Source organism: Perissodus microlepis, chromosome 4 (genome assembly GCF_051167445.1).
Source record: "Perissodus microlepis isolate ML-2025 ecotype Zambia chromosome 4, ASM5116744v1, whole genome shotgun sequence".
Lineage (NCBI taxonomy): Eukaryota > Metazoa > Chordata > Actinopteri > Cichliformes > Cichlidae > Perissodus > Perissodus microlepis.
In genome coordinates, this window is record NC_140464.1 from 25,233,287 (window position 1) to 25,342,685 (window position 109,399).

Consider the following 109,399-nt stretch of genomic DNA (forward strand, 5'->3'; position numbering starts at 1 on the left):
ATTAGCCTTTGGGTTAACTACATTACCTAACTGCTAACCATGTGTGGCTAGTGATGGATAAACCTTGTTGTATCTTTCCTCAAAAGCTCAAACATTGACATGAACAGGTCCATATATTTTTTACATATGAAACTCTGACTGTCTGATGGTCTTTTTGACACTATTGTTGCTGAACTAGAAATTGTCATTCATGACTATAAGAAGTGTTTCAATGAATGATAGAAAATTCCACGTGGCTTCCAAGTATTTAGTTCACAGGTTCCCTGTAACATTGTATCAGTGGATTCTCAAAGTTTTGTTGTTGAGTGTCAGTCCAGGACTCATTCAGTATATGAATGAGTCCTGGACAAGAAGAATTCACACATCAGACACTTTTCATCAGTGTTTGTAATGTGTCTCCACAGAGGCCCAGGCTGGTGGTTCATACTGATCATATTTGTGCAGGTGTATAATATTACTTTTATTCACTAGCACTAGATTATCGAGGGCTTGACATAAAGTTAGCAAGGTTAGCCAATGATTCATGCTTTCGTGTCTTACTAAGACACATTGAAATTTACTGCCAGTCAACAGCAGCATGTTTATTTATTTATCAGGAAATTAGTCTCATCAAGGTAATTTACAGCATCGAAAAGGTAAAACCAAATCCCATGACTGTAATACTGAATACATAAGCAAACTGAAAACTGCAGACTGTGATGCAACTGTGATGCTGTGTTAAGGTTATTTGTTCTATTTAGCTAAAACTGACACAATAAATTATCAGACTTCTGCAGTTGCACAAGTGAAGCTTAATTACTACAGCAGCTTGTCCAGACATTTAAATTAATATCTGTTCGGACATAACTGAATGTTATACTCTTCATGAAGGGCGGATATATTGGTACACCTTGGGAAGGTGTACAAAAACACAAATATATGACAGAGGTCTCCAGTTTGCTGAGGAATGATGCAACGACAGAAAATGATCTGTTAGAAAGGGGAAAATCCCACAACACCAGAATACATTCTGATCTGTACCTCCTTCAAAAAAAACTCCTCTTGAGGCAACAGACCGTTAGATGTCACTGCAGGCAACATGGAGGAGAGTGAGACATATTTCATCAGATATTTTAAAACAGAAACCAAGGAAAAATCGATGAAGTCTACTATGAAGAAAACACATGAGAGATCTGCCTCAAGGGTTCAAAGCCTTCCAGGTCTTCAAGGCTAATTCAGTGATATATTGGTCGAAAACTGACAACAAGCCTTATAACACAGAAAGTTTGGTGTGTATTGTACATATAGAAACTACAGTATAAAGATTTAAAATATGCCACATTTGACCTCTGATCCCTCCTTCAAGGTCAAAGTGATAATAATGATATATAGAGCTAAGAAGCTATGTTTTTTTCTCCCATTGTTTGCATTGGCAACACATAGACATAGTGAACGGCACAGAAACTTCCCAGCGACCATGTTCAGAGACGGGCAGCCAGCTATGACCGGTTGCTGGTGAAAGGAAGGAGACAGAACAGAAAACTCACTGTGGAAGAGAGCAACAGATTAGCTAATAACTACTGATTAAATGCAGAATGGTGTATACATGCAGTGAGTAAAAAAGGCGAATGAAAAAGAAATAGTCAGGGCAAAGGTCAAATAAGGTCAAGCTTTTATAAAAATGTCTTTTATCTTCAAAACTTTGCTCAAAATTCTGCTTCCTTTATTTGCATTGGCAACATTTAGGACATGATACTGGTGTATGGGGATTCTATATATCAAGGATAAGCTAAATGCAATTACGTTCTCTTAGAAGTAAATGCTGCCCAGAGAGCGAGTTTGCACTCTTGCTTTTCCTTCTTCTCCTCTCTTCTTCTTCCTGTTCTGAGTGCCTCTTGTTGTGGAGCGGATCCCCTGCTGCTCTCGTGAGGTCAAACATGGCATCACCTTTCTGGTGATATCAGTGGTACAACACGGCTTACGTAGAATGTAGCAGATTGCATTTTTGAGGCTGCAGGTGCACCGTCAGAGTACCAGGTGGCTGTGCGTAGATATGCTGACGCAGCACAAATGATCTCTTTCGCCCTCACAGACTTCAGAGCTCACCGTGCAAACGATATGGGCAGCCCTTTGTAACAGATGCTCATGCACTGTGGCAGTACTACTGCTGTGAGCGCTGGCCTGTTGTCACCGGTAGCATCATCATCAGTAACAGCATCATCTGTTAAATATTCATTTGTTATTATGTCTCTGTTTTGCTCTCTGCTTTGAAATGGAAATTGTTGCAAGACAAACTCAAAAAAACATCAGTAGAGGGCGCTACAGCACAAGCCCTGTGTGAGTCCTCTGGATAGATGGACTAGAAGGTTGTCTTTTTGTTTTGTTTTGTCTATTATTTCTGAAGAAATTAAATTTCTGAATTATTAAAAGAGATGATAGAAATTATAAAAATGATGGTTGTTTTTCTTTTGGGTTTGCTTCTGGGGCACTACAGGCAATTATAAACCCTTTACTGCAGCAAAGCATCCAGTACGGGTGCCTGCTGTTCTACAGTTCCTGACAGATAGAAGCATCATTAACCAGCAGATTTCATTTAACCAAATCTAAGTGTTTTTTGCTATTCATCTCTCGCTTTTCTATTCAGTTTGCAGATACTTCCCGTCATATATGCCCCTCTTTCTTCTAGATGTCAACAATTATAACAGCTTCAAAACAAAACAAACGTTCTCCTTCCATTCATATACATAAATATAAAATATATATATAAATATTTTTCTTATTCTCGACAGGAATGGCGAGAAAACTGTTTACTTTTGGGAGAGGACAGAGGATGGTGTCTGGTCTCACAGCAAACAGCTTGGGATTGACAGCTGATGCCACCACCTGAACTAGCAAAAGAATAATGAGGATCGGGAGGAAAGATAAAAACACACCAGGGGACTTTAATAAAAATGCATCTTTAATATTCATGATCTAAGCACGGTGCTGAGCGAAAGAAATAAAAGGCATGCCTGCTACAGTGTTAAATGTGAGCCAGTTTGGTTCTTTACTGAATTCTTGCTGTTACTGATAACAGTCCTGATACAGTGAAAATAGGACTGGTGGTGGATGAAATAGGGCATGAATAGAAATAGCTCAGTAGCCTGGGCACCAGTCTCTGGAGGGAGTGCTGTGTTAGTTGCCTCATGTGTGCTGTTAAGCTGATGGCTGTCTATTCTCCATCCAGGTGCGTGTGTGGGAGATCCAGCCCAGGACTCACAGGCTCCTGGAGTCCATGAGAAAGCAAAAGGCCTCTGCCAAATGCATTAAGATTAAAGGCATTGACAAGGAATGTGTTATTGCCAGCTCAGATGGGGCCTGCATAATCTGGGACCCGGTTGAAGCCAGAACTCGCCCACTCAACCCCTTCTGCTTTCTTTTTGCTGAAACACATTCATGTAAAGAAATTATTGAAATGATTTTAGTTCCTAATATTTGCCATTACTTATTAAACTTTTTAATAACTTTTGCAAAACATCCTGTAAAAACACTTTTTTCCTCAGGGTGTGCTGTTTCTTCTCCGTGTCTGTCAGGTGGTCACAAATAATGGTGATCTGCACTGCCCCACTGTACCTTCCATTATTACTGAAAGAACCACAGTGGGGCTTCCACACCATAAGTCAAATGAAACAAAACTTTCACCGTGCTCCATTATGTTTGATGAAGTTCAGAAATGTTCAGAAACTATAAACTGGTGTGCTCTTGCCTCTGGTTGTATTTTTTCGTGTCAAGGCAGCCCTAACAGGGCAGCGTGACAGTGATAGCGCATTGTTCTATCAGTTAAGGCAGCATTTGTTCCCGCAGCATACAGCATATGTGACTCAGGAAACCAGATGGGCTCTGCTGTCTACTTCATCTTTAGGGATGACATTTTCTTCTTTGTAGTAAAAGTGTCACGGAGAAAAACCGGCGCTTCATTTAGAGGAATAACATTAGTTAACTACTGGGCCAAGACGCTGCAGAACTGATTATATATGCTGCGGCACTCTGAAAGAAAAACACTCTGCTGTGTATTTTATCCTTATAATCAGAACTTTGAGTTGGTACTACATTAATGTTTTAAAGGCTTGCGGCTTTATGTGAGAGCCTCCTCACATCAAAGACAATAAAGCATGGGCCGTGCATGCAGGCATAACATATCAATCTGCTTTATAGCATTTTTAATTCAATTCAATTTCAATGCAATGCTATTCATAAAGCACCAAATCGCAACAATAGTCACCTCAAGGAAGTTTATATTTTAAGGTAGAGACCCTACAATAATCCAAAGAAAACCCCAATGATTGGATGACCCCCTATGAGCAAGCACTTGGTGACAGTGGGAAGGAAAAACTCCATTTTAACAGGAAGAATCCTCCAGCAGAACCAGGCTCAGAGAGGGGCGGGGCCATCCGGTACATTTGGTTGGGGTTGATGGGGATGAAGACAAAACAAAAGAGTAGAAGAGAGCCAGAGATTAATAATAACTGATGCAAATGCAAAGTGGTATATAAATCAATTCAATTCAATAAAACTTTATTGTTCCTGAAGGTTGACCAAGAAAGGAAATTGGGTGGTTTCCTGCTATGTGAATACATAGTGAGTGAGAAAAGATGAGTGAAGAAGAAATACATCTTGGGAAGTCCTCAGCAGTCGCCTGCAATAAGGCTAGGCTGCTTGTGCCTGAGATGACTCAGAATCATCTAGATATAAAGAAAAGTCATCCCTCTTCACCTGTGTGTAGTCTTTTCAGGTCCTCTGTGAGAGGCCTGGATGCTTAAGGGTCCTGCCTGGTATCATTGCCCCTCCTAGGACTGCACTTCTAGGCAAAAATCTTGGATGTCCTTCCTGGGATCTGCTAGAGCCACTCACCCTGAACAGACACCAGCAGCAAGAAAGTCCTGGGTTTGAATCCACCATGAGGCAAGGTTTGTGTGTTCTCCTCATATCTGTTGATTCAGAATTTCTCGTAGGTGTGAATGTTTGTCTGTCTATGTTAGCTCTGCGACAGACTGGCGACTGGTCCAGGGGAGACGGGGGTTTGAGAATCTCTCTAAACATAACATCAAATAACTGAAAGAGGAGGCTGAAACAGGAAGGAGGCAACTGCCAAACAGAGGTGATTACGGCTTTGCCACAGACAGCTCAGCATTATAATGATAGATGGTAGCCACTCAAAGGTGCCCAAGGCTCATTATTTCTGAAGTTAAAAAGTTGGATAGTGAATGAAGCAAATATTTTGGTCCAAGACTTTTGGCAGACTTCCTTGTAGCTTCATTGGACTTAAAAAAAAATCCTGAGCAGATCTGTCTGTCTCAGATTTGCTGTGACTAAGAAAACATAAAAAAAAAACAGTCTGTGCAGAAGCATGACTTTAATTTAAACATGATTTAATTTCATGGAAGTTAGATTTGCTTGACTATATTTTGCATTGCCTCTGTGGCTTCACGTGAAAAGGTGGTGTGTTTGGGAAGTGATGCATGACAGACAGAGAGAGACTTCCTCTTTGAGTCAGATGCTGCTTGGAAAGTAGGCCTCCGGCTTTGCTTGGTTGGGTACGGGCCTTCAGACTCAGCGTGTAGTATTCAGACTGCAAGCCCTTCTGCTGTATGCACTGACAGCTCTTTCAGGCTCTCAGCTTAGAGCACTTCATGATTTTTCTCTCTCTCCCCTCAAATTGAGCCTCCTGGTGGGATTGTTGTTTCCTACCGACAACAACAGCAGGTATTTCATATCATCATCAACGCCACTCTGAAGGGAAGAAGAGTAGGAGGCTCTCGGAGAAAACTTGGCTCAGTCTCACTCATCAGGTTGCATTAGAAGGCAGGAAGAGCTTTGGTCATAACGCTTTTGCTCACTGCTGCAATAAATCTGCAGTTTTTAGTGTTATTATAAATGACAGCACAGTGTGATTAAACATATCTATGTGGTGAGCAAACGAGATAAGCTCTCCCATGCTTCACGGCCCAGTAATGATAGTAATAATCCAGAACACTGTAACCTGTGATAAAAGTTTCCAAGGCTTAGCTAATGAATTTCTGCTGGAGGCTACTGGGGTCACTCGCGCGCACACACACGCACACATTCAAGATATGCACCCCTTCTTTTTTATTCAGAACTGCTAGAATTCAGGACATTAGACTAGCAGTTTCATTAGCAGCCATATCTCTGTGAAAGGCCAATAAACAAGAGTTTAATTTACTGGCATTGGCCTCAGGGGAGAGAGCTGACTGCAGGGAGCTTTGACAGCGTTACCCACGTAAGTAATATCATCTTCGCAAAAAACGATTCATTGTGTAACAGAAGTTGAGGTATGCTGGCAGTAAAACGTGGAATAATAAAGGAGATTCCATATAAAAGATGCACTGATGCAAATGTATCTTCAGCCGAAGGATCTGTGGAATGTGGAAATGTGAAATGGAAGATCTTACACTTGTGATGACTTTAGAATAGCATTATTGATTTCTTCATAAAACAGCCTCACGCTGCATTCGATTTTGTGCTGACGTCTAAATGGTTCTGTGCGGGGTGGGGGGTGGGGGGTCATGGCAAGAGAAACTAGCAATGCTAAACTAGAAATCCTTTCTTTCATAACAGTTCAACATTCTCTGACAATGTCTTCCTAAAAAAAATGTGACCAACTCATCCACATCTTTATTTTTGATATACATGCTGACTTTTTCAAATCCCCCCTAATTTCAACAGGATTCAAATAGGCTATTCCATGACCCTCCCTTTTGAGCCATTCCTTGTTGCAAAGACCCACTCATGGTTCAACTTAAACTTTCAGGCAGATGGTCCCTCATTATCTTTAAGCATCCTGAGACAGGATGCATAACTCACTTGACTGCAAGCTTCCAAGCGCTCAAGATAACCTCAGACCATAAAATTTCCACCCTCATGCTTCACAGCTGGTATGAGGTTGCTCCACTGAAAAGATGTCTTAATTTTGTACCAAACATGTCTGTCTTACCAGAGCATTTGTCGTTACTCCAAATGCTCTGGTGTTTTTCCGTTTCATTGAAAAACTGTAACATTAACAGTATGTACTCTTCACAGCTCCTCTCACTCTGTCTTAAGAGTAGAAGTGGGTGAGTTCATTCAAGAATTGATAGTATCGATATAAATGTTGGTATTGATATTGGATCAATACTAGTGTGACAGGATCGATACTTTGTTTCTACCCTCAGTGTTCAGTATCCAACTGAATTGTGTTAAATAGTTTTTTTCTTTGGAAATGAAAAAATGTACCTAAAACCACTGTGGACTATGAAAAATGTCTGAACCTTTTTGTGTTGACTGTCACATCATGTTATATGTTATTTATAGCCTGTAGCACATTTAAAGAACAGAAACTGACTGGAAGTGCCTTAGAGACAGACACATTTACATTCCAGGTCTGTTTTTCCAAAAAACTGTTTCAGGATCCATGAAAAAGCTGAGAGGTGTGTTTTGTTGTATTAGCTAATTATTGTGGAAAGTAAAACAGTGATTTAGTGGTCATTAAGATGTGTTCATAATTTGCAAAATTGATGATGATTCATCTCAGAAATCGTGACACACTGCTCTCCCCTGCCTTGAGCTGCTTTTATAAGTGAAACGTATATTTATATTTGAATCTAAATGCTTATATATATATATATATATATATATATACTTCATAAGGTAGCAGGTCCAACTCCAGCAACTCCAATGCAACTGTATTAATCTTATAACGTCATTGGGGTGATTTTCTACCGAATTTGTTTTGACTTTAGAAGTGCATCACGTTCATAATATTTTATTTGTATTCAGAATTTTAAATGACCGGCCTGTATGACCACAAATCAAGCTATATACAGGGCCCTCTTGGGTCATTCGTGTGTGGGGAAAGTGGGAGGGGGCAGCTACACAATCATAAGCCTTCTTATGAAGGAGAAGTTGGGTGCAGTGGGAGAGGAGCGCGCAGTGCTGTAACTGGACGGCGCAGCGGCTCGCATTGTCCCGGCCATGACGAGATGCTGTTTGTGACAGCGGTGTCGGGATGATAATGAACGTCTTCAGTAAGTGTTGGGATGGACGAGGGAGGTTTTAAGTCAGAGCGCGGTGGAATAACAGTGTGCTGTTGTGTCTCTTGGCTCCTCCGCGATGGTGGCACCCCCGTGCGCTTTCCCCTCTGCTATCCGGACAAGGGACGCTGGCAGAGGAGTGACAGACCGGCATCGGAATTCCTACAATTATCAGTCTCAGAATAGCTCGGCACGGGAGTAGAGGTACTGTCATGGAGAAACAGAGCAGAGCCAACAAGGAGGAAATGCTGACATCGAAGGAGGAGAAGCGCAAAGAGAAGAAGCCGAAATCTGGGAAGCTTTTCCGCAAGAAATCGTTAAAGTCTGTGGGGAGTTTTATGAACAGAATTATCAAAACTTTGGGCACTTTCACCCACTTTGGAGACGCTGACGCGCAGGACGCGGAGGATGATGATGGAGGGTTTCGGAATGGCGCACCTTGCACCCTCAGCGCCAGCTCAGGAATAATCAGAGAGGATGTACAAGTAGTTCGGGATCGGGTAGTGAAAAACACTTCGAGCACGTCGTCTTCTCTGTGCACCGGCAGAGAGAAACTACTTTACCAATACGGAGACAAAATCCCAGGTGTGCTGGGGCTGAAAAACCACGGCAACACCTGTTTCATGAACGCCGTGGTCCAGTGTTTGAGCAACACCGACCTGCTCGCGGAGTATCTGGGACTGGAGCGATACAAGATGGACATGAGCCAAACCAGAATGAACGGGGTGGTGAAAAGCGACGGGACGAGGCATGTCAGGGGAGAAGTCACGGAGCACTTGGCGTCACTTGTCAGAGCCCTCTGGACTCTGGAGTACACCCCTCAGCTGTCTGTGGATTTCAAGGTACACCCCCCCGTACCCCGAATTTAGTCTGCAGGTGGTTGTGAGTTCTCTAACGTGAAAGGCACACATAGGCACAAAATGAAAGGTACTGGAAACAGTATTAAAAAGGGCACTGTAGCAACCAGTTAGTTACTGCATTATTAGCTCCTTGGTAAGTACAGGTGTTCTGTTTAGACGCACATAATCACATGTTATTCAGACAGTATGCCTTTAACACCACTATGATTATTCTCAGTGTCCTGTTCAGATGATTATCATTTTATATAATAGCATAGCACCAACTCCTCTGCCATGGTCAACAACAAGGGTGCAGTGCTTTGCCCTGACACTCCAGGGTTTCCCTGACAGGTGATAATGACACTGGTGCTCAGAGTTGCAGCAGTCTGAGGGCACAAGGTGAGCAGGTGCCTGGCTCTCATGCTGTTGCTGGGTTTGCACATGAAGACTTGATGGATACTACTAACTAAAACTTTAAAAAGGTTCACTTTGCTCGCATTATTTTATGAGCACTGGGTTAGAAGAGGTTAAGGGGAAAATCGCTTAGATTTACCTGACTTGGTCACCTCTATATTACAGTATTTATTTATAGTAGGTGAAAAAGTTGTGATGCAAAGTTAGCACCAGAAAGAGATGATTTACTTTACACTTAAGAGACTTTCTTCCTTGAGGATCAGGGACAGTGAGCACTATCAGGAGACCCTCAGGCTTTTCCTACTCTACCCACGCTGAAGATAGGAGGGGAAATGCAACTGTACTTTATCTGCCTGAAGCTCTTCTTTGCTCTGGATTTCTCTGAGCCTTAGCTCAATGCAAGAAGTAGATAATATTGGAGCGGTGAACAAAGAGACTCACAGTGGATCTATTCTTGGAAATGCTAATTACTCTGTGAAGATGACTGCTGGAAGATCTTGACCCCTGCAGCACAGACACGTGCATGATTTTTTGTCACACTTCATTGTGGTTACAGAGAAGCGGAAGGTTTACCTGAAAGCCAGATAGCCATATATCAGGGTTTCGCAGCCTATAAATGGAGTGTTGATCATCACGGAGGCTATTTTTTTTTTGTCTTGACTCTTTTGCTGTCCCATCTGTTGTGCTCTCCGAAAAAGTCCCCCGTCAAACATAATTGATGCTGCCAATAATTTTTCGATCCCACACTTTCATTTCCTTCTGATCTCGGGAGACTCTGATATCACATTTTATTACTAAAACAATAAGAGGAGAGCACGGAAACATCTTGCCAAGATTGAAAGAAACAAAAAGGCTAAACCCTCTTCTTTATATGTGATGAGATGTTTCCTGCTACATACACACACACACACACACACACACTGGATTTCTTGGCTGTGGTTTGTGACCATAGGAGGTCCAGAGTTCGTGCTGTCTGGGTTTTCTGAAATTGCCTGTTGAGTAATACCACAGCTGCCTGAAGGGAGGCATTATAAAATGATCAGATAGCTCTGAGGCCTGTTTCTAAGAGGCTAAATTAGCTCCCAGTTGCAGGAACTCCAGACAGCACAAACCAATAATAAACAATTCTCCACAAAGGACTAAGCTTTGCTTTAGTAGCTCTATTAATCTAGTGTTTTTTTTAAAGTTGATTATCTTTCTTTACTGGTCTCCGAAAGTTGCGTCCTTTGTCAGAAGAGAACTAACCACAGTACCCATCTTCATATCAAAGGAACTTTTATAAGAAATGATAAGAGGCCAGGCTTGGAAAGGGTTCTCATTTTGAAAATGACCCTAGGTAGAATTTACAGTGCCGCACTTTATATTTTAAGTAATGATGCTGCTGGTGCTGTAAATGTCGAATCATCCTGGTTTGATCAGCAGATCTTTACAGTTAATGACTCAGCAGAGGTCTGTTCCAGTCCTGCAGTGGAGGAAAAACAAGCTCTGTGCTACATTCCAGTACCACCTGGCTTATAGGACAGCACAGGTAGAAGGAGGGAGGCAGCTTTTATAAGCATTTGCAAAAAAAAACAAAAAAAAAAAGATTAAGTACCTCTGGGTTGCTTTGTGATAACACCAGCACTGGCAGTGTGTCCAGGGCTTCGGCTCTCACTGACGTGTCTCTCACATTGCGGCTGAGGTGCCGAGTTTCTTCAACCTGTGAGCAGATGTGTTGTTTTGATCTGTTCATCGTCGCCCCCCCCAACGGGGTGGTGTGTTTGCACAGAGGGGCCTAGATAGGAACGGAGCCTGAAACTCAAACAATTACTCAACAGCCAGTTTACTGGTTTCCATAACATGAGAGGCCTGAGAAAGAAGGGAGTTTGGGAGTTAGGGTGAGCAGGCGCGACGGCTGGACGGGAATCCTCCTCGCGGCGTGTATTGATAGGCCGGTTTGGGAAGCATATGCTGTGGTGAAAGTGGGTCTTTGTCACAGGTATGTGTGAGTAATTACCAGCTCCATGTTAAGGTTTGCACAATTATCTATGCTGCAGGGTGCAGAACATGACTCACAAAGAGATCTACATTAGACTGCAGTGATACTGATAATGGTCATAGTGTTGTGAGGTTGTTGTTATTTTAACTGAATCAAAAATACACAAAAAAAATATTTTAATAATTAATTTGATTACATTTAAGTTTTCCATGTAATTTTGTTACATAAGTACAAAATGTTCAATTTAATGGAATCTTACTATATATATATATATATATATATATATATATATATATACCAAGCATATTTTTAATTGGTTAATGATTAATTATATGAATAAATACACCTTTGATTTTATATATTTTTGTTGCATATTATTGAAAATTAATGCTTCATAAATATTTGGAGGGCAAAAAAAACTATAAGGGAAGTAAGCACCTAGAGTTATATCACCAATGGTTAAAAAGGAACAATAATAATTTAAACAAGCGCCTGAAATCATTGGTTGAATGTTTAAATAGCTAAGTGGAAATGGATGAAATATAAAGCTGAACTTAAAAAAAAAGTAAATAGTTAACTGATGATGGATGAACTGCATAAATATTTAACATTGTCTAAATACAGTGGCTTGTTATCATTATATCAGAGACACCAAAACAAAAAAAAACAAAAACATGGCCTTTTCCACAGCCTTAATTATATCACTGACACAATTGCCACCTTCAGAGGGCTGATGGTAATTACTGTTATTACTTTGCTGTAATGACTAGCTGCACAAAAGCTTTAGGTTAGCGCAGGTCACGGTTCACAGTTAATGTCAAAGCATTTCTTCAAAACGAGCCTGAATGCCTCAGGCTTGTTCCCCGGCTGTAAACGACTGCTGTAGTAGACTGACTTTCCCCTGATTGGTCTCATTCAGAAATATCTGTAATGTAAGGTACTGCGATCCTAGACTGGGCTGTTGGACCGAATGTAAAGTCTGTTTAGATCTTACAAGACACATATTTGAGACTGCAGAGGGTTTAATTCAAACACTGCTACATGCCTAAGACTTTTCATAGTCAAGTCAAGTCAAGTCAAGTCAACTTTATTTGTCAATTCTGCCACATGTACAGGACATACAGAGAATAGAAATTTCGTTACTCTCAAACCCTAGATTAAAAAATGCAAATAAAATAATTAAAAATAAAAATTTAAATAAATACAATACAATTTTACATATAACAAGAAAGCTATGCAATATACAATATACAATATTCAAGTAAGGATAAATGACCATGAGTGTAAACCAGGCAGAGTAGTGCAAATAAGCAAATAGTGCAAATGGAGATTAGTAATATACGGTAAGAGATGGTATGACAACAAAGTCTTATGAGGTACTGGCAGTCCAACGCTCCACAAAGTGACTGGTAACTGGTGCAGGCCAGTGAGTAAAGGTACACCATCTATACTGGTAAAAATAAGCCATCATTGCCAGTGTCACTTTACCCATAACCCAGTGTTCATGGTCTGACTCTGCAAATAGCTCTGATTAGAAGTCACCATAGTCTACCATAATAAAATATGTAGCTTCTGCACAGTCTCACATTATGTTGATAGTTCGTGCAGCAGCATCATAAATGCTGCTTCAGGACCAACAAATCACATTTTTTTTAGGCTGTAGCTTTGTAGTTTTGATTTAAAAAAAAAAAAAAAAGACCACACTTGGAAGAAGTTTGCCTTCAGAACTTCCTGTTTTTGATACACAATTAACAGTGTGAAAGGTCTAATTAAAAAAAAAAAAGTCACAATCCTTCCCTAAACCCCAACTGGCAATTGGTTTTGGGGTTTCTTTTTGTAGAATAAGACCACTAAGTCCAAAAATTATAAGGTACTTAATGACAGTCCTGGAAGGGAATTAGTGTGATGCTCCAGTGGCAACATGAACATGGTGATATCACATACACAGTAGCTTCCAAGTCTTATCTTCAATTCAATTCAATTCAATTCAATTCAATTCAATTCCGCTTTACTTACATAGCATCAACTCAAGGCTCCTTGTATTGTAGGGTAGAGCCCCTACAACAACACAGAGAAATCCCCCTGTGAGCAAGCACTTGGTGACAGTGGGAAGGAAAAACTCCCTTTTTTCCAGGAAGGAACGTCGGAAAGAACCAGGCTCAGGGGGCGGCAGCCATCTGTCGTGATTGGTGGGGGGTGAGATGAGGAACACAAGACAAGCGACATAGTGTGGAAGAGAGCCAGAGAAAATAACAAGTAATAATTTAAGTGTGGTGTATGAACACATAGTGAGTGAGGCCTGCAATATTTGGAAAAACATACATAATTTCATATATATTTTCCTCAGGGATTATTAAAGTATTCTGATTCTGAAAAAGAGTCTGTTCAGATGCTTCAGTTTTATTGTTTTATGACCTCACAAAACACTTGGCTCGTGATGTAGGAGATTAATTTTAAAAGCTAAAAATTCTCAATAATGTTCTGACAGCATAGGCTTTGAAGCGAGTTGACACTGTTGTGTCAGCTGACGGGGACGCCTCCTAAATGAGGAGAGATTTTGTGTCTCAGCTGACCTTGAGAATCCTCCAGAAGAGGCTGAGGAGGTGGCCTAAGATGGGTCTTGGCTTCTCCAGAAGTCTTCCAGACTCGGATGTGGGATAGCAAATGGAATAACAGTGAATGGATTGATACTATATATTTTTAGATTATATTGATATACGCTACCAAGAACAAAGACTGTGTACTATAGAGCTAATGTTATCTGAGCATTTTCACAGAAGGAGGCCGGGTGAATCATAAACTGTTGAAAGTGTCAGTGTCCTCAAAGGGTTAACATAATGGAAATGTTGGTCAACAGAGGCGTGGATTTCCAGTTGTTTCAGCTAAAAATAGCAGCATTCATTAACTGTGGTGTCTCTTCTGACTGCCGTATCTTGAAGCTATTGCAGTGACAAAACTCTTCACTTTTTGCTTCCTCGAGATGCACGAGGCAAGGGAAACTTCACTTTCATGACAAGATCAGAAGACAAGATTAGAGAACCTTATTGCTCAGCCAAGTTTATGCCAGCATTTTTTATGTTTATGAATTTTTATGTTCACTTTTTGCTCCTGTCCATATTTCAGTAATTACTTTGAAGAGGCAGTCCCAGCTCCACATCTATCCCTCTATCCTCCTATCAAACAGCTGCACACAGTCAGGCTGGACAGCTGCCCAGCACAACTGCACCTTTTATATTGCGAGCTGAAGCAAAATTCATTTACTTCCTTTTGCACAAGGACACTTCAGGGCTGGTTTAGCTGTTTTTTGTTTTGTTTTTTTAAATTCAGCATATCTACCCATTTATTAAAGAACTGAAATGGTAGCTCTCGACTCCCAATCCTCCAGCTTAGGCAGACACCCTACATCACGTTGGGGTGTAATAGCTTTAAGAGGCATATCACATATTAGTGTCAGTCTTTTGTTCCCTCTGCAATAATCTCTCATCACAGCCTCTGCTTCTCCGGGCTGCCAGCTGCAGTTCACGAAGCAAATTCTTTGCCTAATTGAGTTGTGTGCAATTCACTTGTGAAGTGACATTAAACTGTACTTAAGTTGATGCAGTCTTCAACCTGCTTTTAAGCAAAATGTTATTCGCACCTCTTGTTTGATATGAAAATCTTGAAATTTTAGTTAAATTAGACAACAAGGTGGGTAGATGATAAATGCAGATTGGCTAAACTTTTACTAGAAAGCATGTTTTTTTTTTTTAAGTATTACACAAAAGGCAGATTTTGCACATTCTTAAGTCAAAGCGTGGGCTGGGCTGAGACGAGGGAAGCGTGAAGTGCGTTAGTGCAAATTTGCAATTCTGGGATTCCTCTGATCAGCGTTCTGTGGAGAAGCCCAGGGTACATCTGCCCATTCAGGAGGCTCAGCTATACCAGCGAACACACTGGGGCTGTTAAAACCAGTAAACAAGCAGTCCAAGAGATTCGCATATTGTGGGAGTAACTTGTGTAGAAAGGATATCTTAACGAGGCACTTTTTTGGGTTCTCCTGACACTGCTTTAAATCTAACAGGCTGTCAAATTATAAAACTCAAATAACAACCAAAACAGAATGGGGGAGTATGTGAATGGAATAGATATTATTTTAATGAAGGTTTCTCTCTGAAGTCGATCCATCCGCTGAAATAAATAAATAAATAAAATAAGAGACTTAAATTGTGTCTGCTTTGCTTTTCTCCAGGCTACAGTGTCCAAGTATGGATCACAGTTTCGTGGTAATTCCCAGCACGATGCCCTGGAATTTCTCTTATGGCTTCTGGATCGCGTCCACGAAGACGTCATTCTGGCCTCCCACAATAACAACAACAAGACCAAAGCTCCTGGAAAGGTAGGACTGAAGCAGTTAGTATGTATGCAGTTAATTTCCAAAATTTACATAGAAACTCTTATACATATGTACTCTTGGAAATGATCTTCGTAAAGCCATAAAAGAGTATACTGAACCATGTAAAATACATCATATCTCGATCTCAGCTCTACAGACACATCAGTAATAATTTAATATAAATGATCTACTTGCTTAACTAATGCAGAAGTAATACATGACTAAACATGTGATTTAATGAATAATCTGTTTCACCTTCTTTGGCTTGATATATTATACAGGCATTGTTATTTCATGAGCTTAAATAATATTTAAGGAGTCATAATTTTGTCAATGTTAATCAAACTTAACGCACAGTTATATAATTAGGGTTATGAATCAGTGTGTTTGTAGTGTAAGTTGCCTAAACGCTCCACTGTACATTTGGTCTTTGTTTATGCATCTATAGTATTCATGGCCTGCAGCAGTGTAGCTAATGAGAGAGCATCCATCATTCAGATCTCATGTGCTTCTCTTCCCCCCAGTGGCTCATATCTCGTGTTGTTTATTATCAAGCCAGCGAGTCTAACCTCACTGATAACGGCTTCGATAATTCCACAGATAACATCGCCATAGTCACATCTTCACAGGTTAGCTTCAAAATTTGTCTTGCAAAGCAGCTTTTCATGTCACCAGATGTAATGTGGCAATCTGCACTTTGCAATATTGCCCTGTGTCTAATGCATTGCCAGTGGACAAAGGGAATACAAGTATGGCAATTTAGTGTTTGATTTGTTCTCAGCACATCTTCTCCTGAAGCCACGCCTGCAGGCACGATGCATCCAGATACCCCTTGAAGAGAACTTTGAACTGCTCTGCCGTGAGACATTAAAGCAGAATTTTCATGCATTATTAAAAATGTATTTTTACTTCTGAAATAGATATACCTCTTTATTTGAAGTGTTATTGGGCTGATAACCAATTTATGAGAAGTGCTGTTGGTGAGTCATTGCAAATAAATCCACTCATCTCACTGCCCCATGTTTGTCAAGGCAATAATTTAGTGTGTTGTTTCATCATCATGTGATTGTGAGATAGGGATAAAGAAGCCTGACACTCCCAAGGTTATATGTTAATTAGCTTTAGATATGAAATATGCCTTTTTCTATGAGTTTCGTATAATTGAGTTATAATACATAAATGAATGGTAGTTATATAGTTTCTTTCTACTCAATTTGAGCACTCAAAGCACTTTGTATTGCAAGTCTCATTCACCCAGTCACACACAGACACATTCAAAAGCGCTTTTATCTGTGCTTAAGTGCTTTTTATCTTTGATCACTCACACGTCAAAGATACTTCGACTGTAGATTAAAAACTTTACATCTACTAATTTCAATTGGTAGATGACCCACACTGCCACCTGAGTCAGAGCCACCCCATGTTGGGGAGTAAGTCACTATTTGTAAAACTGCAAAACAGCCCAAAATATGCATTCATAATCAAAGTTTTCCTGGAAAAAATATGGTTTAAGTTAGTTAAAAATGCAAATGTTAGAGATTATAGTCCAAATGTATTCTCTGTAAAAAGATTGTGTAGAATATAACTTTTGATCCTTGTTTATTTTTGTTTTGTTTTGGTATGAACACGTCATCTGGACAAATTTCACCATCAGTACTAGATTTGCTAACGAGTAGCTGTCTCTACATCTAGTCAACTTTCGCTGATTTTGGATCATCAGGTTAAATTTTGGGTGTTGTTTTTGAATGGTTTTCTTGTTTGAGTTTAACCTCCTAGGATCTGGTGTCCACATATTGGGACATCACATTTTGGGTTGTCTAGACCACAATACAAAATTTTGCTCTTTCAAATGGCTTTCAAATGAGCCGTATTGCTCAAAGGGGCACAACTGTTGTTTCTCATTTTGTTTTTGTACTCAGGAAAAATGCTGTTCTGTTCAGACACCAAATAAAGAGTTTTGCACATCATTACTCAGTTGTACTTTATAGTGTTGTATCGAACACTATAAAGTCCAAATAGCAAAGAGAAATTAAAAATGCATGCCATGAAAAAATTTGGGCCTTAGGAGGTTAAACAGCCTTTTAACAACAAACAGCTGTCCAAGCAGTGGCCAAGAACATGTTTCAGTACAGGAAATGCATCAATATCGAAAGCTGAAAATGGCTCTTGTGTACAGTGTAAAAGATGTTTACATAAAAGTGCAGTCGACATCAGAATCCAGTTTAAAACCAAGTAGCAACCTTCGAATTCAAATGCCCTCTTTAGACTGGCTTCAAATTTTACAGCAGTAATAGTCACGGTTACCGTCTAAATTTGGGTATCTTTATGTCTAATCTCTTTGCAACTAGATTTGTCTTTTATATGTTTTCTAGACAACTAATCAAAGAATATTTAAAGGTAACAACTTACAGTGCTTTGATGAAGTAATCACCGAAGTTATATCATTGATTTTTAACAGGGTAACTAACATCTGTAGCCTATTATATTTCAACGTGACCTTTCAAGTACTTATTGGGATGTCTTTTGTTCTCAGATAGAAAGGAGGAAAGTCCTTGTTTTCAGAAGGTGCACTGTCAGCATGTCATTAAAAGGCCAAAGCCACACTGTAAAGTATAGCATTTCTCCTGTCTTCTCTGTAGAGTAGCTGTGAGAATTTGGAGCACTGTTCACGTTGCCCTTTTTGTGTGACCAGCCCGACAAATCACTTAAATTATTTTTTCTTCTATTTTTTTTTACATCACACAAAGACCCATCTGATGTCTCTTAACTGGAGTTTACCTCCTGCTGTAATCTCAGCTCGGAGTTATAGTGAAAGATGGGGTGAGGCTTTAGGCCAAAGGGGGGGGGGGGGGGGGTCTGGACTGTATCTTTGAGTAAACTTGGGTGTGCGAGGGACATGAGAGGATCTTAGGACTGGAGAGCTGCTGATAAGGTATGTTACGCGCCTGCAGCACCCCCCAGGAACATTTTGTCACACCTTGCTCAGCACAGCTGGTGTGGCTTGTAGGATATAAAGGTTTAAAAAAGCATGTTGACTTTTTCCTTGATCCTGATATATGATGGTGTCAGCATCAGGATTCATTTGATCAAAGGAGCTGGATGTTTACTGGGGTGTTCCTGCTCAACACCTTTACATCCAGTTAGAGAAAAATTGCAACAGCATGTGAAGCTCATTTGTTTTTTCTTCATCCTTAAATTAGTTTAATATTGTAACCAAAATGTTTTACCTTGTTGAATACTTGATACTTTATATCAAACAATGCAGATGTGATTGAACTGCAGACTTTAAGCTTTAATTCGAGGGGATTAACACCAGGTTAGGAATTAGTGCAATTTTTAAACAGTCTCCCATTTCCAGAGCCTCAAAACTAATTGGAAAACTGACTAACAACCCATTTCATGGCCAGGTGGTGGTGATGCCTATACCCTATATGCCTATAGTTAAGAAAAACAACTTCACAACATTGAACTAAGTCAGGAAAACTTTAAAAGATGTGGGCCTATCATTAATAGGAGCTACAGTCTATAGGAGATAGAGGGTTTACGACAAGATGCAAACTGCGGGTTGCACTCGAGAACAGAAAGGTCAGATTACACACAAAAAACCCTGCATTGTTTTGTAAAACAAAAAAACAAACAAAAACTATTTGAACAGATGAAACCAAGATTAACTTATTAACTTATACCAGAATGGGAAGAGAAAAGTGCGGACGAATGGAGAAACGACACATGGTGGGTAAAACACCACATCAACTGTGAAACATGGGGGAGGCAGTGCTATGGCACGAGCATGTGTGGCTGCCAGTGGAACCTGGTCTTAGTCTTTATTGATGATGTGACGGCTGATAGAAGTAGCTGAATGAATTGTGCGGTGCTGTACTCTCTGCTCAGAAGAGCCAAATGCTGCAAAGCTGATCACACAGCTCTTCACGGTACAAAGTGATGATGACCCAAAGCAAACTTCAGAAGCGACTCAAGAGATTCTCAATGCAATGGCCATGTCAGTCAACTCAGCTCTACCCAGTAGAGCAGCTTTTCAGTTACTAAAGACAAAACCGAAGTCATAGAGACCCACAAATAAACAGCAAATCATAGCAGCTGCATTTCAGGGGAGGAGACATAGCAGCTAATGATGTCCATGGTGTCATGAGCTGGCTGTGCGCAGCAGGCAGGATGGGACAGCTTAGGATAGGACACAGCTTTATTGCTGGTGTGCAGGTGATACAAAATTAAACTAAACTAAACTGCAAATCCGGAACCTAAACATACGGAGAAACACACGATGAAATACACAGCCATGAATGAGGGAGAACATGATAGTGGACTGAGGGAAACAGAGGCTTAAATACAGAGGGAATGATGAGGGAACAGAAAACACATGAGAGACACAGCAGAGACGAGACAACAAGGCCAGGGGAGCAAAACTAAACACACTGAACAAGGGTTGCAAGACTTTCACAATAAAACAGGAAACAACGGAACGCAAGACTATCAAACGAGCTTGACACAGGCAGACGGGGGAGCGAGGAAACATGAGAGACAGAGTGAGAAAGAGAGAGGAGACGAGAGAGACATGACAGGCTGGGGATCCATGGATAAGGATGATGGGTGGGAGGGAACATGGAATGACACACAAGGAAGGGAACACGGGCGTAGAAGAGGGAAACAAGGCACAAGGACTGGGTCAAAAGAACCCAGAACCATGACACATGGGTTCTAGAAATCAGGAAGTTATTGACTGCAAAGGATTTTTTTAAATCCAAGTATTAAAAGCAATATGCATTTAAATTATGTTGTTTTTTCCCAGTTAACTATAGATATCTCTGTTGTTTTCAAAAGCAAAATTTAAAAAAATAAAATCTCTGCTAAGAGACTTCAGACTCTGGAACAAGCTCCTCTGACATGCTTTCATCAGTAATTATTTGAGAGCTGTATAGTGCTGTAGTAGTAAATGCAGCATATGAATTTATATGCTTGGAGGTGTAGGAGAAAAATAGAGAGGCAGTAATCAGCACTATGGCCTCTGCGCTGAGGTGAAAACCTCATAAGAGTTGTTTGTTCAGGCCTTCTGCTATCAGGCTTTTTTGCAGAAATCAAGGTTGCCATGGATTTCAGTTTTACTAGTAAAAAAAATTGTGGTCAGATGCTGAGTATCACATAAAGAAAGGGATATTCTAGTTATTCTATTTCCCATGAATCAGTCTACTCTTTGCCTTATCTTGTCTATTGTCCTTCATACCTGTTACATATTGTATCTCTGTAGGAGGTACAATATGTAGCAAAGCTGTGGTATGCAGTTTGATATCACTGCCCCTCCCACAGAGGAGCTTTGTGAGGGGCAGAAAGGGCCTCGCTGACTCTGAGAAGTGCAGCTGCAAGAAAGAGTGTAAATCACATTCCTTTAAAACTTTAAAGAGTCACTCAGGATCATGATTCTGTCTATGATTTTTGTGGGGGAGGTTTGCCTCACCTCGCTGTTTAATGTTCTCCCCAGTCAGCTTTCTGTGGCTCTGGTGGCTGGCTGAGAGTCATCCAGGGTCACAGTCAGTTTACCAGTCCATGCACGTTCCTTCTCACAGCCAAGGAGTCTGCAAGCGCCGTTCTCTTCTGCTGCAAATCAAGGAGCCCGTTGGCTTTTTTTCTAATTGTTTTTAAGCATCTGTTCTTAGTTACCATTTAGCGAAGGAGGGCCAGAGCCAAAAGAAAAGAGAGGATGAGGGAACCCCCGCTATCCCTCTCTGCTGATGACCTGCTTGTGCTGGTTTTGCTTTGTAGTTGGAGCGTTTCTGTATTTGTAATCATAGGTGACATCCTCCCCACGCACACAATCAGAGTTGAACTATGCACATACTAACATTCACTGTTGACTTTCCATGGCTTTGACTCAGGCACACACTTTCACTCTTAGTTTGTTGATCATTTATCTCTTAGGAAACACAGTGCAAGTGTGAACTTCCCTCCCTCCCTACCTCTCTCTCCCTCTCTCTCTCTCTCTCTCTGTCTCTCTCTCTTGCTCTCTCTCCATGAATGTGTCTCTTTGTAAGTAGAAGGAAGAAAGAAACGCTTGTTGTGCAGCCTGTGAGGTGAGGCTGAGTTCTTTGCAACAGTGTGGCAAAGACCGGTGACAGCCAGTGGATACGAAGTGAGAAATTGCTTCAATTCTACAAGACAAAAAAAATGTCTGCATAAACAGTTAAACGAGGCCTGACCGAACTGAACCAAGGCTGAATTGTCATTATCAGGAAAATAAATACAAAGTGAATGTGCAAAGCTATCTACCCATTTATTTTCCTCAGCTTATCCAGTTAAGGGTCATGGGCCAAGGTGTCTTGTGCCTAACCCAGCTGTCATAGGTGAGAGGCAGGGCAATTTATACCTGCAGCCAGTTTATAGTCACCCACCAATTAAAATGCATGTATTTGGACTGTGAGCGGAAACCAGAGTACCTGAAGAGAACCCACACAGAAAAGACCCAATGTTCTATATAAACCCAGTACCCTCCTATGAGGTAACAATGCTATCCATCACATCACTGTTCCACCAATGTACACCAATTAGGCATTTCATTATGACCACCAGCCTAATGTTGTGTTGCTCCCTCTTTTGCTGCCAAAATAGCTGTGACCTGTCAAGTCATGGACTTCACTCGACCTGTGAACCTGTGCTGTGGTATCTGGCACTAAGAAGTTAGCAACAGATCCTTTAAGTCCTGTAAGTTATGAGGTGGAGCCTCCATGGATTGGACTTGTTTATCCAGCACATCCCACAGATGCTCGATTGGATTGAGATCTGGGGAATTTGGAGGCCGAGTCAACACCTCAAACTTGTTGTTGTGTTCCTTGTTTTGTGCATTATCTTGCTGAAAGTGGCAACAGCCATCAGGGAGCACCGTTTCCATGATGGGGTGTATATGATCCGTAACAATGCTTAGGTAGGTCGTGCGTGTCAAAGTAACATCCTCATGGATGACAGGACCCAAGGTTTGCATGTAGAACATCGCCCAAACCATCACACTGCCTTCACCAGCTTGCCTTATTCCCATAATGCATCCTGGTGCCAGGTGTTCTTCAGGTAAATGACACACAGCCTTGTGACATTAAAAGAAAACTGTTATTCATCAAACCAGCCCACCTTCATTGTTGGTGCTTTCAGTCGTGGATAGTCCTGCACCTATGCACCCCATGCACATCAAACTGTAATACACTGTGTACTCTGACACCTTTCTATCAGAAGCAGAATGAACTTTTTCAGCAATTTGAGCTACAGTAGCTCGTCTGTTTGATCATAATGCAGGTGCCAGCCTTCGCTCGCCACGTGCATTAGTGAGCCTTGACCGCCCATTGTCCTGTTGCTGGTTCATCACTGACCACTCCACAGTTTAGCGATTGTCAGACTCATTTAACTTCCTTAAGCTTGCCCAATTTTCTTTCTTCTAACACGCCAACATTGAGGACACAATGTTCACTTGCTACCTCATATATCCCACCTAGTAACAGGTGCCATGAGGAAGGGAAAATTGGCGTTATTCACGTCACCTGTCATTGGTCAGAATGTGATGCCTGATCAGTGTATAAACATTCCTTTTTATGAAAAAGTGAGTTATGTACAACAACATGCATAACAGTTCAGGTTCTGAAGTAGCTGGCTGCAGTGCAAAACTATCAAATGCCTATAATTTGACGTATTATGTAACAACTGAAATCCAATATTGAGCAAGAACTGAGTAAACATTTGCTTTTCAAAATGACAGCAACTGGTTCCCTCAGTTTTTAAAAGAAGAGGTGATGCAATGCAGTGGTAAACCTTCTCCTGTACCAACTTTGTCGAATCGTGAGGCTGGCATCAAATTCAGATTTTACATGTTGATGACACCATTTTCTAATATTCTCTAACTAATATAGAGAGTGTGGCACCAAATCTCTGGAAATAATCTGAAATGATTATTGAGCATGTTACAAATTTATTAAAACAATATATTTAATACACCTGAGTGTTAATCAGTAATGGCAGTCTTATAGAGCACAAACAGTAAATAGACGCACAAAGTCATAGCGTCACCTAAAATTGCAGTGCTCCACCTCCCTTGTGTTACAGTACTTTTCAGCCAGTGGTCGGACATATTCAGCAGCTTCCAATTTGCGTGACTCATTTGTGTCTATAGACCCACAAAATCTGAGAAGTGACAGTTTCTTTCCTTTCTTCATAGATCAGGAAGCTTATGTCTGAATCAACATGAACTGGAGCAGATCTGCTCTTCAATTCCAAACCAGCAGCTGCGCTTTTCTTTATTTTTATTTACTCACTAGAGCCGCTTCTGCTGTCGCTAACTCTAAGATGCCTTTGTCCAGTTTTGAATCAAACCCTCCTGTGGGTTTTTTTTCCTTGCTATACTGGTCAACTATAATAATCGCTCCTAAGGCATTACCCTCATCTAAAAGGGATGTGTGGCCAGTGGCAGCCAGGTGAATTTAAAGCTGCAAACACAAAAACAGGAGATTCTGAAGAGAGCTTAAAAAAACAGGCTCATCTAGTCATGACAGAATAAATGATCTGTACGGTGTTTTAAGCAGAATCTAGAACAGCGTTTTCTGGACCATAATCAGTCAACAAGCCTGATACTCGGCTGATTTTTCAGTGCATTCCCAGTAGTTCAGCTATTCGTCCTCAGTGCTCGTGAACTGAAATTAGACACATCCAGCCAGGAGCCGAGAAGTGGTCCCAAGTTTCAAACTTGGGTTGTTTTCAATTACTATAGCAGTGCACAGTTAAACCCACAGCTAAGTAGTTGCCTGTGCGCGGTCGGTGCCGCTCTCCACTCTGGTAGGGTTGGGATGTGAATGGGTTTGTTGGGAATCCCGTGTGTTTTGTGCTGTGGGTGCATGTGTGTATGCATTTCCTCTGTGCTCAGCCTTTGATACTGTCTGTCCTGCCAAGCAGAAATAGTTTCCTGTGGTTCAGAGCTACCCAGCTGGAAGAGCAGCTTGGAGGTTAGGGTGCAAATATGACCACTAAGTGTCTGAGCTCCTCACTCATCTTTGACCCACATCAGTGTTGATTGGCTTATGGTGCATTCCATGTCCAAGATCCAAGTCAGAACTCCCCCTTAAATCAGACTTCCAACTTGGAACCCCACCAACCCCATACCCAACTAATGCGCATGTAAACATTAGTAAAGGTTTAAATGTTGCAGTCTGTACTAAAGCTGTTGTGCATTTATGACTCGCTAAAGAAGCCATACACTTAGAACTGACCAGGCTCTATGCATAAGCGTGCTGCGGCACTGCAGCGTAATGCCAGTGATACATGAGTGGCTCTAAACTGCTAAGGAGCAAAATAAATACATTTTTCCTTGCTGCTCCAACTCTACCACTACAACACACTCAACTCCAGTATATTGCCAGTCTAATGTAGTATGAAATCTAAGAAATCTTTGCTCACAACACTTTCCACTCAATGATATATTGATCTAAAAAAGACACACAAAAAATGTTTAATAATCCACATTTCTACGTGGGCTGGGCCAATGAAACTACATGATGTAAAATTGCAGAAAAAGTTATGATAGTTTTTGACTTTAATTTTTGTTAAGTCATAGAAAATGTCCTTGTTTTTAAGAAATGGACTGTCATTTGATTGTTTATCTGTTATTTAATTACTTTGGTTTAGCATGAATTACAATGGGGGTATTTATCAGTAGGAAACCTGGTGTGGAGTCCTCACTGATTCTGGCCCCCAGGCCTTATCTTTGAACCCTTGTGTTGCACTGTAGCTGTCAGTATGATTCCAAAACAATGATGTATATCCGAAACCACAATTTTTAGCTAAGTTCTGAGCATGTCATAGGAAGGAATAGCACGATAAGGGATTGATATCTGAAGCAGCACAGGAGCTGATCTAGCTGTAGTCGGTCTGTCAGTCTTAGAGGCTGGATTCTTGCAAAAAGAGACACTTTTGTAGGCATGAGCTTGCTCACTGCAGCAGACACACAGCTAAACTCTAACTGTCTGACATCTCCAGACCAAACAATGTATCACTGGTGGTTTTAATAACAGTTTAAGGGCATTGCTATAAAAGCTGCTCTCATGCTATGCAGCCCAACCCAGAAAGACATTTTCTCATTAGGTTGTGGAGAGCTTTGAAATGAAAGGAAACATGGTTAGGGTTTGCTTTTGTGTCATTGTGAGTTCTCGGAGAGGTTAGATGGGTTTAATTACATTCAAACTAAAATATTTAAAGCTTTAAAAGTCATTGTTTGAACTCTAACAGATTGGTCTACAAACACGAGCCACGAGTGAAGCGCTTCATCTTACCTGAAGAGAAATCTAGTTAAATGAACACACTGATTCTTTATTTAATATAAAGAGATTGACTTGCACACAAATTATTCACAACCCTGCTGGGTCTGATTGGCATACAGCACCGACCCCAACAATTTAAATGATTCAGATTTGCTGAGTGGAGGTTTTCTAGCAAGTGTGTCAATTCAATTGCCTGAAAGAGGCTGAGTGAAATGATTTAAACAGTTGTTGATAGAAATAATTTAAGGAGGGAGGTGTGCCTGTCACGCCAGGTCCACTTTTAATGTGTTATCTTGATTTAAATTGAAGCTGCCTGTAAAGATGAATGGAAAGCAGTAATTATCAATCCAGCCTCACCAAGATATGCCACGCTGGAGAAAGAACGTCGATCCAGAAATAAAAATGTGATTGAGTTAAGCTCCATTACTTGTTTTATAACACAGTATATGCTGTTTTTGAAGGCCATGAAACGGGTACCAGAGTCTCCTGTGTAGCTCTGTTGATGCGCATGTCATTTTATCCTCATCTGTGTCACCACAATCATCAGCAGCAGCAGCAGCCGCAGAAGCAGGAGGGTAATAATAAACCTCATCAGCTCAGGAGGTCGACCTTCCTTCATTAGAATTAATTTATCCCTCAGCTTCTCCGGCTTAAAGTTGGAAGAATTCATCTTAAGAACCCTTTTCACCCAGAGGGTTTGTTTGTATGTTTTAAGATTTAACATCTGTCTGTTTTATGCCCATTTCCTTTTTTAGAGAGGAACGAAACTGTGAGGCAGAGTGAGTGACGATTGGCTCCATTGGGTTCATGCTATAGACTGTAAACAAAAGATGGATCCAGAGACTGTGACATCATCTGTTGGTTAGTGAGGCCCATCCTTAAGTCTGGAGAAACTGACTTAAACTGCATGCTCATATGATAGAGACTCATCAGTCGCACCATATCCTTGACCCATTTGGCCTTTTGGACTCTAAATGGGACAGTAATTTACAGCTGTGAGAAGAGGTGAAGCAAACGAAATGAACAAATGAAACATCATGTTGTAGTCAGTAAGACTTGAAACTGGTGATTGACACCATAAACTCTTTAGAAAAGACTTGACGTACCTATCTTCTCCACTTAAACAAAAGTAACAGTGACATGTTTGTTGCTCATATTCAGATGAATAACACTATGTTATATTTTCTGGGATTTTTTAATATCTTGTAAAATTATTGACATTATCAAGTAAACCCTGTTCACCAAATGTGGATAAACCTTTTTCTGTAACTCGCTCCACATGAACAAAATTGAGATCTGTTATATCATGCAGCTTTAACTGCAGGTTTATTCTTAAACAGTAAGGCAAGGCAAGTTTATTTATATAGCACAATTCAACAACAAGGTGATTCAAAGTGCTTTACGGAGACATTAAAAAACAAAAGCAATGAAAAGCATGATTTAAAATTGATTTAAAAAAAAGTAGATAAAATCAGAACAGTAGATAAAATCAGTAGTTAAAATATAAGTTTTGAAATTTAAGCTTAAAAGTGTGGATTTGGTGCTTTATTCAAATGCAGCTGAGAATAGGTGAGTCTTCAACCTGGATTTAAATAAAATGAGTGTTTCAGCTGATCTGAGGCTTTCTGGGAGTTTGTTCCAGATATAAGGAGCATAAAAGCTGAATGCAGCTTCTCCATGTCTGGTTCTGACTCTGGGAACTGATAAAAAACCGGATCCAGATGACCTGAGGGATCTGGAAGGTTCATACTGGGTCAGGAGGTCACTGATGTATTTTGGTCCTAAACCATTCAGAGCTTTATAGACCAGTATCAGAACTTTAAAGTCTATCCTCTGACGGACAGGCAGCCAGTGTAAAGACCTCAGAGCTGGACTGATGTGGTCCACTTTTTTGGTCTTAGTGAGGTCTCGAGCAGCAGAGTTCTGAATGAGCTGTAGATGTCTGACTGATTTTTTAGGTAGACCTGTAAAGATGCTGTTACAGTAGTCAAGCCTACTAAAGATGAATGCCTGGACTAGTTTTTCCAGGTCCTGTTGAGACATCTGATCTTTTATCCTTGAAATATTCTTGAGGTGATAGTAAGTTGATTTTGTTATTGTCTTAATGTGTTTTTCTAAGTTTAGGTCTGCATCCATCACTAGTCACTCCAACACAGTAGCGGGGGCCTTACCAGTGGACCGACTTTATCTGTATTTTCAGTCGTTACATTTGCTTTAAGCGTCCGATTAAAGGGTGTAACCACTTTTGATTCCTGAGATTTTCTCTTTGTCAGGTTTTAAACCTAATCAAATATATCACAACCACGCCAAGTTCTTCAGGCTAAATGGTAGCAACATGATTGTGTTTTGTCAGAGTACAGGAAGGGAACTTCTGGAAACATTACACATTTCATGTTTCCGCATCACTTCATTGTAAATGTTCATTAACAATCAACTTTAATCTCTCTTAAATACACAGTGAATTATCAAGCACTACTTCATGGAAATAGTGCTTTATGAGATTTTTAGAAGACCACACTTTGAAAAATTTTTGAAGCCACCACTGGTAAGCAGGAAGCAGTTTTCATCCTATTAAAAGGGAGTTTTTCCTTCCCACTCTTGCTCATAGGCAGTCACCAGGTTGCTGTGGTTTTCTCTGAGGTGTCTGTTTTTGTGATTTGGTGCTTTATAAATAAAATGGTTACTCTGGACCCCAGGAAGATGCAGTGCGTCAGCAAGAACATACTGGCACCTAACCTCCTACTAAATAAATAAATAAATAAATAGTATATAAAACACGTTGATTAATCCATTTTTGTCACGCAGGCGAAAATGGACTCAGGCGCAGACCAGCTGAACTAGAATAGCAGTCGTAAATTTATTTACAAAACACCACGTGAAAGTATATACAGTGTACAGGGCAAGGATATGCAACGGTCCAGGGGAAAAAGGGGAGAAAGTCCAAAACACACTCCACTCATTCGCTCGTCTCGTATTTGTTTTCAGCACACTCACTCTCACTCCACACCACGCTACCAGGGAAACAGATCGGGGGTACCGGACGAGTCCGAGACCCTAAGCACAAGAGAACTGCGGTTAGCATAAACAGAGTAATCACACGAGAAGCAGGGTTTATCGGGGCTGTACTGACGAGAGTAACTCAACAATCAAGCGAAGAAGCCTTCTGAGCCCTCAGCTTAAATAGCCCAGGAGTCCAGGTAATCAGGTAAATTCACAGCAGGTGCGTGGGCCAAGGGCGGGAGCCCAGCTGAGCTGGTGAGAGAGGCAGACAGGTGAGAGAGAGGAGAGGGAGGGAGAGAGAGACACAAACTAAAAACAACATGTAGCCTGAAACCTAGGTCCACCAAGGAGACACGGAGACCGTGACATTTTTTGAAATACCTTCAAAGAGACATGGATCACTTTTTTTTCCAGTGACATGAACGTACATTACATTACATCCACTGGTGTACAGTAATTTTTACCTTCATTTTACTGAACATACTATTCATCAGTTTTCTTTCTCTCTGCAAGAAAATAAACTAACTAAATAATTTCAAAGTGCGTGTTGGATCAGCGTTAGCTCCTGTGCACAGGATCGGTCTTGATCAAGTTCACTCTTAATGCAGACAGTCACTCAAAGACACACTATGCCTGTGAGTGTCTTAAGGCACTGGTACAAAGATCTTTCAGTTCATTGCCTGGTTAAAAACAAGAAGTATAATTCCAGCAGGGCCTTTAAAGGCAGACAGAGAAATGCAGCAGCGGATACTAAAGTGTGGGATATTCCTTTTACAGGTGACCAACTGCTGAGAAGAAAAAGTGCTCAGCTCACAAATACAAAGCTAAAAACAAGTAAATAAAAAAATGGAGAGAAACCAGGATTCATCATTTATCACTTTTTATTTAATCAAGCTCTACTTTTTGCAGCCCTTAGTCAGTGTCCTTCGTTTTTGTGACTCACGCTGAGGTCAAATTATTGGGGCAAGGGCTGTTTTGTCAAAACTGATGTCCTATTCAGTGTTACGCATAACAGTCAGCTCATGACCTGCTTTAAAAATATGACTCATTCGTATGACATTGAATGGTTAAAAACACAAAGCAAAACAAACAGAAAGAAACACTACCTAGTCTTTCACAGCGTGGTTAGTGGATATGCTGCACCATACTGTCACTCAGACACCGTGTTTACACCACACCAAGACTTTTTAGGCCACATGATTATAGCCTGCTTTCTGACCAGCTTTGCATCTTGGCTTGTTCTCGTGTCACCGTGTCTGTCTGATGCATCATTTTTTCCTTCTGTCGCTTTCATTTCTTTTGCTGAAAGCCCGTTCTCTACCATCTGGTGATGATGATAATCATGGTGGTGATGATGATGATGATGATGATGAAATCCATTTATAGGTCTGTGTTCTGTTGTCATGATGTTCTTAGACTAGCAGAGAAAGCTCCCTCACAGTGGCTTTGCATTACTCATTTTCACGTGATGGTTGCAAAGATCAGACTCTGTGACTGCTATGGTAAACAGTCAAAACCATCATATTTAATTTTACATAAAGTCTTTCAAAATCAGAAAGAATATCACGTATTTGCTAGTTTTATTCACACGTAGTTCATTGTTTTGGGTTTTTTTTGGAGAATTTCAGGAGCGCGACCACGCCTGCAAACATCCTCCTTCCGGTTCTCATCTACATAGGTTACCCCAGTTCTACAAGCTGTTCATTATCATTTACATGCCCCATCCTCTCTCCCCTTTTTCTTTTACTTCTTCACTTCTCAAGATTCAAGATTCAAGAGCTTTATTGTCAAAACAACAGTATACACAGCATACAGCATACAGCTTACAACAAGGCTGTTTCACCCCAAGCCCCTCATGGTGTATATAAAAGATATATCTCCAAGAGATATAAAACTAGAAATTACAAATAAATAACATGCTAAATTTCGGTAAAATTAAGGGATAAAAAGGTACTAATTACTAACTATACAATACTATATTATACAGTACTATACTACGAAACTGTCTGCCAGATGGGAAGAGGGAGAACAATGCATGTGAGGGGTGGAAAGTGCCTTTCACTATGCTGTTTGCACGTCGGATGATGTGCCTATTTAGTACATGAGGATCTGCCTGGGAGCTGCTGCCAGTCCCCTTCGAGGCCTTCTCCAAACTGCAGCTCAATTCATGTCCAAGCCAATCACCTTTACCTACTAAAATGCTGTTAAACCTAAAATGCGGACATGGGCCCAGCAAGTGAATTGCCTTTAAAGTAAATTCAAAACTTAACTTTGAAGTATCCATTGAGCAGCAGTTCTCTGGGTGAAAATACCTTTTTGATGAGGTCAGAGAATGGTCAGAGTGCTTTGAGCTGATTAAAAGGCAACAGTAGCTCAAATAATCACGCATTACAGCTGTGGTATGCGTAACAATTGGACGAATCTCTGAACACACAACAAGCCAAATCCTGAACCATCAGACATGCTGCCTACAGCAGCGGAAGACCATGACGGGTGTTATTCCAGTCAGCTAGCAACAAGAAGCTGTTCACACAGGCTTGATTTCTGTTGCAACATTCAGATGGTAGGGTCAGAATTTGGATTAAAGATAATGATAATAATGATAATGTCACAAAGTAATCATCTCAAACCTGCTTCCTGAACATGACAATGAATTCAAACTCAAATGGCCTCCATAGTCACCTGATCTCACTCCAATAGGGCACCTTTGGGAAATTCTCAGCCAACAAGTCAACAAGTCAGGTCAATATGAACCAAAATCTCTGAGGAATGTTTCCATCACCTTGTTGAATCTATGCCATGAAGAATTAGGGCACCTCTGAAGGCGTCAGGGAGCTCAACCAAGTGCTAGCAAGGTGTATGTAATGAAGCATCTGGAGAGTGTGTCACATGTCCATATCTCACACAGGTTCATGCTCCCACTCGCCGCACTGTTTGTGTGGCGAGTGGGAGCAGTAGATCTGTTATTGGTGATAGCTCAGGAAAATGATAGGATGATCTGACTGTGAAAAAATTGCAAAACCCATTGACAGCACAACACAAGAAGAAATATTAGAATCCATGTCATCTGTCTATTCTGCCTTGGTCCAGAACTTGGTCAGCACACACAGCTCTGTTGAGTAATTCATGTGGCATTGTGAGAGGAAACAGCGCTTTCTCTGCTGAAAAGTAATCAGTCCAGTGAATGCTGTGGGAATGCTATTGATTAGCACTGCAGCACCATGGCTGTAAAGCAGGGGGACGTTGATGTTCAGTGACTGGTTAGTGTAATGTGAAACCCCTCCCCCTCAGTGCAAAGAGTTGACAACTTGGCCTCATGTCGGGCGAACGCCTATTGTTGTGGCTCCAGCTCAAGTAGTAGAGAGGTTTGTCCTGCTGATGCACGGTGATGCAAGCCCACCTTAGCTGGGAGAAAAAGAAATGATCATCTATAAATCTGTATCTCTCAGTCTCACAGACCAGAGCAGCTATCAAATGCTTTATTTTCTCTACCGATCAATTCATCCATCCATAAAGAGATGTCATTGCCATGACAACATATAAGATGCAAAACAAAGCCAATTGATTACTTGATTATTTCAGAAGCATAGGAACAAATCTCTAACAGCACATGATTGAAGAAGTGGTGAAGATGGTAGTAACTGAAATCCAAAAGGGTGTTTCAAGGATGAGCATCTTATTGCAACTGAGCTCCAAGGTTTTCATGAGGCAGTGGTAGACTAAGCTGCTACACAAGCAGATGGCAGATGGGAGGACAGGTTGGTGAGGTTCATTGACAAGATAGATGAGAGAGAGCGGGAGAAAGAAAAAGATGCAGACAGGTGCCATTAGGTATCAGAATAACATCCTTAGACCCACTGTTAGACTGGACTAGCCTGCTCCATTATTTTTTGCACTTTGATTTTCGAGTTGCCTTTGAATTCAGCCTTCTGAAGTTGGTCATTTTCATTTCCATCAAACGATGTGGCATCCTTTTGTTTCTTACACCTTACCCAGTCCTTATAGATATCCAGCTTAATTTTTCCCCATTGAGATCTGATGTTTTCAAAGTTTTTCTTTAACTTTTTTTTAAGCAGTGTACATGTTTCCGTGGCGGTTGCCTAGCAGCACAGGCTGTCTTGATCATTTCTGATTTGTAGAAACTGTGGAAGATCAAAGTCAGTCAAAACTAGAGCAGACTGAAGCCATTATACTGTTAAGATGTGCAGCGCATAGCCGTCATTCAGTTACAACCATGAGGTCACTTAGAGTCCAAGCCCTCATGTCTGGACGCTTAGCAAATAAATATGAATGTACCCCACAACGAGCGATCGCCTGGGGAGGATGTAATGGGCCAAAAGGGTCAGAGAGAAAAGCTTCCAGAATCAGTTATTGAGACTATTGATAGAGAGATAACCGTGCAACAGCAGGTGGTGTTGAAAGAGACCGTCCATTATTTATCAACAGTCTTTTTGTCAGCTGAGTACACTACTGACTCACTACTTATATCAATAAATGCATGGATATGTGTGTCTTTACAGCTGCCCTATATTGCTGTCTATCCTTTTCTGACCCTCTCTGTTACGATCGCCATGGGGATTTAGGTGCTGTTGTGGCTTGTTCTCAATCACTTCCTCATAGTGCTTTCTCCAGTGTCCGTTCCTGTGCATTTCCAGGGTTTGTTTAAATTATTCACATCAGGGCCATTACTAAGAACACTCACCCCCTCCTATACGATCATCTCCCCCCATCAGGATGAGATGGGTGGTCTGTTAGGATGGGAGGGGTGCCACATTTCCTGGGTTTTCGCCACAGTGGAGTAAAAGCGCCTGAGTTCTTTTACAGTGGATCCACTCACAGATGAATCACTCACAGATGAATCACTCACAGATGAATCACTCCCAGCAACGCTTTTTTGGGGGGTGAATTATTGAAAGCCTCTCCGATGGGACAGAGTGCACTGTTAATCTGTGTGATTTCAGGCTTTCGTGCTGAAGTACAGATGTCCAGCAGTCAACAGTCTTTAACAGAGATGTGGTAGTGCGCTAGTCATCGGTGTCTACATCCACACTGCTGAAACGTATTGTGAGTAAATGTAGTGCTTTTGCCAAGGGTGCCTAAAACACTATAGGCAAACTTCCAAAAGCAGCTTCTACAAGTGGTGTAACATTACATAAAGTTCTTCTTTTGGTATGACCCTTTGTATCACAGGTATATTATTATTGCACAGAAAACAATAAGAATGCAGAGCCTTGGTATTTCTGCTGAATATGAGCTCTGCTCTATGATGTTGCAAATTCACACCATGAGCATAGCATAAACTCAGTATGTAGTGGGAGTTAACACATTATACACATTTCTTAAAATTGGCAGGGTGTCTGCTCAGCTTCTGGCATGCTGGATGCAGGGTGGCTGCTTCTGCAGCTTTCAAAGCTTTGCAGTATTTACTTCATTTATCATTAACTGACATGAAACATGACTTTTATATCATCACTTAGATATAGTGAACGTCACTTGTGCCTGTCGTGTCACTCAGACATGAATCGTCCAGCGCTGTCAGCATGTTGTAAATGTTTGGCTTAAAGGGCATAGCAAAATAAGATGTTTTTTTATTTACCAAACCAAACGATTGGAATCCATTTAATACACCATCACAATCCTAGTCAGTAACGTACTTACACTAAGGCAATGACATGTTTTTGTTTCCAGCATGAATAACTACCCAGAAACCTGACCTCTGCTTTTAAATCAGCTAGCGTTCTCTGATTTTTCTAGAAATTGACTCTTTCCAGGCGGCTGTCTGATGCTGAGCAGCCAACTGCACAACAATTTGCTTATCACGACTCGCTCTCAATCATTGTGGCCTCACTCTCTGTTCTTCTTTCAGCCGACTTAAAAAATCACACTTTGTGAACTCTGGCCTCCTGCTGACAGTGCTGAGCTGGCGGCCGGCCTCCAGCCCACATCTCAGTTGCGTGCCGTATCTTTGTCATTTATCTAAATCCCAAAAATCAATTACAGCACTCCAAGGTGCCAGGGTAAGGGATTTGAGTTTTAATTTACTCCTTGCTCCTCAGGCACTGGCACATGCCCCTCTCCTGGCATTGAGGCTTATTGAATTAAGCAGAGGTAGACAATTCTCAGGCTTTACATATCTCGGATATTGGCAGCTGCACATTTTTGTGTTTACATTTCCCAGTGTTGCTTTTGTAGATATGACTGGCCTTGGTTTTTATTTCGATTTCATTTTGCTCTGCTTAGCAACTTAGCTTGTTCTTGGCAGTGTTCTTCTTCTGACTGACTTTATAAGTCAGAGGGGCCAGTTCTTTGGAGTTCCCCTTACCAGATTCTTTTAATACTGGATTAGCTTGCCAAAATCAAAAGAATTTACTTTAAAGTATCCATAACAAAGTCCATATGCACCCTGAGACTCTCCTTTTCCTTTTGGTCCAGCTAAATTAACAGTCTTCACAATGAAAATGCATCAGAATTCACCAGTTCAAACTGATCTGGATTGAAAACGCGCTACATTGTGTTCCCAACACATTCTCATTCCCAGGACATCAAAGAAACAGAAGAAAATTTTCATCCAGGATTTTATTTTCAAAATCTATTCAGGTAGTTTTGGTGGCTATACTGAGTCAAACTGAAAAAACAAAACAACTATCATTGACCTCAAGTTTGACGTGGGACACAAGCTCCATTCTTCTGGGTGAAAGTCTCATGTGTGGCCCACGTATCCACCATGACCCTGTGTTTTTTTTCATCCTACTTCTACTTAGGGACAAGCCATGTTATTGTATTTGTCCACACAATTACAAGGCTACAATATCACAGATATATGACTGGTCAGTTGCAACAAGAAGGGTGGGGTGATACCACCCTTCTTGTGTTACCATGTAAAACTATGAAGACCCAGTGTGTAACAGCAGCCTAACAGCCACAGGGATACAGTAACATTAGAAGCACTGCCACCAGTAATAGGTCAGCACTAGCCCCACGAGGGAACCTGCTGTTAAAAGGTAGCTCAGATTGAAATGACTTCAATCTGACTTCAATTCTTAGCAATGTTGTTTCAAATAAAAAGAAACTATAGCTACACATATTTTCTCTATTGAAGACCACAGTTTAATACTAACAGTAATGTGGAACATTGATGCCTGACATGTCATGGTCCGGGGTCTGGTGACCCAGTGCGCTGTGATTTAGTGGTTTCTCATGGTTTAGTGTGTTGTATTTCTGGCTCTTTTAGTTATTCCTTAGTATTTATGGTGATTTCTAGTCTTTAGGTTTCTGTCTCCCCTGTGTTCCTTCTGTCACGTTTAATCAAGTTATGCTTTCATGTCTGTGCTTCTCATTGTTTCAGTGTCAAGTCCGTGTCTCTGTGCCTGTCTCATATTTCCTGTTTTACTTTGACGGTCTCATGTGCTGTTAGTGTTTTCAGCTTTGCTTCCTCACGGTCTTGTTGTACGTGATTACTCCCAGCTATGCTCTCCTGCTGTCTCATTCCCTCATTATTCCTCTGTGTATTTAAGCACTTTGTCTTCCTCTGATTGTCTGCTTATCATCCATCACTAACATCCCATGTCTCAGGTATTTGTGTGTTTCCTAGTGTTCCTGGTTTTTGTGTATTTAGTTTCCCCAGTTTAGGTTTTTGTGATTAGCTTCTCATTTGTCTGTTTTTCATGTTTGGTTCATCTTCTGTTTTTCGGCATCAATAAACGGCACGCCATTTGTTATAATACAGTTACGTTTCCACATTTCATTCATCTGTATTTGGGTCCACTGCTTTCCACTCCACACGGTCTGCCTTGACATGTCATTAACAAAGCTGTTGCTGTTAGCTGGCTAGGTAGCAGAGGTACCTTCTGTGTTGATGATGTGCCCTCCTCCTGCAGGGTGAAGATTAGACAGCTGTCCTCAGTTCACAACCAAGTTGAGCACTAAATGTGTGAATAGTTCCACACTTTACTTTTGAGTTTTCCAACGACCCCCAGTCTTAGGGTCATTACTCTAAAAAGTAATGTATTACACATTATGCATAACTTGTCATAAAAAAGCAGTGCAGTTTTTTATCATACATACTCCCTGGAGAAAGTAATTTGTTATGCCATTCATTACATTAATTTTACATTACACTCTAAATTGATAGCTATATAAACCTTAGGCTACAGTTCTACATGTCCCAATGAGAATACACAAGTAATCTTTCTTATATATTTTTAGATATAAACACAAAACCAACCCAAAAGAGACTTTAAAGCAGTAATTCTACTGTACATGTACAAATGAAAGCCATAATGCTGCTAGCCTGACTCCTTATCACTGCTGCAGTCTTCTTCCTGTTAAAAGAGAGGTTTTCCTTCCCACTGTCACCAAGTGCTTGGGTCATCAGATTGTTGGGGTTTTCTCTGTATTATTGTCGAGTCTTTACCTTACAATATAAAGCAGCTGTGTAAATAAAATGAAATTAAACTGGACTGGTAAAACAGTTTCCCCTTGGATGAGCCTCTGCTTGTCACAAAATGAAAATATTTGTAAAGAGTAGGGAACATTTGTGTGTGTGTTTGCTTCAAATACTGAAAGGTAAGTGTCAGAAAAGTAGTGATATTTTATATCAGGGTTTTCTCTCTCTTTTCCTTCGTGGCTCTATAAATAGCTGGGTGGATTTTTTCTCTCTCTCTGTTGCCTGTCTGTTTAGTTACAGTTTTATCAGGTTGAAAGATGGCACATTTTTCTGACAAGCAATTTCAAAGATAGCATCTCAATTTCAGACTTGTGCATGCCATCCCTTGAGATGGCCCCCCTGTTCTGCTGGGGTCATTTCCCAACCTGTAAAACAATTTCTTAAACCAGCAGCAGACGCAGCTTCCTCTGTGGGAACTGATATCTGACCACGATCATTTAGATAACTCTTCAGAACTCCATATCAGCAGGCACATAAGCTGCCCCCACTTTCTCACTGTGGTTAAATGTCCATGCCGTCAACAGCTACTGTTAGCACACATCTAACACCTTGCAGTCTACTGACACGGCAGAGCAGGGCATGGGTTTCCAGAGAGGTGATAAGACCAACTGTGTTTGAACTCTGTGGCCTCCGTGTTGCTTTTTATCTCTCCATAAAGATAGCAGTGGAATCCATTAGCAAGCATGTGGAAGAAAAAGAGGGAGTAGAATGCTGCGCTTGATGTCAGCTCGAAATGCAAATGCATGACAGGCTGCACTCTCGAGCTCTCACTGCATGTTGTACATAAAGCGATAACTGGAAGATCAGGCGTGTTGAACCTCCGCTTTTGGTTAATCCTCCCGTGACAGGAAGATATGAAAGCTCCTCGACTCCATGAAAAGAGAGGAGGTAGAGGTTTGTCATTGTGCTCCTCTTAAAGCACAGTGCAGCAGGGTGGTCAGGTTTCAGGCTGGGGTCTCTGTGAGCTCAAATGCTTTCAGAAGAATAGAGTCAGCATTTGGAAATGGTGGCAAACTGCAAAGGAGTCTTCCGTTACTCTGAGTGCACCTCACAGACAAACACACGCACACACCCTCCACCTCCCTCTCCCCTTTAGAAATTCAAAACCCCCTTTTTAACTTTGTTTGTGAGGGGACGTCATGGTCGAGCTGCCAGCCTGGGAACAGCGGCAGCCAGTACGGGACCAGTAGCTAGAAACCTGAGGAATAGTAAACAGAGCGAGAGTGTGGGTCAACAGAGAAGGCTCAGAGAGTGCATTTCCATTTGGCTCTGCCAGCCCGGCGTAAAAAGCACCGAGATGATATGATGACTTAATGCAGTCTCAAGTACCTGACTTTTTACACCAGGCTATTGTGGGACTGATAGCGTGCAAGCAGAGGAATGCTAGCAGCAGGTCTGTATGCCACATTGTGCCCTTTTAAAGTAGAACCACTTAAAGAATGTTTTCCAGCTTTTATTTTCCCCTGCCTGAAAAGGTGTGAATGAGTCAATACAGCACAGAAATATCACTGTGTGACTACGTGTCATAACGTTCAGCACTTTTAAATTTTAGTTAAAGTGTGTCATTATTAACCCCTTTAAAGCCTAAACCATCAAATAACTGCCAGAAAATTCAGTGACCTGAGTTTTCATTGGACCTGCTGACAAATTTTAAAAAATGATTTTCATATTTTCTTTTTTTCTAATGTATTTTGTCATTTATTGAGGTTTTTCATGGGGGGGATTACACTGATGATGCAGAAGTCTCTTTCTGTGTATCAAATATGATGCACTAGGCATTAAAGCACAACAAACACTACTACTGTGTTCTTCTCAGCCCGCTACATAACTTTGGTTTACGCACACGGCCAAACAGATCTATACATTTTGGCAGCATTATGAAGTGAAAGGCACATTATTCAAATGTTTATTGCTTATGGTTTGTAATTAGGAAAACATGAATTCATCTGCAAACTGATGCAGAAGGTTGTTCACATAGTTGTGTCGTCAGCATTGCTTATGATCCTCCCAACGTGTTTCATCCCACACATTTAGTGTGACTTTGCAATTCTTTGGCTGTTCACTCCTTTTTTTAAACTTTTCTACTTTTATCTCCATCCAAGGCCAGCTTCCTCCCATTTGTAAGAATTTGATCAAATAAAAACAAAGGCTTCTTGAAGGGGTTATATTTAGGACGGAGCGCTCTTTTAAAGGTTTTTTTAAAAAGCAAAGTAAAAACATGCAAATGCCTTTGTTCAGTGACCAAGATGGGCATCGATTAACACCTAATTGGCTGTTTAACATTTGTACATGTACAGTATATTTTCTTTCTCTTCCTCTAACGCTGCTCTGTTTCCTCCTTCATTTCCACCTCATCCACTTCCTCCTTACCTCAAGCCTCGTCTCCTAAACTGAAGTCAGGGCTCTAGCACACAAAAACGTGCGTAAACATGTTGATTTATTCCTGGTATTTTTACAGTTACTCAGAAAATTAGACATGCAACCATCCTGTCTTCGGGCATCTGACACAAAGCTAGCTAAAAAAAAACAGCTGGTTATTAGCTAACAGAAAAAAAATCACACTTTCCTTCAAAAAAGTTGATTACACTCTCACATCGTATGAGAGTTTATTTATTAAGCTTCCAAATCCAACAATGTTGGATTCACTTCAAAGAAAGTTTCATTAGCTGTTGCTACTAAGCTTCACTATCTCTTTGACTGTTATCAGATTACTTTCACAAGGTTTTACAGCTTCTTCCAGAGTAGATAGATATGGACACATAACAGTTCACTACAGATGGATGGCAACCGAGGCTGTTTGTCCTACATCATCCCCCATAGCTAAGATTATACACTTGAATTAGGAAGTGGTAAAAAAAAAAAACAGAATTCGATGGGTGGTTGTCTGCAATCTACTGACATCTACTGGTGATATTTTACTCAATTTACCTTTAAAGTACACATTTGCTGTCTCATTAACAATGCCTAACAACCTTTGCAGTATATATATAATAAATGTGACAATGGGATAGACTTTCTGTGTTTATGTGTGGCCTCCTTTCTGCCGCAGGGCCCTGTTGGAGCTGAGGAAGTGCCGTCTCCTGATCCATCCCAGTCACAGCAGCCCAGAGTCCAGCACAGCTTTGTCCAGGAGCATTTCCAGGCACAATACAAGTGAGTTTCTAAGGATAAAATTTGATTTAAATGAAGTCGACATTAAGAACAAATTATCAGTTTGTCACATCTTGCTGGCTTACTATCATTACGTGAAGAGATAATGGTACAAGTGACTGCTGAAACCTTCCCTGAGTCATTAATAGACTGTATTTTAAAGATGCGGGCAACTTCCTTGAAGTGGCATTGTAATGTGTGTCACAGAGGGAGACCAAGAACAAAGGAGTGGGGGCACACAAGAACACAATATAGAAAGTTAGTGGAGGAAAAAACTGTGTTTATGTAGATGTATTACATAAAAGCAACAGTTTAAACATCATTTTGCATTAAAAACCTGTTTTTCACCTTTCAGACTTAGTAAAGCATATAAACTATTTAAGTGAAAATCACAATACTACCTACAGTAAGTTACAGAACAAGAATCAACTCATCCCTAAGTACTAAAAAAAGATTCCTTTGTGCATCCAAAGGAGTCTACCCCAGTAGAAAGAATTGGGTTTAACCCTTTAAGACCTACCATAGAACCAAGTCCGCCAGAGCTTATATTATATTTTTACATGCTGTAGAGCCATTTTTGGGAGCATTTCAAGTTGCTATACATCAATACAACAATTATAGCCCAGATTTTAATAATATGTATTCATTAAGTGCATAGTAATTACATAAATTGCAAAAAAGTGCAATAAACTACAAAAAAATTGAAAATCGTTTTTGCTTTTTTAACATATATTTCTAGTTAGAGAAATTTAAGAGGCTTATCCCTCAAAACTGTAAATACAAAAAAGTTGCACAAAATAGTTTCCTACCACAGGAAATTTATTTTGAGTGTCTTCATAGTTTTATTTTTGAAATACACCAATTTTTATATACTGCAGGAAAACCGAAAATAAATATTATACTGCAAATTTGCAAAAAAGCAGCATATGCATCAAAATAAACTATTTCCAGCAGTGCAATATGAGTCGTAAGCATCCCAGAAACGACACAGAAAGTCATAAAGTCAAACATAACTTTTAAAAACACAAGTATAGGCCCTGAGGCCCTGATGGTAAAAAAAAAACTACATTTCCGCGAAAATGACGTCACTTCCGGTTTCGGGCAGGAAATGGCGGACATGCGATAGTTCGCGCTGACGTCTATTCCAACGTAGGAAGTGTTATGAACAGCTGATCGGATCGGCAAAGCGTGTTTCTGGAATATTATGTTTTTGTTGCTGCAAGTGCTTTTTATGCAGTTTTTGCAAAGCTGTATGTGGAAGGAAACTGTGACCTAGGACAAGCTGATGGCATAAGATGTAAGTACAACTCCTCCGGTTTCATATGCAAAAAAAAATTATTGCGCTAGCTCACGTGGTTGCAGAGCTACCGGGATTTAAAAATAGTTACGCAAAACAGAGCATGCCCGCTCCGACCGGCTTTAAAGGGTTAAGGGATTTTTGCAGAAGTTCAACAGCTGCTTCCATCTTTTATATACAGACTATGGTTGTAACTTGGTCTAACAGTTACCAGACACAGAAGGCCTGTCAAACTGTTTCTCCCATTGAATGACTGTAGCAAGACAAAAGTGACTTTGTAAAAAAAAAAATTATTCTGAACCAAAAACTATTTGCCAGCAGACTATCTTTCTGTTTGGCTGAAATCAGCACATACCATATCAAGCATCTTGTGAGTTTTGTTTGCACAAAGGTCCACTGCCATGTTGTCAAGTGGTCTAAATGTCAGGTTGCTCTGCAAGAGAAAGGTCACGACTTAAATAGCTCCTGCGGACACGTCTGTCTCATGGCACTCCTGTGTTTCGTCCAGGCTCACACTGTGTAGATAAATGACATAAATATTACTGTATAATACCAGTGAAGAGAGGGGGTCAAATCACACAATCCACTTACAGGCTCACAGTACACGGTGTTCAGGGTTCACCGGTCGGATTGCAGAGTAATTGCTAAATACGGCCATTTAATGGAGATGTCATTATTTCTTTTACAGAGAAGCCCTCAGAGACACACATGCCAGGTTAGAAGGACTTTAAATCTTCGCCCACACAAACACACACAGCACTAATTACCAGGCAGACAGAGGCAGTTATTCTGAAAAGGCCCAATGAAAAACTGGCCTGCTTCTCTAACCTCTGAGCCTCTTAGAAAAACAGAAATCTCTTAAGTACAAGTACTTATTTGGAGTGCTTTCCTTTTTGTGCTGAAACAATTAGGGATGTCACAATGGTCGAGTATTTTCTCTGTTGTAATGCTTTGTGAATATTTTTCAATCAAAGACTTTTCTTCCAGTTTTTTTGGAAGGTGGGTTTTACGGGGAAAAAAGGGGGAAAGCGCTTAGCACACTGTCTTATTAACATTTTGGTGCAGCTGGATGTCCTCATGTCTCCCACGGATCAGTCATCCTGGAGATAAAGAGGCGGCTGATGTACACGTCTGTCAGCTGCAGCCTCCTGAGAGTGGAACAGGTCGACTTTATCTCAATAGAATTTTTAATCTTGTCCGTTAGAAACTACGTTTATGCCGCAGTTTAGCTTTCAAGGCTTTGCCTCGTTGGTTAGTTGAGTTAGGTTACAGTTTACTTCTATTATACCTAACATCTAAGCAGTTGTTGCTGCTGCTGATGATTTCAAATCTCATCTTTTTATAAACAAGACTTTTTCATAAAAGTGCAGGCTTTCCAGGCTGAACTGCCTCTGATGCGTACTCTCTGTGGCCTGTACCTTCTTCCATCTGCTAATTCTTTGGAAAATTGGCAGCTCTGTGTGACTGCCAGTATTACATCTGTCAGAGCGCATCGCCTAATTGCCACCCTCACTCTCAAATGTTTCAGCTGTGACACACTGGGTGGGTCTACATAGGAAGCAGCAGCCGTAGCAGCCCGGCAGGCAAGATTTGTTCCTCTCTCCCACTCAAATAGTGTCCTAGCCAGCGAGAGTGGGTGAGACGGCACAGAGAGAGTGCGCAGTATACAACAGGAGCGAGTGCATCGCTCTGCGGTAGCACTTAGATGTCAAAAGATTGAAAATGTTATCACCTCAAAATAATTGCACCAATTTGAAGAGCAGGGTAATTGCTCTTATTGAAAATTAGAACCACCGTTTGAGGTTTACTGCAGTAAAAAGATGCGGCCCACAAAAGGAGCTCAGATCTGAAGCTGTTTTTTTTTTTCAACACTTCTTATGTCCACCTTTATTTTTCATGCTGCTATTGTGCAAATTTCTGAAGAAATGTTCTGCCATTCTTCTGAGACTCTTTTTTTCCTCCTGCTCGTCTTTGATGGAGAGGATGTGCTGCCTCACCTTTCCTTTTTCTGAAACACCCCAAAGGTTTTTTATTGGACTAAAGGCAGGTGAAATGCTTGGTCAAGTAATAGTTTTTTGGGTTTTATTTTGTTTTACATTTTCCTTCTTTAGAAACTCTTGTGTGATTCTGGCAGAGCTCTGTGGATCCTTTTTATGCTGGAATATTCATCTTCTGCCAAGCTTTAGGAGACGGAAGTCATCTTGTCAGCCAGCATTCAGGCATTGTCTGTGCCGCCTATAAATGTTGTCTCCCTTTTGCACTCGTCTGGGTCCATATCATCACGCTCCAACCTCTGCGCTATGTATTGGTCATGTTCACAAGAAACATACTGGACCCCTTCTGAGCTGAAGCACTTAGCCTGCTCCCGGTGTTCGTTAGGCTTCTGTTCGTGCTCTTCAGCAAATTTGAGAGCAAGCTGTCACAAAAATTCCTACAGACAAGAATACCGCCGGCTCTGAATCGTCTGTTTTTAAGAGGTAGATGATGAAAGCAGTGCACTGTCAGTGGCATCACTGCAGACGGACAGCCATTGTGGTTGTATTTAGTGGTGCTTTACCTGCTTTTGTACATCCTTAATACTGCTGCAGCTGCGTTTTTAGTTTTACCAAGGACTTTCTTGGATCTTGGTGTAGATCAGAGGTGTCACACATAAGGCCTGAGGGCCAGAATAAGCTCAATAAAGACTCCAATCTGGCCCAGGGGACTACTTTGAAAAATGTGAAGGAGTCCAAAAATGGATGCACTACTCTGCTTTTACCACATTAAGATGTAGCAGAGATTAAATGTGTAGTTAAACGTCTTTACACTGCAGGAAAACAGAGTGTACTGGTCCGGCCCACTTGATATCAAACTGGGCTGTGAAGGTAAAGCAAATATTTGATCATGTAGGACTTTCTTATTTATGGGGACAGACTGGAGTGGTAAATGGCAAGTACATAAAAGCAGCACTTGACATAAGGATATCTGATACCCTGAGGCAAAATTGGAAATCTGGCATGTTTTAAAAGTGGTATGAGTGTATCCATGTATCTGTTTACATTCTGGATTATTTAAGCGACAGTTCCAGCTGGAAAATAATTTGCATAGTTTAGGTTTGGTGTTATTTGGCGAGGTGTAGGTGGGGCAGATTTTATTATGTTACATATGTTAATCACATACTCTGTAGCTTGGGGAACCTTGGATATTAGTATCATTATTTCATTATTTATTTATAATCATTAAATATATCTGCTGTATATTTTAGATTGAGACCAAATGCATATAAGATAACGACATTGTTTAACTCTAAAGACATTTTTATTAAATGTGAATTTTTAAAGAGATTGTATCTGTGTTTGGACATGGGTACTTTGGTGATAGATGTATTTATTGTTGACCCTCTGCTTTGTTTGTGTATATTTTTTTACCTCAGCAGGGGGTCAAATGAGAATGAATAAGCTAAAGTATACACCGGTGTACTCTGACTTCAGGTCCTTTATTTATAATATAGTCTTTACTTGTTTTTGATTGCTTAAAAGTGCTACTGCACATGCGTGTATTCAATTCTGTTGTATACTGTGTACTACAGGCTGAGTTTTCCTTAGCAAAACCTTTACACAGATACTCCAGCATATACATTGCACTGTCAGTCTATTTTACCAGTGCAAGAGTTGCAGACAAGCATCCAAACACTGAGTTTTTAATTGCTTATGAATGTATTGCACTGCTGGAATTAGACTTGGAACAAAAATTTCCCAACTCCTGTCTTTCTCTCTCTTTTGGCTTCCAAGGAACTGAGTCCTGGGGCTCCATCACTGCTCGTGTAGCACTTTGCAATGCAGTGTCCAATGCAATACAACATCTAGAGTTGACAGACCGGAGAATTATCCTTGTAATAGCCCGGTTTGTCACTATGCAATCATCACGGCCATTATACATGTTCAAACAAGTTAAATCACCGTCCAAGCGAGCAGCGCCAACAATTATTAGATCTTTATTTATGTTATGTGTCATCACATTCTGGAGCTGATCAAAAGGCTCGTTTTGTGATGACTTTAGTTTCATTTCTACTTCGGTTCACTCACTGATGCATAGAATTTTAGGCCCTCTAAAATGGACCCAGCTCAGTATTTTATATTATCGCATCTTTACATTATATGAAGTTTAATATAATCCTTAATAATCGTATACTGGGCCTTTGTACAGTGTCTAAAGGAAGCCATTTAACTCTCTTCCTTCTTGGTTTATTGGCTGTGCCAAAAAAGCAGAAGTTGGACGAGGCTGCTGCACTCACAGCCAGAGCTGCGCGTTTGACATGCGATATCAGGGAAATCTGCTCGCAGTGACGTCCCACTAAGCCAGAAGCAGAAAAAACTATAAGGCTCCAAGTGTTTAGCTGTTGTGAAACCATAGCTTGAGGCATAACATTATGAGCACTGACAGGTGAAGTGAATAACACTAATTATCTCATCATGGCCCTGTCAGTAGATGGGAGATATTAGGGAGAAGGTGAACATTTTGTCCTCATAGTTGATGCAGGAAAAATGGGCACGTGTAAGGATTTGAGCTAGTTTGACATGAACCAAACTGTGATGGTTAGATGACGGAGTCAGAGCATCTTATGGGGTTTTCCCAGCCTTCAGTGGTCAGGATCTATCAAAAAATGTCCAAGGAAGGAACCGTGGTGAACCAGCGACAGGGTCATGGGCAGAGTGAAGGCTGGCTGGTGATGTCTGGTCCAACAGACAAGCTGCTGTAGCTCAAATTGCTGTAAAGTTAATGCTGGTTCTGGTAGAAAGTTGTCAGAGCAACACAGTTTGTTGTGTATGGGGCTGCAGAGCTGCAGACCAGTCAAGGTCTTCACCAACAATATTATGCAGCTGGTCATAATCAGAGATGGGCAGTAACGTGTTACTTGTAATGCGTTACTGTAATCCAATTACAGTAACGTGTTACTTGTAATGCGTTACTGTAATCCAATTACTTTTTTCAAGTAACGAGTAAAGTAAGGGATTACTATTGCAAAAACGGTAATTAGATTACCGTTACTTTCCCGTAAGCACGCTGCGTTACTGCGTTACTAAAACTGTGATTTTCTTGCGAGAGTGTCTCATGACAGTGACGTAAGCGAGTGCGACGTTCGTGACAACAGCTGTGTGCAGATCAACAGTGGATAATATATCGAGTGCGGGAGAGAGTATGAGCATGCAGCGTTTAAACCTTATTTTGAGTTTGATTCTGTAAAAAGTGACAAAAACATTAGTGTCCATTGTGCGTGGGAAGAAAACTTCTTTTTACAGCGAAAAAAAACCCTTAACTTCCGAGCAAGCACCGAGTGCGCTACGACGTAATGGGAAATTCACAGAGAAACTCACAGATTCTTCCACTGACCGCTGCGGCACACCTGCACCAGGGTAAACCTCCGCCTACGCCACTCAACATTTTCACCTGTATAGCAGGCTAGTCTGTGATTTTTTTGCTGTATTTCACTTGCATCTATTTGAAAGACTGAGTGTAAACACAAAAAATATTTTATTTTATGTGCTGGAATGTGCAGAAAATAGGTTTAAATGTTAAACAAATTTCTTCCAGTCAGAGAATGTTGCATATAATTTAATTTTTGCTTGATGCATAAAGTTAAAAGATTAAAACTAATAAAACAAGTTTTAAAAAGAGACTTTTCCATTTGATTACATTTTGTATGATGGATTATGCAGAAAAAGTAGAATTGGGCTGAAAGATCTATCGCTTTATCACCTATTCAGGTTGTAAATCGTGTTTTTAAAAAGTAACTAAGTAACTAAGTAATTAATTACTTTTGAAAATAAGTAATCAGTAAAGTAACTGGATTACTTTTTTGGGGAAGTAATCGGTAATTAGTTACTGATTACTTTTTTCAAGAAACTTGACCAACACTGGTCATAATGTTATGTGTGATCGGTGTACACTGTAAACTTTGGCCATGTTGAATATGAGCATCTGATATTGTAACAGAATGTATATGGCAGAAAATGTAAATAATAGCTCCACATAAAGAAAAGCCTAAATTAGATCAAAGATTGTAATCTTTTACTATATGTGGGTGAGTTACCGTAGCTGTAGTTAGTAAAAAAGAAAAAGAAAAAAGACTTTCCAGCAGTGTGCACCGCATGAAGGCTGAATGACAGTCAGTCAAGTGTTTCAAATTACAGATATAGTGCAGTTTCAGTGGGAGTGTGGAGCTCGTCTTACTGTGGTGCCAATTTTTCCGAGGGATCTCGTTTACTCTCTCGTTCTAGTATTATTATGTCTCAATTGTACTTTTAATTAGAGAATTATGAGACACAAATTAAGGTTCATGCCTTTTCAATTTCAGAACATTAACGTGGTCAATAAACTGCTCCCCAGCTCCCAGCGGAGGATAGCGACGAGGCTTAGTGAGAAAAATGAGGTGCCAGCGCGTTTCATTTCAACCCAAGTTGTTTTCTTTCTAATTGCTTAGAAAAGAAAATGAAGTGGAAGCAGATAAGTAAATTAAGTGTTATTCAGGAAGGTTCAAAGCTCTGTGCTGTAGGAAAGCATCAAGCCAAGAGTCTCTTCAGCATGGCTGCATCCCAGACGAGGGGATACATACCTCTCAACCTTTCCACGCTTCCTCCATTAGAGCATCACCAGAATATCACCTCTTCCTTTGCTGCTTTTTTCTTTCTAAGTGTTTCAGAGCAGCGCTGGGCACATCTATGTTTTAGCTAAGGCTGAGTGTGATTTGTATGCAAGCAGTGCGGTTGCCCTCACTGTTTCCTGGCGAGAATAAGACATCCGTAGGGCAGCCATTCGACTCTGCCAAAATGGAGAGATCCACTAAGAGCCCATGTCAGCTGGGCATGTTTGAATAGAGCTTTGTTCACCAGCCTCCCACACCTCCCTTTACTCCCTCACTGGGTCTGTCAGGTGCCTTTCTGTAAGGAAAACACATTTGATCAGTTTAGCTATGTCTTTCTCATGGAGTGTGCTAAGGTCGGAAAAGGTTCACAGGTCGTTAGCGTGACCTCAGTTCAATCAAGACATGATGTGAACTTCAGATCTTCTACTTATGCTTACATATTGCTGTGCATGAGCTGTATTTCCCACAAATCTCTTAGTTAATGTTCTGCCTGGTGCTTTCCACACGATTTCAACAGATTTATTTCTGTTGTTTTGATATTGAAGCAATAAAAATGAAAAGATAAATTAGAGTAATGACTGATCAACACTATAGTTCCATTGAAACATGCTGTGCACGCTACCGGTGTGAGGTTCCTGTGCCAGCGGGAAAGAAAAACCCTCGGGAATATGTTTACAGCTGAACAGATGTTTGCAGCAGAACCATCCGTCACACTTAAGCAGTTACACAGAGCCATACCAAACACCTGCAAAGTATAACCACACGTTTTTATGTTAACACAGTCAAATGGTGCTCCTGAGAAACCTTTTAGTAATTTTTACACTAAAATAATTTTTCTAGCTAGTCTGGAAATTAAACTTTTGAGCTAACAGCAGCCAAAGGGGAAGCTCAACTGTAACTGTTGCTTTTAATTAGCTATTGAATTGAGCACAGGAGTGCAGTTTATGGAAGTTACAAATTCTGATGGTCATTATCATTTATATTTATAAATATATATTTTTATACATATAGTATGTTTAATTTATCTTATAAGGAGCAAATAATATGATGTGATGATGTATTATTGTTTAATCAGCCAATCACATGGCAGCAGCTCAGTGCATTTAGGCATGCAGACATGGACAAGAAGACCTGCTGAAGTTTAAACTTAGCATCAGGATGGGGAAAAAAGATGATTTGAGTGGTTTTGAACATGGTTGTTGTATTTCAGAGAAAAGTCAGAGGAGAGTCTGACTGCTTCAAGCTGATAGGAATGCAACAGAAACTCAAATAATTAATTATGACTAAGGTATGTACATCTCTGAATGCACAGGATATTGAACCTGAAAGTGCTGAACCTGGTATCTACAGCAGCAGAGGACTACTTCTGTTAGCTAAGAACAGGAAACCTGGGGCTACAGCTCGCATGGGCTCACCAGTATTAGACAATATAGGATTGGAAAAATGCTGCCTGGTCCGAGTCTTGATTTCTGTTGCAGGATTTGGATAACAGGGTCAGAATTTGATGTAAGTATATTGTAAACAATATGAAAGAATGGATCCATCCTGATCAATAGCTCAGGCTGCTGCTGGTCGTGTAATGGTGTTGGAAATTTTTTGGCACACTTTGGGCCACTTAGTACCAACTAAATATCCTTTAAATAGGTTAGCTTACCTGAGTATTGTTGCAGACTATGTCCAACCCTTTATGACCACAGTGTACTCTTCTTCTGTTTGTCACAAACCCCAAATCATTTCAACCTGGTTTTAATTGTGTGATGCTATCATGTCATGGATCAAAATCTCTGAGGAATGTTTCCAGCAACTTGGACTTTTAACTGGACTCAGGGCTGGACTGGGACAAAAAATCGGCCCGGGCATTTTAACTAGAAACCGGCCCACCAAAAATGTGACGTCATTCAGGGGTAAAACTGCAAAGGATTCTGGGAACTTGTGGCAAGAGGTACTAGCACATGCAGGCTTTCAATTGAACTCAGTTACACAGCGATAAAAAGAAACACAAAAAAATGGCAAGAAGCTGTTGTATTATTAACTGCAATAGCCGGTGTTGTGCCAAAAGGTGATTGTCTGCCAAAAACTGATTTCCGGTATTTGCCAAAAACTGATTGCTATTTAAATTGCTATAAGTAACTTGTTGGGCTATAATATGTGAAACATATGTCAAATGCATCCCTCATGGATGACATAAAGTCACCTCTCCATCTCCATCTCTCTCTCCTGCTCTTTTATTTCTCTCTCTCGCTCCATCTCTCTCTCCTGCTCTTTTATTTCTCTCTCTTGCTCCATCTCTCTCTGCTGCTCTTCTGTCTCCTCTGTCACAGACTTCTCCACTTTTGATGATAAATCAGCCTGGTGCAACATGTAAGGATTGGCATTTGTTAAGATTTTGGGGAGTTTGAGAAACTAACCTTAAGCATAAAATAAAATTTACTATCAGTAACTTCATAGCACCCGCCCAGCAGTATATAAACTCCGTCATGCTAGCTAGTACGCAGTACCAGTTATTCTAAGCGACTGTAAAAAGTCAGCACAACGAAAACAAACTCCAACTAAACTTGGTTTATATCTGACACAGATAGACAGCAGGTCATAACTTCTTACCTGAAGTTCAGTTCCTCTGCCACTATGACCGGCGGCCGCCTCGGGTCTCTCCTCCTCTTGCCTCCCTTTCCCTTATCCACCTGCTGGCCTCCACCACTTGCTGATGTTGCTAAATCTGTGGAAGCTATGCCATAGCTACCGCCAAACAATTCAGTTATTTTTACACATTTGGCAGCGTCTGCCTGAAGGGCTTGTTTCTTTTTGGCCCTAATTTTTTCTGCACCTCCTTTCCTTTTTTTGTTCTCCATTTTCTTTAGTTCGTCTATAAGATTGCTAAACAAGGGGGAGGGTGCATCCGACCTCCTCGGCTGTAATTGGTCCAGCCCAGAGTCGATCATGACCAATTGGCCAATCCAACACCTTTCATTATTTATACCCTTCCAAAAATAAAAAAAATAAAAAATCGATCGGCCCATAAAAACAAAAAATCGCCAGCGGCCCACCGGGCAAATGCCCGGTATGCCCGATGGCCAGTCCAGCTATGACTGGACTGGAAGGAATCTGAAGGAATCTGGTCTACATACTGACCAAAACCACAGCCTGAATTTCAGCACATAGAGCAAATACTGCAGGTGGTACAGATGCCTCATTGTGCGAATATATTATTTTATTCATTTCATCTGTAAACCATAAAAACCATGGACAGGCTCAGATTTCTATTGGTAACTTTAGAAGAGTGTGTATGAGTACGCCTGTTTTTGAATCTGTACTGCTTTTTTTTTTCAAATTTGTTGAACATTCACATAATTAGATCTGTTTACAGAGAGTTGAGGTTTACAAAATCACTTCCAGCAATCCTGCTTTTAAATTCTGTGGGCTCCCTGACTCATTATTGAGACAATTAGCTCACCGGAATAAGCTATTTCTTCCGATGACATTAAGAGGGATTAACTGAAAGAAGTGAAGCCATCCACAGAAGAGACTGAATCAAAAATCACTATTGTAGTCACTCCCTCCTTTCTGTGCATCCAGACGTAAAGGAAGAAAGACCATCACTTAGGAAATTCACCTACCTCCTTTGCTCGGGCCTCCTTTAATGGCATCACATGAGCAGCGAAAGTGACGCAACAGCGTGGAAACCGCTTTTGCTGTTTTGCGTTTATAGCACCAATCATCCCAGGGGGGCTGCTTCAACTACCTCTAACCCCCATCCCCATCCCTCGACTCTCTCTCTCATTCCCACCAGTTACATCACTCATCTTTTCCTTTCTCACAATCAGATCAAGGCGTCTGAATGGAGCACTGTGAACACTTTTCCTGTGGTGTTCACTTGTGTAACAAGATTAAGCCATCTCCTTTCCTGCCAGACTTAATCAGGAGGACTTTGAGATTAATTGGAAGCCCGTGTCGAGTCAGTGCAGCTGTTTTTTCGAGACTAATGTGACTGTGTTCTTTCGTCCCCGCAGATCTTCACTGACATGCCCACACTGCCTGAAACAGAGCAACACCTTTGACCCCTTCCTCTGCATCTCATTACCGATTCCTCTTCGCCAGACCAGGTGAGCAGTGCTGTTATTTTCAAAAAAGACTTCTGTCTATTATCTGAAATTTTTTTCTAGTCAGAACGACAAGTAGAAACTCATTCACAATAATGATGTGGACCTCTGATCATTACACTGTTCAATTTGGCAAATAGGTATCTTACAATACGTGATCTATATAAATATTGTTAATCTTGATAGTTTGATAGTTACTTCTTTTGAAGTCAAATTGTTATGTTCATTCTTCATCTCCATATTTTTCTTTTCAGGGCTCTGCCAGAGTAGCTTTGCATGATTTGCAGTTTTGTGGAGCTCTGTAATTCTTCCTGTGTCTGAAACAAGCTAGCTTATCTCCATTCAAGCTAACTTTCTTCAGATTGGCTACACCTCACAGAAGCTTTGAACATCATATGTGCCGGGCTTCTATGCTCACAGGTGGATGATTGTTTCTGAGATAGTCATTTAAAGGATATTCACTCTAGAAAAGTTCTAATAATGGACTTATTAATAAATTATATTGTAAATAATTGTGCAGTTCTTCTTTTTGTATGGTTTAATGCCAACGACCCCGCCACCTCCATGTGAGCACTGTTAAAAAAAAGTTTCTTTCCTCCCCATTATTTCTGACTGTTTTCACTAGTTTTGCATTGGACTAGGGTGCCTAATGTTGTCACTTCTGGACCCTACCGAGGTTTCAAAGGCAGTCCAACTCCTCCAGGTTGGCACATTAATAAGTGCCATTACCAGAAAGTTTGCTATGTTTCCCCTGCACCATCTCAAGAGCATGAAGAAGATTCCAGCTACTCTGGGAGAGCTGGACAGAGCCATAGAAGGCCCTTAACCCAACAGCTGGATCGATATCTACTCCTTTGTGAATAGGATGAGCACTGCCAGAGCCACAGAATGACCTCCAGCAGGACACTGATGTGGATGTCACTGACCAAACAATCGAAGAACTAACTGAATAAGACAGAGGGTACACTAGGGACCAACATCCCCAAGGGGGCCTTGTGCTCACTGCCCAGCACCGTTTTGCCGAGCCAGATTTGCATTTGCCATGGAATACCAGAGATGGCGGATGCACTACTGGCACCCTGTGCTTTTCATAGATGAGAGCAGGTTCACCCTGAGTACATGTGACAGACATGAAAGGGTGCTGTCTATAACACTGTTCAGCAAGACCAGTTAGGTGGTGGGTCAGTGATGGTATATCCATGGAAGGACTCACAGACCGACTAAGCAACAGCACCCTGACTGCCATTAGTTATCAGGATGAAATTCTTGACACTACCCTGGTGCAGTGGGTCCAGGATTCCTCCTGTTGCATGAAAATCCCCAGCCTCATTCATCCAAGCAGTTCCTGGAGGATGAAGGAATTGATACCATTGACTGGCCCCTATGCTCAGCTGATCTAAATCCAATAGAAGACCTCTGGGACATTATGTTTGGGTCCATCCAACGCCATCAGGTTGCCCCTCAGACTGTTCAGGAAGTCAGTGACGTCCTAGTCTGAATCTGGGACCACACCATCGTCTCATTAGGAACACTCCTTGATGTTGTCAGGCATGCCTACAAGCATGTGGGAGCCAAAAAAAAGTAGTGAGTGCCATTATGAGTTGTTGCAATTAAATTTCACCAAAATGAACTAGTCTGCTGTATCCTTTGATTTTCAAGGTATCTTTGAATTCAGCCCACTGTAGGTTGATCATTTTCATCTCTATCGAACGATGTGGCATCCTTCAGTTCTTAGCACACTACCCAGTCCATATCAGCGTGATTTTTTTTCCTGTTGAGATCTAATGATTTTTGAATGTGTTCCTCTTTTTTTTGAGCTGTGAATATTTTGTTATAAAGTCACAGAAGACTTTGACTAATAGCAATATTGGTAATTTTATATAGATATTGCAAAACACTGCTATTTTTGTGACCACATTGAGAACCTGATATTGTGACATAGGGATTATTTTTGCATACATAGAGCTCATTATTTGAAACTTTGTGCATGTTTAATATGTGAATCCACTACTGTAACAGTACATACTGTATGTGACGGAAAATAAGGAAAAGCATGATAGGTGCTCTTGAAACTTCAGGCAATAAAACACCAAACAAATCGAGACACAATTACAAAATAGGATGTACAACACCCAGCTTTGTTCATGCATTACATACAGGAGGAACACAGGTCATTGTGGAGCTGAAGGGCCTGGTATCAGAAAGGAAAAGCTAGTGGGAAACCTTCTCCGCATTAAAACAATGTGTTATTCAAATTTACATGAAAACAACCACTTCTCCTCCACGTTAGATTAACGAGGCCCTGAGCCCGTTCAGGAAATCCTGGCATTTTCAGGGAGGGGTAACCCATTCCTCCTTTTTTCAGCCAGTGCCTCTCTATTTATGCATCAGGCTTTTTTCCCCTTCTTATCAAAAACACATGTACATATCTACAGATAGGTGACCAAGATTTTAAGTTAAGAGACTTTCACAAAGTTTTTGCTGGCGTGGATTAAGATGGGTCGCTGCAAAAACAGAGTTGTGGGAGTGGTCTCTTACAGGATGAAATGATATGAATCATATACTTTGGCCATAATCACTCAGGTCAACCCAGGTGAACACTTGCAGATGTCTGAACCACCATATTAGATGGTGCTCTCTACCATAATATCATCAACAAACCAATGAGGGAATATCTTTTGGGTGAATAGTGTCTATCCCTCCAGTAAAGACTTTGGAAAACCAGTGCCAGGGAACACTAAAGCTGTTCTGGCAACACACAGTGATCCAGCACTTAACCCTTTATTTTATTTTATCACCTGTCTTTAGCAATTGGATAAAAAAAATCTGGCTCTTAAGCACTTACAACACACTCCAAGTGCTTGCTTTTGATCTTTACTGTAATGTTGATAGTTTTTTAAAAACAACATGGAATATTTTGTCTCCCACAACTTGCCTGTTCTCATGTCCTGTCCTGTGGAGGTGGACTGTTAGTAGTTTAGATAGTGAAGCTCTTGCTTAGACAGCTGGTATGAGTTGTAATAAGGTAGGTGAGCTACAGAGCCTGGAGTGTTTCCCAGTATCCACAGGAAACAGCACAACGTGTTTCTAAACCCGAGAGCACAGTTAAGAATTTGGGGAAATAGGCTTGCTGCTGGTAAAACCATATGTGTGTTTGTGTGGGTGTGTGTGTTTGGTATAAAACGAGAGCTAGGAGCCAGTTAGCTTAGCTTAGCATTAAGACTTGGGTACAAGAAACGGCATTTTAAAATGTAAAATTAGCAATTCAGAGTTGTAAGGGTGTTACGTGGCAGACTTTTTCTAAGGCCATGTCCACACTAATTCGTTTTTGTTTGAAAACGCATCTTTTTCTCTTAGCTTTGGCCTTCCGTCCAAACTGAGATGGTGTTTTTGGTCAAGGAGACCTGAGCTTTTTGAAAATGCTCTCCAAAGTGGATACATTTGAAAAATACGTGTTTGCATCGCAGTGTGGACTACAAAAAAACTGAGGTTTTCGAAAACAATGACGCATTTTAGTCATATGATGCAGTCATGTGACCAATTAAACTAAGATGGCGGAGGGCATTACAGCAGCTGTTTTGTTTGCTCTCAATTGATTGAAATTTTGACCGCCCTATTGAAGATTAATATCAGTTTCTACATGCTCCAGATAGCTTTTCTTCAAATTCTTTAATTCTCACTCGCTTTTGCAACTTTGTACCTTTGCGTTATTTGCAGCAACAACTCCACCTCATTGTCAGTCCATTTAAAAAACTCAGTGCTTTTCCTCAACATTTTGCAGCAATGTTTCAAAATCTGGAAAGTAAATAAATGGCAGACACAAAGGTCAAATTGTCTTACATTTCATGCATGCGCAATACAGTAACGTAAGTATTGAACAACTGTTCGGAAATGATTGAAAATGATCGTGTGGACGCGGAGCGTTTTTAGACGAAAACACTGTTTTCAAATTTATCCGGATTAGTGTAGACATAGCCTTAGTCTGGAACATACTTTGCCTAATGGTGGCTAAAAACAAACAAGCTATAAGGCACTAATTTAATTTAAGCTTTAATGATCCGTGAAAGTTGGATTTTGTTAAAGAGCCGGACTAGTTGTGTTCTTTCATGCTAGCTAAAGCCTAGAGGTGGGTGGATTGATCCAAATATCCAAACAGTATCAATTACAATGCTGGTATTGGTATCGGATTGATACTAGGGTGACAGGATCAATACTTTGTTCCTTTCCTTTAAGTTCAGTATATACTCCACTGAATTCTGTTAAATGCATTATTTTGGGGGAAATAAAAAATGTACCTGAAATATGCACAATGAATAATGTCCGAGGCTTTTTGTCTGTTTTATTTATAGCCTTACACATCAGAAGTCGACCCAGGTCTCCAAAAATCCCACTTTCAAAATACACGAAAAGCTCAAAGCAGCGTTTTGTTGCTATCAATTATATGGAAAGTAAAAATCACAGTGATTTAACGGTCATTAAAATGTGTTCAGAATGTGCAGATTGATGATAATTCATCTCATAAATCGTGACACACTGCTCTCCCCTACACAAGCTGCCTTTATAGGTTAAAAGTATCAGGATCTGTATTTGGTATCAGATTGATACCAAACTTCAAACGACAAGCATTAACCTGGCTACATAATAAAAGGACAGAAACGGGAGTTTTATCAATTTTTCCATTTCACCTTCAGCAAGAAGATGAATATATTTATATATATGCATTTCCCAAACTGCAGAATAAACTGGTTTAACATGAAGACGTGTGTCTGATTGACAGCGTTTGTTGAGACCTGAAAATGAACATCACATCCTGTGAGTGTAGATTCGTCACTAAACATTTGCCTTTTATAATCCATTCTTTTAAATAGTTCATAAAAGTTCAGCCTACCTCTCTTCTAATTTAGGAAAATGTTTTTTAAGAGCTGATTTCTCGTGGTGCGCCAGGTTGAGAGTGCTGTGTTTCCAACCTGTCGTTTTTGGTGTGCAGTAAATAGGTTGAGAGAAAAAATACATCAGAAGGAATAAACAGAGGAGAAAACAGATGGATTATCTTTTAAAGAATTCATTATATATTTCCCTGTGTGAAGAAGTTCAGCACAATCACACCCAGATCATGTGTGTAAGCCATAAACACATACTGTTTGTCACCAAACCAACATTTGCTGGGCTTGACGATCCAAACTCATCCATTGGCGGTCGTGTCCTTGTTTGCTATTGTTTACATTATACATACGAGTAGATCTCATGAAATTTGGATTTTTTTTCTGTAATATATCTAAACATAAACTCATCTGGTAAAAAATTATAAAATATAAAATATCATTTTAATGAAAAACTTGGAAAACTCAAAAGCACAGATTTCAGAATGGTGCCAGTGATTAGAACATCTTTGGGGAGTGACCTCTAAGGCCTGCAGGCAGAGAGTCACACATGAATCTGGTAAATTATTATCCAAAGAGCTAAAACAGATCATTCAGCTATAATAAAAATCATCCACACATAGCAAAGTTTTATATTAATGTCTGTTTGTCCAGGACTGGCTGCCCATTGTCAGATTGTCAGATTTTAACAAACAGAATCAAAACATTTGACCACAGGTAACTTTTAGAGCTGCATCTACAATCACAAAGAGATTGCACAAATCTGACATACTTGAAGGCGTGCTGGGGGGAAAATCCTTTGATATCCAAAAAGAACATCAGTTTAAAAACTAAAGCATATTAACACCACAGAAGTCCACCAAGGAATTGCTTTGAAAGAAGAAATGTAGTTATGAAACTAGACTTGAATCCCCAGGAAATATTGAAAGGCCTTTGAAAAAATCAAGAAAACCATCAAATATCTAGAAACTAAATGAACGCCCCAAGGCACTTTATACTGTAAGGTAAAGACCCTACAACGGTGGAGAGAAGACCCCAACAAACAGAAGACACCCCATGACCAAGCAGAACCAAAGAAGAAACCTCCATCACATTGAATATTATTTAAAGAAATTAAAACTGTTAGTGAAGAGCACATTTCAGTCCCCAGTACAGCAGTCATTAATCGCAATTAGGTTTTGTTCATACTGGCATGAAATGTCTTTAGCACAGATTAGTCTTCCTTTGACTGTGGCTTGTTTGAAGTCTCCTATTTCCTGTCCAAATCAGCAGAGCAGGAGTAAATGCACCAGCTCACTAGTTGCAAATAGATAAAACAACACTGTTTTTACCTAACAAGAGCCAGAAAAGTCCTGTTGTTGAAACTTTAACTTGATGCTAGCACCAGTTATTGAGCCAGCTTCAAAGTGCTGCTAGTTTATACATCACTTAATTACTTATTGCCACAATATATTTGATATGCTTGGGAAACATAAAGCCAGCAGGACCCTTAGAGGTCTCAAACACAAAGTCGGTGGTCCCAGAACTTAATGAAGTCCAGTTCAAAATAAATAATTCACACTAACTTGAGTGTGTTGTGACAGAAAAACTGCATCGGAATAATTCTGGAGGCGGACAAAGATGAAAATTATGCGCGACCATATACAGTTAGGTCCATAGGTTTTTGGACTATGACACATTTTTGAAATTTTGTCACTGGAGTGTCGACGTTCAGCTTTAATTTGAGGTGTTTAATAAAGGTATTGTATTAACAGTTTAGGAATTACAGACATTTTCATATATAATCTCCTATTTTCAGAGGCTCAAAGTATCTGGGCAGTGGACTGACATGCAGATTGGTGAAGCTGTTATTTCACTGTACGCTAAGCAAATTGGAGATCTGCAGTACTGAAGTTGTATTTGGTATCACAATTATTGCACACATGGGCATCCTCAGGGTCTCCCCAGGATGCATAACATCCATTCTTTCAAATTATAATTTCCATGATTTTTTTTTAAATTTTATTTTACTGCTTATTCATAGGTACACAGCTTTTAATTAGATTCCGTTTTTAAATGTATTTATTTTTTAATTAATTCATGTTAAAATCTTAGCATCTTCAGCTCTACACTGTCACTTCCAGCTCGGCCTCCTGTCCTTTTGTTCGTGCCACCGTCTCCAGGCCGTACGTCACAGCAGCTCTCACTACCATCTTCTAAACCTCTCCTTTCACTCTTGCTGCTATCCATCTGTCACAAATCAACACTTGTCTCTGACGTCCATCCATCCACGCGCTCTCTTTTCATGGTTAAAATATAATGACTTAAATGTTATTTTATAGATTCAATTTGCATCTACAAAATGCTGATAGCAGAAGGGGAGTATAAACCTCAGCAGAAAGCTATTAAACACATTAAAAAATCCACCTAGTGTCTAGAAACTTTCTAGCATTAGACCAACTTGTAGGGCTGTGCCATATGACCAAAATCTCATATCCCGATGTAAGACATCTATCGTCCGATAACGATATAAATCACAAAAATGTAACATTTTCTGTAAATTATGTGAATCTCGGGCAGCTCGACTTGCGGGAAGTGTTTCCAGCTGCGCGTAGTGTACCTGGAGTTGAGTGTTTTAACCGATGCATGAAACTATACATTTTTAGACATAAGTTGTAACAGCCGCCGTTTTCTTTGTGAGTATTTATTACACAGCGTGCTGCGGGGAAAAGCCTGTTCTAACGTTTGAGTATTTTTTTTAGCACCTGGCGGCTCTTTTTTACTTCTCATCCGTAAATAATCTGCTCTTTCACGTGATTCAGTTTATTTTGAAAAGTCTCAACAGGATCTTGAGCTTTATTGTGAAAGGTTTGTGTGGAACATAAACAAGTGGACACGCGATGGTGTTACCATCGTTGTTGCTAACCACAATGCATAAAAACAGGCGCTTGTCCGTCAGTAGTGTGGTTATATTAAATATAAGAGAAAGAGAGAAAGAAGAAATTAATATAGCCACTACAGTGACCATCAAAAGGATGAAAAAATATTGCCGTAAACAGTTTATTTTGTGACACCACGAAACAAACGATAGCATAAAATGAAACGATCTGATATATATCGTTATATCGAACAACCCTACCAACTTGTGTTCATTTTAATTGTGCATACAGTTTTTTTTCTTTCTTACAATTTCTTTGGATGATTTTTCTGTTTCTTATCTGTATTGTGAATATTTTGCTGTATTTCTTTTGCTTTAATCTTTTTTGTGATTAGAGAAAAATCTGTCATCAGCCTTAAATTCTTAAACATAATTGCTCTTGCCCACAGGCCATAGACTCAAACAGGTCCCTGACAGAGTTTTTGTACTTCCTCAGTGAGCTGTTATTCAGAAAAGCCATTATGTCCCAGCACCGTATGTCAAAGCTGCCTCTGTAGAGGTCAGAGCCGAGTGCTCCCCGTTTTTAAAAATGCAATAGAGATTCCATTATTTCGCACACATAAAACTGAGTCCTAATGATCTATTATTAATGTTAAAATGTATTGATTTATTCATGAAAGTCTTCTTTTGTCCCTTCTTGGCTGTAGAGGAGGCTGCAGTAGAAATGGCACAGAAATCAAAATAGAAGCCGCCCCGTTGCCCGCTGTTGCTGATTGTGTGTCTTTGTCTGCGGCAGGCCCTTGTGTGTGGTTCTGGTGTTCAGCACCAAAGGACAGCGCTATCTCCGGGTCGGGCTGGCTGTGCCGCTGTTTGGCTCTGTGGCCTTCCTGAGGAGGTTGGTGGCTGATGAAGGGAAAATTTCTCCAGACCAGGTAGAGTAAAGCAACTGTAACTGGTGTGATTGTACTTTTCTTACTCTGCCTTTGGCTTGAATTTCCTCTTGGCTACAACACATGAAGTAAATAATAGTAAAGTCATTTCCTTCACCACGTTAAAGGATGTACATCAAGGAACCAACTTGTGTTTGCGTGCATATCTGTTGGTCCCTAGGTGATCCTGACAGAGGTTTACTCCATTGGTTTCCAACGCTCCTTCTTTGATGAAGACGACCTGACTAGCATAGCTGAAAATGATGTCATCTATGCCTTTCAGGCTCCCCCACTCTACATCAGAGGCGGCTCTGCACGGATCTCAGGTATGACTGAAGCAAGTCCGTTTTTAATCTAGATTTAAACATATAACATGCTATTTTCAGTCACAACAAAGCACTCACACTGTCTTTGAGTATTAGAACTAATTTGTGGTACAGCATGGATATATTTATACACATTAATGTGCAAGTGCACACAAGTCTGTAAGCAAACAAGCTCATCTTATGAATTTACTTTGCTTAATGAAACCATTAGGGAATGCACCTTCCTGTAGGGGGTCCTCAGGGAGCACATTAACAGCTATATAACTTTACAAAGAGTGCAGTGAATTACATCCCCCGTGCAGGCCTCCCTTGTGCTATCAGATTTATGTCTTCATTTCATCTATTTCTCAGCTAGCGATGTAAAATGTGTTCTCAGAAGTCCTTTAGTGCACAGTATCCCCTTGTTTCTTTGATTTGTGTTGGAAACAAATAGGTTCTGCACTGTCGTCCACTCTTACGGGGCTGTAAGTTCCAGTCATGTCAACGCTGAAGGACTCCTTGAAAAAATGTGACTTTTAGTGCTTTAATTTATGTCGGTCAGTGACCGTACAGAGCAGTGCTGCCTAAAACGAGGTCCACATGACAGTCTGTCTGGTCTCCAGACTAAATCTCTTGGTTCTCACTGGCTGAGTCAACATCGATGTTCAGCACTTTTCTGCCCACATGAGACTGTCCTATCATTCACTGAGAAATGTTTGCCCCGCGAAAATAGACGTAAGATATTATTATGTTTTAAGGAAATTGCAAGATATGTGTTTGTTTGCTGCCTGACTTACACAATGTCTGCACAGGCTGTGAAGAGTATGAAGAGTGTGTTAGCAGAGCAGCTTAGGCCTTCCATCTGTGCTTGCACAGGATGTAGTCAGGCACCTGTAGTGCCAGTAAACACACAGTCTCAGTAGAAGTCGCGTTGATTGAAATAGGTTTTTTCCATTTGCACAGGCTGCTGGAATATGAAAGAAAATTGATATTTTACTTATTTTTCCAAAATGCTAGTAATTTTTTTTTTTCAATTATGGTGTCACTCTGTCACAGTGAAACCTGCTTTTAAATGATGCATCCATCTATTAATGGCCCCTTGGTATAATAAAGTTATTTGAGTAAAGCTCCTCTGCTAAACATTATCTCGCATTATATTATGTAATGTCTCAGCCTCTGTTTAGCCAGCTTTTCTAAGAGAGAAAAAAACTGGCAAAACCCAGTGTAAAGGGCTACCAGAAGAGAAGTTTTTATTTGCTCTGTTACTCAAAGCTGAAATATAAAAATACTTTACTTTAAAAGGGGTCAATGATACGAAACAGCAAGCAGCGGGCAGATAGAGGATGTTGTACGCAGTGTGCAGGAAAATTAAGTGTTAGGCTAAAAACAAACTCTAGCTCTCCCATCTTACTTGCTCTTCAGTGGTTGCCTACTAACTCAGTGATGATGAAGGACTGCCTTCATCCATCTTTGCATTCAGAGTTTCATACAATGACTGCCTATCATTCAACCTGATTGGTGCAAACGGATATTATACACAGGGGTGCACATAAATGGTCCGCAGGTGCGCATGCGCTGTCAAAATAAAAGACGCACACCAGATAAGAAGTTGCAATGCGCGTTTGCGTACATAAGACTTTCTGGAGGAGGACAGACATTTGTTTAGAACTCTTAAAGATGTCAAAGAAGTAAGCTCCTTTAAGCAATTACTTTGGTTTTCCTCCACCTCCAAAGAAATGTCAGAAGGAGTCCGAACCACAAAAGAAGCGCATATTCTCTGAAAAGTGGTTGCAGGAGGTGAGCTGGCTTCAAACAAATGATGAACGCACAGAGATGTGGTGCACAATATGCAGTGAAAATCCCACTCTAGCGGGCAAAAACAGTGCCTTTTATATGTACACAAACGTGTGATACAAATTCTTATCTGGTGCGCGTCTTTTATTTTGACAGCGCATGCGCACCTGCGGACCACTTATGTGCACCCCTGATTATGCAAGGCTACTATCACTAGCTTGTTAGCATGCTAGCTTTAGTAGACATCTCAGCAACACAATACATAGACACTTTGCTAGTTCTTGCTAGTATGAAAGGTGGGATGAATCTGTGCTTTTATGCTGTTTATGCCAAATTCTGACCCTGCAGCAGAAATTTAAGACTTGACTCATTTTTCCAATCTTCTGCTGTCTAATTTTGGTGAGCCTTTAAGAATCGTAGCCTCAGATTCCTGCTCTTAGCTGACAGGAGGAACACTCAGTGTGGTCTTCTGCTGCTGCAGCCGACCTGCCGCATGCTGTTCTGCACACTTTCTTCTTTTTCTTCTTGCTGTTACCAAATAGGTATTTTCCCCCAGATAAATGATGCTCGCTGGATATATTTGTATTAACAAGCAGCTGAACAAGTGTATCTAATAAAGTGGCTGGTGAGTCTTTAGCATAACCTCATGTTATGGGTTGTTTGAAGTGTTTAATCTACAGATTTTCATTAAATATCCTACATATATATGTACACTCCTGTATGTCTAAATTACTTATGTACACAATTCATGAGTAAAGATACTTTGCTCAGTTAAATTTTATCTCTGATTTCATTTTAGTCCAGGAAGACAAATGTTTTCTGTCTTATTACTAATGCAATAAAAATGAAATTAAGTCATGAGCAAAGTATGAGCTATTTTTATTTTTGTGCTATTTTAGTGCTATAGTGTTATATTTAAATAAACAATACTTTATTGCTTTTATCTGATTTCAGTGATTTCTAATGCTTTTACACAATCTGGCACATTCTGCAATCATTAACAGGTCTGATCCATGAGAGACGTTTATTTAACTATTCATAAACGGTAAAAGGAAAACAAAACTAATTTTGTTGTTTAACTATATGATATGATAATCAACACTCACCAGGAGTCTGATTAAAAACATTTTTCCGCTCAGTGCTCATGAACGGTGCATGGACCAGTGTGGATTTTACCCTGAAGCATTTACTTTAAGAACAGATCTAATACAGCTGGTGTGCAGTTAAACCCCCCAAAAAATTTAACCATGTTTTAAAGAAAAACGATTACAGGTCACCAGAGAACTTCAATCTATACATCTAAAAACCACAAACCAGGCGAGAAATTTGGGTGTAGTGATGGATGCAGACCTAAACTTAGAAAAACATATTAAGACAATAACAAAATCAGCTTACTATCACCTCAAGAATATTTCAAGGATAAAAGATCTGATGTCTCAACAGGACCTGGAAAAACTAGTCCATGCATTCATCTTTAGTAGGCTTGACTACTGTAACAGCATCTTTACAGGTCTACCTAAAAAATCAGTCAGACAACTACAGCTCATTCAGAACTCTGCTGCTCGAGTCCTCACTAAGACCAAAAAAGTGGACCACATCAGTCCAGCTCTGAGGTCTTTACACTGGCTGCCTGTCCGTCAGAGGATAGACTTTAAAGTTCTGATGCTGGTCTGTAAAGCTCTGAATGGTTTAGGACCAAAATACATCTGTGACCTCCTGACCCAGTATGAACCTTCCAGATCCCTCAGGTCATCTGGATCTGGTCTTTTATCAGTTCCCAGAGTCAGAACCAGACACAGAGAAGCTGCATTCAGCTTTTATGCTCCTTATATCTGGAACAAACTCCCAGAAAGCCTCAGGTCAGCTGAAACACTCAGTTTATTTAAATCCAGGTTGAAGACTCACCTGTTCTCAGCTGCATTTGAATAAAGCACCAAATCCACACTTTTAAGCTTAAATTTCAAAACTTACATTTAACTACTGATTTTATCTACTGTTCTGATTTTATCTGTTTTGATTTTATATACTGTTTTGTTTGTTTGTTTGTTAATTAGTTAGTTTGTTTGTTTGCTTGTTTTAATCAATTTTAAATCATGCTTTTTATTTGTTTTTGTTTCTAATGTCTCTGTAAAGCACTTTGAATCACCTTGTTGTTGAATTGTGCTATACAAATAAACTTGCCTTGCCTTGCCTTTATAATCCTCAGTTGCACTGATGCAGTTGCACTGATGTGTGGTCCCTGTTACTCCTATCACACTTTTTTGATTGACTAATATTTACTTTTTCATGTAGTGAACATCATGGTAACAGCTACTCATAAGTTAGCGTTATATCCAGCAGATGTGAAATGCTGTTAGAGACAGCATGAGGTGCTCACTAAAGAGCTGTGATGAATGAAAAAATTGTGTGCTGTGGATTAAACCAAAGTCAAACCCATGACGATGTGACCTTTCCACTCAGAACTCCCACCATCGCTGCTGCAGTCTTAAAATTAATCTCTTGCATCATATTCCCGCATGATGCTTATCACCTGCCCTGTATACTAAATACGTCATTGCATCCTATGATTCACATGTTCATGCTGGATGACAGAATTATGACCATCTTTTATTAATTAGGATTTATTTATTGGAATACTTTGTTTCATTCATTTCAGTCTCACTTAAATTGATGTCTTAATGTTGAGATTCTTTAATGTACTGGTAAACAACTAGGTTGGATTTACATTAAAAATGTAATCTTGACACATTTAAGTGAAGAGGAGTCTTTCCTGTTTGAGATCTGATGGTGCTCTGACAAGAAATAATGAGCACAATATCATTGTCAGGAAGATTATTGCCAGGGGTTAGACTTGAATAAAGGAGCGCCTGCCAGAGAATACTTGGAAGCAGATATTTGGCTTCCGCGGTTATATATCCATCTCACGCGTTTTTCTTTTTGTTACAAACATAGAACAGTTTCTGCCTTTTTTCATTTATTGCCAAGTTTCAGTAAGATGACATCATCTCCCATACTGTAGTCTGTTTGAACATTTTCTTTACCGTTTACTGTCTCGTCATTTTACAGCAAAGACTGATTTAACATCATCATGTGAGCTTTCTTAATCTGCACATCCTAAAAACTTAGAGGTATCCGTTTTTTAACAATTCCTGCTTTCAAAACATGTAGACTTTCAGATCTAGTCATGACAGCGGCATGTAGTGTTTTACAGAAGAGCTGATGAACACACCACCCCCCAGCGTATTTTCTTGGTCCACAGTGTACCTTATGTTGATTTTCTGCTGCTTGTCTTGTATTTCTTTATATTAGCCAACATCCTTGTGCATCTTACTGCACTCCACCTGGACATCTTCACCTTTCTGCACTCTTTCTAGGCTGAATAATTGGCAAAAAATATTACTTCTATGGTTATAAACAGAATGTTTTATGTTAGCTGAATTAGAATTGTTCCTTTAAAAAATGTACCAATAGCACACTCTCAAAACACCTTATTAGACATAAAAATGTATATTTGGAACATTGTACATGAAGTACCCAAAGTAAAGCAATTATTTTCTAGAACAAGTGTTAAATGGATTGATTTTAATGGTGCAGATGTTAAAGGCTGAGCTTTTTTTAAGTACTTTATGTTCTGTTAACTCTACATTAATGCATGCAGAGCTACCCGCTGTGGCGATCACTTTGATTAAATGAACAACCAAATGTAGCTTCTTATTCTATTATTCGTTTGTAGTCCTGTGAGGAGTGTGTATCACTAAATAAGCTGCTTTTAATGAGCTCAAAAAAAAGAAAGTTATTTTAAAATATCTTATTAGTAAAAAAGCACTTGAGCACTGTGTCATGGTTAGTTGTAAATATCTACAGGTGGATGTTAATAAGGATGTAATGGTGGTTTATTGGCAAAACGGCAACTTTACATTTTGTCAAGTGATTTCTTAGAGATGCAAATATGGAAGAACTTTTGTGGTCTGAAGCTGCTCGACTTACCTATTCTATTATCATTGCCTGTCCAACTAGCCAAATGTAGCCACAACATGGCAGCAGTTCACAGGATTTTGCAAACAGGTAATAAAAAATAGTTAACATTACAGAAGACTACCAGTTTAAGATGAGATTGCTTTTACTTTGGTTTTAATTCATGTCTGTTTTGGATATTATTGGACAAGCACTGCCTGCCTTGCTTGCCCAGTCAGAATGCCAACGAACCATGCAGGCTATAAATAGGAGGTAGGTTTGCAAAGCTAAGTGTGTCCAGTGTTGGATGGTTTTTGGGGGGGTTGAGTCAATTTAATATAAAGCTAACACAAGGTTAATTTTATCTCAGGATGGTGGTGCGTGAGATGAGCCAACTTGTTCACAGCATTCCCAGAGTATGATTTATTTGGTGTCCCTATATCAATAGGGCATTACCATCCAAAACGTCACAATAGTATGCTGTATTGATTTTTTTCCTCAAACACTCGACCGTTGTACCACATGTTTGTTGGTATTAGTGGTTTTAACTAAAATCCTTTTTAATATTCAGCTTTATTGATCAGCACCAAATCAAAATAGTTGCCTCAAGATGCTAAGGTAAAGATCCTATAATTAACAGCAGTGTTGGGCAAGTTTCTTTGAAAAAGTAATTAATTATAGTTACTAGTTACTTCTTCAAAAAAGTAACTGGGTTAGTAACTGATTTACAATATTCTAAAAGTAATTAATTACTTGAAAAGTAACTATTGCGTTACTTTAAAAAAATATATGTTTAACCCTCTGGGGTCCAGGGTATAATTGGCCATTTTAACCACTTTTGATTTTCCCTCCACATTTCACCTTTAAAAACTATTTACTTTGCCGTGTTTGGTATCATTGTTTTCAGCATAGCCTCACGTGTCTGAATTTACAGTTATGTTTTCATGTTGACATACTGTATTAACACAATTGATCTAAAATCAGACAAAAAAAAACATAAAATCCGAGTAGAAAAAGTGATATTTTTACTGTAACAACCACAAACATGTTCAATGAATCATATTTCATAACCTTAAATGCAAATATAAATTGTGAATTTTAAAATCATGTGCACAAGTTTTGCAAACAACAAAGTTATTTGTATCCATTTACCTTTTATCTTGACTATTAACATAACCATCAGGTGTTCTGCATTCAATAAGACGCCAAACAAATTATTTGTGCCACTCCAAAAAAATAATTTCTGTCCACTATAAAGGAGAACATCACAGCCTGATACCTGCAGGTCTGACAGCAGCAGGTGTATCACATAAAAAAAAAAATTATGTTAAAAAATTTTTGTATTAAAAAACAATACAAATTAAAAATTTTGTATTGTTCGATACATATGCGTACCGAACCGAAAGCACTGTATCGAACGGTTCAATATTGATACGAGTATTGTTGCACCCCTAGTGATTGCCGTCCGCGGGAGCGCGCGTAGCCGCTTAAAGCTGTAGCGTCCAGATTACTTATAGCTACTTCCGTGCAACTGATATAAGATGCGGTAAGCTGAACACAGCTTCAACCATTGACTGTAGAAAACAACTTTTGTACAGTCAATGGCTTCAACCGTCTGTTTGTTGACCTACAGTCTTGTTGAACAAACAGTTTAGCTCAAATCAAATATTTGGTGGTATTATTAGGTTTCCCAAAAATGAATGGAGCATTCGTTATGAGTAACATCTGTCCAGCCAAACCACTGCCTTTCACTGTTTTGTTTATATGATTAAATCTGTTAAATGTGACAATAAATCACTGTGGAAGAGAAGGTTACGCCTAAATGACATCAGTTCACTGAGACACACAACAGTACCAAGCAGGTCTGAAATCGCGCTTTGACAGCTTTCACAGACAATCTTCCTCCTTATGCATCATGTTTTCAGTGCTTAATTTTTTTGTCATTAATACATACTTGTTATGTAATATTTTACTACAAATTCAAAGCTGTAAATGTGCATCTGTTACCTGACTGAAGCTCACGTCTGACTGCCTTTCCTGTTCAAAGACACGACTGTGCAGACTTCTAATGGAAAGGAGGGATAGCTGTTGCTGTGGGTAGAGTATATCCCATTAGGCGCATAGGTGTTTAATTATGGGTTCTCATAGTCTGGCGTGTTTAGTGAGGCTCAACCTCTTCATCTGTTTGACAGTGAAAGCCTGAGAGTGCAGGGGAAGGAAGAGTTTGCCAGCCTCCTGCGGTTTCTTAGAATTAGTTAGAGGCTTTTTGAGGATAAAAGGTCAGGATCAACAGGTTTATGGTTTAGTGTGGTGCACATTTGTGTGTTATAAATGTCTCATGGCTGCACTGTAATTGCCTTTTTATAGTATGCCTGTGGCAATAAACCAAGGCACAATGTACATTCCAAATTCCTTTAATTTTAAATATGTTTATATTGTCTATCCTGTAAAATAGTCAGATGTCTATTCATATTAATGTACAGAATTCACCTGCTTGCTGCTACTACTGCACATTCACCCAATGTATATACTATATATATATATAATGTTCTTCCTCTACACCCACCCACCCCCCCCCCACCCCCCCACCCCCATTTTTGCACATGTCGAGGAGCGTGTCAGGCTACATTTCACTGTGTGTTATACTTGTATAACTATGCATGTGACAAATAAAGAACCTTGAACCTTGAACCTTGAACCTTGAATAGACATGTTCGGGTTACATGAATGAAAACAGTAAAATAGACACACACTGAACTGTTATTCATCCTGGAAACAAGGTTTAAAAAAATGATGAGAGCAGCAACAGGAGCTTTAAAAAAAAGCCTAGAAACAGTTCAGTTTTTGACAGCTTAATATAAAAAACAGATTTAATGACAAATGACAGGTAGGTCTCCTCCCAAACACCCCTGCATAAATCTTAGTGGGACAAGCCAGAATATGGCTTATGAATTTCACTGCTGTTTCACGGACATGTTTCATGGGGGATCTAAAAGGAGATTTTCACCCATAAATCATTCCCCTGAGGTCGCCCCTCATGTAAATGGAAAGCTCCTAGTGAGCAAGTTTTATCGCCCGCTTGCTCGATTAGGGAAACATTAGGAAATCAAAAGCTGTGCATATTTATTGCGCTCAATCGCAAGGTCAAGACACTGCAATCAGAAGTTTAATGTTTAAGCTGTGGTGGTTCGACTCATTTTGAAGAGATCTTGTCCTTCATACAGTGCACAGCTTAATGCCCTCACCATTCAACTGTATGTGTGTGCTGTCCAGTCTTCTTCCCCCCTCCTCCAACCAGGGTGGCTTCCCCTCCCTGTGTCTGGTTCTCCTGGAGGTTTCTTCCTGTTAAAAGGGAGTTTTTCCTTCCCATTGTCACCAAGTGCTTGTTCATAGTGGCTCATCTGATTGTCGAGGTTTTCTCTGCATTAATGCATTAATTTATTTTACAAAATAAAATGCCTTCAGGTGACTGCTGTTGTGATTTGGCCTTACGTGAATAAAACTTAATTAAACTGAACTGAGTTGAATTAAATGTGTAAGAGGAGGCATGTTTCAGCATAGGCTTGCTTCCTTACAACAGTCTCAGTAACATGACATTTGCTTTGTCATTGATGAATCATGTGTTAGGTGTAAACAGCATTGTTTAATGAAACATTGTTGTATGGGAACACAGCCGCTATGGTCAATCAATACCGTCTGCAAGTAATTTAACATGTGATTTATTGAACTTCTGAATCACCTACTTATGTGCCAAGCCTGAAGGTTGTCAGCTGTGTGATGGGAAAGCAGCTCCACTGACGTCACATCAAGCAGGCATCTTATAGTCTCCGCTTTTCCCTCATTCGGTCACACTCCTCTGTGTGTTGGTACAGACACGAGGGGACCGAGCGAGAAGTGGCGCTTCTTGGCACCCCACCAGGACGGGATGTGGAACAGAAGCTGTATCAGATAATACCTCCTGCTGAGAGTGCAGGCAGCCATTGGTCCATCTGTTCTCCCCTCTGAATCACTGTTCCCCAAATAGAAAGTTGCTGTCTCGCCACTTTATATATCTCAATTCTCCTCCTTACTCCCCAGTAGAGGTGTTAAGTTTCGTGAACACATTCTCGGCACATGGAATCAGTTCAGCTTCCTTTCAAGAGGAACATGTGAAATATTTGGTGCTGTAAATGCAAAGTTGTTAAAAGCTGACTCATTTTAGTGCCTCTTTCCTCTTTTGAGCACGCTCTACTTCTCAGACTTGTGTTCCCCATCCTCTTCCAGGGTACCATCACAGCCTACCATCATCCCCATACGCAACAGGTCCTGAGGGTCAGAGGTTACCCCCATCTGGGACGTTATCATCAGAGTTCCTCAACCAAGGTGCCCCCGTCAAGATTCTGCTGTTGGTGTGCAACGCTGCAGGAGCCGGCCAGCAGGCGGTTAGGTAATTACATCAATGGGCTGCTCACTGTAACATCCTCTCTCACAGCAATTGTTCTGTAATAGCTTAGACATCACACCTAAGCAGCAGCAGACCTGTCAAATGATCGCTGTGTGGCGTGCCTGGGGTCCCAGTAAGAGTGATACTCTCCATGGGAAGAGTTTGGAAGATGACTTCCTTAAGTATCAGAGTTCATCTACTTCATCTCTCAACTTTAACTTTATTCGCTCGACAACATTTGCTCCTTGCCAGGTCATACGAAGCTTATTCATGGCCACTGTAGTCTAAAAACACATCTCCAGTCATTTAGGATGATCGCATGAAATCAAGAAGCTCCTGAGGTCGAACCCACTAGTGAGACGGGGCCTTTATGTGTGGCGTTTGCACCCTCTCCTTATGTCTATGTGGGTTCTCCAGCTTCCTCCCAGTGACATGCATGTTAGGGTACCAGGCCTAAATCAGTTGTAGGTGTGAGATGGTGGCGGGTTGCAAAGCAGCTTGCAGATGCAGGAGCATCTTTGGGCAGGCTAAGCAGCTTTAATTCCATACACTATCATAGATTTAACAAGTGAATGCATACAAGAGTATAAGTCCATTGGTGTCCTGCCATCAAGTGGTGGACAACCTAATGTTGTGAGGTTACACTTTAAGCTGAACATTCATCCGTCCTGTTTTATCCGAGGTACTAGAAAAATGGAATTCTAAGCTCATGGAAGTGTCTTGCCATTGGATGTTACATTTGCCAGTGTTGTCAGTTTGTCCATACTATAAGATGCAGGCTCATACTTTAGAATTTAAAATGTTTCCTTTCTTTATTTTATATATATTTTTTTGTATATATAGAAATAATGAATCCAGGAAGTAGCCACTTGTCCTTTAAACCTAATCAACTTTGATAAACTTGTTTTATACATAGCCTTCCTCTAGGGAACCACTTCAAGGTCAGATTATCTCCCTGTCACAGAAAAGGCTCACATTTCACTCTGTGACTCAGTGAGATGAGTTTCAAATCAAACGACCGAAGACTCTGACATCTGGCGCTATACACAGAGATCCATCAGACACTGTGACAGAGTCCAGAGAGATCAATATAGGTGAGCTCGCCGACGCGACTGAGAGAAAGTCCGCTCAAATCTATAAGGGTCGGCCTCTCCGTTTCTCCTTCAAACGCCTCTCTGCCATTGCTCAGCCCACCCACCTATCTCGTTCTCATCAGATGACAGCTGGAGGACTGTGCAGCGCCAAGAAAATGACATTGGAGTCACATAGTTGTTTCGCTCTTTTTAGTCGAGCATCACAGACACATTTCTGAGCACCAGTGTGAAAACTTGGAACTGTGATGGGATATTTTTATGTGTGGAAACCCAAAGGTGTTACTTCTATTAGCAATTTGGTTCTTTTGCATTTTGCCTGTAGATGCCAATTCTTACACCTGTCGGCTCAAGTATAAAATATAGACCTATCAGTAGATAATAGATATTTCTGTATGACCCCAACTCTCACATTTCTTTCATGAAACTTCCAAAATATTGTGTGAAAGAAATAATAAACTAGGATCTCTGAAGGTAAGACTATCTGTCACAAACCATAGAGCAAGACAATTACATTTCATACTGCTGGCAATAGCAGAAAAGCAGCTTCCAGTGAAAGAGTCCACATCATAAAGGCCTGCAGACAGCACGTCAGGAGAGGGGCATGCTTGTTGTAGATGATGGCATATAGTGTGCTGGCATAATCTTAACCCACTGACCAATGCCTACTTGCCTGATCTGCCTCTTTGTGACTTTGCTTTCTCACCCAAAATAAAATTCAAGCTAAAGAGTGACTGTTTCGACAAAGTGAAGGGAATTTAGCACACATGGCTCAGGCACAAGTTCAATGGTAATCCTGCAAAGCCATCTAAAATTAGCTGGTGTTTTGGAAGCGGTGCAGGTAAATTTGGACACATTTGAATGAGACACTGTTTTTGATTTTTTTTAGGTTTGGAGTCGAGTGGAGAACTTTGCAGATTATTTTAAGAAATCCATTCATCTATTTTCTTAACTGCTTATCCAATTCAGGGGTTGCAGGAGGCTACGGCCTCACCCAGTTTTCACTGGCACAATATGTTAAAATCTACTGTTTTGCATCAGTGTCTGCAAAAATGTGCAAATGAAAAAACACAGTGTCTTTAAACATGCACCAGAGCTTTTCTTTCATTCATTACAATTCTGATGTGTATCTGCTTCTTATTTTGTCTCTCTATGGACGTGTATGCTAATAAATCTAATACATACAATAGCGGGTTGACCTCAATTAAATGAGTATTATAATAAATGCGTCATGTGATCTGTCATGTCACAGGGTCTTTTCCATTTCTTATCTCCCTTCTGTAGATGGGCTGTAATGAGAATTCTGCTCTAACACTGATAATGATGATAAATAATTATTTACATTACAATAGGATAAGAAGGCGGTGAGTCAGTAAGGGGTAATATGGGATGGCTGAGTGGTGGTGTTGCCATTTTGAATTCATCATCTTTTAGCTCCCGTGACACTAATTTCCTCTGTGCTGGTTTTAGGTTCGGGCCTCCATTCCTCATGAGGGAGGACCGGTCTATTTCCTGGGATCAGCTGCAGCAGAGCATCCTCAGCAAGCTTTATTACCTGATGATCAACGGAGCTCAGGCACAGGTAATACAAAGATAGATTTTTTTTTTTTTTTAATGATTGAAGGAAATTTTGTTTTGTTTTGTCTTCTCCTCATGTCCTATTGAGATATCCATGCCAGGGTAGGGATTCACAGACTCACGTAGAGAAATTCTAGCACAACAGATGCTTAACTCATGTCCTCTGGTTAAACCCAACTGCCAGAGATGTTCAATTCAGTCTAGGAACCAAAAAAACTAACACTGATTATTAGACACACTAATTAGGCACAACTAAAGCTATAGTAAAGAGCCATAAAGACTAAACTAAAACTACAATACAGCCCTGTGCAATAAATCAGTAATAATTATAATAATAACAATAATAATATTAATAATACAGAAAATATATTGTACTGTACCCCCGCATTATGACACCTATGATGCTTTTAAAGCTTATATTTAATGGCAGTGTGCGTAGGCGGGTGAGTTTCAAGCACCAGCTAGAGTTCCTGCAGAGCCGGCTGCCGCACCTGTTCCAGGCCAGGTTTATTGGCTCGAGACAGAGCAAAGCATGCCCACACAGTGAACACAGTGACACTGTGTTTCACAGCCGCGAGATCTCAGAGCTCAGAGCTGGAAGCAGCAGAGACGAGCTGGTGTCCTCTCGATGTGCCTACCAGCACACCAAAGTAGAGTCAGGTGTACTGGTATGACAAATGCTGGTTTGTGTCATAACAAATAAAAGAAAAAAGAAAGATTCTTTGCCCTCGAAAAAAACACAAGGCAATCATTTTGAAGCTGAAATATATGAAATATATAAAATATATAAACTATAATGTTTATTTACTGCATTTGAATAATTAACCATTAAATTGAAATATGCTTGGTATGAACTGAATGTATGCTAGTCAGGTGAATTTGACCAACTCATCAAAAAATGCCTTTTATGTCGTACTTATGTAACCAATTTATATGTAATCCGGATATTTTAAGGCAAATAAATATTTATTTGAGTTTTGCACCCTAAAGGGATGCATGAGCGTTGCTGTTCTCTCGTCTAGGCTGTTTGTTTCCCTCTTTTTGTGTGCTGATGAATGAATAGATTGCTTCCTCTGTCTCAGAGCCTCATTTATAAGTCATTTATATAGTCACGTTTGAGCTGGGAGCATTACTTTTGTCCACTCATGCATTACGGTGTAGCGTTGTTGTTTGCCAATCACATTAACTGGTCCTGCTCAGTCTCAATCACGCTGTGTTATCTTTTCTATGAGCAAATGTTGGGATTTCTTAGGAGGTGAATGTGGATTCTTTACTAATACACACTGAGCTGTTCATGGGATGTGATTGGGGAGAGCAACATAATAAATAAAAATAATACACAAAAATTGGAATAACATGGTATTTTAGACCAACCCAAGGTCGATCTAAAACTGACTTTCTACTCCGTTCATACTCAAAGCACTTTCTTTCTACAAGCCTCATTTTCTCATTCAAATAGCACTTTTTTGTAATCTTTGAACCTGGAAAATGGACGATAGATGCATCAACTTAAGATTGATGCATCCGTCCCTGTGTAGGACACGGGGATCAGTCCAGACCATGTGATTGGAAGCAGCCGTAAAAAGAAGGAGAATCAATGTGTTCTTAATATAAAGGCAAACTCATCAAATTTCTTCTCTAGGTTAAAAAAGCTCAGGTTTATTGCCGATTTGACTCAGAGGAGAGCTACATTGTTACAAACTGTTACAGTTTGTTATAACTGATCTGCACCATTAAAAAGACAACACACTTCAGGTGTGTCTGAGTCTCAGTATCTGTTGTTTCGCTCTGTATTTGCACTGCTGAGAAACAACACGCACAAGATACGAGATGTTTTCATTGTGTAAAAAGAAATAAAGCTAACTTGCCTGTTTGTATTTTGTCCATCGGGTTCCTCGTTCCCCTGACGCTCTACGTTCAGTTCACTTCTGCTCCCTTTCATCAAAATGCTGGTGTTAATGAGGACCTGAAATAGGTGGTGCTCAGCTCTGTACTCAGCAGCAAAGAGTTACAGGATTAGTGTCTCATGGCTGCACTGTAATTGCCTTTTTATAGTATGCCTCTGGCAATAAACCAAGGCACAATGTACATTCCAAATTCCTTTAATTTTAAATATGTTTATATTGTCTATCCTGTAAAATAGTCAGATGTCTATTCATATTAATGTACAGAATTCACCTGCTTGCTGCTACTACTGCACATTCACCCAATGTATATACTATATATATATATATATATATAATGTTCTTCCTCTCCTCTCCTTTGGTTACAGAACCAAATCATTGCACACCTCGTTCACAGCATTGAGCGTCCACCTGTGCCAATCATACATTCGTTCTGGTGATACCTTCCCCTCCAAATATGCAAACTGTCAAAACCACATCAGACACAAAATAAGCTGTGATTATTCTTCCAGTGTTAAACTCAAATTTACAGTTGTGTGATATATTTATATAATCTCCCAAAGGTTTGTGACATCTTTACATTACCAAGTCCAATACAAGACGTCAGATGCAGTGGAGACAGGTTCTCTGGAGTGATAAATAATACTCCTCCATCTGCCGATCAGATTAGTAAGTCAATTAAATCATTTCATTCCACCAACTTTGTGGGAACAGTTTGACAATGGTCCCTTCCTGTTCCAACATGACTGCGCAACAATGCACGAAGCAAGGTATATAAAGATGATGAGCAAGAAGGACTTGACTGGACTGCACAAAATCCTGACCTCAACTCGAAAGAACACCTTTGGGATGAATTAGAGCGGATACTCCAACTCTCTTATCATCAGTCTGACCTCAATTTCCCATAAACAGAAGTGATGTTGTTGTAGCTGCAAAGGGTGTAACGACATCACATTAAACCCTATGGATTAAGAACGGGATGTCACTCTCAGGTTACATGTTACCAGTTGCTAGTTACCCTCAGCAACAAGTACAAGAACAATCACTCTTTTCAGCTATTGTTATCTCAATATGCATTTACAAAATTGTCTACACATTTATCAGTCGTATTGTGCACACAAGGACAAAGATAACTGCATAGCTCTCAACTCACCTTTGTAAATAATTTTGCTACCAAGACACCCCCAAACAAAGAGTCTATGATTGCACTGAACACATTCCTGTGCTTGAGCATATCACTGTGTGCATAAGCCTGTTGCTAATTGTGCAGCCAAACTGATTTTCAATCAGTGCCTCTCCCCGCGTGGTGCAGGTGCCATGCAGCTGCAATAAACAGCCATACAGAGCACAAGAAAGGCGCAGACTTGCTCGCCGCTCTTTCAGAAGCGCCAGGAGAGAGATGGAAGAGAAGAGTCAGGTGCAGCGTTTTCTGTAACTCTGTTGGAGATCTGCAGTCTCCTTTGTGCCCCATGCTGTCAGCTGTTTAATTAAAACCAGGCTCGTAGAGTATAATCAGTTCGCTGGAAGCCTACCTTTGCCAAGGAGGGAGCAGTGCTCAGAGCAGATGTTTGCTCTAAATCTTTCAACTCAGCAGAATATGTGGTTTTCTTGCCTCAATGAATTATGCTCACAAGTGGATATTTTCCGCTTTTGTCTAATTTTAGCTTTAGCAAAGGCAAAAAACGCACGTCCTCTGCCATTTTTCCTGCTACTGACATCACTTAACGACGTAGTGTTGAGACTCGTGCCCTTCTAAGTAGACCCATATGACCGTTTGCATCAGAAAATGTCAGGTAGCGGTAAAGAGAGAGAAGATGACAACTCAGAATGAAACTCAAAGACTCAAACTTGAAATGTGGTACATGATCTTCCATGTAAATGACTGATGCACCCCACATACAGCCTTTCTATCCAGGATTCAGGAAAACATGTAACTGTCTGTTTCATTACTTTAAATATATTAAAAGGTTTTTTTTTTAAATTTCGTGTTCCCATCAGTTGTTGATTGGATATTAAAACTAACAACAACCTGGTATTGTTTGTCCTAACGTCTTTTGTCTAATTCTGTAGAGCCCATGTGAATCATAGCCTCAGTTTCCCGATATTAGGTGACAGGAGTGGCAGCCGGTGTGGTCTTCTGCTGCTGCTGGTGCTTCAAGGTTCAATGTGTTGTGTGTTCAGAGATGCTCTTCTGCACACCTTTATTGTAACAAGTGAATATTTGAGTATCTGTTGTCTTCCCATTTGCTTCAAAGTTACTTTACCTTTCTTCCTCACTCTGATGCTTTATTGTTTGAACTTCAGCACGTCGTCTTCACCGCATTTCCTGTTGGAAATTGTCTTTAAATGTATATTCAGATACCTTTAATATCCTTATCACATTATATTTCTCAGAATGACTATATTCATGTTTCACTGTGGTAACTTCCAACCTGAGAGGCAGGACATAACATGAAAATCTACTTCTCTAAGACCGAAGCAAATGCAGAAACAACTTCTATGTGAAAGAAACATTGTATTTATTATTTAGCAGATTGACAACTTCAGAAATACAAAATTGTCAGGGTGAGCTAAAGTGAAAACAGCAAACTAACAGAACTATGCATCAACACAAACTCAGAGACCTGACTGAAAGTAACAAAGCAAAAATATGGGCTTACATTTTTAGTCTATTATAATAAGAGAACACAGTTACAGAATAGCAGCAGCAGTTCACTCCTACTTACTCCTTCTATCCTCCCAGGCTCAATCGCTGAGCTGACTCATGTAGGGCGTGGTCCTCAGGCTAGTGTTGCCACACCTGTTGCAGCCCGGCGCCTGCACAGTCTATGCAAATCTTCTATGGTTACGACACTGACCTGAGAATCTCTCGGCTCATTTTTATCTCATATTTACTGTCTGACACACAACCAATGGTCTGTTAGCTCCGCCTCGTTTTTGGCGTTGCCTTCACAGATTCATCTTAAAGCTGGGAGGAAGATAAGCACATACAGAACAGTTACCAGACCAATATGCTACTTTTGTCACTTGTCAAGATTATGCTCTGACACAGTTACGAATTTAAGTTACAGTCTACCAGTCAAAAGGTAAAGTCATCTTTGAAAGCATCCTTTATAGACAGAAGGAAACAAACTTCTAACAGTAGAGTTTGATCTATTTTTTTTAAAGGTCTTAAAGAAGCACTTGATGCTATAATGTGCTTAAAGACTGGGGCTCAAAGCTGCATGTCCTAGGGAAATAAAACTCTAGTTTCCCTCCTCGCCCACTAATGATGCTTATGGAACGTGGGAATATGGGAAAAACAGCACTGATCTTGCATTGCAGTGCTGTTCAGACTCTTTGTATTTTCACAGTTCTACATCATGTAGAGACATCTCAAGCTTGACAGCTCTGTCATGACTCCTTATGGATGCTAAGCCATCTCTGGAGAATTGCAGCTCAAGACAAGAGTTCAGACTGAATTATCTGTGCGAGGAGAGGTAATGTTGTTGAAGGAGTCAAAAGAAGGGCATTTAAAAATATAAGTGCATGTATCTTATTGTGGAGGAAGTTTTCTCTGCTTCTTGACATGAGAATCTCGAGTTGGAAGAACTCATTGGGTGGTCGCTCTGCATGTACACACAAGCCTTGCAGTGGAACTCACAACAAGCCTGGCAAGGCTGTAATAAAAAGTCATTTTGGTTTTAAACTTGTCATCTAGCATTCCAAATAAACAGGCAAGAATGGTTTTGAATTCTTTGGAAAGGCCGCCCAAAGCACCTAGACACCACACGGAAGTTTGATGCCTTCACTGACCACAGACAGTGAAGATAGCTTCGTTATAAACTACTATGTATGTGTGTGTGTGTGCCCTCAAAATGCTTCTTTCTAACGATAAGTGCTAACTGCTGCATTTCAGCAGCTGACATTCTGGATAGTACTGCGTGTGCATTTGTGAGGCAGTAATTCAAAAGTAACATTTAACTTTCCCCAGGGGTGCGTGCACACCGGTGGGCTCAGCACGTCAATATTCTCCAGGAATGTTCTGTCTGCTCCGCTGTGCTCCTGGTCATCAGAAAGATCCTGCCGGTCTGAGCTTTTCCTCTCAACCTGGTGTGGGAGTTTGTGTTTGAGGCCAGCCAGCAACAGATTTCCCCAGAACAAAAGGAAATCAATTTCATTTTTCCATTCCTTCGTTCCTAAAGCACTTCTGATCTAAGGCAGATCTCAGGGTAATATACTCGGGCTTCAGAGGACAAGAAACACTCTTTTTCTCTTTTTTTCTCCTGAACTCGTGTTTTCCAGCGTGGTTGAATAGCATATGAGAGAAAAGTCTGAGTCTGTTTGTGGTTTGGATTTAAGAAAAAGACACTTAATTGCTATGCTCCGTGCTGATTCAAGCCATGAGCTAAAAATGTCAGGTGCAGGTCTCAGCCTATATTTCACGATGGCCCATTTTTGTTTTTGTATCTCCCGAGCCCATACACAGCACATTTCTCCAACTTAAATAAAACACAAAAACAGGCCATTGTTTTTTATCCACACTAATTTCCATTTCAGCATTTTTAAATAGTTTGGAACAGCTGTCCAAGAACCATTTTTAGCATGCAAGCGCCAGCAACTAATCACCGTCTGAAAGATATCAAGGCGGGAAGTTTCACTCAGGGTTTTTTTTTAATTATTTTTTTTTTTAACAAATTGCCTGTAAAGACTGATTTAGATCATTAGCCTTCAATGACGCCTTATATAAAGAGGCACCATTCCTTCCATAAGAAGTTCTGGCTATGTTTTGGTGAGCCGCGGGGAAGGATGTACCTAATGGGATGGTGAAGTGGGTGATGTCTGAAGTAATTATTTGCCAAGATGAAGCACTGACTGATCGTGTGATGGGTAAACAGAAGCTGTTGTACATTCTGCACTCATGTGTCGGTGTCCAAAAAAACTCCAGAAGATTACAAAGAGGCAAATCAGTACTGAAGGCTCAGGTATCTTGTTTGTGACTAGGCAACCAGATGATGGCCTCCAAAAATCCTGCTCCCCTAACCCCACCGTGTGGTAAAACAGACACAAAAACAGACATCTCACCCAGTTTTTAGACATGCAATCATTTCCATAGTTTACCAGCTGCACTGAGTCCCTCTCTGTCTCTGTTCTCTTACACTGCTACTTCTACACCTCCCTTTTTCCTCCTATTCTTTTTTTTTTCTGACTTGTGATGTCTGTGGGTGGGAGGCTATAGGTGGTTAAGCTTGACCTTCCAGATAGTTTTAGTGTTAAAGGGTGCGACAGTAAAGTGGTTTTTGATAAATAAAAGGATTTTATGTGACTAAATGAAGTTTTCACAAACCTTTTTTTTTTTTTGCCTTTGCAAATCATCTCGTGATTTTCTAATCTCGAAATTTTTTAGCAACCTCTTAATATAGCTGCCGACTGTCTTTCACGTATTAGGTTCATAAAATAATTATTTTTGGTCTGCGCTCGGCAAACTGAGCCATCATTTTGCCTGATCAGTACACAAAACCCTGACTGGATGAATAATAACACTCAACTCCAAGCAGCAAAGCTTCGGTAGTTGTTGTGGTAACATGCAGACAATAAGTCTGCAGCGATAATAGCAGCTCTTTGAGGCCGGCTGTACTTTGTGCTAGATTGTAAATATAAGAGAAGAGAATACCGCCCAATGCTTTAACTTCAACAAGTGATTTTAAATAATGTGATAAATCTCCAAAAGTTGATTCTGTTCATCAGGACGTAGCGTTTTGTGGGAGAAACATTTCCTCACTCATCCAAGTGACTTCTTCAGTCTCAGCTGACTGCAGGTTTCAAATCTTATAAACAGTACATTTGCAATTACTTTCCTGCAACATTTGATTTACTTTCCTGGATGATTGAGAATGCATCAAAATGTGATAAATCATATAAAAAGCAATAAGCAGTGTAGGTAGGAAATGTAAAAGAACTAATAAACTAGCAGCTATTGTGAACATCAGTGTGGTTATTAGAAAAAAGGGGGAGAAATCCAAACGCCGAAAGGGTCGACCCTCTGTTAGCCACAGCTATTTATGCTAAACAGCTAATCAGTGAGTTTGTGTATTTGAATGTGAAGAATTAACCATCCATGTAGCCACACGGCACTAACATGAGTGAAAATGTGAGCTTTAACTTGTTTACCTGACACTGCATAGAAATAAAAGCACATTACATTTTAAATGGTGTATGTGAGAACGTCTTAAGGAGCAAACTAACACTGACTTTCACATGCAGAAGCATTTATCTAATAATACTGCTGAGATCCAGAAAGTATAAAACACTTACAGTATCTATAGAGAGGCGTTGAGAGATGTTAAAGACAGAAGGTGCTGCTGTGTGATAAAGTATCCTGATGCTGTCCGTGTGTTTACCGTGTGTTTTATGCTCGTCTTTCAGAACACCAGAGTGCTGTTCAACATCCGTGTGGTGGGGGGATCCGTGTTTTACAGCTACCTGTCACCTCAGGATGGGCAGCCTCTCTACCACCCTGCTGTCGACAGGTCAGGATGCCAAAAATACTTGAATCTTATAAGTTAGCGTATATCAGGGCATCACAAGTCCCCATGTTATGTGTTGGTTCTTCCAATTATCACTTATTCACTCATAATGACTTTTTCTTATTTTGGGGTGTTAATTGCAGTTCCTGTTGAAACTTGAATCTTCCTCTGCAGCTCTGGGGAGCCCCCACAGCTGCAGCAAGTTTTATGCCTAACAAAAATTTGAAAGCATGCATGAAGCGAAAGGTCACAGAACGTATTCCCTGAGCTCTTTACGTTTTTTTAAAATGTCTGAATAGACAGTGTGTAAAGTATTTTTATATAATTAGATTTTTTTTTTTTACAAATTTATCACTTCTCAAAAATGAAACTCTCCCTTTCGCAAAAGGATACAGAGGCTATTCTGTACCACTTCAAATTGTGGTCAGATGCATCCTGTTATCTTTTATAGCTCTTGAGGTGTCTACTTAAACTTGATTAGAGTCCACCAGTGGAAAATAGCAGGGATTGGCTGTATAGTGTACGGAAATTGACTCCACACATCAGGAAAAAGATCAAGCTGTGAACATCCAAGAATAACTCTGTATGCTCCCGTGATAAAACTAAGGCAAGGCGTAGATCGGCAGAAGGGTCTAAATCCACATCTGAAACTTTGCGGTTTCCCAGGAGTGCAGTGGCCTCAATCACTGTCAAATACAAGGAGACTGAGATCAGTCTTCTAGGAGTTTTACCAAAATGTGTAACCCAGCTAAGAGAGGTGATCAAGAACAAGACTTCAGATGTCCTCTGTAGAACTGGAAAAGCCTGCTGAAAGGACCACCATCCCAGCAGCACTCCATCAGAGCAGCTATACGACTGTTTGGGACTGAACTCTTTGCACTATGTCTTTTAAAATCAAGGTGCTGCCTATCATCTAGAAAATGCTAATAGTACAGAAGAGGTGGTGGTAGCATTGAGGACTGCTTCTGAACATCAAGGATAGGAAGGACAGTCAGAACTGTGAGATAATTATTAGTTTTGCGTAGCTAGCCAACTGGTAAGGGTTTATACCAGATAAGTAATGTCCCGTCTTCCTCCCATCAACCAGTCAGTCCAGATGGCCGCCCCTCCCTGACCCTGGTTCTGCCTGAGGTTTCTTCCTGTTAAAAGGGAGTTTTTCCTTCCCGCTGTCGCCAAGTGCTTGTTCATAGGGGTCTTCTGATTGTTGGGGTTTCCTCTATTATTATAAGGTCTTTACCTTACAATGTAAAGCACATTGAGGTGACTGTTGTTGTAAATTGAAGCTATATAAATAAAACTGAATGCGACACTTCTCGTTTGAGTTAGCAAACTATAAGCCTGATATTGTCATGGTCCTGGGTCGGTGACCCAGTGTTTTGTGTTTTTCGGTTAAGTTATACTTTTTGAATTATGCTTTTCTGTTTTGTATTATATTTACTCCCTTTGTGTTCCTGGCTTAATTCTAGTTCTCAGTTCCTGGTTTGTTTTCCTAGTCTGTGTTTTTTATTTTCAAGTTTCCAGTTTAATTTCTAGTTTTCATGATCAAGTTTTTTCTGTTGTTTGTTTGGTTGGTTGGTTTTTTTTGTGAGTTTATTTTTTTATGGAAAGTCTTCCCCGCAATAAAAGGTGACACTTTAAGTTTTCATTCCGTGTACGGGTCCTGCATTTGTCCTTCATCCTGCCCGCTACAGCACACACCTTGACAGATATATTCATATTTTATTGGTCTAAAGAATTATTAGATCATTGTAAATATCTCCTGAGTTGTGGAATGACTGGTATTATGTTTGAAATCCAACAAACTCACCTCAATAACCTGTTTCAATAAGCTAACTCATATTAGGTCTAATTTAATCAGTTTGAATGGATTTGAATTCCTCTCTGATCTAACCAGAAGGTTTCTTGAAAATAAAAGCTACAGGCAGCATGCTGACATGCTGCACACCACCATGTGTGTGGTTAAAAATAAGTTTAGCATTCTCTGATTGATGCTGTCCTGAAGGCAAAGTTGGCTTTTATTTCATCTTTTTTATGTATATCACATTTACTGGAAAGATTGGCTTTGATTTTCACAGCAGTGACTGAAATGTGCAGACATTTCCTCTTTCTTTACAGGCGCATGTCTGATGGCTTTCAGTTGCAGAAGTGAATTGCTGTTTCAAAGGACCATTTTGGCAAGGTCTTTAAAGGACTTCCATTTGTGTGGCTGCGAAGAACAGTTCATTCACTCACTGAATGGTGCTGATGGGGGCAAATGCTTTTGAAATCTTTTGAAATGCAAATGCAAAAGCAGCACACTGTATCCGAGAATCTCATGTAATGATAGCGTTTGAACTCTAATGATTCAGAAATATGTTCTGTCCCCAAGTCAGCCCACATCAAGTAGGCAAGAGTGTTCTAGTGCAAGTGCTCCACTACACTTTGTTCACTTCTTTTGGCCTCTGTAAACTGTTTGTGTTTGTGTGTAATGTCACACAGGTCACTGCTTCCACAGAGATTGCCTTGTTAGCACCTTTTTGGTCATGTTAGCATTAAAGTATGGATGTAAATATTGGGTGGCAACTACTTTGGTTCTGAGTGAAACCTCTGAACCACTATCAGATTGAAACTGCACCACCTACTGACTTCAGTCATCCCCTGAGTCTTATTTTAGTGGGTGTCTCTTTAACTATTAAATGTTAGCATGCTGCCATAATTAGCTAGATGGTGTCAATTATAGGAATTGCACTTGCTTACTATCAGCATGTTTTAACATCCTGATCTAAGACTTTAGCTCAAAGATTTCTGTATCTATGTACAGACAACAGAATGCTCTTCTTAAAATAATAATGTGCATAGTGTCACACATATCACAATTGCCATAAAAACGAATGACAGCTGCTGGTAGATTCCTGCTCTTTCTATTAATTTTCTTTTGAAACTTTGATTTTGTTCGACAGCTTCCACAGCACCTCAGAAATGCTCAAAGTTGATTTTTAATGGAGACATTTAAAGGTTCTGTCTTAATGGAATGACAGCAGTCTAACAGCACAAGCTGAAATCAACATCAGATAATTCAAATATGTTCATCTGTATTGCACATCTCACATAAACATTCACTCCTATGTTTAATTTTATGGGGATACATTGTTCATCTCTCTCGGAGTCAATACATCAACTGCTTATGTCCCATCTAAAAACAACAACGATGCTGACACCTAGCGGTTTGAAAGCATCAGTGCACATGTACTTAAACAGTCCAGTAAATTGATAAATGTGTCATAACTTGAAACTGCAGCAAATGTTAGAAAAGCCTGATGGAAATAAAACAGATGGAGTAGTCCTGCTGACAGGATTGATGTCACGTTGTACCGATGCCTCACTGCCTCACAGCTACCTTTGATCCTGATGTCTTTTAGAGCTTTGAAGCTGTGCGGCTCAGGAGGCCCTCCACATGTGAAGCTCATTATCGAGTGGGAACACAGAATCAAAGACTGGTCAGTACATTGTGCATCCAGTTGTTTCAGTATCACTTTAGCATTCGCGCTAACCTTAACTAACTCTTTGTGCCCGCAGCCTCTTCGGTAACATTAAGGAAGAGGTGGTGAAGGATGCGGAGAGCGTGAGGAATCAGCAACAGCAGCATGTACAGCAGTACAGCTGCACCTTGGATGAGTGCTTCCAGCTCTACACGAAAGAGGAACAGGTAGACTGTGTGCTGTTATAGAGAGTTTGGAACAACAGTACAGCACGGATGTGTTGCTGCTTATGCTCTTTTAGTTCAGCGGCCTAAACTGTGTAATTGATTTCTGTTATTTAAAAAAAAAAGTGGTAACTTGTGCACAAAAATAAAAGAAAATATTAATATCTTAATATATTACAATATTAATGCTGATAGATCAATCAATGAATACATTTCCATCTAATCTATGTTTCTTACTGATACCCATCAGGGAAAGACAAAGACTGTTTTAGACACAATTAAAACACTTAAAGCTAACAGTGGGGTAGAAGTCAGCAAGTTGTTTTGTATGTGTCAAGATTCAACTAAAAGTTTGGCCCAAATTCAGACCAGAATGAGGAATTTAAAAAAAACAATCAAGTTTTATTAAAAACTGATAGCTTGGCCAGCAGAGGTAACAAATCCAAAGTGACAAAACCAATCCAAAATAAACAGACGGCACTTGCAGGGGAGAGGAGCCGCATTGAAAACCCACACAAGCAAACCAGGAAGTACAACAAACAATCTGACGAAGAAGAAGAAGGCAGAACTATTTATACTCAGAGGGCTGACCAATAAAGTGGAGACAGGTGGGGGACAAGGCTCAGCTGAAGAAAAACAAGATAGTCAACAGACAGGAAGTAAAATCCAGGAACAAGATGCCAGAGGAAATGAGTTAACAGAATAAAAACAGGAAATGAACGAGCCACTATAACTGAAATGAGGAGGCGCTGAAACTGCAGTGACAGATGGAGGAACAGATGGGGAAACACTGAAGGAACTAAAAATAAATAACAAACTCAGAATAGGAACCGAGGCTGAATAAAAACCAAGGATTCAAAACCAACGCCGAAGCACCAGCAGTGCTTCTAATCTCCACAAGCACAAAACGATAAGAAGAGACAAGAGCTCGAATAGAACAAGAGCTAATGGTCGAAGTGCTGGAACCATACCAACCACCGTGGACCCTACAGAGATCACGCACATCGCCCAACTCCTCCAGGATGGCACATCAATACCTGCCACTGCCAGAAGGTTTGCTGCGTCTCCCTGCACGGTCTCAAGAGCATGAAGAAGATTACAGGAAGCAGGCAGTTACTCTAGGAGAGCTGGACAGACAGGGAGTAAGAGGACGGGCACTGCCAGAGTGACAAAATGACCTCCAGCAGGACACTAATGTGAATGTCTCTTAATAACTGGCTCTGGTCATAGTATTGGTAGGTCCCTGTGCAGACCTGGGACAAGATCCCCAAAAACACCATCTATAGTCTCATTAGGAGTGTTCCCCAATGTCGTCAGGCATGCATACAAGCATGTACTGAGTAACATTTTGAGTTGCTGCAATGAAATTTTGCCAAAACGGACTATTCGTCAGTTCTTCTCTTTGTGGTGTTTTTGATCATTTTCATTTCTGTCACACCATGTGACATATTTTTATATCCTAACACATATTCCAGTCCATATCAGTATAGACATCCATTAAGTTTGTTTTTTCCAGGTGAGATCTGATGTGTTTTCAAAGGTTTCCTTTCATTTTTCTGAGCTGTGTACATTTTGCTACTGAACTAGTGCATTGTGGAACTGGTTCCACGTGTTTGTGTTTGTATTGGTATTAAATCAGGAAGTAATCAGGTAGTTCAAAAATAGACAGTTGTTGTTGCTTGTAGATATGCCAGCGTACAACACACTGACGCTGACTGAAACGGGAAAAGAATGTTTGTTTTTGAAAGGTTATGTTTGTCTATCGTCTATCAGTAGGTGGTAAAGAGGTAAAAACAAGCAGGCGAAGTATTTTTATCAACTGCAACATGTCAAATGTCTGTTTATGCTCTCCTCTGTGGGCAGTACATGACAGTGTTAGACAGCTTTTAAGTGGGTTGTTCCCATCATGTGGAGTGTCAGAATCATATGACTGTCCATGTGCTTCAGTGATGCGTTCAGCCAAACACTCCAGAGACAAAACTGTCTCTTTTCCCAGTAAAACATCCAAAAGGCACTGAAGATAGTTTTTTTTCCTGTGTTTTTTTGCATGGAGATGTAGATGAATGTAATTTATTATTACATATTATTAGAATAATTAAGAGTAGACGTAGATTAGAAAGTAGTTGAATCCATTTTTTAGTCTGTGTGACTTTGTTACAGTTGCATTTTGTTACCAGCTGGTGGAGCTGCAGCCTCGAGGGAGGCGCTGTTCAATCTATGCCGGTAAATGTTCCTCTGATTGAGCCAACTTACCAATATTTCACTGTATAAATAAATTCCTTTTTACAAATTGCAGGTGTTGACTCCTTTCTAAACCTGATAAAAAGAAGATAAAAGCATAAAATCATAATTATCTTTTTTTCACTGCAGTCCAGAAAGCAAATGCAAACATTTACAAAGGTACAGAAGGCAAGCGGAGGATGTGTTTTTTTTCTGAGATTCTCCGTATGTTTGAGGTGATTTTTGCCTCACAGAATATTTTTTAAGCAATGAGATGGTTGTTGTTGTTGTGTGTCAGCGAAAAGTGCAGCTGTGCTTTATTTGCGATGCATGTGACATTAACAAAGCGATAAACAATCTTCAGCGCTTCTTTGTAAAGTTTGAGTGCATGACCTTGCTGAATGCAACAGCTCATCACTTCACAGTATTCAGGATGGTAAACATAGGGAAGCGAGAAAAGTGTGCGCAAGTAGCAACCATGGCAACAGATTCTAAATGTACGTCTTGGTCAAAGTCGAGCTGATTGCTCCACGAGCAAAGGAAGAAAGAATTTCCAGGTTTTCGCTGCACCAGTGTGTGAGTTATAAGAATGTAATAAAACAGGAGGGGAAAACTGATTTGCAAACATATGACGCAGAAGAGGGATTTTTGAGAGACTGTCAAATATTTAAACGGCAGTTTTGTCTCTGCTTCCCTTCCTCTCTGTTTTTCCAATCAGCTGGCACCTGATGACGCCTGGAAGTGCCCCCATTGTAAGCAGCTGCAGCAGGGCATGGTGAAGATGAGCCTGTGGACCCTGCCAGACATCCTCATTCTCCATCTGAAGCGCTTCAGGCAGGTGGGTGATCGAAGGAACAAGCTCACCACATTCGTGCATTTCCCCCTGGTGGGCCTGGACATGACGCCGCACGTGGTGCATCGCAGCCACGGCGCCCATCAGCACCCTCTACAGCCGGGCTGGAAGCAGAGCAGACGACCTGACCTGGCTCCTCCTGACTATCTGTATGATCTGTATGCTGTGTGCAACCACCACGGAGGCATGCACGGTGGACATTACACAGGTAACATCTAAGAAATGTACTTAGAAGTTTGTACTTTATTTGTACAGTAACAAAGTCCCTCACAGTTTAGATAAAAACACATTAAAACCAAGTGGCCATATTTATAGATGTAAATTCATTCCTGCATATGAACTCCTGTACACGTATTAGGAGAAGCAGAGGCCACACCAAAGGGATTAAAGATGATTTAAGAAAAGCTGACCTTCTTTTAAACACAAATCACACATTCAGTCGACCTCTTAGGATGAGGGAAGCTGTTTAGTTTAGACGCTACAACCCTAAAAGCGTGATCACCTCTGGTTTTAAAATAAGAGCGTTAGGAGACCTTGATCAGAGCTGCAGCTGTAAGGTCTCTGTAGCTCTACTTTATACGCAGGAGCCTGGCCATGTAGGGCTTTATCCATCCATCCATTTTTTTCCACTTTATCCTATTGGAACTGGAGCCTATCCCAGCTGCCACTGGGCAAGAGGTGGGGATTCTGGATAGGTCACTAATTTGTCACAGGGCAGACAACCTTTCACATCTATGGGCAATTTGGAATCGCCAATTAAGCTAATTTCACGAAGTGCATGTGACGTGCACGCATTGGGAGGAAAGGCCCCAGCCAGATGGTGGATTTGAACTCAGGGCCTTCTTACTTCTTACACCACACCACCATGGGGATTTTTTAGGTTGTGTGAAGTCTTGTTAGCAGTCTAACCGCTGCCTTCTGGACCAGTTGAAGATAGGCTGGGGAGATCAGAGATTTATGTAAAACCTGAGTTTTATCTGAGGAAGCAAGGCTGGATGAGTTTTGGGATGTGAGATTCAAAATTCAGTTGTTTGTTGCAAGGTTCTTACCAGACTTTTTTACACAGCTTTTTTAAGGATTTCAAAAAATGAATAGAAGTTTGGAAATGGGCCTGTAATTGTCGGTGGGGTCTGTGGACGTTTTGGGGGGGGTTTGAAGCAGAGGGATGACAGAGGCTGTTTTAAAATAATCTGGCATGCGCTCAGATGATAGTGACAGTAGCAGATAAAGTCAGTCTGAAAATCAGTAAAAGAGAACATTCCAGAAACCGGTCTTTCTCTGCACCAGCTCCAGGTTTTAATGCTGTGACTAATTGGTGTATTTGACCCCTCACCCAAACTGTCATGATGCTGTAACGCAGACACTATCTGTTGAAAGAAGCAAGGCTTTCCCTGAAAAAGCAGTTTTGGTACCATAAGTTATAATGATACCTTTCTATAGGCTACATCGTCAGTATAAACTGGGCCTTCACACTTTATCCTGTGAGATGTGCGTGGCTTTTGAACCACGAGCTGAAAAGAAACTGCACGGTCCTTCTTTTCTTTCACTCAGAGGATGTGTCATGACTTCCAAAAAGAATTTCAAATTTTGATTTTTACAACCATAGAGCACTTTTCCACTTAACCTCAGTCTGTATTAAATTACCTCAGGTCCAGAGAAGGCTGCAGCATTTTCTCCCTTAAAAGTGAGGATACATTTATCATGACAGAAGTTTTTAGAGTGAACAGGAAAGCTGGGAGAGAGAGCGGAGGAAGACATGCAGCAAAAGCCCTGGGATAGATAGAACTCAGGTTTCTGCAGTAGCCTTATGATATATGGGTCGCCTGCTCAAGCTAGGCGATGAAATAAAATGATTTCAAGGCCAAGACCGATTTCACCCACACAGCCCTCGTGGAGTTGCAATATGTTGCAAAAATGATCTTCTTGAAGAAGCAGAAACAAACAGCATGACCACCACCATCATTAGACGCCAGCTGACATGCTGATTGATGTAAGTCTGATTCATAAACAGGTCCTCTGCCTACAACTAAATGACTGCAAGTAAGCAATAGAATAAAAAAATAGAAACTCAAAGGATTTAACTGAGAGGACTTTTGGTAAAAAAAGAATTACATCAAGTGCGAGAAGAAACAGTTTAATTGACTTGCGCTCATCTCAGACAAGCTGCCAGAAATGAGCTGTAGTGAAGAAGGAAGTTCAATTACAGTAAAAAAAAATCTCCTACCAGTTCCAGAACTTCCAGTCTGAGCCATCCCAAGTCTCAGAAAGGATCCATACAAGAGCCCAATCTGTTTAAAAGCCCAGTGAGGACACCCTGTGGCAAAGACATAGAAAAGCATTCATATTATCAGCTGCCTTGGTCATTAGCCGCAGCATGGGTATTAATAGAAAGCTGAACAGACAATTAAGGATCCAATTACCCATGCATTGTGTATTTTCCTGTGTATGTTTATGAGCAAACTCCCACAGACACACCCATCTGTGTACCACTTTTTCACTCATTAATTAGTCAAATAAAGAAACAACTGCAGTGACATCCTTTCGCCGGAGCCTAGCAGAAATCAAAGAGTTTGGTCTCTCTGCTTTTTCCATTGTAATTTCAGCCTATTGCAGGAACTCTGTTGACGGCCAGTGGTACAGTTATGATGACAGCAGCGCTGAGCCAGTTCCAGAGGCGGAGGTGTGCACACGTGGAGCCTACATCCTCTTCTACCAGAGGAGAAACACTATCCCCCCCTGGTCTGCCAGCTCCTCGGTCACAGGTCAGTCCTTTCAGATGCTGCACAGTGCCTTGTTATTATTAGTTGGCTGGAATCTGCTACACCTCATTCATATAATATAAAACTAATGGAGGCAACATGAGAGTGTCATTGCACCTCACACCCTCATTATCTGGTAAAAACTCTATTTTAGCCCCATCAGTGTTCATTTTCACTGCTACATCTTGTGTTGTAGCTAATAGCCAACAAAGGAAGACCTGCTGCCAGTCTCTATTTACATGAGTCACAGAGACGCTCTTTTTCATCGTTTCTACCTAATGCCTGTTTTTCCTAATGGATGAAAATAGATACTACTCCACAATCACAGATCTGTTGCCATCTCGATGCAGGATTGCTTCTTCTAATGGAGCTTTAGTTGGTCTTTTTCTCTTAATGCGCATGCTTATTATTGGACTGCAGAGCAACAAAACAAACTATTTTCATTCCTCTGTTTAGGTTCCACCAGCTCGTCCGCCTCTGACCACTGGCTGGTCCGGCTGACAGGGGGCAGTAAGAGGGGCAGTGTGGTGTCAGGAGGACCTGTGCCGGGATCTCTGGGAGCCGTACAAGCCCCTGAGTCTCCTGAGTTGCCAGTGTTTAGAGATGAACCTCCCAAAACAGTGGAAACATGTAGGTATCTGGACTAATGTGTATAGTTTGTATATTGTATAAAACACAAGAAGGCAAAAAAAAACCTTTAAGAGTAAAAGATGAGGTGCATTTTATAGTTTACAGTGCTACATTGTTACCAAAGGACTTGTATTCAAATGCATCCAGTCTCAATGATAAGCTATGGAAAGCTTGGTTAACTCCTTTCTCATCTTAACAAAAGGAGAAAACAATTCCTTGTTTTGAGTTAGTATTTTATTTTTGTTCTTGCTGATGATCTTGATGTGATTCCAACCTCGTGCAGGTCTATAATCTTGACCCTGACGTCCTTTGACAGTTTTTTGGTCTTGCCCAAGGTGGTGGAGAGGTTGGAATGGATGAAATGTATTCTGTGTGCTTTATTCACACCAATCTAACACAACCACAATCTCTGAGAGTCAGACTCTGGTTTGGTTGTTGAATACTTATTTCACTCAGTGACATGCAAATCAATAGATAATGTTTATGTGATGTGTTTTTCTGCATTTTTCTTTGATGTTCTGTCTCTCTCCATCAAAATGAAACTACTATGAAAGTCAGAGATTGTTCATTTTTGTGTAACTCAGGAGACCTACAAATAAGTTTTCCCCCAACTTTAAATAAGGACTATTTTGACTTTGTGAATCATGCAAAGGCACTCTAGTAGAAACAAATGAAAAGTATGAAGCTGGAAATGAGCACACTAGGTCAATTTTACCAGATTTTTACAAATATATCATCCTAAACTCTCCTCCTCCTTGGAAGCTTGTGAATTTTTTGCATTCTGGTATAACAATAATCTATCCAGGTCATGTCAATTTCTTTTTTTAAACTTTGTCTCGTGTCTTGTCTCCTATAGATGGGTCAGAAAACAATCAGTTTGTCAGAGGGTACCAGGGCAGGAGTGTAAGCATGAGATCGCCAACTAAGCCCAAGGACACCCTGAACAAAGTTCTCCCACTGAGGTGGTCCTTTGGTTCCAGAGACCGTATCAAGCACTCTGCCCAGACTCAATCTGGAGAGCTGGTGGAGTATCTCGAGTCCGGTCGGCGTCCAAGATGTACCAAAGACCCCATCATCACGCTGGTGGCTACCCCGCCACAAAGAAACGCCCATGGAAGAGTCTTTGAAGCAGGACAGGACTGCAGTTCACCGAGCGGCAGCAGCCTCAGCTGTACAGACAGAGTCAGCTCTGAAAGTTGTTACTCCCCCAAAATACCAGAGGGACAGAGCAGAACTTTTGCAGAGAGAAACATCGGCCATGGAGGCGGTAATGGCTGCAAAGATGTCAAAGCTCGAGATGATGATTCTCTGAGAAGGAGATCATCTAAGAGAGCGAGGCCAGACCAGGGCAGGACCCTGGAGTTCCAGCTACAGAGAGGGGCCATTCTAGGCGGTCAGTTCAGCCACAGCGCACCCCCAAGCAGAGATTCTACACTGAGAAGATCTAAGGTCCACATAGGGGCGACTCCCAGGGCACAAAAAGACTTGTTACAGATGGTCCTTCAGCCTGAGGACAGGAGGGTGCAAAGAGGACATGAAGGTCGGAGCCAAGAAAGTCTCTTCTCTTTTTTTAAGCCCGGTTTCTTGAAGAAAGACATTCTGAGGTCACCAGTCAAGGGGCAAGAGAAGCACCTGAAAGACCATGAAGATCTGGGAAGGCTGGCGAGTAGCAATTTAGCCAAGCTGTCCCTCTCCAACGGGACTCTGACTGCTGCGGCACTAGAAGAGAGGAAAGGCGCCGGTGGGCCCAACTGCGATGGCCATAACTGCAAAGTCCAGCTGGTCAACGGAAAGGCTGGAAGTCATGACCCTGTCGACATCAAACGCGCTCACAGCTCCAGCAACATCCAGACGAAACTAGATTTGACATTTCGCAGGTGCGCCTCCCTGCAGAGGAACGGAGAAGTCACGATCCCTCCAGCTCACCGGGTCCTGCTGGCGGACAAGCCGGGTTACGCCACTCTGCAGCGGACGCGATACAGTACCACCTCACTGGGTAGGCACGGAGCTTTCCCTGAGGCCTGTTTTAAAGGTCACATTGCACTCTGAAATTAATTATTATGTTATGTGGAATTGTAAATAAAATCCTTTCAGTTTGTCTGGTCTAAAAAAACAAAAAGCACAAATTAGAGCTAATGTCAGCGGCATGGTTGATGTTTTTCTTCTTATGTCAGCTTGGTTTTAAAATGAGAAACTGCCTTTGGTGAACAAAGAAGTGGTGACAGTGGAAGCAGGTTGGCCAAACATTCCTGCTGCTGTAATGCACTAATTGAAACTGTGGAATGAATTCCAATTGACGGATTAGGTGTAAGCTATTAAATTCCAGCAAATGCAGCCACACGTGTCAAAATGTCAGTTGAAGCCAGCTTTTTCTTTGTTACCAATGCTAGTGCTGATTTCCTTTTTGACAGGTGATCAAATACTAATTGTTTCCTTTTATATCCCATTATAAGTGCCTCTGTGAGAGCCTTGAATGACTGCTGAACACCCGAGCTCTCTACTGATTCCTCCACACCCACGCACCGGGAGAAGCCCACAGCTGGAGGCATCGGTGAATCAAAGTACATCTCTCTCCCCTTCATAGTACTGTTCTAAGTTCTCACCTGTGTGTGTCTTAAATGAAATCTATGCAGAGATGAATTACTAAGGGAAAATACTGCTGTAATGTGATTTGTTTCCTGCACTTTTTGTGTTGTTTTTACACTGCTGTCTGCTGTTACTACACTACATGTTTGAGTTTATGATCAACTTTTTTGAAAGTGGAGGTTGATATGGTGAATTTGCATAGTTTTAGTCCATTGTGGAGTGTGGCATGTACTGATTGACTAAAGAACAGTTTACAGTTAATGGGCGATGATGTGTAAGATTGTTCTAAAGCGCTGCAAAAACTATACTAACACAGCACTGTTAACCGGCTGTATTATCAGTTAAATATTATATTTTGTTGCACTTTCTTTTTTGTACACTTTTCCATATCTGTCCAAAGTGACCAGAGCTCATTTGGAACAATTGCATTGTACAAATTGGGCAAAACCAACAGATGCAGATGAGGACAGAGTTATTAGCCTCCCCTTTTTCCAAAGTACTGATACACAGAGCAGGCAATTTTTAACAAAGCTTTTCCAAACATCCTAGTTTTATTTTGGATGCTTACGTTATTTTACTTATCAGTGCCAAAATTATTAGCCCAGTCGATGTAAAAAGTCAAATGTGAATCCCTTTTGCTGGATAACCACCTGCCTGTTCTTCTTTGGTGAATCTCTCAAACTCCTACAGATTCGATGGCCTTCTGGCATGGAACTTGGTCTTCAGTTCATCCCACAGATTTTAGGTAGGATCCAATTTAGGGTTTTGTGTAGGCCAGTCAATAATATTCACTTTGGTCTTCTCAGTTGAGTTCTTCCCCAGGAGCGATGTGTGTTTTGGGTCATTCCTGTGTTGCAAGATAAAGTTCCTTCCACATTGATGAGATCCTCAGTTCAAGATGCACTGGAGCATCCCCACAGCCTAATAATCCCACCACCGTGTTTCACTGTGGGGTCGGTGTTCTTTGGTTGTAGGCCTACAATGTAAGCAGAGTCTCTGTGGCCGAAGAGCTCTAGTTTCATCTCATCTGACCAAAGGACACGCTTCCAGTACGCTTATTATTTCTCCAAGTTGTTAGTAACATACTTTCATCTGTCTCTTCTGCAAAAGTTTTTCTTGCTCTGCAACCTCCCAATCCACTCCTGTACATGGTTCGAGTGATAGTCTTCTTGGAGACTACAATTCCCTATTTGACATGTCATTCAATGGTGTCTTGGCAGTTGTTGGCATATTTTCTTTCCAGAGTCTTTGAGATCTTTGGCTTCCTACCTCTGCCAGGCTCGTTCTGTACTCTGTGACTCTCTTTTAATTTCTTGATGATACTTCTCACTCCAGTTGTTGGCATCTGGAAATGCTGTGACCACTTTGTATATCCTTGCTTTGGGATTATCAAGATTGCTCTGTTACAAAAGCAATAGGGAAAATTAGAAATTTCATACAGGTGATAATAATTTTGTTCTCATCTGTACTTCGGCTGGTGAAGAGTATGTAAGGGGACTTTCACGACTAAAGGTTTGGTCTGGGGGGGTGTTGGAGCTGTGAAACCCCATTCTTTTCAAATGTGCATTTTCCAGTGGTTGGTTTGCTCTGTGGAGGGAAATAAAACATCATGAGGAAATTTTAAGAAAGCACAGAAAACGTGTTTTTACCACCTCAGTGGCTTGCACAGCAATAAAGGAGAGGGCTGTTTTTTTTTTATCTCCACATCTGCTGCTCCAGTGTGTGGGAGAGTGAGTGCGTACTGTATGTCTTTTTCACTCAAGTTGGATTGAAATTTTACTGATTTAAAAAAATCGTGCACGAGGCTGTTCTTTCATCAAAGACTTGAAGATAGGCAGAGTGTTAATGGCAATCATGCTTCAAAGCATTCCCTGAAAATTGTATAAAGTAGCCGCCAGAAGCAGGAGCTCTTCCTGAATATTTAGTGTCTGTTTAATTCAGAGTAATCACCATTTCTGGAGCTGCACCGTGATAGCTTTCTCCGATGGGGCGGAAGCATGAGCAAACCAGAAATAACATTTTTTTTTTCTCTATTCAAACTCGACGATAAGCTTTTGATTTACAATAAATTGTTTTCAGTGTTTTAAATTTGTCACTGATGCTTTTCAGAGTCCCTGTTAGTTGCACACACTGTATCTGTCCTTGCTGTTTTATGTTCTGTCATTTGACGTCACTGTTTAAAATCACTATTTACCAAATTAAGTGATCATACATGAAGGATGTGTCTGATACATTATTTGGGAACAATGGCTAGATTCTATTTTATTAACTTTTTTAAAAGTCTACATTTTGTACCTGATGTGTAATTATGTAATTTAAGTACCAGATTAAAACTGTATGCTTCAGATTACCACGAAAGGGCAGAATAATAGGTTTGGTAGGTTTGAATGTGACACAACACACGCAAGTTCTTGAATTGGACTGTCTGTAACATCTGCATAACATACTGAGAGTTTTATGGGTTGCAAATTAAACACAGCTTTTCTCACAAATCATGTCAGTGTGGCAGAATTATTTGTGGTGCATTTTTCTCAGCATTGCTTCAAATAAATGAAAAACAGCTGAGTTTTTTCTTTTATTTAAAAAAAGGCATTGCATGGCTCGGGCTCCTCTTAATTGATACTTAATAATCTTTTTTTTTTTTTAAAAAACTCAAAGTGTGAATAATAACATTTTAAATTAAAAATAAAAAAAAATGTTCATGCATACAAAACAATGTATAGATAATAACCAAGATTAATTTTCCAGAAACCAGTTTGTTAGTTACACCTGTTCAACTGCTTGTTAACACAACTATGTAATCAGCCAATCACATGGCAGCAACTACATGCATTTAAGTTTGCTGACATGCTCAAGGCTACCCGCTGGAGTTCAAACTAAGTGAAATTAAGTGAATATTTCAGAAACTGGTAATCTACTGAGATTTTCTCACACAACCAGTCCCTCGGGTTTACAGACAATGGTCTGAAAAATAGAAAGTATCCAGTATGTGGCAGTTCTCTGGGTGAAACTGAGGAAACTGAGGAAGAGTTTGCACAAGCTCACCAAAATTGGACAACAGAAGACTGGAAAACTGTTCCCTCCACTGATGAGTGTCAAGTTCTGTTCTGACATTCAGATGATAGGGTCAGAATTTGGTGCAAAAACAAAAATTATTGACACACTTCAGACACCTTGGAACCGACTCAGCATCATTTAAACACCACAGCCTATCTGAGCATTAATGCTTCCAGCAGGATGATACACCATGTCCAGCTCATATCATCTCACACTGGTTTCTTGAACATGACAATGAGTTTGCCTCCATAGTCATCACATCTCAAACCAATAGGGCATCTTTGGGATGTGGCGAGTCACATCATGGATGTGCAGCCAACAAATCTGTAGTAACTGTGTGATGATGTCATGTCATAATGGTTATTATTCTAATTAGTTAGTTAGGTCCTCCTGCGCCATTTGGCGCATTGGGCGTCAAATGTCCGCCAACGTACTCGATCAGCTGCAGCTGCTTCGCCCTCATCCCATGCAATGTCTGTGGTGCGTAAATCATCGATGAAAGTCCTCCACCATGTTGTACAGGGACAGCCTGGTTTCCATCTTGGTTGGGATGGGTTCCACATGATGGCAATCTTGGGCAGTCGGTGTGGGGGTTGGCGTAGAACATGACCTGCAAAGCGCACGTGTCGCTCAGTCACAATGTCCTGGAGGGGACGTGTGGCAGTCCGACGGTGTACTTCTTCATTGGTGACATGGTCCCGGTAAGAGACCCCCAGGTTCCCTCTTAGCCATCGCTGTTGGGCCACATTGAGTCTTCTGGCTGATGTTTTCCACGTCTCACAAGTACAGATCGCGGTAGGTATAACGATGGAGTTGAGCAGACGAATCTTCGTCACCAGATCGATCTTTGGGATTGACCAGATCATCCGGAGCCGCTGAAAGACCGCACCTGCTTTTGCAAGCCGACAGACTGTAAAAGCAGACTGTAGCAGTGGGTGGGCATCACTGGTTCAGCTCTGCAGTGGTTTAGGTCCGACCTCTCTGAAAGGACTTTGTGTGTCATAATGGATGATTTTACCTGTACTTCCGCTGCCCTCCCCTGGGGGGTACCTTGGGGTTCCATTCTTGGTCCTCTACTGTTCTCTTTCTATTTGCTACCAGCTTATATGCTGATGGATGTCAAGTCTATTTCCTTTTAAAACACAGTGGTTCTGTTCAGCCTCTCCTTAAATGTCTCAAAGACATCAGGGGGTGAATTTTCTTAATTTTAATGAAAGAAAAGACTGAGGTCACAGTTCTTAAATCCAGTGGCTCCAGCTGTTTCCCTGCCTTTGACTTTTTCTCTTTGGCTCCACATGAAAAATCCAGCATCACCAATTTAGGTGTGAAGATGGACCCCAGCCTCCTTCCACTTGAGGCGGCAGTGCAAAACCAAGCCCATCCTGTCTAGATGGCACCGATCCACGCATTTATCATCTCTCGGATTATTATAATAGTCTTTTAAGTGGAATTCACAAGGCTTCCCTCTCACATCTACAGCTTTGTACAAAATGCTGCTGCACAATTTTTAACTGGTGAAAGCAAACGAGAGCACATAACCCCGGTTTTAGCATCCCTTCACTGGCTTCCCGTTCAGTTTTGAATCCCTTTTAAAATGATTTAATTTGTTTTTAAGACTCTTAATGATCTTGCCCCTTCTTATTTGTCTGAGCTGCTTCACCCTTACATGCCGTCACGTGCTCTTAGATCAGCTTTTGACTGTCCCAAAGACATTTTATAAAACCAGAGGAGACAAAGCCTTTGCAGCATTGGCTCCTAAAATGTGGAATGAGCTGCCCCCAGAAGCAGGCAGGCTATATCCTTTGCTGTTTTTAAAACCTTTTCTCTTTGGCTTTTAACTCAGTATGAGTTGTCATCTGTCATGAACTTTTACCCTTTGTATGTACCTGTGCTATTTTTAAATGTTCTTTTGCACCTATGTATTAACTTATAGCTGATTTATTGTTCTATTCTTGTTCTCTTATTTTTATTTATTTATTTATTTTTGTACAGCTCTTTGGTCAGCTGTAATGTTGTTTTAAAGTGCTTTAGAAATAAAGTGGAAGGTTGGACATTTTAACCCTGTCACAGTCAAACATCAAAAGTGGAAATGGCGGTTTAGCATTCATACAGGTGTGCTTCCTGTTATTGAACAAACCAATCAAGCAACAATACAGGTAGAGTACAAGTACGCTGAGGACCTGATGAACGCTTGTTCTCACACTGAAGTGACACCGAAGTACCAAAAGATTTGCGGGGATGTTTTTAGCACAGCTGTGCCACGATGCCGTGTGCGAGTGGGAGTAAGAATGGAGTGAATATGTCCAAGTGTGAGCCATATTTCAAAGCTTGTAGGGAAGTGCCATGAAGTGCTTCACACCACATTTCATACACTGATACAACACAGCACTGGGTGAACTATTTGAATTACTACAAGGTTGCCTCATCTCACCACAGCTGTTACCAGCAGCATTTTGTTTCTGCCTACCCCTTCTTTTTCTTTAGTTTCCCAGGTTAAAGAAGTTTCTTGCACACTGACAGAGCCTCACTGGGTTAGGTGTTGCAAAGATACATAAGATGCGCGAGATATTATTTGAAAGAGCCTAAAAATCTAAAAATGTCTAAAACTATATCAGGACATCTCTACCCTGAAGGAGTCTGTGCTAGAAGAAGAAATCGTTGCATCAGTTCCATTGAGACTGGGAGATGTACATTTTCAGGGTGTTTTTCAAGCTGACCAGCATTAGAATAAAATGAAATGGAGTCTAACTTTTGGCCTTTTACTAAAGAAGGCCAAATAGGGGAAGAAAAATAAGCCCTTTCATCTATTTAAACAGGAACATGGCTGTGTGTTAGTTGTTCAACACTTGTATAAATACACTGTAACAAATTCCTGTAAAAACTGCAGCATGATTTTACAGTAAGCAGGCAGTATTTCAAAAATCCAGTAGTATTGTGTAAACAGCAAAGCATTCTGGGAGCTGGTGGAAGTTTATTTGACTGTTACATCAAATGTACTGACTATACTAGCATTACAATTTCCCAATCACTGCTGGAATCAGAATTACCCAATCTCAGATATAGACAAGCCACCAAAGCAACATCCATATGTGTTATTTACATGTTTATTTTTTTAATCTGTGAAGAAAGTGGCGGTCGCCTCTGTTACAGTTAAATTTCAGTCGATGCTATACGGTAACCACTGACCCGTCCCATCTCACGTTTCCTCATGTTATATGTAGATAATAGGTTCAAATGTTGCTCTGTGCCAAGCTGACTGAGGCTATAGAGAGAAATAAGGATTGTTATTACTAAAAGTAGTTCAGAATAATGGCAATTTTTGTTCTGCTATTTATTTCCTAAAAGTATTTGTAGTATGATATATGAATATATTTGCAAAAGCTTGTGTGCCACCTCTTTTGGGCACACACTGCTGCCACTAATCGAGTGCAATTCTGTGGGAAACAGAATTAGGACCAAATTATTAAAGAGAGTCTGTTAATATGTCTTTACATCTAAAATTTATAAATGAAATAAAAATTCTTTATTTCCAGAAATTGTTTGTTTAACAACACATTCGGGACATTTGCACAATTAGGTTGTACTCATCTCTAGATATGAATAACAGGTATTTTTTTCTGTCAAATATATTATAATTTTGCAAAATAACTTACTGCAGAAATTACAGTATTACTGTAAAAACGTAAAGCATCAGGAGAAAGCATCAGTAAAAAAAATCAAGTATCTTCCTGTAAAAAAAAAAAAAAAAAAAACTTTTGGGCCACTCTTCTTTACAATCTTGCTTCAGTTCATTGAGGTTTGCAGTCATTCATGTATGCACAGCTCTTATAAGTTCCCACCCCAGCATTTCCACAATGACCTTAAACCCCAGCAAGGTTTAAAGTCCTGTTTTGGAAAAGGCCTTTAACATTTAACCTGCTAACTGAGTCCTGTAGAGTCTGAGACGTAGCTCTTGGAGTTTTGGCAGTTACTACAGGCATTGCACGGTCTGGCCTTGGAGTGCATTTGCTGGGACATCCACTCCTGGGAAGACTGCCAAGTATCTTGAATCATTTGTGAATAATCATTCTCACTGCTGAATGATGGACTTCAAATGGTTTCGACGTGACTTTATAACCCTCCCCTGATTGATGTGAAGCTGATGTCTTTCCTTGTTGGTATTGCATTAACACTGACCCAATTGTTCCAGACCTGCAAACTGACAAAACTTCTGCTTCCGTAGAGGTGCATTCACTTTCGGATGATCAATTAATCAGGTGTATTCGATTAGCAGCACCTGGCTCTTTCTCCATTTTCACAGGTTTTACAGCTTTTCCAATTTTCCTGCTGATCATCACACAGCTGTTCCTGAGCCCTCGTCAAAGCCACTACTTATGGAGCTGCAGAGCTTCAGTCGTCGCTGTATTGTTGAATAGCTCACAGTTAGAGTGACTCTGGCTTCCATGCTTCTTGTCTGACTCTGTAATCTGTTTGGAAGACTTTCTGTTGTCTTCTGTGTGCAGACACCTGCAGAGAAACCCCTCCGAAAAAGCAGGGGGCAAACTGAGCCTGGGAGAGCTCCTGTGGAGAGGCTTAGCAAGGACACTCACGCACACTCAGGAAGTGGGATCATCACTACTGTGGACTTTGTGTTGGACTATTGTTGCACTGTTCCCTTGTAAATAAACTCACTGTGTTATTGAAGAGAGACTGTGTCTGTCCTGACACGATTTTGACATTCAGCTATGTGAGCGTGAAGGTAGCATGAAGGGGTTATCCCAGGTGTGACAGAGCCAGAAGCCAAACAAGACCCCAAAAAGGTCGGCAATCAAACCTTTTACGTTCAAGTTCACACCTAGAGCCAATTTAGAATCAACAATTAACCAATTGGGAAAGTCAGGAGCCTCTCTACACTCTGCATATTCTGCATTTGTTCAGCATACCCTGGAGAACAGTGAGGGTTATAGACTGCAAGACAAAGGGATCATGGACTGAATCTCAAATGAGGAGGTTTGTGTTTCTTATTAACTTTCTTATTCTTGCCATGACCAAAGATCATTTAAAAAGATAAAAAATTAGCTTATTTTGTATGTAGCAACATGCGTTAAATGTTCTCACAGCATCTGCTTCATTAACAGGACTTGCTGTGCAAATAAATTCCTATTAACATACACAGACTAATATAATGCCCAGTGTTGTCCAACAAGGCTAACGTGTTTTCTATGTCTAAGTTATCAAAATAAGGGAGGCTCTGCTTGTTATAATTATACAATTATATGCTCTTCTGCAGCAGGAGGGCCAGATGCCCAACACGACACTGAGTAGAACTGCTGATCAAATGTAAATAAAAACAGCTTTCACTGTTTGACATTTCCACAAGACCTTTCAGGAAAATGGTTGCTAACAGAGAAGCGGTGTGCTGGAGCAATATTAATCATCATATTCAGCCTCTGGTGTTTTCTTTGATGTCAGCAGGAAAACAAGCCAGGGTCTGGTGTGTTACTGCAATGTTCACTCTTGTTATCAAAAGATTGTAGCCTGATGCACACTCAAGCACTCTGATAGAACCCAGTAAACTCTGCGAAAAACACGGCTGTATGTCTGAACATGGCCGAGACAAGCCAACTTTTCTTTTTTAATGATTCCAGAAACACTTCACTAAGAAGTGTAAAACATAGACTTCAAAGTACTTGTTGTTTCTTGTTCTTCTCAAGCACATTTTTCACAAATGCACCACTTTCCTGTTATTTTCTGCAATGCAGTTATCCAGGATGGATACAAAGGGAAATGGGACTGATAGATGAGGACTTCTTTTCTCCTCAAATCTGGGTCTGTTCCACTAGCAAGTATGTGATTTCAGAGGAAACAGAACTGAATCACCCTGAGTGTGGTGGTGCCTGATTGACAAACTGTTTGAATTACCTCTGCAGACACCCTACATCAACATAGGTTAGCATGGGGTATTATACCTCAGCATCACGATGGGTTTCCTCATGTGTTTAATAAGACTTGATGGATGTTCAGAAGCACAGCGCTTGAATAAATCATGACTCCTTTGGTACTCTCAATGGGTAAATCAGAAAAAGCATGGCTTATCATTTATTTATGTATTCTTGGTTTTTCTGCAATAAGCATCATATTGCAGCCAGCAAAGTATAATTCATGTAAATACTTTACAAAGTTGTCGGTAGCTTCATTTCCATTGTTGTATAATCATTTTTTATATGGTGATTATAGTTTGTATAAAGTCTGAAGCAACTAAAGCTTTTAAATAAATCAAGTGACAAGAGAAAGAAAATTTCAGATTTAAATTCATAAACAAAGTCTGGGCATTATCCACACAAGGTAACACCAAACCAAAGTATCATACAAAGAAAAGAAACATTTAAATTGTACAACTTCCTCTAAATGATTTAATAACATTTGTGATTTAAACCCTTAAAGCTTGAAATATAAAATAATTGCCATAAAATTCTAGTTAATGAACCATCTGACAAATTAGTTAAAAATAATAATTCAGTTTTAATTTCCATATTTGTATCGTGTTTGCTACATCTGACTTTTTTTGTAGCAATTGCTTAAAAATGTATTGTGCAATTTATTTCGATTTTTAATGGGGGAAAAAATCACAACAATGATGTAGATGCCTCAAAAACTCACAAAAAACTGTATGTATCAAATATGATACACTAGGCGTTAAGGGGTTATTCAGTTACATATATTAGAAACACTTCGTGTGCTGAGCTCCTTTTGCTTTTTGATCCACATCCTGCTGAGAAGACATCCAGGAAAAGGTGAGTACTGCTAATATTAACCATATTCCTGCAAATAATCATAAAGTCTGTACAGTTCTGATCAGGTGTGACGAGCAGTCCCCCCTCTGCTTCTTCGCCTTTAATAAACTGTCTTTTAAACAATACTCTCAAAATGTCAAACTCAATAAACCCAATGAAGAAAACAAGTTAGCTTTTATTTTCTTTAGAATAGAATAGAATAGAATAGAATAGAATGCCTTTATTGTCACTATACAGTTGTACAATGAGATACAGAGCATCTCCTACTCAGTGTAAACATGCTGGGGGGGGGTACAGTTCTGCAGCGCTATGTACATATGGACAGTATTAACATAGGGAAAAACATATATATATATATATATATATATATATATATATATATATATATATATATATATATATATATATATATATATATGTATATATATATATATATATATAAAATGTACAATATACAAGCCGTAAGTAATATGTAATAAATAGTGTTATGTATATACAGTTGAGTTATTGCACATGGAATTGGTATAAATAGTGTTATGTATATACAGTTGAGTTGTTGCACATAGGATTGGTATTGCACAGTGGTGGTCCATAGAGGAAGTGGGAAGTGGGGGGGCTGTGTTATCTGTGCATGTGTGAGTTCAGGGTGGTTATCGCTTTGGGGAAGAAACTGTTTTTTAGTCTGTGGGTTTTTGTGTTGATGCACCTGTAGCGCTTCCCTGAGGGAAGCAGGCTGAACATGTTGAAGCCAGGGTGGGAGCTGTCCTTGATAATGTTTGCTGCTCTGGTGAGGCAGCGGGAGGAATAAATGTCCATCGGGGAGGGGAGAGGGCAGCCGATGATCTTTTGTGCTGTCTTGACCACACTCTGAAGCCTCACTCTATCTGCTTTGGTGCAGCTGCCGTACCATACCGTGATGCAGTAGGTTAGCAGGCTCTCAATGGACGAGCGGTAGAAGGTCAGCAGCAGGTTGGAGTTCAGCTTGTACTTCCTGAGGACTCTCAGGAAGTGCAGCCGCTGTTGGGCCTTCTTGATGACCGCTGAGATGTTTCCTGTCCAGGAGATGTTAGCAGAGATGAGGACACCAAGGAACCGGAAAGTGTGGACCCTCTCCACACACTCCCCGTTGATGTAGAGGGGGGCCAAGTCGGTGCTGTGTCTCCTGAAGTCAACAATGAGCTCTTTGGTTTTCTTGGTGTTCAGTGCCAGGTTGTTTTCTGAACACCAGGCTGCCAGCTTCAGGACTTCCTCTCTGTACTCTGCCTCGTCTCCCTTCGAGATGAGTCCGACTACCGTGGTGTCATCAGCAAACTTGATGATGAGAGTGTTGTTGTGGGTCGAACTGCAGTCGTGGGTGTAGAGAGAATACAAGAGGGGGCTCAGCACACAGCCCTGTGGGGAGCCGGTGCTCAGTGTGCGAGTGGAGGAGAGATGAGGGCCGAGTCTTACAGTCTGGGGCCGGTTTGTGAGGAAATCCTTTATCCAGGCACATGTGAGAGGAGGGAGGCCAAGAGTGACCAGTTTGGTGATGAGGATGTCCGGGATGATTGTATTAAAGGCTGAGCTGTAGTCCACAAAGAGCATTCGGACGTAGCTTTGCCGCTGCTCTAGGTGACTCAGCACAGCGTGGAGGGCTGTGGCGATGGCGTCTTCTGTGGATCTGTTTGCACGGTATGCAAACTGGTGGGGGTCGAATTCTGGGGGGAGGTAATCCTTGATGTGCTGAAGGACTAGTCTCTCAAAGCATTTCATGATTACCGGTGTGAGGGCCACAGGGCGGTAATCATTCAGGCTGGAGATGGGAGACTTCTTCGGCACTGGGATGATTGTGGCTGATTTTAGACAGGATGGGATGGCTGCCTGATCCAGTGAGAGGTTGAAGAGTCTGGTGAAGATGAGGGTGAGCTGGTGTGCGCATGCTCTTAGTACCTTGCCAGGTACTCCATCTGGACCGGCCGCCTTCCTGGGGTTCACTGCTAGGAGCACACGTCTGACATCGTGCTCTGTTACAGTGAGTGGAGCGGTGCAGGAACCAGGTGAGGATGAGGATGGGAGCAGGGCTGAAGCAGATGAGTGTTGCTGTTGTGGTGTTTCAAAGCGGGCGAAGAAGCTGTTTATTTCCTCTGCCAGCTGCCCACTCGGGTTTTCTGTTTTCGCAGTGCTGCCTCTGTGGTTGATGATGTCTTGCATTCCCTGCCACACCTCTCGTGTATTGTTGCTGGACAGGTGGGACTCGATGTTCCTTTTGTGGTCTGACTTGGCTTTTTTAATCCCCCTTTTCAGGTCAGCTCGAGCAGCCCTGTACAGAGCTCTGTCACCTGACCTGAAGGCGGCATCACGGGCTTTGAGGAGTGAGCGGACCTCGCTGGTCATCCAGGGTTTTTGATTTGGGAAAACCCGAATGCTTTTGTCCACTGTCACATTTGCAGTACAGAACTTGATGTAGTCCAGTACTGATCCTGTGAATGTTTCTAGGTCCTGGTGTTCAAATATGTCCCAGTCTGTCTCTGTGAAGCAGTCCTGTAGTTTGGAGAGAGCATTTTCCGGCCAGGTTGTAACAGTCTTTGTGGTGGGCCTGGCACTGCGCCTGAGGGGGGTGTAGGCTGGGGAGAGCAGGAGGGAGAGATGGTCGGACTGACCGAGGTGGGGGAGGGGTATGGGGAGTATGGGTATGGGGGTGGGGGAGGGGTATTTAGCTTTTTAATGTCAATCCTCAATAAACTAATAAAAATATAGATAAAAAAGAGTGGTACCAATGTTCTCATCAGACTCACAGAAGCAAGTGCTTCATTCTTATATACATATTTATTTCATTTAATTATGCACTTATTCCTATTTGAAAGCCTTGAAATGAAGCATACCAAACAGAATATAGTTCCCCAAATGTTAAATTATTCCTGAAAAGTTTTTCATTAAAGTTGTAATTTATTCCAAGCACTTTTTTTTATCAGCACAACTTAAAGAACCAGCTTTAAAAAGACTTTGAGCCAGTGTGCTGTGCTCAGAGTCTCATGCTCACCTGTTGCTGTAATATTGGAGTGAAAATGACTTCCAAACAAATTCCTGCTCCACACCAGTGTGTTACATGAAAGGTGGAACAATATAGCTCTAATACTGAAGTCATAAAGTGATGGCTTTTTATCACTCTGACATTTTCACACCTTCACAAGGCATTGCTTTCATTATAGTTGGGTTTGTTCATTGAATTTTATTATTTTTTGACATTTTTCCGGTTTTAAACCCTTGAAATGAAACATACCAATAGAAGCTTTTCCCAAAATGTCACTTAGAGCGAACAATATTATACAAGCTCATTTCAAAAGACTAGGTTTACTATATAGACTTACACCCAGATCCTGCACACTTGATATTATAACGCTGCATTAAAACCAGATGATATCCAGCCCCGTGTCAGTGTGTCACATCAAACAGACGTGGAATAATACAGCTCTGAAAGTTCACCTGCCAGGGGGACGATCAGGGTGCAAAAAACACGTCTTTTACTCCTCTTTTTGCAATCCACGTGTCATTTGTTATAATAAATAGCAGGGCATTACATCAATTTCCTAATAGCTACAAAGACACACTTGTGCTCTGATACAGAGCATAATAAAACAGGGTGCATCAAAAGGCTGTTTGAGGCCAGGAGGTGGACAAAACTCATCATAACAAGGGTAATTGCTGCTGTTGCTGGGGCAGAAATTTTGGGGGAGGTTAACTCTCCTGTGGCTATAGCTGCTTTTGAAATTTATGAAATTGCGTCAGTGTAAATCAAAAGGGAGGTGGGCACACGCAGGAGGCCCTAACTCACAAGATCATGTGTTCTCAGCATCGAAATCATCCCATCTGCCACATTTGCACTGACAGGTTATTACCACTTCTGACACATTTATAGAAATCTATGCGGGCTGAGTGCATTTTAGCCACTCTCCTCCATCTCTTTGGCTTGAAGGTGATGACTAATGCTACTGGCAAGATAGTGAGTGAGCAACAGCGTGCAATTCTTTTCTGAAGGCACTTCTAGTCAGTGAAAGTGGGTGTGAGGATACATGCACAACTA

General features: G+C 40.6%; 1 protein-coding gene across 1 annotated transcript; it reads left to right on the forward strand.

Annotated features, from left to right (window-relative positions):
- Positions 1-7,899: 7,899 nt before the first annotated feature.
- usp43b (ubiquitin specific peptidase 43b) lies at positions 7,900-98,004 on the forward strand. The gene is made up of 16 exons (XM_084926705.1): positions 7,900-8,887; positions 15,505-15,651; positions 40,442-40,545; positions 52,469-52,561; positions 61,092-61,227; positions 61,406-61,550; positions 71,541-71,703; positions 74,262-74,373; positions 82,679-82,782; positions 86,178-86,255; positions 86,335-86,464; positions 89,400-89,742; positions 92,138-92,296; positions 92,750-92,923; positions 93,780-94,919; positions 95,377-98,004. The coding sequence occupies exons 1-16, from the start codon at positions 8,258-8,260 to the stop codon at positions 95,385-95,387; spliced, it is 3,669 nt and encodes a 1,222-aa protein (XP_084782831.1). The 5' UTR covers positions 7,900-8,257; the 3' UTR covers positions 95,388-98,004.
- Positions 98,005-109,399: the final 11,395 nt, after the last annotated feature.

What these genes read in the sequence shown, in the direction of transcription:
- usp43b (XM_084926705.1), top strand. Translation starts at nt 8,258, where the DNA reads ATGGAGAAACAGAGCAGAGCCAACAAGGAGGAAATGCTGACATCGAAG. An exon ending in CATTTCCAGGCACAATACAA is followed by an intron (nt 40,546 to 52,468) that starts GTGAGTTTCTAA and finishes TCGTCCCCGCAG; the next exon opens with ATCTTCACTGACATGCCCAC. An exon ending in TCAACGGAGCTCAGGCACAG is followed by an intron (nt 74,374 to 82,678) that starts GTAATACAAAGA and finishes CTCGTCTTTCAG; the next exon opens with AACACCAGAGTGCTGTTCAA.